At 39.8% G+C, this 144,179-nt stretch overlaps 2 protein-coding genes across 3 annotated transcripts in view; one reads left to right on the top strand and one right to left on the bottom strand.

Annotated features, from left to right (window-relative positions):
• Window positions 1-52,709, bottom strand: part of tnfrsf21 (tumor necrosis factor receptor superfamily, member 21) — a 55,643-nt gene extending 2,934 nt beyond the window's left edge. The window contains 6 exon segments of the mRNA XM_042503574.1: window positions 959-1,226; window positions 13,337-13,422; window positions 13,425-13,601; window positions 28,913-29,500; window positions 33,322-34,042; window positions 52,349-52,709. Coding sequence (XP_042359508.1) covers window positions 959-1,226; window positions 13,337-13,422; window positions 13,425-13,601; window positions 28,913-29,500; window positions 33,322-34,042; window positions 52,349-52,375 — 1,867 coding nt within the window. The 5' untranslated portion in view covers window positions 52,376-52,709.
• Window positions 52,710-65,540: 12,831 nt separating this feature from the next.
• On the top strand, window positions 65,541-138,465 carry LOC121955544 (CD2-associated protein). Of its 2 annotated transcripts, none has more exons than XM_042503550.1 (19): window positions 65,541-65,854; window positions 88,826-88,983; window positions 98,130-98,307; window positions 99,156-99,256; window positions 100,581-100,707; window positions 102,662-102,840; window positions 106,425-106,512; window positions 106,930-107,024; window positions 108,698-108,796; window positions 110,553-110,606; window positions 114,133-114,169; window positions 116,297-116,359; window positions 122,433-122,583; window positions 122,865-122,974; window positions 128,142-128,257; window positions 130,177-130,260; window positions 133,578-133,798; window positions 135,025-135,088; window positions 137,136-138,465. In XM_042503550.1, exons 1-19 carry the CDS (start codon window positions 65,851-65,853, stop codon window positions 137,175-137,177), a joined length of 1,971 nt encoding a protein of 656 aa, XP_042359484.1. In that variant the 5' UTR covers window positions 65,541-65,850; the 3' UTR covers window positions 137,178-138,465. The 2 variants fall into 2 exon arrangements, with proteins under 2 accessions (XP_042359484.1, XP_042359483.1); XM_042503549.1 differs by having other exon boundaries at window positions 128,139-128,257.
• The last annotated feature ends 5,714 nt before the right edge of the window (window positions 138,466-144,179 follow it).

The raw sequence follows: 144,179 nt of genomic DNA, 5'->3' as shown, positions 1-144,179 counted from the left end.
AGCTCAGCTCCTACAATAAGTCTAAAATACACTGGAGACTAAACTGTCATATTCATACCGTTAAGTGCAAAAAAGCCCCACTGAAACCCATTCAAACTGCAGTTTTTGATCCCACAGCCATCAAAGCATAAAAACATAAAAGTAGAATGGAATAAATATTAGAGCACCAACTAGAGGTATTCATGGAATAAACCAGCATATGTTGTGCACTGTCCTAATTCAATAAACTCAATAACTTGGGAAAACATGAGGCAGGAATGCAGCTGAGTAGTGGGGAAGCTGGGGCTGAGCTGAGCAGGGTGACCAGAAAAGGGGGGAGATGGACTCTGCTGCTCTAAAAAGGGAATCAAGAGAGGAGCTGAGCCGAGAGCGAAGGCCAGCAGGACAGGGTGTGGAGACAGAGAGAGGAGCAGAACAGAAGGAACTGCACTGAAAATTGCAATGTCTCACTCACTCACTCAGATCAAAAGAGATGAGCAGCTGCTGCAGAGTGACAATGAGCAGTTTGACTTTCACTGTGCCTGCCGTTCTGCTGCTCCGTCTGTGCCCAGAGTGTGCTCTGTGCTCCAAAAATGTGGTGCTCTAAGTAACTCAAAGGTGTATAAATTCTTGATTCTTATGAAAAACCAGATCATGGAAACCCCGCCTTACTTTATCCCAGAGATTCACTATAGTTTATGCCAGATAGACAAATTATTATTATTATTATTATTATTATTATTATTATAATTATTATTATTATTATTATTATTTCCTCAGGATTAAAATTAAAAGTGCTTATTATTTTTGATTTCTTTCTCAGTCAAAACTCTAAATCCTCCACTTTTTTAAATTCAAAGGTTAGCAAGTATGAGAAATGTTGAGTTTCATGTAATTATTCACACTAATAAAGTCTGTCACAGCATCATGTGTTGCTGTGGTAACAGACACTGCCCAGCTTCACGGCTAACAGGCTCACCTTTGGTAATGAAGGGGCCGTTCCCGCTGCTGAGGGCGGAGTCTTTGCTGGAGGTGGAGTCGCAGCGCAGCAGAGGCTCCGATTCGTCAGGGAAGAAGCCCTTGGTGCGGTCCACCGGCGACGGCTCCACACCTTCTCCGCTGGCCCCACCCACGCTCCCGCCACTGTTGTTGCTGCTGCCAACGCTGCTGGGAGATTCGAGCGGCTTGTGGATGGGACTGAGGCTCTGGCTTACATTCACTGAGGTTATCAGCTGGTTGATGTCAAACTGTGGACGGACACAGACAGACGGGAGCAGACAAAGAAGAAGAAGATGAGGAGGAGGAGCAAGAAGAAATAAATAAACATATATACTTTATAAAGGTACTTTCCTTGTTTGTTTGGTTTTTTTTTGGGGGGGGGGGGGGGGGTGATTATTTTCAGATAATTTTGTCTGTTTCTTGTGTCTTTGTTTCTAAATTTTTGTAATTTTTTGGTCAAGTCTCGTTAAGTTGTGCAAGAACAGCGATGGGAGCAATGCTCTGTTGCACTCTGTTTTTGAAACATTTCAGCCTGAAATATGCCAATGATTTCAACATTGATTGTGAAAGTACACTTAGTAAATGTATGTTCTCCAAGTGGCAAGTATGAAAAAAAAAAAAACATAATCAGAAGGAAAAAAGTAAAAATGACAAATTCCAAGGCAAAAGCCCAGAATGACACCCAGAAATAATACAATGCATGTTTTTATGCTCTGGTGGCTGTGGGATCAAACATGGCAGTTGGAATAGCTTTCAATGGAGATTTTTTTTTTACCTTAACAGTCTGAATATAACTATTTAGTTTCCACAGTGTATTTTAGACATATTGTAGGAGCTGAGCAGGAAATTCACTGATTAAACAAAAATACACAATCTTGCCAAAATGTATGCCATATGCATGAACGCAGACAAAATGACCAAAAAATGAAGACTGAAAAGAATATAAAATGCACCAAACAGTCCCTAATGGTTAAAGAAATAATGATGAGTTTTTTAATAAGTATCGACCAATAAGAAATATGTTGCAATAACATTATTAGCCAGATCGCCCAGCTCTGTAAAAAGGTGTAAAAAGGTTTGTCTGTCTCTTCCATCTTTGCCTTCGTCTCTGTCCCCAATCCTAACTTTTTTTATTGCTGTGTTCACTTCTGTATTCTTCCATCATCTTGTCTTCCCAATCTGTTCTCTCTACATCTTTTTCCTTTCAGTGTCCCACTTCTCTTTTAGTTTCTACCCGTATCGCCGCATCATCCTGTGTCTCTCTCTCTCTCCTCTGCCTCTGTTGTTGACACCCCCCCTTGCAGCCCCCTTTTCTCTCCCTCTCTTTGCTGTGGTAATGAACGTGCAGTTTGAACCAGTAGCGACTGGTTTTGGGGATGAGATCATGAGAGCATGTCTTGTTTTTCACAGCGTGAGCCCCGTCCGGCCTGAAGGTCACAGCAGCGGAGGTCACTTCAGCCGCCACACACACACACATTGGGAGCCGAGAGGAAGCGACACACAACAACAAACAAACTTTTTCTTGTTTTCCGATGAGAATCCAGCTCTGTGCAGTGGTGGGTTCTGATTGGTGCTCAGTTCGCTCTCAGGCCTGATGACTGAGCTCAGAAACACCAGCGCTCCTCTCTTTCTGCTGTTTTCTTTCACTACTTCGTAACGTCTGGCTTGCTGGGCTGCAGCGTGACACAACTTTACGTGATGCTGATCGAACAAACGCCCTCTGTCTCGCTCACAAAGCCATGCATACATACACACACACACACACGCCAAAGACGCGCTGACTTTCACACGGCAGCAGATGGAACTAGAACAAACGTTTGTTTTTTAGAGCAGATGCAGAAAAACACAGACACCCCTGAGGGACAACACTCTCAGCAGCCTCAGGGGACAGGAAGTCAGTGGACACACAAGACAAAACCTTGACTGGATACTCAACTGGCTCAAAAAGAAGTTTTTCATTTTCTTAGATCCTTAAATGATTCTTTGGTTACCTCATTTACCTCTTTAAAGCTGCAGTTGGTAACTTTTCTTATATCCACACTAGGGGTTCGACTGATATTGTTTTTTCAGGGCCGATACCAATACGAATTTTTAGTACTGAATGAGACCAATAACCCATATTTGGAGCCAATATGCATTTACAATAAAAATGACAATATTTCTGTCAAAATTTCTTTTTTTTTTTTTAGAAGTCCCTCTGGTCTGATTGGCTGCTCGGCGATTGCCGTTGGTGGGGATCCTCTTGCGGTCTGCTGCATTCAGTCCAAACACTATACAACTTCTCCCAACGTTGATAAGTGTCTCCATTGTGGAAAAGTTGTGCTTCAGCAGAAGGGGCCATGGTGTCAAAATATAGCAAAAAAGTAGCAAGGATCTGAAGCTACTGGCTGCTGCATCTACATGTGAGATCTCGAGGTGACAATTTAAAAGTGATAGGCCAGATATTTCCATCACACGTGACATGTCATGCTATGCTAACTGATGGCTGCCCTTAACATTAATGTAGAAAAGCAGTCAGATGTATCCCAGACCACCTCGGCAAGTGGTTTGAGTGTTCGGATTGGGAATGCGTCTCAGTGGCAATTAAACCTGGATTTAGAGCTACCCAGTTGTGATCAGACCACCAGAGTCGGATGTTTGATGCCAGCTCTAAACAGGCCATACACCGGATCACAGCATCAGTGGCAAACTCTGTCTGAGAGCCTCGAAAACCACATGCAGTTTGGAAGCCTCTAACAGTTTAAAGCTGAGCTACTGAGCACAGAGCCGGAGCACAGGGGTCACTGTGAGGAAGAACAGTACGGCTGTTCCAGAGAGCTCCATGGCTGCTGTGTGTGTGTGTGTATGTAGGTGTGTGTGTGTGTGAGAGAGAGAGAGAGGGATCAGGCTGAGTTGCTGACTACTCCTGTCAGCACAACACAAGGCCCTGCTGGGGACAGGACTTGCACACACACTAGGCACACAGCCCAGCAGTCATATGTACACGCATGCACGCGCACACACACACACACACACACACACACACACAGAGTGAACAAGCCTCACTGGCAGCGTTGGCAAATTGCTGCAGTATGAAGGGCACAGGGGACGGACACACACACACTGGGGGATATTTTGATTAATTAGATCAAAAATGTTACAGCAAAGAATCTCACTCAGCTGTAATTACTCTAAAGCAGTGATACTCAACTTAAGGCCCACAGGCCAAATTGGGCCCCCAATAGGGTGCCAGGTGGCCCCCCAAACCATATTCTAATTCACAATAAAAATCAAGTGATTCACAATAGGAATTGTTTTTGTCCTTTTAGTATACATAAGGTGTCAGAGTGCATAAAACAGCATCAAAATAGAGCTTGATTATCAAAAAAGTGTCACTGGAGGATCCCCCACACCCCCCAGATAGAGGTCCTACTTAAGACCCTAATGTCCTAAAATCCTTAAAACCTTCTAAAATCTTAAAATTGTCCAAAAATCCTAGAAACATGACAAAATCTGAGAAATGTCCCTAAAATCCAAGAAACATCCAAAAATCATACAAATGTCTTCAATCATAGTAATGCTGTAAAATCCATGAAATGTACCAAAATCTGTGGAAATGTACCAAAATCCAAAAAAACATCCTACAATCCTTGAAATGTCCTGAAATCCAAGACATGTCCTAACAACCTAGGAATGTTTTACAATTCTAGAAACATCCTAATATCCTAGAAATGTGCTAAAATCCTTAGAGCATTCTAAAATCCGAGCAATGTACTAAAATTCTAGCAATGTGCTAAAATCCTAAAAAGCACTAAAATCCTAGAAACATTCTAAAATCCTAGACATGTTCTACAATTCTAGAAACATTCTAATACACTAGCAGCATCCTAAAATATTAGAGAAATCCTAAATGTCCTGAGAAATGTCCTAATATCCTAGAAACACCCTAAAATCCAAGAGATGTCCTAAAATCCTAGAAATGTACTTAACTCTTAGAAATGTGCTTAAGTCCTAGAAACATCTTAAGATCCTAGAAATCTCTTGAAATCCTAGAAATGTTGTAAAATCCCAGAAACTTGGTAAATCCATGGAAACATATTAAAATCCTAAAAACATCTAACAATTCTTGGTTGTCCTGAAATCCAAGACATGTCCTAATAACCTAGACATTTTCTAAAATCCCAGAAACTTGTTAAAATCTTAGACATGTCCTGAAATTCTAGAAACATCCTAAAATCCCAGAAACATGCTAAAATTCTAGAAATGTGCTAAAATCCTTTAACCATCAGAAAACCATAAAAAGTGCTAAAATCCTAGAAACGTGTGGGGCTGCTGTGACTGGCCCGTGACCTCTTGCCGTATTGCAAATGTGGTGTGGCCTTAGAGCAAAGCAGATTGATTATCACTGCACTAGACCATCAGAGCACAGCATTAACTGATAGAAACTTTATGATGCCGTGGGACGTTCAGTCTTTACCAAAAATTCATCTTTGACATTTAAAGCACATCTTCAGAGAACAAGCACGCTTCCAGGCTGCGCTACAGTATGCTTCATGTCAAATACACTCAGACATATTCAGACAATCTCTGTGAATCCCCTTTCAAAGAATAATGCAGTTTCTGGGAAATGTGTTGTCCTTTTCCCCAGAAAGCATTGCATGTGGTTTCATTGGACGGTCTTATGGGGCTCTTTATGGAGGGGACTGAGAGGCGTCTAATGGGACCTGAGTCATAAACACCCAATTACGGAAGAAATTGCACTTGATTGCGCATCATTGTGGCAGGAGGGGATAATGACTCCTGTAGTTTTTTATGCACTCCCACCACAGAGCAGATGAAGAAGCAGAAAGGACAAAGAGTTTTATGACTGTCTGTGTCTGTCTCCTGTGAATAATCTAATTATCCGAAACCAGAAGCCATTTACTAAAGACTACATTGTGTTTCAATGTCCTTTAAAGCTTTACTCTGCCATGTGATTTCCCCTTCTTACCTTACCTTCCAGATTTTCAAAACAGGACCCAAGAGGTTAAAAACTATGCCTAAATCAGTCCTGGATAGGCCCTAATAGTCAGACAGTAATCAGGAGTTCTGATGGAAGAAAACACCATGTGAACTTGTGTTTAATCCTTTGAAACCTGGAGCAACGTCTTTTCTTGTGCCACTTTTAGACGCTTTTTAGAAATTTTGAAACCTTTCAGCCTTTAGCAAAGCAGTTCAGTTTAAAACATGGGAAAAACTGACAATGAGGAACTTGGTATGAAATGATCGACAAATTACAAGAAATTAGTGGATTTAGAAAAGGAATTGGAAAGGAAAGAAAAGCTAGGGGAAAATGTCTGGGGGAAAAACATAGGAGAAAACTGTATTATAATTATCATAATTACATATTTTAAAGTATCTCACAGAATATTATAATTTTCAAAGCACTTTTTCCCGGTTATATTCCTTGTTTTTTTTAACGTTCCATTTAGGTTAGTTAGTTAGTTCGTTAGTTTAGTTGACTGTTTGGTTTTTTTAATTAATTTACTTTTGTACAAATTTTCAGGTAATGTTACTATTTACTTTCACTAATTTCTTGCTAATATTTGGGTCATTCCTCCCTTCATTTCTCATTGCCTTCATCCCATATTTTTGACAGAAATCAGCCAATTTGCTCAGGTGTCAAAGTGTTAATGGAATAACACATTTATTGCTACTGTTTTAAAACACCAGCATTTAATCATGCTTTGCCAAGTTGAGTATCCCAACGTCATTCATTTCGTCAGGCAAGGAGCAAAATTAGGTTTTGTGTTTCCATCAATGCCGATAAGGGAGCAATAAATACCTGTTTTAGTTGCAGTTGACTGTGTTTCCTGCGCTGCTTGACATCATAAAACCCTAGAAACGTCCTAAAATCCCAGAAATTCTCAGTTCGGGCATTATTAGAAATGGCAGAGAAAGTTATAAAAACAAGACCCAACTTGTAATAAATTAGAATTATCTTTTAATCTGTCAAAACAGGAAAAGTACCTCAGCACAGGCTTCCCTGCAATGAAAAGAGTGTCTGTAATGCTTCCACAAAGATTGGACTCCCAGCATGCTCAGTGCTTCCCCTCACACAGAAACATATATACTCATTACTCAGGAGGCGACAGCCCTCAGCTGCTGGTCAGGGGCAATCTTCAAATTCCAATGGTAGTGTTTGTTCCGAAATTGAGGTTTCAGAGCCAGAATTCTCAGCACTTGGCCAAACAATTGTTGAGTCATTGATACTTTACAACAATCACATCAACAGACTGCAGCAGCAACTTTAGTTTATTGTGTTTTAGAGCAATATTAGGCCCCTTTCCCCATAAAAGATACGGGCCCTCAAATCATCAAAAATCTAACATCTAAAAATCATCATTTAAGCATTTTCTACATTCACATAGTCATCCATTCCACATGACTTGGCTGACAAATTGAAATGTTAGCACTGAGAAGGATCATGAAGGCAGCTTTGACCCATCACACCATCAGCAAATAGGATTTGTTGCTGTTTTGTGAAGGTCGATTATTTTTTGCCCTTTTGAGTCTTTTTCTGAGTGCTTTGGGAGTTGCATGGACAAATTTGACTGTGCTTTGTGTTGATAAACAGAAAAGACTGAACAGCAAAAATTCTTCTTTGCTTTTCACTCCTCCCAGAGGACAGCAGCTCCATCTGTGCAGCCTCTAACATGATGCAGCCATCAGCCTCACTCAGGAGCCTTATCGAAAGGAAACAGCGGCTCTTTAATCACTTATTTTTACACACTGAAGCCCGGGCCAGAGGAGGAAGCGAGCACAGCAGCATTTGATCCTAGGGAGTATATCAAAGAATATATCAAAATCATATCAATATTGTGATATAAGACAAGTTATCATCTTAGATTGTATACATTATATCACAGTAAGTGTTGTCTTCTGCTGTAAGTTGCTGTAAGTTATTCAGAATGTCTTTTGTTGCTTTACAACAGCGATACTCAACTGGCTTTGCTTGGGGGCCACTTTTGGAAAATGACAAGAGGCCAGGGGCCAGAGATGGCGGCCCCATATATGTTTTCTAGGATCTAAGGACATTATAGGAATTTAGCATGTTTCCATGATTTCATTTTAAGAATTTGAAAATGTTTCTAGGATTTCAGGAAATGTCCATGAATTTAGTACTTTTTCATTTTTATTTTTTGTACTTTTCGAGGCCTTAAGGACCTTTGTAGGTTTCTAAAACATCCAAACAGGATTTTTGGACATTTCTAGCATTTCAGTATATTTCAAGGATTTACAGATGTTTGGAGGATTTTAGGACATTTCTATGATTTAGGGATATTTCCAGGATTTTAGGAAATTTCTAGCATTTTCATACATTTTGGGGATTTGATTGTTTGGTTTTTTTGTACATTTCTAGGATTTTAGAACATTTCTAAGATATGACGTTTCAAGTATTTTGGTGCATTTTTAGGATTTAGGACAATTTAAGAATTTTAGGACATCTTTCGGGACATTTCTAGGATTTCAGGACCGTAGGGGCTTGACTAGGACCTCTGTTGGGGGGGGTGTTGGATCCTCCAATGGCACTTTTTTTGATAAACAAGCTCTATTTTGATGCTGTTTTATGCACTCTGGCACCTTATGTATGCAAAAGTAAACAATTAAACTGTGAATTCGAAAATAGTAGGGAGGCCATCTGGCACCTTGTCGGGGCCAGATTTGGCCCGCGGGCCCTAAGCTGAGTATCACTGCTTTATAAGGTCAAAATAAAACTTAGACTCATCACAAACACTACACATGCTACAAATCATGTTGGGACTGGGTTTACATTTAGGACACAGGTAAAGGTCATATTTGGGATCTGACTCAGCTTTGCACAGCAGATGGCTCATCGTGAGGACAAGAGTGAAGAGCAGGAGAATCCCATCCATCACTCTGCAGTCTGGTTTCATCGCTCATGCTACAGCAGAGCAAAAAATAGAAACACCCCTCAGACAGCTGACACTCAGGTGCTCTGATGGGTATACCATCCATTCAGTCAATGCTTTTTTTCTGTGCTGCGTTCAGACATTAAATGTCATATACCGCTGTTATGTAAGAGATTTACCGACATGCTCCTGGAAGTGAGTCACATTGACCTGCTGTGAAATGAGGGAGAACATACAGAACATCCACTGAGCCTCAACTTTTCAAAGCTCCACTCAAGTCTTTACTTTAGCTCCCCTGACCTCTTGTCTTCAGCCGTGCTCTCACTGTTCTGCCTGGACTGAAGCTTCCCTCCACAGTCAGGGCAGCTATAAAAACTCTTTGCTTTTTGCAGGTACTTTTGATACTTCTATATTGTTAAATAATTGTATATAAAATGCATAAAAAAAACATACTGTAGCCTAAAATCTGGTTTCAGAGATGTGCCTTGGATCTAAAAACAGGGATGGTACCAAGAACTGGCACATAGACGCTACTGTTGTCTGTATTTGATGGTCATTCATTAAGCATATTAGTTTCTATCTGCATTTTGAGTGGTTTTGAAATATTGCGCTTCATAGTTTTCCATTCTAAATAGAAAACATGATATAAACCATTTTCTTTTATAAATAAGAAGTCCAAAATTGTGTATGTCACATAGAACTTATTGGGCGACACAATGTTAAATGAATGCTTTCCCTTCGTGGAGCTGTTTGTTAATGATGATGCATGTTGGGGCTGGATGATTCAAAGAAAATCATTTTCAAGCTACTTTAAATCAAATACCTTAATATGGATTCTGTATCAGGATTGTGGGGTTAACTTTTGGTGCTTTCACAAAAATATTTAGACAATGAGATTTTTGATAAATAATCATCAGTGATGTGGATATACTGACTCAGTGAGTAAAGAAAAATACTAGAACAGAAAAACCGTCTCGTGCTGCCTTTAACACCAGGAAAAGACAACATTTATAATATCATGAACCCCAAAATCTAACATGATATACAGTCTCATTTTACAGTTCAGAGATTGCCCAGCCATAATGAACCTGTTCATTAGCACTGTAATGATGAGGACATTGTCCATCACTGATGGCTGTCAGTCATCACCCACAAAGTCCAGCTTTCATTGGGTGCTGACAGAGTAATAATTTTCAGTCAGTGATCCAGTTCACTCTAAAGCTGTTGGATGGGTCTGGGGTCTGGACTCTGTGTGGGCCAGTCAAGTTTCGGCCGAACTGCTCCCGCTCTCTGTGGTCCCTTTATCACACTAAACTCCCCATACTCTCCTCTCGCCTCTCCTTCACCAAACACTTTTATTACCTGCTATCTCCTCCACCATCAGCTCAGTGAGGAGAACCAAAAACTAACATGATCTGCTGATTATTAAGCTGCGATGAAAGACCAAATTACAAATGGTTGAATAAAGAACCGAGACACTGAGACGGCCGGTGTGTCTGTGAAACCAGAACAGGGCTGTAAGTGTGCAGCTCTGACCTCACACAGAGCAGTCAAGGGCACTCATCTGATAGCAATCACTGGGAGGAAGAGGGAGGAAAGGAAATGGCGAGGGAGGAGTCTGTGTGTCCTCTGTGTTTATGGCTTTCTGTTTGTGTGTGTAATGACAAGATGACAGTGAGACGCCTATAAGTGAAGACAGACATTTATAAGCTGTGTGCTCAGTAGCAGTCACCCTGCTACATGCATGCACCTTGCTGCAGCCTGTCAACACATCTGCACAAGACTGACGTGGTCGTTTGCCGCTGTGCACTAGTCAATTTGCTTTCATTTCTTTCAGTATACACATACAAACATGGACGCTTCACACACATCTTCCCCCCCGGCAGCACAGAAGATCTCCACAATCAGCACGTTTCACAGATCAGTGTCACCAGTTCAGTGACCAAATTGTCTCCCCTTCTGTCCCTGGGTTATGCAGTTGGCTAATGGACAGAAAGTGTTTTTACATACTTCATGATGTCACAGTCAAGCTGACTTTTGACCTTCTGAATATGGCACGTCACTACTTCATCACTTTATCCTTTTAGACATTTGTTTGACGTTTTGTCATAATTAGCGCAAGAATTCTTGAGTTATGGCCAAAAACATGTTTTTTATGGTCACATTGACTTTGATCTTTGACCTTAGATCACCAAATTCTGATCAGTTCATTCTTGAGTCCAAGAGGACATTGTACCAAATCTGAAGTAATTCACTGAGAGGTTTTTTTTTAAGATATTGTGTACACGAGAATGAGATGGATGAGGTCACAGTGAACTTGACCTTTGAACTATGACCATGAAAATCTAATCACTTCATTGTTGATTCCAAAAGGTTTGTACCGAAGTGGAGGAAAATCACAAAAGGGATTCGTGAGACAGGGCTGGGACGACGTGTCGCACCATTTCACACAGCGCGTGTAATGAGAGCAATAGATCCATGAATGAGAGTGTGAGCAGCGCCGAGCTTGTTGTTTTTTGCTTCGGCGCTCGTGTATCAAGTTAGAGCGTGCACACTGCCGGTCCGTCAGGTGCGTCTGAGCTGCGAGTCAGCTGCAGCACATCTAGAGAAACAGTGGTTCACCGTTTTTTACACGTGACGTTCGCGTTTATTGACTCTATACCACTTTATACTGCAGTTTAAAGTCTCAAAGATGTTTGTTTTACCTCAACTTCCTTCCTTCCTTTTCAAAACAAAAGCTATCTGTCTGTGTCTCTGTGGACAGAATGCCATCAGTTGCTGATACAATGCATTTTATTTTGAAACATTTACAGGATGGGGTTGTCAGCTGTGCAGAAGCTTGTATAACTTCAGAAATTAGTGGAATACATGCTTATAAATATGAAAATACAGCACTCATGTCAGCAGGCTGCAGTATGCCTTAAGGCCCAGTTAAGGCTGGACTATTTTGATGCAGAAAGAATGGACTAGTTAAAATTATTTTCCATTCATTCAGTCATTTTCCGTAACCACTTGTCCTCGTAAGGGTCGCAGGGGGGCTGGAGCCAATCCCAGCTGTCATCAGGCAGAAGGCGGGGTCACCCTGGACAGGACGCCAGACTATCGCAGGGCCTTAAAATTATTTCTGTTAGAGAAAAGTTATAGTGTTATTCAAATTGCACTAATTTTACTGTAAGATGTTTTGTTGGACTGCTAGATTTGAGGTTTGTTACTGTAACAAAGAGTAACTGTTTTCTTACTCTTCCTAAAAGTGACTTGAATTTTACATTGTTGTATTTATTTTGTTGGACTGCTAAATGTAGATTGCACTACATTCCTTTTACTTGAATGGAACAAGCTCTTGCATTCAATTTATTTTGGAGAGACTTTATATCAAACTGTAAAAACACAGATTACCAATTAAGACTCGGCTATTTTTTGTTGGGGAATAATGCCCTGCAGTGTATGACAATTTTTAAAATGTTAGTTTTAGTAAATTTGTTGTTATATTAATCGAGTAATAACAAAATAATAGTTAGAGCATTAAAAAAAAGATAGATTAATCAATTAATCGAAAAAATAATTGATAGATTGATCGGTAAAAAAAATAAGGTGTAGCCCTAGTGTGTTCACAAGAATGAGACTAATGCAAGGTCACAGTGATCTTGACCTTTGACCACCACGATCTAATCAGTTCATCCATGGGTGCAACTGAACTTTTGTGCCAAATTTGACAAAAAATAAATAAATAGAATTTCCTCAAGGTGTTCTTGAGACATTGGGCTCACAAGAATGAGACAGACAATGTCACAGTGTCCTTCAACCTATGACCATGAAAATGTAATTAGTTCATTTTTGGGTCGAAGTGAACAAAAAAAAAAGTCCCTCATTTCCTCCCTCACTGACTCACATACTGTGATGTGCAGAGAGAGGCTGCAAGTGAGTGTAATCACAGCACAGAGACAGAGGGACACGACACAGAGCACAGAGACAGAGGGACACGACACAGAGCACAGAGACAGAGGGACACAGCACAGGGCACAGAGACAGAGGGACACGACACAGAGCACAGAGACAGAGGGACACGACACAGAGCACAGAGACAGAGGGACACAGCACAGGGCACAGAGACAGAGGGACACGACACAGAGCACAGAGACAGAGGGACACGACACAGGGCACAGAGACAGAGACACGACACAGGGCACAGAGACAGAGGGACACGACACAGGGCACAGAGACAGAGGGACACGACACAGAGTACAGAGACAGAGGGACACGACACAGGGCACAGAGACAGAGGGACACAACACTGAGCACAGAGACAGAGGGACACAGCACACAGAGATAGTGTGTGTCACTGATGTGGACAGATGACAGACAAGATGTGAATGCATGAGAAGTCAAAGATATTACCCTGCTATACCTCTGAATAAGCTTAAATCAGGGACAAATCAGTGTCTCGCCCACACATCTATGCAACCTACCTGTGGGTTGTCCTCCATGACACAGCGGATCTTCTCCACCACGTCGATGCGCCGCTGGCGGTGCAGGCCGTTGATCAGCTTGGCCAGTTGGCGTCACTGTCCCGGATGGTCCAGTGCTGCAGCGCGGCGTACGCCCGCTCGTGATCTGACGAGTAGCCGTTGGAGAAGGCGGCCACCTCCCTCTCGGTTGCGTTGGCCAGTGACTGATAGATGTCTATCCACTGGGTGCCCACCTGGGCCGCCACCAGCTTCAGGATATCCACCCCTTAGCAGAGAAAGGCAAAGAAAAGTTAGAGGATCTGAGCTGAAAGAAGAGGGTCAGTGACGATTTTCTTCACCGTGATTCCATATATTAAAAAAAGAATGAGACCCAGGTGATTGATGGATTTCCTTTGAATTAGAAATAGTGACGGTCAGTAGCTGTGAGCTGCTACGTTCTACATGTTACTCTTTATTTATTTGGCTGCTTAGTAGTATTTATTTTCCAAGTTCATCTTCCTCCTTTTTTTCTGTAAATAATAATGTAAAATTGTAGATATTTGATATTGGGTATGTGGGTGTATGCATATATGTTTCATTAATTATAGCATAGGTTAAAATAAATACAGAAGCTGGTTAATAAAAATTCAAAAGAAGGAATTATGGAGAAGGGGTGGGATTAATTAAGTTTGTACTTCTTCTCACTACTTTTTGAATATGTAAACCAAGTCATCATGTGTTTGAACATTTCTTTTGCTTTATGTTTTTCATTCTCTATAAATATTTTACTTTTTCGTCCGTCTGCTTGTTTGTATAATCATTTCTCTATTTTCTTTTTTTTTTTTTTTTACACATTTAAGATAAAGAAATCAAATCAAAATGTAAGTGGGCGGACCCAGTCACTGTAATATCCCTAAATAATTGGTTAGGTTAGCTTACTGTCTTTTATGATTGGCTGTCGTCTTTGTATCTGAGCAAGGACAGGAGGAAGTGCCTGATGGCACATGCGCAGTAGTGTCTGCTGTCTACGGCAACATGATATTCTGTGAGATATTCCGTGCACAAGTATGTGTGCTCAGATCTCATTTGCCAGCACAGATATTCTGCACATGTTTATTGATACTGATATGCCTTTATATTGTTCTCTTTTTATCAATTGTTTCCCACATCAGGTTGTCGAACTGAGTCAGGGCTACTCAACTCAGTCTGCTTGGGGGCCACGTTTGCAAAATGACAGGAGGCCAGGGGCCAGTCGCACCAGCCCCATACATGTTTCTAGGATTTTAGGACATTTCAAGGATTTTAGCACATCTCTTGTATTTTAGGACGTTCCTAGGATTTTGACACATTTCTTGGGTTTTAGGACATTTCTGGGAATTTAGGACATTTCTGTGGTTTTAGGATGTTTCCCTGATTTTAGGACATTTCTCAGATGTTCCTAGGACTATCGGATGTTTCTAGAATTTTAGGATATTTCTATGATTTTAGGACGTTAAGGTTTTTGACACTTTTCTTGGATTTTAGGACATTTCTAGAATTTTAGTATGTAAACACACACACCTGCTGTGTGGTTGGAAGAGGAGGAATACACAAAGTCATTCATCTTGAAGCCAGAAAACTGTCGAGCCGCTGCTGCTCTGGTACGGGATCTGATTCTCACAAGCATCTGTGATTACAACAAACACTTCAGGTTGCATCTTGTTTTAATCGATCACAGTGGAGAATAGAGTGTGTGTGTGGACATCTATTTTCTCAAGCAACATTCCACCCTAAAACTGAATCTCCTCTTTGGTGAACTCATGGCTCCCAGCTCCACAGCAGATTTATTGTAATTCTTTGATGAGCATGTTTCCTTTTTGTTACATTTCCATATTTGGTTAAGTCAAGTTCACACTTGTTCTTTCGAGAAAAAACAGGGCTCATAAACAGGAGTCACATGGGCTCACAAGTGTTTTGTTGTGTAACCAGTGCAGCGCCTCCAGTGCTTTAATGGTCAAAACACATACTGGACCTGTCAACACTTGTTGTTTTTTATCTGGTGCTCATAGCAGCTATGTATTAGAGCTCGTCAATCACTTTTTGACACTGGGTGACCAAAATTCAAAATCAGGATGACATTTCGTGCCAACTGGGGCTGCAGGATTCTTGTTAAAATGTGAATCATGATTTTTCTCACACAGAATTATTATATTTTTTAAGAACTTTCCCTAGGTCATTTTCACGTTTTTTTGTTTGTTTTTTTTTAAGTCTTTTTCTTTGTTTTTCTTTTTTTATGACTAATTTTCAGTTTCTTGGGGGTCATGTCTTCTTTTGTTGCTCATTTCCTTCTTTCCATGTTTTTGAAAGAAATCAAGCCAATTTGACTTAACTTCACACTGAAAGTCTCTTGTGACAAAAAAACAAACTCAACTCTCTTTTCGTGATGAGCTTGAATGCTACTAAACAGAAAAAATAGAATGCAAAGTTACAGCTTTAAAATAAATAACAAACACTGAGCATTTTAGGGTGTGTTTGCCTTGAGTTAGTCAGCTGTAAAACACCGGATGTTTCAACTCCTTTAAACTCTTCACAATAAAAGTCCCATGTGGTTTTGTTATATAATAGCTTTTATTTAGAATCAGTCAAAACAGGTAATATTGGGTTCATCTGCAGTATTTTAAAATATAGTGGTGAACTATTACAAAGATGTGGTATATCTTCTAAGACGCTGTGAATATTTCCAGGATTTTACAGGAAGTAGCTGCAAGTAAATTTCTGTAAAAATGAAATGGTGATATGGATATACTGTAAAATGTTTGACTGTAAATTTACAATCAATTACTAGGTACTAGTTGCATTACTTTCACAGTGAGTTACTTTACTGTGACACTTATAGTAGTATAGTTTGGAAAGTTAAAAAGCTCCAACAGTTACGCAGTTCAATAATCTGTGTCCAGTATTTTGAAGTGGTCTGTTTAATTTGGTTTTGTGTCTGAAATGATAAACTGGGGGGCTCACGTGGTTGCGTTCCAGTGCTGCTATACAACAAAATGGCTCGACTCAGTTAATAAACCAGTTAATAATGCTGGGTAATGTTAGCCATGTGATGTCAACAGTCATCTCTCTCAGTGTGTTTGACTGCCCAGGCGAAACAGCAGTCTCATGATAAACAGAGAGAGAGAGAGAGAGAGAGAGAGGCAGAGAGGCTGAGCAGATCAATACGCTGTGCGCAGCTGTGCGATGAAGTGTGTCAAAGTTGCAGAGAAGTTTCAGTCATTTAACAAAATTGCAAGGTCACAAAGAATTCACAGGGATTGGTTGAATTTGCATTAATTGTTGCCATTGCAACAACATGTGGAGGGACTGCTTTATAACAATACTAACCCTTTAAAACAGCGTTCCACATCGGTTTTCTTGTGCTTTATTCAGAACCTGAGCAAATTGGTTTGGTTTCTTTACATATAAACATTTTTTTTGCTTAATTTTCAGGTAATTTTCTTGTAACTTTTACTGATTTCTTGCTCTTTTTGGACCATGTGTGCTTAAATTACTCACTGCCGTCTCCCCATGTTTTTGAAACAAATCCAACCAATTTGCTCAAAGGGTTAATCATGTCCTCTACATATGGCAGAATTGACATTAAAGTTGACTTTGTCTTTGACTTGAACACCTGGTCCCAGCTGTGCAAGCAGCTGTCAGACTTAGATCTGGAGCAAGTTTCAGTGGAAACTCTTCACAGTTTTACAGAATGTCTTTAAGAAATTACTATATTATATCTATTATTCAGACTGTAAGTGTGTCACAGTAAATGCATCTCACACCTAACATTCACAGTCTCTCTCATGACACACACACACACACACACACACACACACACACACACACACACACACACACCAGCACTTGGCGTTTGTCTGCAGCCATGAATACTGATCTGTGTGGAGACGCTCTGCTGCCTGTTCACACACTCTCTGCTCCACTTCCTCACTGACTCTGATGTGACTTGACAATGACTTGGCTGGAAACATAAACGCTGACTCATCTGTTTGTTCAGCAGAAACATAGCTCTCAGTTGTGTTGTTTAAAAAGGTAATACTGGAATTGTGCTCCTCATGTGTATTCATCAGCCATCCTGTTATTGGTGCAAGCAGGTCCATACAAATAAATGATGCCGTTCATCAAACAGAAACTTACTAATGTTAAATACTGCATAACTGCATAAATGCTGTATAACTGCACACAGTGTTTGACAGGAGGTGAAGCTTATGCTCCTGAAGGATTAAGGAAGTAAGACGGAGGTGATGCACATGAACAGTCAGGTCAGGAAGCATATCTTTACATATTAAAACCTGCAGCAACATCGCCTTCATTGTGCTGCTTTTAGATGCCTTATACACAAAATATTTGAACACCAAGCAAAAAGCAAGGGGAAAAAGGCTATGAGCAACTTGAATCCAAAGACATGTCGACACATGAGGGGCAGGCTGAAAACCAGTATTGAATGTCTGTGACTTTTGATCAAACTGACTTGATTATATAAGGATATCACTTCATGGGCTCAGGAACACTTTGGAAAACCATTGTCAGTAAACATAGTTTACTGCATCTACTGTACAAAGTTCAGACTCTACCATCCAAAGTGAAAGCCAGATAACAACATCCAGAAACATGGCCCACTTCTCTGAGTATGTTAAACCCGGTATATACTGTGTGACATCTCAGATGAGAGATGACCATCTTGAAAGAAACCTGGCGACATCTTTGGCCATGGATCTAAACGGTGGTCCTACGTTGCACGCTGAGAGAGGTTCAGCCGTCATGCGATCAAAGACAGCCTGGGCTAAAATGCTGACAGTGTCAGAAATGTGGGATGACCATCGTACTGTGACTGCTGTGGGAACCTACGTCTACTAACCAACCAACAGAAATGCAGCATGAAATGATCCAATGATCAGTGTGACTCTGCTAAATGTGCTATGCTAAATGCTAGTAGATGTTAATACTTATTCCGAGGTCTCATTGCAAAGCTAGTGTGCCAAATTGGCCTCTTTCCCATCCTCAACCACATCCACATTCTCCTCCTCATCCTCTTCTTCAGTATTTTTTGACATAAATGCCACTATAGCGAGGGCTGGATTTGTTTGTTTACATTTTGCTCTCACCATTACAGCGGTGTAGACGGACGTAAGTTGTAGCCTGCAATTCAGTAGGTTATGTCATCACACAGTCTGCATAAATCAAACTTGATGTCTTACAAAGGTTTATTGGATCCATGTTGCAGAGTGTAGCTGCCCTTAACTTTTTGCAAATATCTCAAAGTCTGCAGGAGGCTTTAGTGTGAGATGGACTGACACAAAGTGTGCTGTGGTCTGACGAGTCCAGCTTTTAAGTTGTTTTTGGTTTCTTTTTTGTTACGCTATGGAATGGCTAACTCACACACCTGTGCAGGCTCTTAAGGTATACACAGGTTTTGGAGCAACAAATGCTGCCATCCAGAGGGTTTTTTTTTCAGGGACATCCCTGCTTCTTCCAACAAGACAATGAGACACATTCTGCACGTGTTCCAACAGTGTGGCTTCATAGCTACTAGACTGACCTGTCCGCAGTAAAGAACTGTCTCATATTAAAAAATTTGTGGCACATTATGATGTGAAAAATACAGCAAAGGAGACAGCAGATTGTTTAGCATTTGAAGTCACACATTTAGGAGGAACGGGAAAGAATTTCACTTTCTAAACTTCAACAATTAGCATTCTCAATTCCCAAGCACTTACTGAGTGTTAAAAGATAACGTGATGTAACACAGTGCTAAACATGCAAATGTCCCAACCTTTTTTGGACCTGCTGCAGACATCAAATTCAGATTGAGTGTATATTTATTTTAACAAAGTAAAGTTAATTACGATTGAACATTAAACATCTTGTCACTGTTCTTTTTTCAACTGAATATAAGTCAGAAAGGATTTGCACATCATTGTTTTCTGTTTTTATTTAGGCATTACACATTTTTGGATTTAGGGTTGTAAATAAATATGGTGAATTTTTCTGATTCTGTAAATTCACCAGACCATATTTAAGCCACTAAAGCTCCCCATGCTACACAGCTGTTACACTCCCAGAACATCAACACAAAATTAATTCCACCACTTTTGATAAGTATCAGGTTGATCCCTGATTAATGTCTCCTGCAGAAAACATGCTAAGTGCATTTATCCAGGATATTTCAGAGAGATTAAAGAGATGTAAGCCAGTGGCGGGAATTCATGGCTCGGGAGACACGTATACACACTCACGTGTACATAAACATAAACACACAGAGGGAGTCAAGCAAACACGAGCCACGAGGTAAGTATATATAGACATGTGAAGCCTGCACACATGTTTATACAGACAGGCTGACATGCCACATGCATTAAAGCTCTACCCTGCACACTCACTTTCCTTTTCCCAACCCCTGCGCCAACCCTCACCACTGCAGGGTTAAACTGGAGCGACATCACTTCTCTGCTTCTATGCTTTTAGATGCCTTTTATAAGTATTTAAACTTTTGATTGAACTTTGAGCAAATTAGTGCGTTTTTTCAAAAACTTGGAAAAAAGGCAATGAGCAACTCTGTAAGAAATGTTCCACATATGCAAGAAATTAGTAGATTAAGAAAATTATTTAAAAAAAATGCAAGGGAAAAATGTCGACGGGCAAAATAAAAAAAAGCTACGGAAAAACTTTGTATTATTAAAATCTTTCTTTTGCTTTCCTTGTTTATTTTATTTTTTCCTACAAATTTTTTTGTTCTTTTTACTATTTTCATGCAGATTTTGGGGTAATTTCTTCTTTTTTTCTCTTTGCTTTCTTCCTGTCTTTGACTGAAATTGATCCGTATTGCTCAGGTTTCACAGCAATTAATGCTTACCTTAAAACTAAATAACCCAAAATCAGAGACCCAGCCTTAATCTGGCCTAAATGTGTACTCAGTTTGACCTAATTCTGCTTACTACCCTCACTTATTATGGCTTAAAAACTTAAAGGTAGAGAACACACAAACACACAAACAATCCCCTACTCCTGCTTAAGATTAATAAAGTCGCGTGCATCCTGGAATACCCGGAGGACCTCGCGTGCCGGCCTTCTAAACCGGCAGCCTGCTGACTCTCATCCAGCGCGCGGGCGCTAACACACAGCAACGCAAGAAAAATACCCGTGCTCTGTATGCCTCACTGCCGCTGCAGGCTGACCACATTTAAATGACCTATATAAGTCTCGTGATGATTCAGTGTGTCAGTCTGCGGATGTGTGTGAGTGTTTACATGGGAGAGCAGTGGGACAGAGTGTGTTTATTAGTGTGTATCAGAGTGTGTCCCTGCCCCATATGTGGCTGTAAGCTCTCTAAGCTTCAAAAAACGGAAACGTCAAACAGGAGCTACTTCTTGCCCGTTGATGGTATTTATTCAAACGGACATGTTTTTTCATATAAAGCACGATCCAGCAGCCTGCAGGGGACAAACTGTGAGCTGTCCTGATGGAGTGTCACGAGACACGAGTGTCATCTCTGCATATATTACTGCACATAATGGGACTGTCCTATAGTTTACATTTGTTGTGTTGGAAATCAACACTAAAGTGTCATGTCCTCTCCCAGACTGCAGATGTGTTGGAAATGACTCATGCTGTTTGGCAGTGCAGGTGATAATGACTTTTATTGTGACACTGATTGCTTTGTATTTTCTATCAGTGAAACTAAGAGAGCTCCTGTCGGCCGCTACACGTTGTAATCTGTCACAGTCTGCAGATTCTCTACCTGACTCAGTACTTCTCCACTGCTCTATCTCCCCTACTCTCTCCACACACCTACTCTCACTCAACTGATTACACTCACCTGAAGCTGATCCCCAACATTCAAGACTGCAGCCTCACACTCACCCAGTTGCCAGATTGTTCTTTCCCATGTGAGACTTTCCAGCGTTTCTCTGCCTGATCTCCCGGCTCCGACCTTGCCTGTCCTCGACTCATCTGCCTTGTGTGCTTCCTGGAAAAACACCACAACCTGCTTTCCCTGATCATGAGTTTTGCATTGGTCCTCCACTTTTCACCTTCTACACTTCAATGTGAGTTCTCCTGTTGTTGTTTTTTTTTTCGCTGCACTCACTGCCCGTGAGTGTACGCCTGGTGAAAGACGCTTTTGCCTCGCTGGTTTCTGGACAGTTCAAGAACTGCTCAATTATTTTCTGTGTAAAGACATTGCAAACTGATTCTGTGGGCCATTGTGCTGCAATTGGGTTCAAAATATACCTGTTACAGTAATCAGCAAGTTGTTCCTAATTCAAACAATGAGAAGTAGAATTACCACCATGTGGTTCTATGCCTTCACACATCAGTCAAGTTGGACTTACAGTTAACGAACATGTCTGTCAAAACAGGGATGTTTCACACACGTCTTTCCCCTGGTAGCACAGAAGATCTCTACAATCAGCAGTGTTTCAAGGTGGACACCCATGATTAGTGCCATCAATTAAGTATGGACAAAAACATGTTTGGTGAGGTCACACTAACCTTGACCTCTGATCACCAAAAAATGGTCAGTGATTTCAGGTGATCTGAAAAATAAAAATCCCTAAATGTGTTCCTCAGATATCAGGTTCACAACAATGAGACAGACAAGGTCACAGTGATTTTGACCTTTCACCTATGACCATGAGAATCGAATAGCTTCACTGCTGAGTCCAAGTGGACGTTTGCTTCACATTTCAAGAATTCCCTCAAGGAGTTCTGGAGATGTCGCTCACAGAAAGAGAAGAAGGCAAGGTCAAACTACCTTTGACCTTTGACCACCAAAATCCAATCAGTTCATCGCTGACTCTGTCGGGGTACCCAGCACACAGATCCGGTAATAAAAGGTGGTGCTAGAAATGCTGCTGTCTGTTGATTGGTCAGTGGAGAATCAACACTGTTTTCAGGGCTGAGCTGTGGCTGCTTTAACCACTGTTTTCATACTTTAGTTAACTCTAATTATAAGATGAAGTGCTGTTTGCGGCCTCTAGTAACAGCTGGAGACTAAGAAAAAATAATTTAATTCACTGGCCCAACTCCCGGCAAATTATTGCGTGGCCTCGAATCCTAACTTGGAGAAAAAAACATGACTCAGCTTTGTTTGGTGTGTTCAGGCAGAAAAACTCTGCTCTTGCCTGACAAGGAGTCAATGCACAAGACCACCTGACGCTGGCCTTCAGCATGTCGGGCGCACACGATTGGCGTGTTTGGCTGCATTGTCAATTGCATGCATTGTGCGATGCATGTGGTCAAACCCACAGCCATCTGGCTGTCTATCAGCATCTGATAAAAACGCCACCGGTTGCATCTGACTGTGTTTTCAAGTAAAGGCGTCCGTGTGCGTTGCATGTGAACACACCTGCTGCCATCCAGCTGTCCACGAGCATATAACAACGCCATCAGTTCCTGTCTAACTGCATTCATCTGACGTGACCGTGCATGTTGCATGTGGACACGGAAGGTAGCTTTTGGCATCACACTCCTACGCTGAAAGCACAGACAGAGCGGCGTTCTTAAAAAATGTGGAATGAGAACAGGTTATGAGGTTTTCAAATTTAACCTTGAAATGAGAAATGGTGAAGTGTGGGTGAAAAAAAGCATATGGATCCCACGAGTGGTCTCACCTCAGCACCGTGTTATTGTGTGTAACATGATGTGAAGCAGGGCGCTGTGGGTGTCAGCATCTTTACAAATACCACTCTGCTAATCACATCACATAGTCCTCTCGTGCTCATTCCAGTTTTGGAACACACAACATTAAACTGGTGAAATGCGTGTGTGGCTTTGTGGGAGCACAACAAGCGCTGTATACTTCCAACCAGGCAACAAGCACCCCAAACTGTGCTCCTCACAATCAAACCCAGGCTGAATGAACGCAGGCCTCCTCGGCCCACCCTGCTACTGCACAGCGCAGTATATTCTTAGACGTGGCTCCCCGCTGGGCTTGGATGTGGAGCTTGGCATTATTAACAGTGTGGATGTTTAACGAGGGAGGATGGTGGGCAGGTAGAATGTTGTTTTCCTTCATGTTTTCCTCCACAGTCTGCATCTGACTTTGGAAATATATGTTGTAAATACTATGCCTGGTGACCACCTGCCTCCATCTGATGTTTCTCTTCAAGGATTTTCCATGTTTATGATCATTTACTGCAAGCTGCATACACTATACATTACTGCTGTACATTTCTCAAAGTGTACCATGAGGTCTTTAGGTATGTAATCATTTCACTGAGATGGGAAAAATCAAATTGGAGCAGCCTCAGTTCTAGACTGCTTGAATGGGGGTAGGAGATGTTCGTGGGTAATATGAGTTATTCTTCAGGCGTATATACTGAACTCCTTCATGTTTTTATCCAAAGATTTTTGATAAACAAGCTCAATTTTGTGCCTTTTCATGCAGTATAGCAGTGGTACTCAACTTACGACCTGTGGGCAAAATCTGGCCCCCCATAGGGTGCCAGGTGACCCCCCATATATTTTCTAATTCACAATAAAAAATTAAGGGATTCATACTCGAATTTGTTTTGTACTTTTAGTATTCATAAGATGCCAGAGTGCATGAAACAGCATCAAAGCTTATTTATCAAAAAAAGGATCCCCCACATCCCCTGACAGAGGTCCTACCTAAGGCCCTGATGTTCTTTAATCATAGAAATGTCCAAAAATTCGGGAAACGTCCTTAAATTCTAGAAACATCCTAAGCGTCCTAAAATCCTAGAAATGTCCTGAAATTCAAAAAATGTGCTAAAATCCAAGAAAGGTCCTCAAATCCTAGAAATTTCCTAAAATCCTAGAAATGTCCGAAAATACTGGAAACGTCCTGAAATCCTAGTCTTGAAAATCCAAGAAACTTCCTTAATTCCTAGAAATGTCTTAAACTTCTAGAAACATCCTCAGACCTAGAAAATTCCTAAATCCTATAAATATCCTAAAATTCTAGGAATGCTCTAAATCCTAGAAATGCCCTAACATCTGAGAAATTATTAGTCCTGCAGATGTGCCAAAATCCTAGAAATGTCCTTAAATTTTAGAAACATGTATGGGCAAGTTGAGTATCCTTGCTTTTGTGACAATATCCACTCAAAGTCAGAATTTTGGGGGGCATAGATGCCTATGTTTGGTGTTAGTGGGGCAGGTGGAGCAACAGCTACACAATAGACACTTGACGTGACAAAATGACAGTTGTTTGTGCTAGGAACAGAAATTTAGGGCAACAAGCATTAACAGTTGGGCCAGCTCACTATAGCCTCAAGCTTACCTTACCAACATTTCTGTGATTCCCTTTTATTTCCTTTGACTACTACACTCTTGTTTGGGAAGAACGAATGGGTTTGTTCGGATCCTGAGCAATAAAAGTCTGGCCCATGGCCCTGGAAAGCCCCATTCAGCCCTGCTGTGGATGAGTAGCAGTTTCACTACTTCCTGAGCGGCTCTGAGCAAACACCAAGCGCTGTATGTGTGTGATCTGTGCTTCAACATTTCCTTTTCTTTTGCCTTTATTGCCCAAGTGTTTTAACGGCTCTAGTAAAGGGGCATTACAACCTTCAAGGGGAGCCAGCCACGCACCTTGGAAGGATTAAGAAGCTGTTATTGTTGAAGTTCCAGAGAGTAAACAGCAGTGTAAAATTCCTCTTTGGGATCCATGTGCATACATACATCTCCACATAAATACATTCACATGGCTGCACAACTCTTCTTCCAATAAGGAGAACACACACACACTCAAAGGTAAAAAGGTCAGTTTAAAATTGGTCTTGAAAAGCCTAAGAGACCCCAACACTGATGGTCACACAGAAACAGGTTTCATATGGACCTGACCCACAGTTATTCACCCATAGTGGCTGCCTGAAGGACAAAAAGCTATGAGTCTTTCCAAGAAAATCACTCCTGACAGCAACAGTGCAAAGCATATGAGCACTACCATTTTTATCTCCTTCTGTGGTTTGAGTTCATCAGTAATTAGTTGTAGTTGTTACTAGGAGCAGATTGTTCAAAGGGTTGACCTCTGTTTGTGTTTTCCTGTTCGGTTTCAGTAGGCGGGTTTTATTACACATTTGCTCAAAACAAAGCGGTATATTGAAATGTTGATAATACACAATTGTTAGATGACTGTGTTTCCACTCAGTGATGTTTTGGACTCTGGTGATGACATTCCAAGAAGCATGGTGATGGATGTTCAAAACATCAGCAGCTTTATTTCTTCTGCAGCCACTGAACTAGCCATCATTATTTCCAATCCAAGGCCACGTAGGCGTGTTATGGAGCCATAATGGAAAGGCAAGCCCCTTATACGTGGGAGGGGCCATGTTTGAGGGATTTCCGGGAGGTGATAGTCCACAATTTCACAGAGGAATTGAGGATTCAAAACTTACTGATGACCCGCTCATCTTTTGAAGAGTTATGTGATGCAATATCACCTGTTGTAGTGCCTGCTGCATCATCCCCGAGAGAGCCAGTCCCGACCACCAAGTACGTAGCCATAGCATCATGTGACCTAGAAAAGCTAAAAAAGTGTTTCCATTGCAGTTTCCTTAAATATGGCTTTTTTGAATCACCTGAAATACCACTACCAGTAAAAGATGGAAAGTGGAGCGGGCGGAAGTGAAAGAGTCAAGGCCATAGCTGTGGTTCAGAGGTAGAGCGCGTCGTCCTCTAATCAGAACACAAGCGGATCGATCCCCGGCTCCACCCACCCGGCAACATGTCAAAGTATCCTCGGGCAAGACACTGAACCCCAAATTGCTCCCAATGCTGCGTCATTGGAGTGTGCTTGTGTGAGAATGGTTATTGCTTAGCAGGTGGCACCTTGTATGGTAGCCTCACCAGTGTGTGAATGTGTGTGAATGGATGAATGTGACATGTAGTGTGAAAGCGCTTTAAGTCATCAAAAGACTAGAAAAGCGCTATACAAGTACAGTCCATTTATCATATGCCATTAAGGAAAAAAAGTCAGAAAAAAAAGAAAACCAAATGAATACATTAAATAAAGAAATAATCTATGCCTAATCTTTCTTACATTTTATTTTTTAAATTTTTTAGTAATTTTCTTGTACTTTTTCCTAATGTCTTGCTAATTTTGGGTCATTTCTTCTTTCATCACTCATTGCGTTCCTCCCATGTTTTTAAAAGAAATCAAGCCAATTTGCCAACATTTCAAAGGGTTAATTAGTGCAGCTTTAAGGAAAGTGGTTCTCTTGATTGGACATTTGCAGTAAACATACAGTAACTACAGTTTTAGGCATAGCAGTGCATGGGTTGGTAAAATGTAAGAAGTTACTTGTTTCCTTTTATAGCCAAACCTCTCTCTGTCACATCTTAAGTATCTAAGCTAACAACGGCTACTAGGTAACAGCAGGAAAACCCCACTGTGGTTAGCCAACAACGGTAGGCTACCATACAACATCGTACCCACAACCCCCTTCCAACCTTCCAACACACACACACATATACACGCAGACACGCACACGCACACACACCTCCTGCACCATTCTCTCTCTCTTTATTTCCTGCTGTCTATATGTGTCTTTGTCACCCTGTAGGAGACCCGACTGACCCACTAATGTGCCTTGCCAACCAAACAACAACCCTGATGCAGCTGAAACCAGATTATTCCAGTTCTCTGTGGCCAGGCACTGAGAGAGCACAGAGAGGGTGGCGGGTGGCTCGGATTTATCACAGCGCAGACACACACACACACACACACACACACACAGAACATACAGAGTTTCAATGTGGAGAGTCGAATATCTCAGGCAGCAGTTGTCCCAGGAGTTTGGGTCTCTTTCTCGTTGTCAGTGTGAAATCAAAAGCTCCACTATGGGGGAAACTGTACTCTACCTGTTGATCCATAGTGTCGACACACAGGAGCTGAAGTAGGAGTGTGGGGGTGACAGTGGGAAGGGTACAGTAAGGGGGTAACGGGGTAACTGGTCCGGGGGAACAATTGAAAAGCAAACAAATGTAAAAGTTTACAAAATATATAAGAAATGACTCAAAGGAAGAGATAAAATCTAAGGCTTAGTGAGTAAAACTGAAGAAAAAGTGAGGACAAAACAAGAAGAGGAAAATAAGTTTTTAAAAAAAGCAAAGGGAAAGAAAAATGACAAAGGAAGAGACAAGCAACACAGGTGATGAGAGAGATTAGAAAAGGATGGAGACACTGAGATGATACCCGAGAGCTGAGAGCAGTGATGCAACCTGAGTCAGTGTGTGTTGGGGATGGATAATGACAGCATTTTGGTACCACACCAGGGTCATGTCCTTGCTTGCTTAACCACTGCCCTCCACACCATGTGCTGCAGGGCACAATTGATTGGATCAGATACCCACAGTGGTTCGATAAAATCAACAGTGGGTTCTACACGGCTGAGAATGCGTTACTTTACTGAACTGGGACATCCAGTACGCAACTAAAAGTCCACGACGTTTCAAGTTAGCTGCAGATGTACGCCATGAGGAGCCACCGGTCCTGATATTACAAAAACACGATTGCAAACCCTTTCTCCTAGGGCCTATCATGGTCAGTACACCTGATGTTAGAACTGGATATACCGCCATGTTTTTGTACTCCTCCACCCATAAGTCAAGTTGCTCTTACAGTTTACATCCATGTCTGTGAAAACATGGATGCTGCACACACATCCCCCACCCACACAAAGGATGTCTACAATCAGCACATTTTCAAGGTAGACACCAAAGGTTCTTGAGTTATGGCCAAAAACATGTTTTATCACCACGACCTTGATCTTTGACCTTCAACCACCAGATTCAAATCAGTTCATGCTTGAGTCTAAGTGGACTTCTGTGCCAAGTTTGAAAAAATTCCCTCGAGGTCTTATTGAAATATCGTGTTCACAAGAATTAGATGCATGCAAGGTCACCGTGACCTTAACCTTTGACTACTAAACTCTAACCACTTCATTGTTGAGTCAACTTGAACATTTGTGCTAAATTTGAATGAATTCCCTCAAAGTGTTTATTGAGATATCGTGTACACAAGGATGAGACTGACAAGGTCACAGTGACCTTCACCTTTGACCTGTGACTACTAAAATCCAATTATCATAAACATGATGTCATATAGTGTATGTAACACCAATCTTGCTAGGTCCAATCCAAAAGGACTCGGTTAATTCACTATAGACGCACCCTCTTTTTTCCCTGACGATCTACATAGTGAATAACCAATCTGCATTGAAAAAATAGAAATACACAAAAGAAGCCCCTCTGTAGTTGATTATAATGGACATGCTCTGCTTTGGGTATGGTGCAGCCAACATGTCTCCCTGCATCTGTGTCTCATATATTGTGTTCATGTTGTTATTTCCTTCTTTGTTGCCCTGAAGGTTGCAGACTAAATTCAAACCTTTCAAATCTAGTCATGATGAGACCCTGCCACACATCTGCTGGAACTGCAAGACTTGTCTAAAAGCCCTGCAAGATGGTTTCTGGCAGAAATCTGCACACTAGTGAGCTTTTCTTTAACTTAACCTGTGTGTGTGCATTCGAAACATCCTACAATCTTTTTTAATTAGAACCACTCTTGTTGAAAATACAAGGACACAGCTGGCCTACCCTGTCCGTTGGAGTAGTAGATCCACTTTTCTTTGACCTGCGTTGGAGGCGCAGATGGTTTCTTCTGAATTGCCTTCTCCATGATGCTGCTTGGGTCCTGCATTGGGCCCTTCTTCAGCACGCGGGAGCTGCGCTTCACGCTGCAGATCACAATCACCACCAGCACCAGCAGGAGCAGCAGCACGATCATCCAGGGGAGGTGCTCGTTGATGTCAAAGTGATCATGGGTGTTTGGCCTTGGGGACCCCCGGCGAGTGGGCCTATAGTAGCTGGAGACCCCACTACCACCACCTCCGCTCCCCTGCCCGGCTACCTTGCTGGTACCCGTCCCACCCCTGGCTACCTCTGCACCCTCCAGACCCTCCACAGTCCTCTTGTTGGGACCTGGCACATGGTTAGAACTGGCTTGCCCCAGCTGGTGCTCCAGGTCCATGAGTTGCTTGTCAGCTGGGAGCAGTGGAGTCCTTGGGGGATCAAAACTTGGTGGAATGGAAGCTCCCGGCCGGCTGAGAAGTAGCCCCTCTGCACGGTGGTCTTCCCCACCCGGGCTTCCCCTCAGCTGGATTGCTGCTGACTGGCTGTAGGTGCCTGTGATGACAAAAAGAAGTAGAGCGTTGAGGGAGAACAAAGAGAGCGAAAGGACAAGATACTACAGAAGTAAGAAATGAGAAACAAATTCACTCACTTCAGAGACCTGTTTTGCCCAGACAATGAAAGCAGAAAGCATCACTGGAGGGAATCCTAACACTTATTCATGCAAGCGATCTGGCACACAAATTAAAGAAGGAGTAATGCCCCCCCCCCCCAGTCATCTTCCTCCCCTGGTGACTTCCTCCATCCTATGGTACCTTACACCTTACACTTAAACTGATGCCCACTAATGTTTGCTTTTAGAGGCAGATTTCAATATTTGAGGATTTAAAGAGTCAGAAAATAGTTATCCCCCCCTTTCTAGGATTTTAGAACATTTCTCTGATTAGCTTGGACCTCTGTCAGGGTTGTAGGGGATCCTCCAATGGCCCTTTTTTGATAAATAAGCTATTTTAATGCTGTTTTATGCACTTTGGCACATTATGTATACAAATGTATTCCCAGTGTGAATCACTTGTGTTAATTGTGAATTAGGAAATGGACTTGGGGACAAACGGCACCCTAGTTTTAAGCTGTGTATCATTGGGATAAATGACTGAGGTACAGTTCAAGCCATCACAGATCTGGGAGACGTCACTGAGAATACAGAAAGTAAAGACTCAACTTCAAATCCCATCTAACACAAGTGTCACATAGACATGAGTGCATCAAGAAACGAAAAGTTGTGCCTTTTAAGATAAGAGTCAAAGAGAGCATGTGACCTTTGGTTAGGCCATCTTGGAAGACAAAGAGCTTCAAGAAGTTTTTGAGGACAGACATTCTGCTGACCAAATTAATGAAAGTATCTCTTCTAACAACCAGAGGACAATGCAGGAGACACCATCAAATAACAGCAGGAAGCTGGCAACTATAGCTGCCAGTAGTTTTCCATAATTTTATGGGAAAATTTGTTACAGTGTTTTAATTTGTCAACGCTCAGAGTGAGATCATAGTGCATTCCCTCAAAAAGAAAATCTGCCTGCACTTCTTCCATGGCGATGAGGCCCAGCTGTGCTCCAACTGTAATCTGCAGGCAGATGAGCTCTGAATTGCTCAGCACACAGTCTGCCCATTGAAGCTGAAGCCTGGCCAAATCTATTCAGATTTAGGCTTCCAATGCAGGAATAATTTGAAAAAACCTACAAAGGAGAAGGATGGGCTTACGAGTCACACCCCAACAAATCTTTGTAATCTGCTGACATGGAAAAAGAACAATACGAATTGTCCTGTTTGACAACAACAACAGCAGGCAGAGTGTTTTCCAGACATGAGAATAAACTGTGATGGCGAATCGATATTAGTGCGTCATTAACCTCTTAGTTATCGATGTGGCTGCTATCACCTCCCTGCTGCTTGCGCTAATGCTGCTAATGGGTTTGCTGTTGCACAATAACATTCAATCATAAATGGGCTGCTGGATGTTTTTAGGATTGTCAGCTGGAAGGGCGTTAATCCGTCTCATCCTCTTTTCAGCAGACAGGTACACAGGTTCAGGGCTAATCCCCAAATTAGGGCTCATATTTTAGTTGGCAGCAAGTTGTCTGTTTCACGCTAAGTCAACTTTTAAAGTAATACAGAAGACTTTGAGGTGATGTAATCCTCTGCAACCATTGTGGAGATTTGAGCAACAGTGATTGTGGATGTGTGACTCTACAACAGTAATACCATTACCTAATTCACAATAAAAAATAAAGTAATTCACACTGGAAATTGTTTTTGTAGTTAGTATAGGTGTGGTGCCAGAGTGCATAAAACAGCATCAAAATTGAGCTTGTTGATCAAAAAAGTCCTTGAACACCCAGAGTACTAAAATCCTGAAAATGTAATAAAATCCTAGAAAAGTCCTAAATCTCCTAGAAATGTTCTAAAATTCCAGAAAGGTCCTAAAACCCTAGAAACTTCCTAAAATCTGGAAATGTTCTTATAAATCCTAGAAGAGTCCTAAAATCCTAGAAACATGCTTGGAGCTGCTGTGACTGGCCTCTGGCAAGTTGAGTATCACTGCACGGTTGTTTCTGCACCTTCTGCTGTGATAAATGTATTTACTGACATGGTGTTGTGTCCAGTCCAGTTTCACTCATTGTTTTCCAGGTACTGCCATCTACTCTTCTTGGATCTGGTTCATACACACAGTATTTAAACATTTACAGGAAATTCTCTGCTGGACATCTGTGGTTGCTAGGAGATCTGTGATGTAACTTCCAAACCTCTTTACATCAAGTGAGTTAAAGTGAAATATGGTGAATGCAGCCTGGCTTTTATCACTGCTGCAGAGCTGAGACATTTTAGTGTACACACACAACAACAACCTCTCTGCTACTTTACCATCCTCACCAGTGACAGTAAAAGACAGGTGAAATGTGCAAAACACCCACCCCTTCTTCCCCTCCTCCAGCACAGACGGTGTCAAATTAACTGGCTGAGAAGCCATCGATCCCCTGCCAGCACAAACAGTAGTGACAGTATTATAGGTGTGTGGAGGATGGGTATACTGGCTATGGCTGGTTGATTCTGAGAAATGACCGGCTGACTGAGACCAGAATGATGCAAAAACAGTGGGAGTGATGACGAGGGAGGGGAGAAGACTGAAAACAGGAAGAAAACTGGGAAGGGAATGAGCAAGACAGAAATACCCATATTTCCTCCTGACCACTAATAGTAACATTCCTGCGATAGGGAGCTGCCACTGTCTGTTTCCATGCCTACCAATGTCCTTTCTTTAGAAACCCCCACAGTCATTGATGGAATGATACTGCAACAACAACTTCAGCTACACTGCGTCATAACCATCTCTATGCAAAAATCTGAATATGATATCAACTAGACCTCCATACACCAGACAAGTTTCTCTACAGTTTACATCCATATCTGTGAAAACATGCATGCGTCACACACATCTTCCCCCCGGCAGCACAGAAATTCAGAAACAGATACAACTATGTTGAGTGTATCTGAGTTATGATGTTGAGTAACTGCCAGAATAGTGTTTTTGAAGAACATTATGATGTTACAGAGAAGTTGACCTTTGACTTTTTGAGTATAATCATAACGTCATCAATTTATTCTTTTATACAAATTTCTGTGAAATTCTGTCATAATTACCGTATGAATTTCTTGAGGTATAGCCAAAATATGTTTTGTGAGGGCACACTGACCTTGACCTTTGATCTACAACCACCAATCTCTTCCTGAGATTTCATGAGAATGAGAATGAGATGGATGCAAGGTCATGGTTACCTTGACCTTTGATCATCAAAATATAATCAGTTCACATCTCAGTCCAAGTGGACATTGGTGCCAAATTTGAAAAGGGATATCTTGAGATATCCCGTTCACAAGAATGAGACGGAGGAGGTCTCAATAACCTTGACCTTCGACCTACAACCACCCTATTTGAATCAGTTTATTCCTGAGTCCAAGTAGATGTTTGTGCGTGATTTTAGGAACTTCATAAGATTTTGCATTCACAACAATGAGACAGATGCAAAGTCACTGTTACCTTCACCTTTGATCACCAAAATCTAATCAGTCCAAGTGGACATTTGTGCATAATTTCAAACATGCACTCGACATGTACTTGAGATATCGCATTCAAAAGAATGAGAAAGAAGAGGTCACTATGACCTTTGACCTATATCAACCAAAATCTAATCAGTTCATCGTTTTGTTGAAGTGGACTTTTTTTGCCAAATTAAAAGATATCCACAGTAATAAACATATTCACAATGAATGTCAAAATTAACTACATTGGAAACAGCAAAGCATGAACAGTATCTCACCTTTATATGCAGGTCCAGTCAGTAATGATGATGGAGACGATGAAGAAGTCAGGGGTTCCTGTATAAGCACAGCCTGTGCAGGCTCCACTGGGGTGGTTGTGGTGACAGAAGAAGAGGAAGAGGAAGAGGAGGAGGGGGCTGTAGAAGCGAGTCCACAGACATTATCTGTGTCTTTAGTCCCCGGTGTGAGCAGCAGCAGCCCCTGAGCTTGGCAGTCCGTGTGGGTTCGGCACTTCACCATACTCGATTCCACGTCTGAGAAAGTCCCCTTGGTGCACGGCTTACAGATCACGTCCTCCATCTCACTGCCCCGCTTTTTCACCCGGGTCCCTGGAGGGCACAGCGAGTGGGGCTTACACTCCGTACCATCCCCTGACAAAAAGCTGTGGGGGGGGCATGCGCAGACTCGGTCCTGTATGGGCGTGCAGGCTGCTTTCTCAATGAAGCCTGCGGGACACAAAGCCCGGCAGGGGTGGCATTTCATCACCCCATTCTCACCCCTTGTGAAGGTGCCTTCAGGGCAGTGGCTGCACTCCCTCACAGCCGTTGGGGAGCAGTGGACAGATACGTAAGTGCCTGCCGGGCACTTGTCGCAGACCAGCTGGGCACCCGAGTCGGGGTCGGTGTGCTGATAGTGGCGAGGGGAGAGGAGGGACTGGTCATCTGGGCTGGTTGTGGTTAAAACCCGAGCTGAGATGTCCACCACCACTGTACATAAGAGCTGAGAGGACAAGAAAGGAAGGAGGTAAAAGATAAATCTAAAAGATTGACTAAGTATTCAGATATTGTACAGAAGATTAACAACACTGAAGCCTGTAGTTAAACCCAAAATACTTCAGAAACCTGAGCAAATTGGCTTGATTTCTTTCAAAGACAGAGAAGGAAGGCAATGAGCAACTTAAAAAGAAATGACCCAGTTAGTAAGTCCAACAAGCACCAGGTACAGTTTGTTTGAAATAAATCCTTCATTCACCAAGTTAGATCTAATTATTCCCCATAGCCTGTCTCTGCTGGCTGTTTACAGTCCTGTAACTTCTCCCTCAACCACTAGCTCAGCTGCCTGTTCCACCAGTAGAGACCACAGACCAAGCTCTGGTGGTGTATGCTGTGCACTACATTCAATGACTTTAATAGAAAGAAGATGCCTGTATTTATGACCATATTGAAAAACATACCTTCAGGTTTTGTAAATAAGCTGGACATTAGCTTTAAGAGCCACTTGATCAAATACTTTATACTTGGTAAAAATGTTTGTGTTGGTATTTGACATATAATATAGGTTCTAATTTTATTTCGGTTTACACAAGATGTCTGTATATTGTGAATGTTGTATAGAAGAGATGTTTATATTTGCATTACTTAGAATATTTCTGTTAGAATGCAGGCTAAGCTGTATACCACGGCTAAGGTGCCATAAGGAAGTGTGTGCACATGACAAAACAGGATAGGATGATGTCTTGCTAGAAGATGATGAAGTCTGCATAGGTGTGTACTGAAATAAGTTTCTGACCGTGCTTTATCATGTAACAACATGTTTTATTGTTTTATGTGAGATAGGAATAGGACATCAAGTCGGCAGTAGACCAGACGAGATGTGATTATGGAGAGGCTTTGCCTGATGTATTTTTTGTATTTCTTTGCATTCCAAAAAAAGCCTTGTTAAAGGTTTTTCCTGCCACATATGAGTATTTGGATTTACAAATTGGAGCTGAAACACAAATCAAAACCATGAGACCTTGCAGACTAAATGGCCTAAAAAACTATGGTATGTTGATAGGGTCAGTATACCACCCAAGCCGATTAGCTGTCTCCAAAAGGTCGAATGGTTCTTCCTTTAGGAATTATACATTCATACATGGGCCACAATACCCAAATAAGTTCACAATCACAAAGGTTTATCTCGCTGGGGAACATGAGAATCAACAAAAAAGTCTGTCATTACGTCTGTTATTACATGGAAATTGTTAAAATGCTGGAAAAATTGGGGATGCTAAAGCAAAGTTCATGCAGTTGCCGTATTGGCCAAATCCTCTTCCAGAAAATGTGAATATCCACAAACTAGACCAGGAGTTGTTAAAATTCTGTATCTTGTGTTTAATCAAAGGAGCTGGACAGATGGCTGGATAGATGGATGGACAGATGGACTGACAGCCAAAAGGACAGCTGGCTGGATGAAGCGACTGACAGAACGACTAAAAGCACCTCCTCATGACCTTGTGTTGCCAACTTGGTGACTTTGTCGCTATATCCAGCGACTTTTCAGACTCCCTCTGCAACTTAATTAGTCAAAAGTGACCAGCGACAAATCTAGCGACTTTTTCTGGTCATTTGGGGAATGATTGTGTTGACAAAGCATCTAAAATATCATGTTCCGCAGTTCACATTACAACCAAGCTCACAAGAGCCAAGTGCACTAAGGGCGGCTCACCACTCACACAGCACTCATGCGGTAAGTCTAACCAGCAGCCCCGCAGTCCCAGACAGTTTTGCCAACTTGGCGACTTTGTCGCTATATCTAGCGACTTTCCAGATCCCCTTGGCAACTCAATTAGTCAAACTCCGTGGTGCACTCACACAGCACTCATGCAGCCAGTCTGACCAGCAGCCATGCGGTCCCAACCTGTAGAGGACTCCAAGACCGCTCTGAGAGCTGCCGGCCCTGCAAATGAGTCACGCGTGTGCAGCTTACGACCAATCACAGACAATGATTTTGTACGGTTACAGCAGAGCCACTGCTCAGTACATATTTGTATATATGTTTCTGTTTAAATTTTCACTCTTTTTTAGTTTCACATCCCAAAATCCCTCTTACGGTTCACTTTCTCAGTCGGTCTCACTCACACATTCAGTCAGTTCTTTGTCCTTCTACTCATTCCTCTGGCCAAATATAAGCTACACGTTTTTGTTTTGCTCTTCATTCATCAGGGCACTAAAAAAAAAAGGATAAAAAGCTAACGTTTTAGATATATGGCAACAATAACTAATTTGTTCATTTGTAAATACGTAAATAGTTTGAGGACTACCTGGTCATCCTTTTCTATTCATTTTGCCTGTTTCAAAATTGCATATTATGCAAATTAGTTGATTATGTCATCTAGATACTTCTAGCTATTTCTGGGAGAGCTAATAGCTGCTTCCCTTACAGAGGAGTTGGCAACACTAGTCCCAACCTGCAGCAGACTCCGTCAATGCTCTGAGCAAGAGCTCCCCGCCCTGCAAATGGGTTACACATGCGCAGCTTACAACCAATCACAGACAATGATTTTGTCTCCTCATTCCTCTGGCCAAACATAAGCTACAGGACCACGTTTTTGTTTTGCTCTACTTTCATAAGGTCACTAAAAAAGAAAAGAAAAAAGCTAACCTTATAGTTAAAACATTTGTAAATACGTAAATAGTTGCAAACTACTTGGTCGGCCTTTTCTATTCATTTTTTCTCTTTTTATCATGCAAATTAGATACGTCATCTAGCTACTTCTAGCTTTTTTTGGGAGAGCCAATAGTTACTTCCCTCACAGAGGAGCTGGCAACACTGACGATCTCACTGATACTCCTTTTCACTCGCAAATGATTTTTCCTGTTAGGTTTGTACACTCATCAGGTCACTTATTAAGATCCTCAAAACTAAAGCATGGAGTCATCCAGTCCAAAATGTTTCCTAACCAGCAGTGAGCAACCTGGCATACACATTTTTCATTGTACATGTGTGGTATGACACACGTCGGGCCACACAGGCAGTCATGACTGTGCTGTGGTTCAGGTTTCATGGATTCTGGAAAGTCCAATTTCTAGCTCTGCCATCTAGGTTCCCAACATACGAGGCTGCTTTGATGAGATTTGTAGGAAAATATCTCTTTCAGAAACCCCCCCTCTGGTGTCATGTCATTGACCTCCTCCCCTGACTCACCAGGTCCCTCTGGAGCCAAGTGCATTCACTTTACAACCACGACTAAGATTTTTAACAGGCATATGACTCTGGCTTTCCTTTTTTTAAGGCTCCCATCTCAGCTCTGCTAGGAAACAGCTCACTGGGTTTAGGGGAATAACCCACCCATGGCTACACACACACATACACACACACACTGGCTGAGTCATGTCAGAGCCTATCATCAGACAGCCTCCTCTCCAACAATAGGTAGGTTTCCATTACAGATTTGCGCAAAACTTAAGCAGTATTTTCTAAATGTCGATAAAACACAGTCATGAGATGACTGCGTTTCCACTGAGTGATGTTCTGCAACTTTTCCTCTGGTGATAACATTCCAAGAAGCATGGCGACGGATGTTCAAAACATTAGTAGCTTTATTTCTATTACAGCCACCGCACTAGCTGTCATTATTTTCAACCCAAGGCGAGCCCCTTATATGTGGGAGCGGCTATGTGCGAGGGATTTCTGGGAGGTGATAGTCCATGATTTTATAGAGGAATTTGGATCAAAACTTCTGGATGATCCACTCATCTTTTGAAGAGTTATGTGATGCAATAACAGCTCTTTTAGCTCCTGCTGCATCATGAGTGAGCCAGTTGGGACGGACAGCAAACTAGGAAACATAACGCTCGCAGATTTAGCCATCACTGGCACGGATGCATAAAAAATTACAATACTAAATTGGAATGGCAGTGTTATTCACAATCAAATTACTTTTCCAAATCGAAATGGCCCAGCCCAACAGTCATGTGATGACAGGAAGGAAAATGGGACAATGTCTCTTTCGATCCTGTGTATCGTCCCATATTGACAGACCATAGTTTTTTGTCTCATGATCAATATTGACCAATAGGAGCACAGAGCACAGCGCTCTTCAATGCTCTACTTTAAATACAGACACAAGCAAAAGGGGAGAGCTATTTCATTCTGTCTCAGAACTTCACCACACCACCCCCTCTATAACCCGTGCTGCTCCCCAAAAGCTCAGCCTCCTTCTAACACAGAGAAGATGAACCCTCCTCTTTCCTTCATAACCACCCTGGCACCTCCCTCCCTGTCACCTATGCACTTCAAGGTCTGCCGTGTCCTCTGCCATGTCTCTAAGCCAAGTCACAGCAACAATTTCTGACTCGATGATTGGCTGAGCTCACACAAGATGAAAGAGGAGCGACAGACGGTGGGAGAGAAGCTCAAACACGGGTGGAAATGGACGGATCTGTGTGCAAAAATGTGTGTTTAGAGTGTGTTCCTCCCTGCCAAGTGTGTGTATTCAAACAAATGTGAATGAAGATTAGCAGCCCTTGTGTGGATGCAGAACAAACAGTTCTGGTAGGACTGAAGTGATGAACTGAGGGGAGAATTTTGCTGATGACGCACATGAATGTTAGTCTTCCATGATGAGCACTGAACAAAAGCATCAGTTTGGAGCAGGGATACCCAACCTGCCTTGCTTGGGGGCCACTTTTGCAAAATGACCGGAGGTCAGGGGCCAGTCGCAACAGACCCATAAATGTTTCAGGAGTTTAGGGTGTTTCTAGGATATTAGGACCTTTCAAGAATTTAAGCGCCTTTCAAGGATTTCAGGATGTTTAAATGATTTCAGAACATTTCGAGGATCTTAGGAAGTTTCTTGGATTTGAAGCTTAAATTGGACATTTCTAGGATTTGGGGATATATCTGGGACCTTAGGACATTTCTTGGATTTCACGGTTGTTTCTAGGACTTGTGATATTTCTAGGATTTGGGGATGTTTTTTATGATTTTAGGTCATTTGTATGAATTTAGGACATTTAGTTAATCAGGACATTTCTTGCATCTGAGGGCATGTCAAGGATTTTAGGACATTCCTTGAACTTAAGGATGTTTCTCAGATTTCAGGGCATTTCTTGGATTTCAGAACGTCTCTTGGATAATAGGACATTTGTAGGATTTTAGGCCATTTCTATGATTTAGGACATTTCTGGGATTTTAGGACATTTCTAGGACTTTAGGACATTTGTAAGATTTTAGGACTTTTTTTGGATTTTAGGACATTTCTATGATTTCAGGACTTTTTAGAATTTTTAGGGGCTTAGCTAGGACCTCTGTTGGTGGGGTGTGGAGGATCTCCTACTGGCACTTTTTTTTAATGAAAAAAAAAAGCTCTATTTTGATGCTGTTTTATGCACTCTGACACACTATGTACAGTATAATAAAAAACAGCTTCCAGTGTGAATCACTATTTTCACTGTGAATTAGAAAATGGTAGGGGAGCTTGCTTCCCGGCACCCAATGTTTTGGAGCTAAGCCCCTAATATATATATATATATATATATATATATATATCCTTTTATTTAACCAGGTAAAGGACTCATTGAGATTTAAAATCTCTTTTCCAAGAGGAACCTGGCCAAGAGGGCACCTTAAAACAACACATATACATGTGATCAATGAGGTTTTTGCAAACATCACATTGGGACACAATAAGACATCTCCCACAAACTTCCCTCAAACAGTCAAAGAAAAAATCATTTTATGATTAGTGTGGACTTTTGAATGGACTGCTTTTAAGAATAAAGCAGTCCATTCTTTCTCCACTCAGTTGCCCTTTCACCGCGCCACCCATTCGCCTCTTTGTGTTTGTTCCCAGAACCTCATCCATAAACATCCGAGCATGTTCTCGACGTGCCGCTCATAACTGGGTTGCGTCAGTAACATCAATTCATTCATTCACATCAGCGCTCAGAGTAAGACGCACGCAGCAGTAAATGGGAACGTTCTGCTTGTTACAGGACAATGGATGCTCCCCCCGTGGCTCTCTCTCTTGCTTGTTTGCAGAGTTTTATTATTGAAACAGCATGCGCTCGACATTAGCATAATTGCGGTGTATCACTCTGTATTTTATGTGAGGTTGTGGAAGAGAAGGCATGCTTGTATTAAACAGGAACTTTGCGGAGACTTAGTATGGATGCTCATGCTTTTTATGCTGGTTCCCGTAGTGCAGATTTTGTTTTTGTCTGGGGAAATAGGCTCATTAAAAAATACCAAGAATCTCCTGAGAGTCAACACAAGGAGCTTGATAACTCTTTAGTAAACACTGTCATGGAAAACTGCATGATTCATATATTGCTCATCCGAAAGCATTAGAACATCCTTCTGCATCTGCAAAGTCATGGATACATAATACTGTACATAGGCTATGTGTACAGCAAGCTCCGACTGAAGCAGAATTTTTTTTTATTTACATGTGCTTTTCCTGCTGTGACATGTCAAATATCTTCTGAAAAGAAGCCAAATAGGGTGGGAATGTGGAGAAAACATTCATCACACACAGAGGAGTGCAAACAGGGAGGTCAGTATAATAACTGAAGAGAGTTTAAAGGTAAAGGAAAACATTTAGGGCAATATGTGTTTTTGCTTTCATGCCATGGTCAGAAGATAGATACACTTGGTTGGGTTATTTGTGGTTCCTAAAGTCTCCAAAAGTAGGATTGGAGCCAGAGCCCTCAGCTATGACGTTCCTTTTTTGTGGAAACATCTTCAGATTTCGGTCAGGGAGGCAGACACCGTCTCCACTTTTAAGGGTAGACTTAAGACATTCCTTTTTGATAAAGCTTATAGTTAGGGCTGGCTCAGGCTCACCTTGGACCAGCCCATAGTTAGGCTGGGTAGGTTTAGGTTTAGTCTGCCGGGGGACTTGATACACTGAGCCCCTCTCTCCTTCTCTCTCTCTCTTAATCTGCAAACACTCATGTCCTATCGCTGCATAACACTAACTCGGCTTCTTCTCCTGAGCATTTATGCTCCCTCATTTCGTAGATTTCCCTGATATATGGCTGCACCTCGATCATGGTTATGGTTGTGCTGATGCTGTGATCCTGCCTTTGGCTGTACCTGGTTTGTGGTTTTCCCCTCAGTCGCTCTTCTCCAGGGTTCTACCATTTTTTCCCCATTATAGGGTTTTTTGGATGGAGTTTTTCCTTACAGTCCAGGTAAAGTGATAATTAAAATATGTTAAAGATGTGTTATTAAACACCTGACCAAATTTGAATGACCAAAAAAAAAATCACCAAGTATGTAAAAGAAGGTCTCAAAATCATGAAAAAATGCACATTATTCTCTGATCTGAAACTCTGTACTCTACTCGGGGTGTGTCCGCTGGAGGAGCAGAGGCCACACCCAATCGCAGGACTGTGCTAATGATGCTTCTCGTTTTTATACTGCTACATTTTCAGGGGAGGGATAATGCTGAGTATAGCTCCAGTGCATCATCGAGTGGTTGGCTGGTATGGTTTTAGGCCCGCCCAAAAAATCTTAAAATGGGAAAATGGTAAAAAAAAACCGTCTAACTCCACAATTCAGTACATTAAGTTAAGAGTCTTGTAACATGTTTTCAACAATCAGTTTCCAACATTTAGAATGTGTTTTGAAACAAATCTCTGAATTCCCTTTACACAGACTTTAATTAAGGGAGGGTCAAAGGACAGAGAGATGTCGTATGCTGCTGATTTGTGATAATGGACTTAATATGACAAATTGACTTGACCTGACTTGACTACACTCTCCTGTCTGTATACTCGACAGAATTACCACCTCACTGTTGTATGCCTCCCCCAACATTTTAAGACATTTCTAGAGTTTTTGGGACATTTCTACTATTTTAGGATGTTTCTAGGATTTATTTGGACATTTCTTGAATTTTCTAGGGATCCACCACTGGCCACTGTTTTTATAAACAAGCTTTATTTTGATGCTGTTTTATGCACTCTGGCACCTTATGTGTACTTTAAGCACACATTTCCCAGTGTAAATTACTTTATTTTTATCACGAATTAGAAAATGGTTGGAAGGCCAAGCACCATATCAGGGGCCAGATTTTGCTCACTGGGCTTAAGTTGAGTATGAATTCTCTATACCCTCCACAATAACATACCATTATAATATTTGAAGCTAACAGAAGAAAGAACAGCCAGAGGGAAGGTGACTGACACAACACACACCTTGTGTGTCTGTGTGTGTGTGTGTGTGTGTGTGTGTGTGTGTGTGTGTGTAGCTCTTCAGGGATCAGACTGACCTGCGACAGCCCAGCTCAATCTGCAGCCATAGTTTTAAGCCAATGAGGATAATTACTGCACCGGCTGCTGTTCAACATGTCAGAGACAGAGCACAGTGAGCTTACAGCAGCAAAGTGCTTTAGAGGCTCACATTTTGTCATTGTGTGTGCCTGTATCTTGACGAACTCTAAAATACCTCTTTTTCCTAATCAGACACAAGCAACCAGCCTGCTGTCCATGCAGCCATCAGGAAAATCAAATGTAAAGAAAGACCCAAAAATCAGAAGAAGAAGTATATCCCTGCTTGCACGCACGCTGTCACACACACACAGACACTAGACAGCCTCTCCACAGAGCCAGCTCTGCAGCTCAGCAAAGCATGAATCAATTTCAGTCTCAGCGTTGCCAGCCTTCGTCTTATTATGCCAACTTCATCTCTCTGTCTTGCCGCACTGCCTATAAACTACATCATGTGCCTGGTGCACAGGCCCAACAGCCAATCACACGGCCAGACACGCGGTGATGGGACAGGAACTGATCTCTCCCTCTGTTCTCCCACATTGCTCTGTCCAGCTCCCTATGCACTGCGGTCCTTTCTAACCATTCAACAGTCGTGATTCCTGAAGTCGTGAAAATCTCTCCATCCCATTTGATGCCACCACAGCAGAAAAGAGAATCTCCCATTGAACCAGTCGTTTAGTATGGATGTATTTATGAGAAGCTGTGGTGCAACACAATCTCCAGTACTTTTTACTTTACATATGCATAAATATGGCCTCTTTGATGGTGCTTTTGCTTTGAGATCATAACGGCAAAAGCCACCTTTCACGGGCGTATGAAACACTACTGGAAGGTGTCAGCTGAGAATACGGCTGCCATTTCTTGCAGCCAGACACAACTTATCACAGTGTTATTTTACACTGGCAGACAGCCAGACAGAACCTGTTGCATCCACATGAAATGTGGTAAGATCACGTCAGGCTAAAACACTGCCAGTAATGATGTAGTATAAATTACGTGAGAGTGCCTATAGGGCGGTGGATGGGTCAGACAAACCCCAGACCCTCATGCTCTAAATGTGACGTTTGTTGATGTCCTGGATTTGGTTGCCATGTGCAAATGTTAACCACGTGCAGCATCATCCCACCATGTAACATCACAGTAACATGCATCCTGGAACATAACAAGTAGACATAGGATACCTAGATACCTAGGATACCTCATTTATTTGTTTCCGTCATCTGATAACGCTGTGCATGGCTGGATGACTACACAACGCAGGGCACCAAACTATACAAACATGGAGAGCTGGAAAACGATACTGTACGTGGGGATTTATCATAGGACACTGACAGCGGTGTTTCAGTTTTCCCTCTCTCTCCTATGGCTCTCTGCCTTTCATAGACACACACACAGCAGGGCTTTTGCAGAGCTTCGGACCTTAACGTTTTAGTTACATTTTACGACCACGGAGCACATACGACTTGCAAATCTTTGCAGTCTAAGAACTGAAGAGCTGTTAGTTTGTTTCCAGCTCGCAGTGGATGAATCCTCACACCACTGTTACAGTTTAACTTTCTGCTAATGCTAACACCAACTTTCTAGCTTCAAGTCCACAGCAAAATCATCAACAACCTACCTGAGACAAGCCCAGTCCTACAAAATAAAGCACCTTGAGTTCCACTTTGATTTAGTTAATTATAACAATACTTCACTTAATTATAATTTATACTTTACTTTATTTAACATTATGATAGTATTTTAGGGCGGCACGGTGGCTTTGTGGTTAGCACTGTTGCCTCACAGCAAGAGGGTCCCTGGTTCAAATCCCAGTTGGAACGGGGTTCGGCCCGGGCGGGGGCCCCTCTGTGTGGAGTTCGCATGTTCTCCCCATGTCTGCGTGGGTTCTCTCCAGGGTCTCCGGCTTCCTCCCACAGTCCAAAGACATGCAGCTCAGGTTGATTGATGACTCTAAATTGCCCTTAGGTGTGACTGTGAGTGTGTATGATGTTGTATGATGTTGGTTGTTGTTGTTGTATATGTGTCGGCCCTGCGATAGTCTGGCGAACTGTCCAGCCCCCCCGCGACCCTTACAAGGACAAGCGGTTACAGAAATGACAGTATTTTATTAACCTTTATTAAACAGTAATTTATGTAACTTTATTCTATGGCAACAGCTACTTTAATTGTAACTGTAGTTCATTTAGTTCATTTAGATTTCAAAATATTGATATATATCGTGTTTCGCGATATAGCCTAAAAATATTGTGATATTAGTTTAAAGCCTTATTGCCCAGCCCTACTAAAGCATAATTTGTAGATGTGGATGTCCACTGCAAAGCAGCAACATGTGACAGCCTGAGATGAGAATGCGTTGAAATTAACTAGTTAGTTAGCAGTTAAAACCGACATCCTGGGGTTTAATGTGTAGGTGGGCGGTGTGGAAGGAATGGCGGGGCAGTGTTGAGCTGATGCCTCAGTGACTCACTGACAGAGTGACGGACAGAGCGCAGGGTGGAGGGAGAGATCTGAGGGTGTATCCATCAGTCAGCCAGCTCCTGTTCACATCAGAGAGGCAACACTGTGGCATCACTGCACCACTGCAGAGCCAGTTCCCATTAGGCACACACACCCACAATACACACACACCCAGAAACAAACACTTCACCACTCTGACTCTGTGCCTCCCTGCCTGCTGGCTGACAGGCAGAGCATGCTGTAACTTTACCCCCAGCAGCAGCTCCGTCCACAGACACGCCCAGGACCCATGCCGCTGCAGGCACCACAGCAGGAGCTCAGATCTTTTTTTAGGTGACAGGCGACTAAACCTGAACCCCGTATCACTTCCTTGTTTGTGAACGTGAGCAGGCAGCCGTCTGCACATGTTTGGCATGTGATGGGACATGGCTGCACACATAATTCATCAGATGTGTTGGTTTTGACTGCTGTGACAGTTATAGAGGAATGCATTAACACAGCAGTGAATGAGTGTTTACACAGGTGTGTTTAACACATGTAGTATGCAACACTGTGTCTCTCCTCTCTGTGTTCTGTACATGTTCTGCCTGGAGCGTTTTTAACTTTATGCATTATTGATGCAGTATCTTAGTAGAATTACAGTAAGCAGCCGATGTCTCACGTGGCGATTACACAAAAACATCTGTGATGTCCAGGGATATGATATGACTCCTGTTTTTATTATTTGACTGTCTTTTCTTTTGACCAAAATATTTAAATTTGAGGAAATGATGAGTGCAGTGTTGTCAACTTGGCGACTTTGTCGCTATATCTTGCGACTTTCAAAACCCCCTTGGTGACTTAATTTGTAAAAAGCGGCCAGCGACAAATCTGGTGACTTTTTTCTGGTCATTTGGGGAACGATTGTGTCGACAAAGCAAATCTAGCGACTTGTATTGACAAAGCTTCAGCAAAAAGCATCTAACACATCCCACTCCGCATTTCACATTACAACCAAGCTCACTAAAGCAGAGTACAGCGAGGGCGGCTGCCGTCTCCTCCTCATCTCCACTCACACAGCACTCATGCAGCCAGTCAGACCAGCAGCCCCACTGTCCCAACCTGCGGCGGACTTCGAGACCGCTCTGAGTGAGAGCTGCCGGCCCTGCAAATGAATCACACGTGTACAGCTTACAACTTCCCTTACAGAGGAGTTGGCAACAGTGGATGAGTGTAGCATGGTTAGAGTTGAGGTGAAGTGACAAACTGACACTTGTCAATCAAAATAACATGGCTCAAATAATGCACCTCTTTAAAAGGACAGTTCACCCCAAAATTAAAAGTACATATCTCGACAATTAGAGACCATTCCAGATAAGTGGGAATCACCAGAGGCCCCACAATGCAATATTATCGTGATAGTGAAGTCGTGATACAGTATAATTGTGATTTTAACTTTATACAGTACATCAAAAAAAATCAATACTTGCTGTCTTTGTAGTGATACAACATTGCAATACTGTGCTGTATCACTTTCCCCCCCCACCCCTCAATTCAAAACAAACATTCCCAACTGCACATTTTTACCAAATCTGAAAATCTCTCAAGTTGTTCTTGAGATATTAAGTTCAAAAGAATGGAACAAATGCAAGGTCATGGTGACCTTGACCTCTGACCATCAAATTCTAATCAGTTCATCCACGAGTCCAAGTGGATGCTTGTGCCAAATTTGAGGAAACTCCCAAAAGTCTCTCTTGAGGTATTGTGTGAACAAGAATGAGATCGATGCAAGGTCACAGTGACCTTGACCTTTGACCACCCAAATCTAATCAAGTCATTGTTGAGTCCAAGTTGATGTTTTTTGCCAAATCTAAGGCAATTCCCTCAAGGTGTTCTTTAGAAAATGCTAGTAACATCCTAAATTCCTAGAAATGCTCTAAAATCCTAGTAACGTCGCAAAACGTCTTAAAATCCTAAACACGTTCTTAAATCTTAAAAATGTCTTAAAATCCTCAAAAGGTTCTAAATATTTAGAAATGTCTTGAAATCCTACAAATGTCCTTAAATCCCTCAAAGTCCTCTTGAGATGACCTTTGACCTTGACCTTTGACCACAAAAATCTAATCAGGTCATTGTTGAGTCCAAGTTGATGTTTTAGCCAAATATGAAGCAATTCCTCGAGGTGTTCTTGAAAAAAAGGCTTTCACATGAATTGGACGGACGGACAAACTGATTATGAACCTTATGCCTCTGGCCACAGCTATCAGCACCGCAGAGGCATAAACATGTAGGATTCAAAGTTGATGGAGCTTGATACATATGAGGGACTAAAAGTGAGATAGCCTTTCTCTGCCTTTGCTGCTTATATTGTGACAATTCCTTTCTGTTAATCTGTAGCCCTCTGACATACTTTTGTTTTAGCATCCAGCCGGGCCGGTTGCTGCCTCAGTTAGGGTTGCTGATTCTTTGTAAAATAAAACCAAGTTTCCCACAAACCCTTCCTCTAACACAGAGAAAACTGCTTATCTGTTCAAAGTTTTAACAAACCTTTCTAAAGACTCTACAAGAAATGCTAAATGGGTAAATGCTGTTGTGCATGCTCTCATCAAAACTGCTGATTCATGACTATTTCTGTCTAGTCATCCTTTCTGCTACCTGCTGTTGTGAGGAACAGTGCCACCTGTTTGTGTCAACAGCGACCATCCTGTTGACCCTCTCTGTACCACTGGTATATGAAGTTATATAAAGCAGTGATACTCTGCTTAGAGTCTGCAGATCAAATCTGGCCCCAGGGAAGTTGCTGGGTGCCCCCCCAACCATTTTCTAATTCACAATTAAAATAAAGTGATTCATACTGGAAATTTATTTTGTGCTTTTAGTATACACAAGATGCCAGAGTGCATACAACAGCAAAATAGAGCTTTTAAATTAAATTAGAGCTTTGAAATTTTCTTTAATCCTAGAAACATCCTAAACTCCTAGAACTAACCTATAATCGTAGAAATGTCCCAAAATCCTAGTAACGTCCTAAAATTGGAGAAATGTTGTAAAATCCTCGAAATGTTTTAGATTCCTAGATATTACCTAAAATCCTCTAAACATCCAAAGGCCTAAAAACTTCCAAACATCTTAAAAATGTCCTAAAATCCTAGGAATGTCCTAAACATGTATGCGGCTGCTGCGACTGGCCTCTGGCCTTGTTATTTGGCAAAAGTTGTGCCAAAGCAAAGCAAGTTGCGTATCCCTGACATAAAGCAACAGTGTGATTGATTTTATAACATAAGCAGCACTTTCACCTGCTGCCTTAGAACTGGGCATGAAGCATAAAGATTCTGTCCCTGAATCCTGTTGACTGCAGCACAGAGGGCCAATGAGCCCACCCACCTGAAACTCGATCTGAATAACACACCACAGCACATCTGAGTGTCTTCACATTTCTTCACAACATCCCAAAATAAGCAGTTAACGTGCACACAGGCTGCATGTCACCTCATGCAGCCTGTCAGCACCCAGGAGAGAGCTGTGCGTGTGCAAGACATTGCAGCACAGCCGCACACACTGATCTCATCCTGTGACAAGACGTGTGATGAGCAGCAACAAACTTCACCATAAAGCAGAAAGTGGAATGAGGACTCTCACACAGCTCGGCGCTGACTTTCTGTTAGAAATGTCGCATTTTTTCAGGAAAAATTAATGAAGTGGACACGCTGCGTCACGGCAGGGAACAATCAGGCTACTGTTATGGGCGGTGTGTGTATGCGTGTGTGTGTGTGTGTGTGTGTGTGTGTGTGTGTGTTGGACCACGTGTGTTACATAATGAGGTGGTGCATACAAACATTTGGCTGTGGGTGGGATGTTTGTGTGTGTGTGTGGCAGAAGACATTAAGCTGTAATTACTCTCCAATTAAAGAAGGGCCCACCATAAACACACTCACACACACTGGCAGATGCACACGCACACACACACACACACACACACACACACACATGTTGAGCCTTGGAGCTGGCGGCACAGCAGCACCTGTTGCTGTGTGTCCTCGTGTCGTCCTGCTCTGCGGTCGCAGCTCGTTTCAGCTCACAGAGAGAGACTCTGTTTGGACTCGGCGAGGCTGAATATTTCCCTGACAATAGCCAGAGATGATATTTGAGTTCACTGCTAATGACTGAAGCAGAGAGCAGCAGGAAGTACTCAGCTCCACTTTGTGAAAACACAACCTACACACATCGCTTTCTGTAGTCTTGGTTTTATGGTTCGGACAGATTCTCCTAAAGTATATATGGATATATGCAAAGTGACAGGAGAGATACATGTGATCATAGGCTAGGGCTAGGATCTAAGGACATTTCTAGGATTTCCGGACGTTTCTTGGATTTCAGGATGTTTCTTGGATTTTAGGACATTTCTCAGATTTGAGCACATTTCTTGGATTTGAGAACATTGCTAGCATTTTAGGACATTTCTATGATTTTTGGAGATTTCTTGGATTTCAGGACATTTGTAGGATTTCAGAACATTTCTTGAATTTCAGGATGTTTCTCATATTTTAGGACATTTCTATGATCTTAGGGCATTTTTAGGATTTCAGGATATTTCTAGGATTTTAGGAATACCGGGGTATTTAGAAATCCTTAAGGTATGTTATGAATTGGTAACACTGAAGAAAGCTTAGGACTGAAACGCCTGCTGCTGTGTATCAATTAACAGTATTAAATGCTTGTTGGTGAGTGCTGACGACTTCTTTTTACTATTGTGATTTTTGAGTTGACACCCAGAATACTCTAAAGGATTTTTGAGTGAGCATGCCACTTCTTTTGTTTGAATCATGCTATGACTCCAGGCACTCTTTCTATTAAAATCATTGTATCACAGCACGTACCACCAGAGCTCTGTCACCCGTCTCTACTGGTGGAACAGGCAGCTGAGCTAAAAGACACAGTGACTACAGTTACAGGACTGTAGACAGCTGGCGGCCAGCGTGCAGAGAGAGACTGTAAGGAATAACAGCAGGTTTTTTACATCTAACTTCCTGAATTCAGGCTTTATTCGGACCAAACCAGAGCTATTGGTTATTGTTGGAACAGTGGCCCAGACAGTTTCGGTGAGTTTTATATTGTTTTGTGGAGTCTGAATGAAGTGCTTTTTATATGACCTGTTAACAAGGCAATTAAGCCTCATCAGTTTTCTGTGACCCTGACAAAGCTGAATTCAAAAGATGTACAGTTGTATTTCTCTGTTTAATAGGCAAATGGGTGTGAGAATATTACTTTCTTGTGAGTTTTTATTAGGACTGCCGCTTGATGATCAGAGATTCAAACCATCAGTTGGAGACCCATCAGCTGCCTCAGATTGCTTCAAGTCAAGCAGTTGTTTTTTTTTTGCAAGTCAGTGTGCTTTGCAGTATATTTCAGGGGACGCTTTGGTCCCCAGATTTTGCTGCAGAGTGCTCTTCACTTTCACACTACTTTTTGGTACAAGCTGCTATGGACATGCAGGCAGCATCACAGAGGAGAAGCGAGGAGAGACCTTCTGCTCTGTCCTGATACATTTACAGCTCACAGCAGTTTAATACAATACAGTCTCTAGTTTTCTTTGGATATCTAGTGTTTGCAAAAAATGTTGCACATTAACGATCTATTGTTTGTGCCGTTGTTATATTACATGGATGCCACTGTCCTGCTGAGCCCGTTCAGAATTTCAAACATTACATGGAAAACAAAAGCAATCATCAAATATTCGTATTGAAATGCAAAATCTGATTTAACTGGCATAATGATGAGTTGGGTACAGCCCTAGTTATTATTGCGTATTTATTAGTCTGAAAAGCTAAAAGTAAGTAACAGACTTGCCGTTGGTGGTGGGGGTTGGCGAAGCATACTCATACGGTCATAAACTGTACATCCTGATGAGATTTTAGGAAGTTATGAAATATTACACACAGCTCGAGTCTGGCAGACATGTTCAGCTTTAAAAAGCCGAGTCCTTAGAGGCTGGTAAAAATGAATATGTGGATGAGATTCAACAAACCTTTTTTGTTTAATTAAGCTAAAATAATCCCCACATGACTTCGCTTTTCTGACTCGTCTGCATACAAACACAACAGACCTAAGTATTCTATGAGGAGAAAAAGGCAGCGTCTGAGTGCTGGAGCCTAATCTGACAGTCTGATGAGGATGAGACTGTGAGCTCAAGCAGCTACAGAATCAACTATATTCATCACCTAACAAAAGGAAGACCTCCAGCCCGTGAACGTGGGAAAACCTGTCTGGCTCCATAAATACAGATACTAAAACATCCATGAGTGAGCCTTCAGTGATGATGATAGGGGTGATAACATGACCTTTTAGAAGACAACAAATGCCTTCACCATTTAAAACCTGAGTAATATGGATGGACTTCTTCTAAAAACATGAGATGAAGCAATGAGCAATGAACATTTCTAATTCAGTGGGGCAAAAAGTAAATTCAGTAAATTCACAACGAAAAAGAAATTACTTAAAAATTAAGTTAAAAAAACAAAATACACATACACACAAAGTAATGAGTGCCATAAATACATGAATACTGGCTAAATAAACTGATATAAATGACAGAGTTAGATTTTTTTTATTTAAAACATAATGGGAGCTCTATCCTACCACTTAACCCTTTAAAATCTGAACAAATTGACATACATTCTTTCAAAAACGTGAAAAGGCAATGAACTACAAAATAAGAAATTTCCCAAAAATAAGCAAGACATTCATATACATTTTAAGAACATAACCTGAATATTGGTTTAAAAACAGTAGACAAAAAACAATAATTAAAAAAAGAACAACACATTTTTTTCAAAAACAAAAGAAAACAGAAATGAAAAAAATATCTTTAAATAATAAAAGAAAAATTGTTTTGTTACTAACATTTGTGAGTAATTCAAAATAAGTAAATATGATTATTATTAATATAGCTTTTCCCTTGATTTTTCCTTCTTTCCTGAGACATTTTCCTTAGCTTCATAAAAAATATTTTCTAAATCTACTTTTTTTTTCTTGCAATTTGTGGAACATTTCTTACCGAGTTGCCTTTTTTCCATGTTTTTGAAATAAATCTCACCAATTGTGAGAATTCACACTTGTGAAAGGTGTCTGAAAGCAGGACCCAAAAAGTGATGTCGCTCCAAGTTTCAAAGGGTTAAATGATTCAATGTCATTATACTTGCTTAATAAAGCAGTATGACTGTCTTAATTTTATTTCCTGTGTGTGTCTTTCTGCTGACTGAAATCCAGCCGTGTGTGTAAAGACAGACAGAGTATGGCTTGGTGTCCCCTGGCTGACATGTCCAGTTGTTTTTGTTTCAGGGTAAACAATAGACTGCTGAGTCCTCTGCTTCTCCATCCTTCCACTGGAGACTCTTTTGTTGTCCACCCACAGAGGACTCAGTAACACACTGCTGAGATGTCCAACATAAAGACAAATAGTCTCTGGAGTTTATTTAATGGTCAAAGTTGTAAAAATATTTTAAATACTGGATTTGAAGTTAAGCCTGGGAAAAAAAACATGCACTGTCCCTTTAAAAGGAGAACCTGCTGGAGGAGTCCTGAGGATGAAAACATGCAGGAAGCTACTCACCACTGCGGACAAACACATGGCACACATGGTCCCGGTTCACACAGCACGCAGGAGGCTCGAGCACACGTCCGAGTCCAAGTCGTCTGCAGGAGAAACACTTGTCATCTCTAGATGCTTCTCAGCCTCCTCCTCCTCCTCCTCCTCCTTCTGCTGCTGCTCCTCCTCAGCTGACTGGAGGAGAGAGGCTGAGCCGGGCTCTGCTGCAGAGACTCTCTCAGCTGCACTGAGTTCTGGTCCGGTTCTCCAGGTAGACCGGTTTCAGATAGTACGGGATCAGGGCGGGTTTCACAAACAACGCGTTGCGCATTCCCATAGCGCTGATAGATGAGGACCACGCCGGGACCGGGATCTCTGCCTCGCCCCGTCCAGGCTGTCAGTGAGCAGTGCGGATCTCCTCCAGCGCTGCGTAGCTACGGACACCGCCGCGGTGACGTAGGCACGGAGGGGCGGGAGATACCGACGCGCCTCCGCCAATCACAGCACGTCGACAGCAATGCACGTGTGTTAATGAGCCTAGTCTGTCCAATAGGGAGTGGGATGGAGGGGTGAACCCGGGTCCAGACCATGGATGTATTATAAAGAAGTCGGTCCAGATTTGTCCAGACCACTTCCCTGTTATACATCCATGGGCCAGACCCACAGCCGCCATGTCCTCATGTGCTGTGACACATTAAAGGTATGGTTTTAAAGTGGAGTAGTGGATTACTTATCTATAGTCAGTGTATTACAGTGTTACTCAACTTACAGCTCAAGGGCCAAATCAGGCCCCTGATAGGGTGCCTGGTGGCCCCAACCGTTTTGTAATTCACAATAAAAAAATAAAATGATTCACACAGGGAATTGTTTTGTACTTTTAGTATCCATAAGGTGCCAGAGAGCATAAAACAGCATCAACATAGAGCTTGTTTATCAAATAAAGTGGCAATGGAGGATCCCCCACATCCCCGACAGAGGTCCTAGCTAAGTCACTAATGTCCTAAAATCCTAAAAACGTCCTAAAAAAATGTGAGGTTTTGAAATTGTAACATTAGGACTTTTTGTCAAGTCAATTTACGAGTTTAATCTTGTAATATTAAGACTTTAATCTGGTAAATGTATCTTTTCCCCCCTCATAATGTTTTACAACCATCTATTCTCATTAATCAGTGTCAAATCTGCAGCTGGACTGCTCCTTTAAATGCAGAAAACAGAGCTGTGATGCTGCTGGAGCTGAGATGTAACTCCAGCCCAGCACCCTGAGCTGAGGACAGACGGGCCTCAGGCTAACGACTCCAGCAGGACCAACCATCATCCCACATGGAGCCAGTCCATTATACTTCTCTGACACTCAAGCTCCGCACCAGCATCAGGCTGCTCTATGTACATCTGCTGTTTTTAGAAAGCGCAGAGTAATGCTCAGCATATGAATAATTGAACAGCATTTCTGATCCTGTGCTCTAAATCCCACGCTAACAAACGTCCTGCAAACCTTTATTTGGCTCTGCTGTTATTTTAATGTGCAGCTTAGATGCAATGAGCTGCCCTTTGACCTCATGAACCACTGTAGTCATTTTGGTATCATCAGGTAACAATGTGAAAAGTTTCTTGTTCTAACAAGATGTTTTCCACATTTTAACATACTTTTTATTGTTCTAACAAGATTATTTTTTTCACATTTTAACAACATATTTTTTTAGTTTTTATTTAACATGTTTTTTTATTGTTATAACAAGATATTTCCTACATTTTAACATCTTTCTAAATTTTATAAGATATTATCAATTCTTTAAAAATATTTTATTGTTATTTTTATTGTTATAGAAGATGTTTTTTTCACATTTAAACATATTTTTTTGTTATTGTTCTAACAAGAATTTCTCTAGATTTTCAAGATGTTTTCAAGATGTTGTCCACATGGCCTAAACTAAAGCATTGCACACAGTCTTTATACAGTTCATAATTCAATTCAGTTGGAGTTCATACAATACTATTCCAAATGTGTGTACATCTGCTGACAATAGATTGGTGAAGGGATGACGATTGATGATTTGAATGGGATTTTCGATTATCACCAAAAAACAAGAGTTTATCATACTTACACATTTTGTTCAGCATGATAATCTTCACAGATGAACACCACTTTTGTGTGTTTTGAAGCGTAAATGAAATCACCAGCAGCAAAAAGCTATCGTCAGACTAGGTGACAGCTAAGATTAGCATACTGGCTAAATTCATGAGGAACAGTTGTGTAAAACAAGGAAGATGGGCCAATAAAATTTATAACTGCTGCTGAATCTGCATCATTCCTCAGTGTTTACACAAAGTGAGTTATATTATCAGCCTCTCTTACCTTTCTGTGGCACAAAGCTGCTCCGAAAAAAAAGTTTAACATGTTATATAAAACAATATTCTATCGTGTGTGACTTTAACAATTTCACCAAAACATCCTGAGAATGTTGCAGCAGAATGTCCTACCTTTGTTAACATATCACATTACAGGAACGTGTCATTAAAAAATGCTGTGAAGTGTCAAACATCAATAACATCCTTTTTTTGTTGTTGTTTTTTAAACTAATTTTTAGGTTATTTTCTTAAAAATGCTTTAAGTTTTCTTGTAGTTCCAATAAAGTTCTTTTCAAAGTTAGGGTAACAATTTCTATAAACATCAAAAAATGTTAAAAATGATTTTTGATGATCACATTAAATTACATTTTCATAAATTATCTGTGATCTCAGTCCTCAATAACATGTTCTGAATGTTGCTTTGAATGTTCTTACTTTGTTCTCATGAAACATTGTGGGAATATTTTATAAAAAAAAACTGTGACTTTACTGTATTGCAGTGCTTTACATACCTGCAATCACTTGGTTCTGTTAGAATTTAAACACTTTTGACATTTGACAGCACACTCTGGAGAGATTCAATGGACATCTTGGGTAACAAGGTCTGGGACAAGTGAGAGCATTTGTCAATCTACGTCACATCCAGCTCTGAGGTTAGATCCAATTGGAACCAAAGTTTGGCATCAAACGGATCCAGATTTCTGCCTTAAATTTTGAAATAGCCAAATGCAGCATGTTAGCCTGCAGCAGATTGCTGATGCAGCAGATTAAAGGTGGGATTGGATTACCAAATCCAAACGTTGAGGATCAGACATGTTTGGATCTGCTTTGAAATACCTCATTTTCAGATCAGAATTTAATCCAACAAATATCATCCTGTGAGCTCATTTTAAAAATACTCAGCCTCATCTGATGTGGGTGACTCTTTTCATGTTGCTTCTTGTGGAACTTAAAACTGCAACAAGCTCAGCTGGCTTTGTAGTATCATAGGCCTCTTCTGCTTCACAAGGCTCGCTGGTATGTGTGTGTTGCTGCTGTATTATGTGTACATAGATTTATTTGTTCAACATTTCCAGAAGCAGGGATACTCAACTGGCTTTGCTTGGGGGCCACTTTTGCAAAATGACAGGAGGCCTGGGGCCAGTCACAGCAGCCACATACATGGTTCTAGGATTGATGATGTGGAGATGTGTCTTGGATTTTAGGAAGTTTCTAGGATTTTTGGACATTTCTAGGATTTTAGGACATTTTTAGAATTTAATAACATTTCTCAGATTTGAGGACATCTCTAGGATTTTTCTAAGTTCTCACGGTTTTGCTCAGAATTGATGACATTTATGGACTTTAGGTCATTTCTAGGATTCTTGGACATTTCTAGGATTTAGGGGACATATCTGGGATTTTAGGATTTCAGAAAGATTTTAGTAGGTTTTCATAAATGAGAGCATTTTGTAGGATTTTAAGACATTTTTAGGATTTGGGGAAATTTGTAGGATTTTTGGACGTTTCCAGGATTTTAGGACATTTCTTGGATTTTTGGATGTTTTTAGGATTTCAGGACATTTCTAGGATTTTAGGACATTAGGGTCTTTAGAATCACTTTTTTTTTATCAACAAGCTCTATTTTTATGCTGTTTTGTGCACTCTGGCACGTATACTAAAACTACAAAAACATTTCCCACTGTGAATCACTTTATTTTTATTGTGAATTAGGAAATGGTTCTGGGGCCACCTGACACCCCATCAAGGGCCAGATTTGGCCCGCTGGTCGAAAGTTGGTTATCACTTTCCTACAGTTACACTTTTGAAAGAGAAATGGTCAAACTGTAAGGAATGTCAGAAACAGTGATTCCTTTATTTGGCAACATTGTGTAGCTTTGACCAGCATTGGCACCCAGACGCTAACGTGCTTACTGCCGACAGCTGCAGCAGCTCGCTGGACAGCATGTGTAAAGTAACACACTCACAGCCACCTGTGATTGCTCCAGGTTTCTACTGTTTTAGTCTTTCATCATGGCATCAGGCATTAACTGTCCAATATGTGTCAGTGGATCAAACATGGCGGCCTGAGCCAGCCAATCAGTCATCTGTTGGGAGCAGTCAACCTGTCATCCATCCAGTTAGCGTCCTGCTGTCGAGATATCCAGACACAACGCATGCAGTGCTGTGGCCCGTCAGGCAGGCTGTTAGTAAACAGTGTGCATACACACAGGCTGGCGTGCTCATCGCCTCAGACGTTACTACAAATAGCAGAGCGGAGCACCATCTGCCCTGCACGTGGAGGGGAGGAGACGGAGGGGGAAGGGGAGAGATTAGGGGATGAAACGTGCCACTTTGTTTTTGCTGATGGGTGAAGAACTGAGGAGAAGTGGGTCAGTGACTCAGTCGGACGGGAAAAGCCACGAGAACTGAAGAGTTAAGGCAATCCTCTGTGATATGAGGCGCCGCTGTAGGGGCAGGAAACAGAGGATGTGCTCACTCATGCTGCAGAGCAGAGCTGACGTTCAGTGGGCCAAACAGCCCGAGCAGCTGCAGGGCCACACAGGCCCTCACTCTGCAGTTACTAGGTGAAGATGCCTTTTATAGAGCAGAAGCAAACACAGGTCGGGTTTGATCTGTGTGTTTGAAAAAGGGTGTGTATGGAGTAAAAACAGAGCAAAGACAGAGTGTGTACTTTCATGTACGTGTGCATGTTTGCCTTTAGCCCTTCCAAACCTGAGCAAATTGGCTTTTTTCAAAAACACGAGAAGAAGGAACAGAAAGAATAAGCAAAATAAGAAATGACCCAAAAATTAGCAAGAAATTAGCAAAACGTCTAAGAAAAGAATCTGAACATTGGTGGGGAAAAAAAGAGAAAAAAAAGAAATGACCTACAAAAGGTGCTTAAAAATGAGTTTTGTAAGATCATTTTAAATAAGTAATTATGATAAATATGAATATAATATAGTCTTTTCCTTTAAAAAAAAAAATAGAGTAAAAAGAACATTACCTGAAATTTTAAATGATAAAATAAAGTTAAGTATTTGAGTAAAGTAAATAAAATAAGAAGATGGAAAAAGTGCTTAAAAATTCTAATAATTATGTAATATAACATGTAATTTTAATGTGGTTTCCCTGTCTTTTCTCTTCTTTTTTTTTTTTTTTTTTTACAAGATATTTTCCCATAGGCTTTCAAAAATAATTTTACTAAATCTACTAATTTCTTGCAGTTTGTCAAACAATTCTTACCAAGTTGCTCTTTCCTTTTTCCCATGGTTTTAATAAAAATTGCACCAATTTGTTCACGGTTCAAAGGTTAAAGTACTTGTGAAAGGCACCTGAAAGCAGCAGAAGAAGTGATGTCACTCCAGGTTTAGAAGGGTTAATCAAATATGACTGTTCCTGCACTTTACTGCTCTCAACTGTATAATAATACAACATATGACAATATTTAAGTTACCTGTCACCCTCTTGCATTTGTGTATCTTTGCAGGACCCATTTACATGAAGCATTGTTTTTTCCATTTCATTTCATGATTGATATCATGGCCAAATGCTCATTTTTTGCTGTTAAGGTACCACTGTAACAGTTTGCCTGTCTGCTAATGTTAACATCCATCATCCGGCTTCAGGTCCACAGCAAAAACACTGATCCTGGGTCCTTCAAAATTAAAGCATTGCGGGTTCTGCTTTATTTCATTATAACAAAACTTTATTTAACTTTATTCTAACAGTATTTAATCCAACTGTATTATAATAGTGCCTTATATAACTTCATTATAACAGTATTTTATTAAAGTGTATTATAACAACACTTATTTAACTTAATCATACAGTGTAATATTCAACTTTATTATAACAGTACTTTATTTTAGTTCATTATAACAGTATTTTATCAAAGTGTATTAAACAAATACTTTAATTAACTTAATTGTATAAGTATTTTATTCAACTGTATTATAACAGTACTTTATTTAACTTCATTATAACAGTATTTTATTCATTTTTATTAAAACAGCACCATATTTAACTATATTAAATGACAGCGGCTACTTAATTTAACTTTATTGAAACTGTAGTTCATTTAAGAATTTTGGTATTCAAGTGGTATAAATTAGTTAAAAGATTTCAAAATATAGAGATACATATCGTGTAGCGCAATATAGGCTAAAATTATTGTAAATCCATATTGCTCAGTAATATGTTACATGAAGACGTACTTACATCTGTAAGGAATAAGTAGTTTAGGTGCTGAGACCCAACTATGCTATGACCATGTTCCCATGCTGCTATGATTATTGTTTAGCCAAAAATTCTCTCATCACGTGTCAGAGGATTAAAAAAATATGTCAAAACAAATGAGTAGCAGAACTGAACCGTACTCAGGTCACACAGTGAGGTTAGTCTGACCTCTGCAGGACAGACTTGATGATTATGACTGGAATACAGCATCATGTTTCACTCCTCAGACACACTGTTTCCACTGCTGTTATGATAGTTCCTCATTTATAACAAAATGTCACTTATGACTGCAGTTGCAGCTAGTGACAGATTAATCTGAGCACTGACTTCTTGTCAATATTGTTATAATTTTAATATCACAGAGACCAGGGGGGTAAAATGATGAAACAGATAATACACAATCACAACATTATCATCAGTTTTATTCTTCATCTGTTTATACAGTTTAAGTAATAAAAAAATCACAATATTAAATTATATCATTTATCATGATATATTATATCATTCATGATTTTGTTACATAATGTAAAAAAAAGCTTCACAATTTTAAGAGCCAAAACAAAAACATGTATGAAAAAAAACAAAGACTAATATCTGTTTACAGCCACATAGCATGTTATAAACCATTTAACAAATGTCTATATACTGCATATGTACAGTTAATAGGGGTTTAACATTTGATGTCCCCACTTAGACAAAACAATGGGAAAAATCTTTTATGTCCTTGGGACTATAAGAACAAAAATCAATGCTGCTGCTTTTTTTTTTTTTTTTTTTTAACCATTTTTTTTTTTTTAAAAGAATTTAAAAAAAAAAAAACAGTTGAGATAGCCATTCATAGTTATGGTGAAACAGGGAAAAAAAATTACAAACCCTTTTACTGTTATAATGCTTGTAATATCTTAATATACCAACATATATCAATTTTTGACCACGGAATTAGTTGTAGTTCCTGTTCTGGTATTATTTCTACATATTTTTTCTAGATCTATATATATATATGCAATGGAAGTTAAATGAATGGCATTAATAACAGTGAATATCCAGAATTTTTTATCAAATAATAATTGGGGATTTATTATCTCAGCATCACTGCTTTTACCATAAAAGTACAATTCAATCGCTTAAGATGGCTTTAAATCTGTTCAGTAAGACCTCTAAAACTATCACATGTCGAATAAACATGTCTACCTTTAAAAAATCCCAGCGCACTCATGTCTGGAGTGACTTTTCTTGTTACTAACTTCCTGTAGAGCCTCATTTTCATTGAACAATAAACCTGCTAACGCCAGCTAACAATCGGCATTTACACCTGGGTCAAATGACTCTGTAGTAGTCATGGGTTTTTATGGCCTTTGGCTCCGATTGGCAGTGATGGAGACACAACATCAATTTTGGCTCCTTAAACGGTGTGATGCTATGATGCGCCATCACTAATATACTGTCCGTCTCCACCTAAGCAACACCAAAAAGACTGATCCAAATTAGTCTGAAAAAGAGATCAAATAAGTAACATATATAAAGAGAAGTAACTACTGTAAAGTTTTCATAGACCTCTTTCCATGCTGCTGTCTGCTGTTTACATGTTTTCCTTGACATTGAATGTGACACAAAATGCACATGTTAATTTTGGTAGAAAAAGGATATAAGAGGCAAATAGGCATAAGAGGCAAATAGGATATAAGAGGCAAATAGGCATAGAATATAAAGACACAGCAACATTTAATGTTTTTTTTTTAGCATAACATACCTTAAAAGAATGGTAGGGCTACCTCAGTCAGCTTTTCATTAAGACATAGTGACTCAAAGCAGGATGTTAAATGGTTGAAATATTGCCAAATATTTAAATGTCTCCTATAATCCACAGAATAAGACAGTAATGCATCTTTGCTTTTTATTAACATTACTTAAAATGAAGAAATGAAGAAAGAAATGAGCTCATTGTTCAGTCAGTCCTGCAGAGCACTGCTCTGACACTGACTTTACGCTGTTCAGTACAGTACATAATTTTAGTATATGATGCTGGCTGTAATATCAGCTGGTGGATACAGAAGGATTCACTGAAGTTTCACATTTCACCCACAAGGTGTCTCTACACAGCCAGGTTCCAGAGAGCAGAGAGGGTTTTTAGGAAGATAAGGTCTCATGCAAAAAAAGACATATTTATGTATCCAGGATTTGATCTTATTTTGTTAGTACTCATTGGTTTTGGGGTTTTGTTTTAGAGTAATTATAATGATTTTTTTATTATTTGAGTCCAAGGCTCAAGAAATACTACTATACTTTGACACTGATCCAAATACCTGTAATTTCAGTTACTGTGCATCCCTCTGCTGACCAGAACTGGAATGTAGCTAAGTACATTTACCCAAGAACTGTACTTAGGTACAAATCTGAGTAACTTTTACTTTTCTTGAATATTTTAATGCCCATTCCATTTCTACTCCACTACACCTCAGAGGGAAATATTGTCCACTTCTATTATTTGATAATTACTTTACAAATTAAATTTTTTGCAGACAGACCACACAAAAGTATACAAAGGCAACTAAATCAATTAGTCAATTATTCAGAAAAGTCATTTTTCATGCAAAAAGCATTTCAAGTTTCCAGCTTTTCATATACACTGTATGTATGAGGACTTGATGCTCTTTCTTTTAATTATTTTTGAGGATATTAAGTTTAAAGACAGTTAACAGCCGGCGGCCATCAACAACAATAAATAAAATTTAAATCTGCAGATTTCATGAAAGAACATCCAGGTGCATCAAGTGTATTACCAAATATAACCAGATATGAATATGATTCCGCTGTGCCCAACCACTGTAATGAATATGACTCAGCTGTGCCCAACCACTGACACTTTGTTTCTATTGCTCTACAGCTGCTCAGGTAGCTGCAGCTAATCATTAGCTGCAAACTGAGTTTAGCAAATCTGACCTCAAATTTCACAACTGCGTCCATGATGCTTTAGTAAACTATCAATGCAATATATATATATATATATATAATATATATATATATATAATTATTATTATTAATAAATAATTATTTATTTATGTCTTTTGCTTATTTTTACAAAATTGTAACTTTTTTACAAATGTATGCCTAATGTTTTTGCTCATTTTAAGATCATTTTCTTACAATGTTTTACAAATTTCTTGCTTTTTTAAAAATTATTTTCTCATAACTACTTTGCTGATGGTTTTTTTTTTTTCCTATTTTTAGATCATTTTCTTTTTTTATTACTACTTTCTTGCTATTTTTGGCTTATTTTCATGTAATCTAGTAACTTTTCATGTATTTCTTTCTAATATTTTTAAAATTAGTTTCGGGCAACTTTTGTGTAACTTTTTACTTATTTCTCGGGTATTTTTTGGACAATTTCTTGTGAAGTTCCTCCTTCTTCCCATGTTGTTGAAAAAAAAAATCAAGCCAGTTTGCTAACGTTTTAAATGGTTAATTAGCTAAGCTAAGGCAATCTAAATAAAGGCCGCTGATCTCAAACTTTTGGAACAAATGAGGACGGTGAAACGTGTGACTGCGAAAACAGAAATCTCATAAAAATGAGGACTTCCACTGCAGGGCATTCATACTGACCAACAATGAACCGTGTGTGTGCTGCAATTCTACAGTCAAACACATTTGCATAGAATTTGTGTTGAAGCTGACTGGTGAAAGCTTGTTGACACTTTGCTTAAATGGATCCTGTTGGGATGAATTGGCCCTCAACTACTTCCTTTTTTCACAGTTCATTCATGGTGCTCGACAGCGAAGCAGATTTTTGACAACGGGCGCAGTGCCCAATGCGCAGCAATGACTATGCTTTTTTACAAAAGGCCTCATCAAGGAGGCAAGCTAGTAAACGATCTGGAAAAGCGTTTCAAATTATAATAATTTTGTAACATAATTTTAAATGCATTATAAGGATCATTAGAAATTTATTTTTCCCTAGCTTTTTTTTGTTTTTGTTTTCTCTAGTTTTTTGCAATTTGTTTAACATTTAAGTTGCTAAATGCTTTTCTTTCTCCATGTTTTTGTAAGAAATCAAACCAATACGTTCTGGGTTCAAAGGTTTGAATATCTGTGAAAGGTGTCCAAAAGTACAAGAAAGTGTCCTGAAAATTATTTGAAAAACAACAACAAAACAACAAGTAAATAACCCAAAAAAGGGTTTTCAAATTAGAATAATCTTGTAACATAATTTTATATAAATTATTTTGATAATTAGAAATGTATTTTTTCCCTACCTTTTTCTTTTTCCCTACCTCTTTCCCCTAGACATTTTAGCTGTCTCTTTTTAAATGAGCTTCTTTTATGTCCTTGAAAATTATTTGTAAAAAAAAGTAAAAAAAGATTCAGATTATAATAACTATGTAATATAATAATTTTGAAATACATTATTTTGATCCTTAGAAATATAGTTTTTCTCTTTTTTTTCTTTTTCCTGAACTTTTTTTCCCCTCGACATTTTACTTAGCTTTCTAAAAAAATGATTCACCATAATTTTCTAAAAATTATTTGGAAAAGTTTGGAAAGACCTAGAAAGAGCATTTCAGATTATATTAATTCTGTAACATACATTCATTATTATGATAATTAGAAAGATAGTTTTTCCCTATTTTTTTCTAGATTCATAAAAATAATTTCTACATCTACTAATCCACTACTAATAAGTACTAATCCCCCTCCCATGTTTCTGAAAGAAATTGCTCAGGGTTCAGGGGGTTAAATACTTGTAAAATGCACAAGAAAAGGGGTGTCGCTCCAGCCTTCAAAGGGTTAAGAGCATTGAAAATGTCAACATTACAGTACAACATATTTCATATTAATACACAAGATCTTATGATAACTTCTGAAGTTATTTTTACTTGTGTGTAAGAAATACATCAGAATTATTTAAGCCATGTTGACAAGCAAAACCTCCTTTACAATTTGTATGACTCACTTCATTTCCTTCCCAGCAACCACATTCATTTGGGGTGTTCATTTGTGTGAATGTTTTTAATAGCATGCTGTCACATAGCAGACAGGGAGGATCTTATGGTGCATGCTGATGCCAAACCTTTTATGACACTGCAAAAACTCATTGCAGCAAAATGAGAAGCACAGACAGAGAGGAGAAAACAAAAGTGATATTAGAAAAATGGAATGGAGGAAATGTTGCCGTCACCTTCATTTTCAGAGTCATCTGAAACGGTCGTCAACACTTTGATGGGGCAAGAAATGTCCTGTAAATATCAAAAGAAAAAAAAATCTGTAAAAGTTAAAAGAAAAAGACCTCAAAATATTATTAGATATTATGAAAAAATTAAAATAAAAAATAAAATGTCCAGAAAACTATGCTTATAATTCCATTAACATATTTAAAATAATGTTACAAAAATATCTGTCATGCATTTTTCAGAACTTTCTTTAGCTCATTTTCTTTTCTTAGCTTTCATTTTCTTCTTTTTGTTTTTTAGGGATACTTTTATGCCTTTTTTCTGATAATTTTCTTGTAAACTCTCTACTAACCTCTGTATTTTGTTGTCTATAATTTTCTCATACAGTGTCTGAATTTATGTCTGATGCTTTTTTCAGACTTCTTTTCAGATCATGTCCCTACAGTAGCAGGACACACCTGCTCGCTCTGCTGTCCTCTGACTGTGCTGCTGGTGTTCTACTTTTACTTATATATTTGCACAAGTAACTCGCATATATTCTGAGGTATAGCAATTCATACAGTATATTTTATGGAGCCATTTAATTCTGAATATTAGACTTAAAAAGAGAGAGACAATCGTGAAAAACAGAAAATAGCTAAGGAAACATGTAGAAAACTGCATTTACTACTGTTATTATTATTATTATTATTATTATTATTATTATTATTATTATTATGTTAGATGTTTGGAATTTTTAGGAAGATTTTAGGAAGTCTCAAGAATTTTAGAATGTTTTAGGATTTTAGGATGTTTGTAGAATTTTAGGATGTTTGTTCAAAGTCTTTGTGAGAAACCAAACCACTTTTACAAAATGACGGGGCCAGTCGCAGCAGCCTCATACATGTTTCTAGGATTTAGGACATGCCTAGATTTTTAGTAATTATCAAGGATTTTAGGATGTTTCTAGGATTTCAGGAAGGACATTTCAAGAATTTTTGGATTTTAGGAAATTTCTAGGATTTCAGAACATGTCTGGGATTTCAGGACATTTCCCTATTGGAGGGTGCACTTGGCACTTTCTTTTCTTTTTTTTTTTTAAATAAACAACAAGCTCTATTTTGATGCTGTTTTAGGCACCCTATGTATACTAAGAGTACAAAAACAATTCCCAGTGTGAATCACTTTATTTTTATTGTGAATTAAAAAAATGATTGGCCCCCTGTTGCGGGCCAGATTGCCTTAATGACTGGAGGTTCAGTGAAAGATCCCACACATGTCATGTAGTTGGGAGGAGCGCGAGTGAGTGTATTAAGTTTCTCTCACAGACAGACAGACAGACAGACACACACACACACACGCGCGCGCGCGTGTACACACACGCACACACGTACAGTAGTTACTGTACTTGCTGAGTGGACCAATAATACAAGGGGGATCAACATTCCATTAAACATTCCTCTCGCGGGACTGTCCTGCCTGAAACATCGCGAAGTTTCCTGCTGTTTAGTATTTTGGTGGCAGCAGGCAACAGCAAGCCGCGGAGGCAAGTCCAAGAAAGGTGGAGACTCCTGCTCAACTTCCTGCACAATAATCTGAAGCAGCACCGACAGAGAGCTGGGGACGCTGCTGCCGCTGCTGCCGCTGCCGCTGGGACCGAGGACGGATGGATACACGGCTCACTTTGTTTCTTCTCCGCCAGTGAATCGATAAAAAGCACTTAATTGTGATTATCGACCTGGCTGCTAGCTGCTAGCAGTGCGGCTGCTGAACAGATTCCCCGCGTCTGATAGCGAGCCAGTGCGACGGACAGGAATGGGTGAGTTTTCCATGATGTGGCGCTTGTGTTGTGTTTGTGTGTTACCCTCTTTTGACTCGACATACAAAACAAGTCGCACACGCGCGAGCCATTCAACCAAATGTCAGAAATGACATGTATTGTGCTATCAGCTTTTGGTAGCAGGGATTTAAAGTTAGCGAGCCAGTTAGCTAGCGGGTTAGCCTAGCCAGCTAGCCGCCTGGTTAAGTGGACAACGCCACCTCCATCCTTGGATTTGGCTGCATGTGGAGCTAATGTTAACAGGAGCTGCCTCAAAGCTGCAGTCAACATGGCTTCTGCAAAGCTACTTCATGCTCTCAAACGACTGCAACGTTAGTTTCCTGAAATTCCGACTTTGTTCTCGTCTGTAATTCAAAGTTAGGACTCTGCAGTTAAAGTGTGTACAGAACTCCTCAGACAGCAAACTTCACACATCACGTTAGCTTCTTCTGGTAGCACAGCTTAACTTCCCCTTTTGGAGTTTGCTTTAGGTCTGAAGTAAGGAGTATTGAAGTTATTCTGGTTCTCACAGTGAGTCGTGACCACATTCTGTGTGTGTCAGTGACAGACTTACTGTAAGTTGCCACACTCACATGCATGGTGTTATTTGCTTGTCACCACCAAAATGGACCAAAACTCTGTTTTGAATATGAACCCATGACACCATCCTTTTAGCATTTTAAAACTTTTGCAAATTGGCTTGATTTCTATAGAAATATGTGGAGAAGGTGATGAGCAAAGAAAAAAGAAATGACCCCAAATTTAGCAAGAAATTAAATGTATGAGAAAAGTATCAAAATAAATACAAAGCAGCAACAATGGCAACAACAAGGAAATAACCTGATACAACTGCTTAAGAATTATAATAACTGTAACATCATTTTACAGGTGTAATTATGATAATTAGATATACATTTATTTCCCTTAGCATTTTTCCTTTTTCCTCTAGACATTTTCCCCTAGCTTTTCAGGTCAGAGGTCGGAATTGAACCCACGGCCACTGCAGCAAGACTTAAGACTCTGTACATGGGGCGTCTGCTCTACCAACTGAGCTACTGAGTGCCCCCCTCCTTTAGCCTTCAAGAACTTTTTTTAGATTACAATTTTCTTGCAATTTGTGAAACATTTCTTGCCATGAAAATTATCTGAAAAAACGACAACAAAACAAATGAAAAATAAAAATAAAAAAAAGTGCTTAAAAAGTTATAGTTATTCTGTAACATAATTATGAGTATGTCGTTTTCCTTAGCTTTTTCTCTTTTTACCCTAGACATTTTCTCCTAGCTTTTAAAAATAATTTTCTAGATTTACACATTTCTTGCTAATTTTGAAACATTTCTTGCTATGAAAATTCCTTGTAAAAACAACAATAACAACAACAACAAAAACAACAACAACAGCAAAACAAACAAAATAGAAAAAGTTAAAAAAAAGTGCTTAAAATAGTGTTTACCACAATTTCAAATTTGTTGGTGCACATTGACTTTTTTCCCATGGTCTTGCTTTTAAAGGGTTAACCTTACAGCAAGGAATTGATGAAGCCTGATTCTCAAGGTGATGTCTTCAGGCTGACAGCCTCATATAATCAGGACATTTCACTGCCAAACTTACAAACAAACACGGTTGCTATCTTTGATGGTATGTACAAGTTTAAAAAAAGCCCTGCGGAGTGGATGATGCTTGGTGTCGCTTTGTCACTGAGTGTGGTTGCTGTGATGGTCATGATGACTGCAATTTACAGACACAAGTCAGTGTTTCCTCTCCATTCAAACTGTATTATGAAACCTGCCCTCTGCATCTCGCTGGCTGAGCTGAGTGTGGGGTTTATGTGGTTGTGTGCAGTAGGACTTGTTTGAGACCTTTGCTATGTTGTCAAACAGGTTATAAGCTCAGCCTCGGCCTGTAAGGTTGCAGGCAGCGCTTTTTACATTCCGAGTTGGAGAAGTGCTAAACACAAAACTGCTTTGCATGAAGTGTTGCTTACACTTAGTCTTAAATACCACAGTGATACAGCACAGTGGGGGTGAAAGGAAACTAAAACTGCACTTAAGGAAGTATTTCACTGTTGGAAAGATTATATTTTACTGGTAATAAACTAGTCTGTCTCTGCAGCAGAAACACAAATAGTTGAAATTGGTGCTACAATACCAGAGAAAACAGAGAAAAAGGGCACCTTTGCTTAAGAAGTATGAAAACCTACAACTACCAAAATGCACTGTGCAGCTCTGAACCAATAAACACTCCCTCGGTGACGCAATGCATACATGTGAAACATTGGCCTGCCAGCAAGAAAACATTTCATATTACAGAATATTGCTAAACTAAAACAAAGTGTTTGATCTCATTTTTTCCACCTTTGTTTTCACTGTGCAGGAAGCAGCATGGTGCCTACTTTCTGTTCACAAACTCTCGCAATTACAATTAAAAAGGGGCACTAACAAGTGTTTCTGAAAACATTTTATGAGAGAAATTGGCAGTGCAGGGAGGGAGGGGTGGTCTCTTGATGCACCCTGCACCAGTGATATTCAACTTGTGGCCCGTGGAACAAATGTGGCTTGTTATAAGGGGCTGGGTGGTCCCCAACCATTTTCTGTTTCAAAATGAAAATAAAGTGATTCACATTGGGAATTATTTTTGTACTTTTAGTATACATATGGTGTCAGAGTGCGTTAAACAGCATCAAAATAGAGCTGGTGACCAAAAAAAGTGCCAGTATGCCAAAATGTAAAACAGATCTTTCCTCTGGAATTGTTAAATACCTGTCAATCATCCTCTGACATCCACCAAAACAGGCTTCTTTACTGCTGTCCATTTATAGGACACCTCACCTGTAATGCATTGTCCCCTCGGGTGGCTCCTCTATGAGCATATCTGAGCTGTGTTTGGACATGTCTTAGCTATGTGTGTTTGTGTGTGTGTGTGTGTGTGTGTGTGAGAGAGAGAGTGCGAGCGAGCCCCTCATCTTCTGTACTTGCTTTCTCTAAACTTGGCTCGGGCTATGTGCACTGCTTTACCAACTAAAACTCACAAAGTGGAGTTTGTTTAGTGGCATTAAGTGGTTGAAATAGTGACTCTGTGTCTGTTCTGCCCTCTGAGCCAGCAGCCGTTCCTCAGTGTTTTGCATTCTTTGGCCATTTTTCTCTTTTACTACGATAGTGCAGAGGAGACAGGAAATGAAAGAGAGCAGGAATGACATGCAACAAAGGTCCCCAGTGAGACATGAACTGGGAACATTGTGATTACATGGACAACTTCTAAAACCTCTCGGCCAAAAGGACGCCCCAGTTACCATTCTGTTTTATTCGCCAGCATCACTGCAGGACTCCATAGAATCACAGAAACAATGACTGGACATTTGCCAGAATGTCTGATTGAATATTAACCTGAAAGGAAAGCAACTCAACCAAATATTTACCAGCATGTGGTTGATGTTAATTTCCCACCGTGGCTTTAATTTAACCAACGAAGGTCAGTTTATTTAGGCTCTTTAATCTGGGGCTTAAAAGTTCATTCACTTGTGATAAAAAGTAACATAATCTGGTTAAGTTGTATTTATCATAATACTGAATGTAATGCATGTATTCACTAGAGGCAACGATTATTTCACAAACTTCTGAAACTCAACACTGAATAATAAGGCACAACTAATATGGACCCAAACACCTTGAGGGAGCTGAAGGCAGTCAGCTATTCTCCGCTGTCCTCAGATGTGTGCTGCAGGAACTCAGGTGTCCTGTTTTATGCTGAACTGAACCTTACATTACACTGCAGCAGGAATCCTCTACTGGCTTTGCTCAGGGGCCGCTTTGCAAAATGACAGAAGGCTAGGGGCCAGATGCAGCAGCCCCATACATGTTGTTTTAGGTTTTTAAAATGTTTCTATGATTTTAGGACATTTCTATGATTTTATGACATATCTAAGATGTTGGCATGTTTCTAGGACTTTAGGACATTCCTATGATTTTTAGGACATTTTTAGGGTTTTAGGACATTTCTAGGGCTTTTTGACATTTTTGATTTTTTGACATTTCTAGGATATGGGGACATTTCTTGAATTTGAGGATGTTTTCACGATTTTAGGACACTTCAAGGATTTTAGGAAGTGTCTAGGATTTTCTGATGTTTCTATGCTTTTAAGATGTATGATAATTCTAGGATTTTAGTAGTAGTTCTCAGATTTTAGGACGCTTTTGGGATTTTAGTACATTTCTAAGATTTTAGGAAATTTCTAGGATTTTAGGACAATAGGGGCCTAGCGAGGACCTCTGTCAGGGGGTGCAAGGATGCACTTTTTTGATAAATAAGCTCTATTTTGATGCAGTTTTATGCTCTCTGGCACTTTAAAAAGGCAAAAACAAGGCCCAGTGTAAATCACATTATTTTTATTGTGAATTATAAAATAGTGGAGGGGCCACCTGGCACCCAATCGGAGGTCAGTTTTGGCCCACAGGCTGTAAGTTGAATATCACTGGTATAGGGTGCATCAAGAGTTGTGTATATATAAAGCATATAAAGAGCATAAATGAGTACACCTCCTTTGAAAATTCAGATTTGCATCCATTGCTCAGTGTCTATGAGTCCAATTTGCTGTATTTTGTTATAACCACACCTGTATTACCCAATGACCAATTAAAAACAAAAAATAACCATAACTTTGTTTTACACCCCTGAAAATTGTGGCTAAATAATCACAAGAGTTAATCTAATATTTCTTCAGCAAGATCTGGTATTTATTTTTACAAACAGAGACACATTTTAACATAAACATCAAATCCGTGCTCTCAGTTTGGAGTATGCAATTGACAACCACTAGAAGCCTTTATTTTTTACCAGAACTCAAAATACCCAAAAAAACCTTTACATAGCAATAATGAGCATACGCTTTTTACCTGCCTACCATGCACAATATTGCCCCTCAGACTGCCCACCTCTTCAAACAAGATTATTTGAAGCCAAGTGACATGTTGAATAACAAGGGCTTATTTTGTATAATCTAACCCCTCAAAGTGAAAAACCTCCAAAAACTGCAGTTAACTTTCAATCAGATTCATCTACACGTGATGCTATGACCCTGAAATTGGAATTATTCCCCTAAGTTCTCCGTTTACTTCTTTAACACTGATGGAAATAATCACACTTGAAATGAAATACACCTTGTTTGTAGGGCATTAGCAGACTTTTAAAGTTAGCGCAAAGTCAGTTATATCATATGAATCTAGAGATTGTAACGAACCCCCTGATATCATATATGTTAAGCTAGCTCACTGGGAAATTAGCTAAATATTGCTCCAAAGTTGACTAACTTTACAGCGGGGCAATATTCATAAATATAATGTCATATGAGATTGTACCTATGATGCTGAGTAATTTATGAATATAATAAACTTTTATAAAACGGTTAGTTCCAACCAAGCAATTTGATTGGTCGAGAGGCATTCCATGAGTGCTGATATAGAAGTATAACATCACTGGGACTGTTAACTCTGCATGTATCACTCCGCTTCACGGCCGTTCAAAACCTGTTAATTATTGTAAGAGAGATATGTTTTAAAAGTGGGATATGTTTATAGCATGGTGTAAGCATAGGTTCAAACAGCTAGTTGGCGCTGTTCACGTAGCTGTCAGTTGGTCAGGTTGAGGGAGGAGTGAAGGAGAGAGGGAGAGGGAGAGAGAGAGAGGGAGGGAGCGGAGTTTGGGGTGAGCAAGCAATGACGGGGATTTTGAAGTGTGTCTTGAGCTGAATGTACATTCATTGAAGTTACTAAAAATTATGATGAAGCCCAGGAGGGAGCAGCTGTGACGGGTTTTGGTAAACCGCTGTTCACTGGGAGTAAACCAGATGTTACAGATGTTACAAGGATTTGCAGTGAGACAGGGACACACTCGTCTGACACTATCCACAGCCCGAGAGACAGCAACACACACACACGCTGTCTGATACGGGACTCGAGGTGACGGAGATCACGGCAGCGAGCGGACACACGCTGCAGTGAGGAACTAATTGAACAAAGTAACTCAGCTGAATCTGACAAAGTTTCTGTTAACAGACTCTGATTTCAGTGAAAACACAGAGATAAATGTTCATGATACTGAGCAGCTGCTCTGTGCAGATATTAGTCTAAGCCATTCTAAACTGTGTAAGTTGTGCCCACCTTTCTTTTGAAAGAAAGTCCATAAAAAAGTTATTTCCCCTCAGCTTGCTTCCTCTGTTTCTCTTTTCTTTCTTAACTTTTCTGATACACTGACTTTGTTTTTTTTGGGGGGGGGGCATGGTGCAAACAAACAACATGTACAACGTACTGCATCTATCTTTCTCCTCTCTGCTGGATGGAGAATGACGCTCAACTGGTCTTTTCAGAACTCCCCACAAGTGCTCTGTTGGGTTGAGGTCTGGTGACATGCTTGGCCACTGAATCACTTTCACCATGTTCTTCCTCAGAAATGAAACCGTGACCTTAGATGAATGTTCTGGGTCGTTATGATGTAGGAGGAGCGCCCGGCGACCCAGTGCTCGGAGGGATGGTAGTATGTTCTCTTTCAGTTATTGGCAGTAGATTTATGATTTCATGATACCATCAATGAAATGCAAATCCCCGACACCTGCAGCAGTCATGCAACCCCACAGAAGAACACTGCCACCACCCGGCTTTATAGAGGGTACCGTGCATTTGTCCTTGTACTCGTTGCCCTTTCAACGCCATACAGGTCGGAACCCATCAGTACCAAAAAGATTTGTCTTTGTCTCGTCACTCCAAAGTATAAAGACCCTTTAGTCCACGTCTTTGTCAGCATGGGCCCTGGCAAATGCTAAACAGGCTTTTTTGTGCTCCTCTGCAGCTTGCGTCATATTGTGTCACAGGAACACCCCCTACAACAATCATTGGGGTGTACTCATTTTTGCATCATGGTCTTAAGCCATTTTGTTAGAAGAGTTCCAATTTGATTTTTGTTTCTGAGTAATCTCATTTAAAACCAATAAGCTAGAGTTGTGCAAACATTTTAGTGTCTAGGATCCTGTAGATGGTTTTTATTCTAAGGAGGGACATGTTTTTTTGAAAAATCTGTTAGGGTGTACTCATTTATGCTGAGCACTGTACATGTCGGGTTGTTCACTGCACCACACTCGGGGAGCGCAGAGTGTACTCTGGGTACAGAGGAAGCAGCTGTTCTTTGTGTTGGGCCTGAAAGCTTTCACTCACAGCAGCTGCTCTTCTCATCATTCATCCATTTGTTCTGATCAACTCTGAGCATATGTACTGATCAGTTATTCACCTGGCGAGTCACAAACTGCTGCTGAGGAAAATATCTGCCTGCACTGCGCCAAAGGACCTGCAAAAACCAAACAAAACCAAAGTTCGCTGTTGCCCCACGCCACACATTTCCACAATAAAAGTGACGGGAATCATTTTTGTAATAAGGTGCCAGAGTGCCTAAAACATCACCAAAATAGAACTTGTTTATCAGAAATAGTGTGAGTGGAGGGTCCCCTGCACTCCCTGACGGAAGTCATGGCCAAGCCCCTGATGTCCGAAATTCTAGAAATGTCCTTAAATCCTAGAAACATCCTAAAATCCTAGAAATGTCCTAAAATGTGAAAAATGTCCTGAGATCCTAGAAATGTCCTTAAATCTGAGAAATGTCCCAAAATCTGAGAAACGTCCTAAATTCTTAGAAATTTCCTCAAATCCTAGATATGTCCTAAAATCCTTGAAATTTCCTACAACCTAAAAAATTCCTAAGAATGACCTAAAATCTGAGAAAAGTCCTGAATTCCAGAAAACTGTCCAGAAAAATGTGCTCAAATACAAGAAATGTAAAATGTGAGAAATGTGCTACAGTAAATAAGTAATAGATAAGTCCGAGATATGTCCTTAAATCCTAGAAACATCCTAAAATCTGAGAAATGTGCTAAAATTGTAGATCTCCTGGCTGTTATCCTGCGGTATACAGTAATATGGAATGTCCTAAAATCCTCAAAACATGTATGGGCCTGCTGTGACTGGCCCCTGGCTTCCTGACAATTTGCAAAAGTGGCCCCCAAGCAAAGCACGCCGAGTATCCCCGCACTACCTCACTAATATGCATCAATAACTGTGTCTGTCGTCAGACCTCCATGACTTGTTTGGTCTTTGACATTTGACAGGCGTAGCCATTGTTTGCACATGGCTGGAGGCTCTTTGTTTGCTCATAAAACTATTGGTTATGTCATTTGTGGAACAGGACAGGTTAAAGAACTTGAATAATAGCGATAGTCACTGTTCAGAGTGTGTGTGTGTGTGTGTGCGTGTGTGTGTGGTTTTGTCGTATCTTCCAGGTGCGTGTAATGTGTCAGTGCATTGGTAAAATGTGCACACGCGCAGCTCTTCTCCTCCCACTGTGTGCTGTGGGTAAACAAAGCTGAATGGCTCCATCTTCTCCCTCTCACTTGATTTCTCTCGGTAACACTTTACTCTTGGTATCAGCCACCTATCAGATCAGAGCAAAGGAATGCAGTTATGAGTTTCCTCTTAGCTGATAGTGTGTGTGAATGGCTGAGGGGAGCACAGAGCACACACTGATGCAGACTGTCTGCCTGGCAGTCAGTCTGCCTGCGTGGCCTTGAGTGTTTCCCCCCCTTTCTTTCTCTTCCTTCCCTCCTTCCTCTCCCCCCGTCTCTCCCTTCCCCCGTTAATATCCTCCTGTCTGTCACTGGCTTATATAAGAGCTGTGTTGTACAAACTCTTTACCTGGAAGCATTGTGTGAAGGGTGGAAAACAATAACCTGCTAGTTCCTTTCCTTCTGCTGAGCCGCGGCCCGGCACCCAGACAGGAAGTGAAGTAAAACTCTGCTGGCCTCTCTTAGTTTTCATTGCTAGACTTGAGAGTGAATATAACACATAGAAAATGATAAGATTGCTTTTAAAAAACAAATGGATGGCTACGTATGGTGAGACTGAAGTTCTCATCTTTTTACTTTTTTAACCCTTTGAAACATGGAGCGACGTCACTTTTCTTGCGCTGCCTTAGATGCCTTTCACAAGTTTTTAAACATTTGAACTCAAAGCAAATTGTTTCAGTGTCTGTCAAAAACATTGGAAAAAAGGCAATTAGTAACTCTGTAAGAATTTTTCCACAAATTGCAACAAAGAAAACTAGATTTAAAAAAAAATATTTTTCAAAAACTAGGGAATATATCTTTATTTTTTTAAACATTCTTTTCTGTTTTTTTTGTGTTTATGTTTTTTAAATATAATTTTCAGGTAGTTTTCGTGTCATTTTCTTGTCTTTTGTTGCTCCTATAGCCTTCCTCCCATGTTTTTGAAAGAAATCAAGACAGTTTTCTGAGGTTACAAGAGGTTAATCTTGTTGACCATCGTTTTATACTTTCTTCTTTTGTACTTTTTTCCCTCTTTTTTAAAGGGATCATTCTTATACTGGTATCGGGAAAAAAACCCAGATGATGCCTTGTCTCAGGGAAATAGCTGTCTCTGATGTGGGTGTTAATGATAGAGAGGAGTGAAACAGAAAAAAAGGAATGTAATTTAAAGGAAAATTACTTTGAAAAAAATCTTGGGAAAATGTTTAGAATAAAAAGCTAGGTAAAAACTATGTTCATAATGATCATAATTACATGTTTAAAATTATGTTACAGAATTATTTCAGCACTTTATTTCAGATCATTTCATTGCTTGTTCTTTTAGCTTTATTTTTTTGTGTGCTAATTTTAAGATAATTTCCTTGTACTTTATACCAGTTTCTTGTATTGTTTTGTGTCATTTTTTTTAAATAGCCCATGTTTTGAAAGAAATCGAGTTTGTTTGGGTTAATTGAACTCTGAAATGGCACTGTGGGGAGGAGAACAAGAAGAATGCAACTTAAAACAAGAGTGGGCATGATAAAGGTATGGTGAAAACACAGCACAAAGATATAAGCTGTATTTCTCTCTGGTATGAGAACAGTTATTGATAGATCAGTTTTGCTCGCCATTGTTATCACTTTTGAGAGAGATCATAGAATATATATTAGGTTATTTATAGCACAACTGCGGCAGAGACATGGCAGCAGAAAGTCACGTGCATTGAAAGTGAAACTTAACCATTAATTCTGCTGGTTTAAAAGTGTCAATTAAAAAACATCTGCAAACAACCCCTCTCATCCACTAATGTGATCTGAGCAGCTTTGAAGGGATCTACAGATAAATTATCCACCCTGCGAGTGACAAACTGCTGCAAAGGAGAAAAAAAAAAAGTAATTGAAAGTTTTTAACAAACTTAATTCCACGTCTTCAGCTGTGTCCAAATATGTGTCTGCAGGCCATCTCATGTCAGTGGACGAGCTAAATATCTCCCGGTGAGGCAAAATAAAACTCATTCACTCCAGCACGGCTTTTGGAGAAAATCCTCGGGGAAACCCTGAAATCAGTCCAATATAAAGCTTGCCTCGATCCACTTTCCATCCATTTATGTGTTTGCTTTTCTCATGCACTCCCATCACAACTTAGCAGCAAGTTTTGGACAGAGGGTGTGCAGAGGAAAGGATGCAAACAGGGAAACGCCAAGCATGTTTCAGCCTAAAGTGCTGTGGAAGGACTCCTCTAGCTTTTGATCACCTCCTTCTCCTCTTTATGCTTATGTGTCTCTGCCGCAAATATGTCAGGAATCCTCAACCGCCACTCCTCAAGGCCATGGTGCCACTGTTAATGAGAAGATAGCAGGTTTACTGGTGTGTTTATGTGTATTCCTTTTTTCTGTTTCACTCCTCTCTATCGTTCTATAGAGGGGGTTAGTTACTCATGTCTGTATAGATTGTCATTTATGTCTACGAGTACTAAGTCAAAGGACAGTGGACTTAAGCCGACTCTTTTGTTTTATAAGTGTTTCAAAACTTGTCGGAGTCTTTATTTTTATTCCCAGAAGTGTTATATTCCTCAGTGCTCCAAACTATTGGTTATAGAAAAAACAACTGCATTTTAACACATATCATATTAACTAGGCCTGCTATCATGCCACAAAGCAAAGCCAAACTAAAGATTTGAATGCTGGTGTTGATGCTATTTATTAGGGGTGGGGGAAAAAATCGATTCACATAAGAATGTCCATTCTCGTTTTTAACGATTCAGAATCGATTAAAAAATCCTAAATATCGTTTATAGACTAGATTTACTAAATATAGTCTATTCTTAACCCTGTAAAATTTTTAGCATTTAGAAAAGTCTTAATACTTTTGAGACCATTTGTCGGATCGCCTCACTTTTTTTCGCCAGTGAAAGCTGCCGGCTGTGACATTAAGGGATGTCTCTGATGCATAGTAGCTCTTTTAGAAGCCTCTCTATCCAGCCCTGGAAATTCGAGTGTTTTATAGGACCTTGTTCAATAAATACACAACGATAGATCCAATATTGGATGTCTTCCTTCCATAGTTTATCCATATTTCGATGATAAAAGTACATTAGCACCTATGCTAAACGCCATATTGGTTTCCCGTGGTTGCATGGAGAGGTCAGAGGTTTGTTTCGGTCTTGTCCACCATTCAAAAGACGGTACGACGCTTTGTCACAGCTTACGTATGCCACACGTCATCTGGAGCAAACTGCACTGTGGTTGGCCTAATCCTACTGTTTCTATTGCTCTGTGTTATTGGTGCATTAGAATAAACTCCAGAACCCCCTATAATGAAAATAATGAGACAAGGGTAAATCAGGAGACAGTCTAACAAGCAGCAGGGCCTCATATAGATGTAAACTCTGTGCTCACTGCAGGCAGAGCAGGCAGGAGAATCAGGGCCCTCTCTGAGGTGTCAGGAGTGTGATGTGGCCCTCTGCAGCATCACCGAGAGGAGCTGCTTTACAGAATGGCACAGATAATGGGATACACAAACAACTGCAAAAAAACAATGGGACTTTTTTTGGAAAGTGTGTCCATTTTTTGTGTCAACTATAATAATTGCAATGTTTATTTTTTCACTTTCTGATTCCCAACACTTGGGAGAAAGGTTTTCTACAGCAAAAAAGCTTGTGCATCAGAAAACCTGCATAATTTCGTAGACACTTTGCTTTCATAACATAGTAAGTCACTGGCAAAACAGACTGGAGTAGATCCTGAAATGACACCTCCTATATTTTGAATCGGGAATCGATTTTGAATCGGAAATCGTTAAGAATAGAGAATCGATTCTGAATCTAAAAGTAACCCCAAGAATCGAAATCAGATCAAATCGTGAGTTACTGAAAGATTCACACCCTTATTATTTATCTATGGATTATGAACCTAGAGTATATCAAACATCCCTCTGAACATTGTCCAAAGGTGTTGACTCTATTGTGTGCCAGGTGCATCAGATTTTATTAAAATGATGAAGTGATTTCTCCAGATACGTTTTAAAAAATTTCAGAAATTATTTTGTAGCCACTCTTCCCTTGGTAATGTATCTCATCTAACTCTTTACCGCAGTGAAACCATTTTTTAAATTCACTATAAAAATAAATCGATTCACACTTGGAATTGTTTTTATACTTTGAGTATACATTAAGTGTCAAAATTGTTAAAACAAAAAAATGCAAGTGGAGGATCTCCTGCACCACTGGAAAGAGGTCCTCCCAAAGCCACTAATGTTCTAAAGTCCTAGAAATGTACAAAAATCGTGTCAAATTTGAGAAACGTCCTAAAAACCCAAAAATGTCCTGAAATCCTAGAAACATGCTAAAATTCTAATTATGTCCTAAAATCCTAGAAATCCAAGAATTCTACAAATGTACTAAAATTTGAGAAATATCCTATAATCCCGGAAATGTCCTATAATCCTGGAAATATCCTAAAATCTAAAAATGTCCTAAAATTCTAGAAACATGTATGGGGCTGCTGCGACTGGCCCCTGGCCTCCCATCATTTTGTAGAAGTGGCCCCTCAGCAAAGCCAGTTGAGTATCCCTGCTTTCCAGTCTTTTAACTCTTGCCCAGCTCTTATCATCTGCTTGACGGCACGCCACTTAGTGGATGCGCTTTTGGCTGATGGCGTTTTGACCCATTTCTGCATTAACAGCAGGACAACAGAAGAAGCCTCGCATCTCATTTGGCTGCTGTTTGGCCCTGTGATGTTGTTTCTGAAAGCTTTCGAAACAGTCTTGAAAAATAAAACGTAATGGATTTCATGTAAGTGACTTTTTGAGTGCTCTGGGTGTGTGACACCAGTAACAATATCATCATATTGTTGTATTACAGCATCACATTGTACTGCTGTACAGTCTGACATCACATAGGCCATGAAAGAGCAGCAGACCTGCTGACCCACATCCACACTGATACATTAACAAAAAGGTACCCAGGGAGACATACAGTGAGCTTTCTTCTCAAGCAATGAAAGCTGTTTTCTTTTTTATCAGTTTCAATTAACATGGTACTTAAATTCTAAAACACATGCAGTGTGCTCAGTTTGACTGCAACAGCTTAATAATTACCCAGTACCCAGTATCATTCTCCAACATAAGAAGGTAAAATGTAGATTTATTAGTAGAAGAGATAGATTTAGATTTAGATTTAAACTTTGTTTAACAAACGTAATTACATTTGTCCTTGATCCTGCTACATCTTTGGAGTTGAAGGATGAGTTGATTAAAATCAGCAGCTACTATGAAGATTCAATTTAGTTGTTTGGACATGTTGGTTTTGGTGGCATTATTCAATTCCTGCAGTGCAATTTTTTGAAATTGCAGTCTTGAGTCCTTATGGCTCTAAACAAGGTCCGCCCATCCATTGCAACAGCTTGATCCGGGGTGTTAGGGGTTAACCATGTCTCTGTGAAGATGTGTGCAGAGCAGTCTCTGATCTCAGTTGCTGAGTGAGTCTTAATCACATCTCATCCATTTTATTTTCCTACGACCGGAAATTAGCCTTGAAGGCTTGGTAAAGGAACAGCTCTTGGTCCAAGTCGGTTCAGCCTCGCCCTGATGCCAGCTCTTCTCGCTCTCTTCGTCCAGTGCTTTTGGTTTCGTTCCTCCCCTCTGGTCTGACTGGCTGCTTGGTGTATGCTGTTTGTGGGGACCCTCTCACAGTCTGCTGCATTCAGTCCAAACACCACACAACTTTTCCTGATGTTGATAAGTGCTTCTTTATCAGAGAAAAGTCGTGCGTTTGCAGAAGGGGCCATGACAAGAAAAATATAGCAAAAGAAGAAGAAGCCTTTAAGGGTTAACCCTGGTTGAAGGCCCTGATATGATTCAACCTTTGATAGTTGTGCTTCAGGTTGTTGTCAGCAGGGTTTTCTTCACTTTCATTTCTCACGAGTCTCGGTTTTGCCCCCTGGGCCATTTCTAAACCCTCATCATTCTGACCCCAGATGAAATCTTTTGCTGTCAAAATATGTTTTTTATACTTATGTAAACAAGGTCTATTGGCCCTAAATTCCAAAACGAAGGGAAAAATGTGTGGTAATGGGTTGGACTGAAGTAAGACTAAAGGTGTAAAGAATTGATTGACAATTTATACAATATGCTTTAAATAACAGTCAAACCAGGCGGGGTCATGTTTTACCCGAGAGGACAAAAGGTATATGTATGTCGGTCGGACATTATGAGGTTTCAGCTGAAGTGTTTAAGGCCAGAATCCCCCTGTAGCCACCTGACTGCAGTGAATTCACAGAAAGTTTGCTCCTGCTGCACACTCACCTTGCACTGGCTGTTTTTGGCTGTTTAACTCTTTGCAACCTGAGCACATTGACTAAATTTCTATCAAAAACATGGTAATAAGGCAATGAGCGACGTAAGAAGAAATTACCCCAAAATTAACAAGAAATTAGTACAAAAAAGTCCATAAAAATCCCTGAAAATTCGCAGAACAAAAAGTAAAAGGACATGACCTAAAAATAGAGCTTAATTTAATAATAATTGGGTGTAACAACATTTAAAATATGTAATTATGGTAATTAAAAATATAGTTCTGATAATTTACCCTAGGTTTTTTTCTCTTTTTTTTCTTTTCCACCTTTTTCACTATTTTCTTTAAAAAAAATCAAAATCTTCTAATTTCTTGTATTTTTAATTCTTAAACAAGTTGCTCATTGTCTTCTTTCCTACCTTTTTTGAAAGACATTGAACCAGTGTGTTTCAGGGTTCAAAGGTTTAAATACATGTGAAAGTCTTGATGTGGCTCCAGGGTTCAAAGGGTTAACGTATTTAGAAAGGCATATCCTCTGAGGAGCAAACCAAGGAGACTTTGTCCATTGCCCCACTGCTGGTATTTCACAGGCCCACACCCATCACTGCCAGATTTCTAGGGAAAAATCCCACGCTGATGGAGAAGGAACCATCAGAGTTTATCTACAGCCTCTTTTCCACTGTACAAAAACTCCCCACTCTTTTGGTAGAAACGTAGTATTAGAAAAAACAGAGTACCTCCCTACTTTTAAATGAATGCAGCTTACATTAAGAAATGTCACTGAATAAATAATGACTGGATACATGTCTGAGTTTTGTACCTTAGGTTGGACCAAAAAAAAAAAAAATCATAGGTCTTGTCACCTTTTTGTGAAAATCAGTGTTCTGAGACCAAAACAGGTTACTTTTGGTAGGGTTGAGGGGAAGAAAGTCATGGGGTGAATGAGGTCGATAAGGTCAGGCTGATGAAATGAGCCTACTGTGTGGCAAACTCTCATCATCAAACAGTTAATTAATTGACCATAGGAGTTGGCAATAAATGGTATACACTCAGTGTGCTGCAGCTTATTCCACATGTGTTGCATGAAAGGATTTTATCACAACATTTAGTATAAATTGTCTCATTTTTCCTTGTCTCTCCTATAGCTCTCTGCCTCCCACAGACAAACACACAGAAAGCAGGGCTTTTGCAGAGCTCCAGACTGTGACTGTTTTGTCACATTTTGTTACCATAGAGCACTACTATACTTGGAAATCTTTGCAATCCATAAACTGAAGCTCAAGCTGTTAGTTTTTTTTCCAGCTTGCAGTGGATGAATCCTCATACCCCACTTACAGTTTAACTTTCTGCCGTTAACTTGGTTGGCACAGTGGTGTTGTGGTTAACACTGTTGCCTTACAGCAAGAGTTCGAACCCGAATCCAACTGTTGACAGGAAGCCTCAAGTCCACAGCAAAACCATCAATGCTTCCAGCCTGAGACGAGCCAGGTCCTTTGAATTACAAGCACCATGTGTTCCGCTTGATTTATTTATTATAAAGATACTTTACTTGACTTTACTATAACAGTAATTTATTTAACTTTATACTTTATTTAACATTTTGACAGTAGCTCATTCAATAATTTTGTATTTTAGTAGTTCACAGTAGTTTAGAGGAGATAAATATAGAAGTATATCGTGCCTCGCGATACAGCTTAAAAATATTGTGATATTATCTTAAAGCCATATCGCCCAGCCCTAACTGACCAAGTTTAGTTTTGCTTCAACTCTGCACCTGAGTTGCAGAATGCAACCTCTTAACCATCTGACTGTTGCTTTTCCCTGCTGGAGGTGTTTAAGGTTGTGCATATTAAACTCATTTACCCACCCCACTTTTTATTTTAAATGAGTTTTTATGTCACATGGGATTTTTGTTTTTAGCTTTGGGAAGCTGTTTCGTGCCACGTTCATTGAAAGAGCTTTAAATGAAAAGAAAATGAAAGGAAAAATCCCGAAACCAGTCACTGTTTTTATACATTTTTATAAACCACATAAACAATAATTTAAGTAACACTATATTATGTGGTGTTTTGAGGATAAATTAAGTGGGGAAACATGCCAGAGCTAATGTACTAGTGTGTGCACAGCAGTGTGTTTGGAGGTGATTTATGTGATAGCGAGCTAAGTGGCCTGCGTTCCTCAGGCTGTGTGTGTGTGTGTGTGTGTGTGTGTGTGTGTGTGTCTGTGTGTGTGTGTGTGTGTGTGTGTGTGTTAGTCACACTGAATGAGACTCACCCTGCGCGCGCGCACGGCAGCCAATCATCTGGAAGATGCCCTGTTAGCTCAGCAGAGTGTGGCTGTGTCCGTCAGTGCTGCCTGTTGTTTTGTTTACTACAGTAGACCGTATCTCTTCCTGTGGTTACATGGACAGATAGTCCCAAATTATTGTCTGCAGCCTCGGCTCAGCGGTTGTGAATTACTCAGCTGGTGTTGTGCTTTTTTTTCCTCAAGGCTCCATGCTTACAGCTGACTGCTTTATGAGAATAAGTATAGTCTCATCCACAGCTGATCTACAGTGCTGGTGGGAAAAGCTCAGGATAACTGCAAGCCAGGAGTTGTAAAAAGTGCTCAGTAAATAAAGTTCCAGTCGCTTCTGCGAGGACCAGACCGTATCCGTGTTTCACAGAGTACACAAGTCTTTTTATGTAAAATGTTTTTATTTACCTGGCAGTTGTGGATTTGTCTCTGCTGTGACATGTTTGTCAAAGCTGCTGATTTTTGGTTTGATACTCTTTCAAAAGACCGTAGAGAATATCGTACAATTCATATTGTCATCTGTCAGTACTGTGATATAGTTTGTTTAAGAGATGTGCTCAGAGATTTGCTCTGTTGCTTACAGCAGTCACTATTTACTACCTGTATGTGTGTATGTATCTATCTATCTATCTATCTATCTATAATGCATGCCACCTAAATACATATCGGCACAGAAACAATTAACAACTATATTCTAAATACGAATCAGTAATGAAAGCAACAGTAATAATTTATCTCTTTCTGCACAGTAGCCTATGTTTCACATTTTTAAAATGAAAAAGCCTCCAAACCTTTAAATTTTAGAGCTTTTATGAAGAAGCAGTAACCTACTGCTAATAACAGTCATGACCTCATGTACTGTTTGGCTGACTGGGTTGAACGTTGCCCCCACAGCAGCCCTCCTGTCCTGCAGGGAACAGCGCATGTGAACGTGACAGTATGTAGGAAACCACATGGTGATTGTATCTTCTCCATCAACTTATTGTAATGATTCAATATTTCTAGGGCTGGGGCAATGCACGTTACATAGATCGACATATTTATGTTGATTATGTTGACGTGTCGCAAGGAGGATGTAAGGCCCATTTGACACAGTGCGCATCATGAGCGCGAGATGTCAGCCTCACCGAGCAGCAGTGTGTTTCATGTGGTGTTCACACACACAGAGTTGTTGCTACATCGCTGCTGCATCACTGCCTGCTGCTATAAGTGCTGTATTTCTGTATTAAAAAGCACAAACTCCACTAATTTATGAAGTTGTGCAAGCTCCTGCACAGCTGAAACCTGATCCTGAAAACGTTTCAAAAATGACAGAGAGGGACTTATAAACTGCAGTAAAAAAGTGGTACAGAGTCATTATAATCATCAAAACACCATATTCACTGTCTGTTCCTGCTGACAAATGCGCGCGTCACATGTAAAAAAAACGCTGAGCCATCGTTTCTCTAGACGTGCTGCTGCTGACATGCGCCTGACAAGCGCTGCTCATGCAGGTAGTGTGCACGCTCTCATTTGATAACATGGGCGCCAAAGCAAAAAACAACACGCTCTGCACTGCTCACGCTCCCATGACGCGCGCTGTGTGAAACGGGTCAGAGAGAATGTACTAGTTTTAATTATATCTGTTAGAAAAAAGTTATAGTGTTACTCAAATTGCACTAATTTTACAGTAAGATCTTTTGTTGGACTGCTAGATTTGAGGTTTGTTACTGTAACAAAGAGTAACTGTTTTGTTACTCATCCTAAAAGTGACTTGAATTTTACATTGTTTTATTTATTTTGCTGTTTGATTGCTAAATGTAGATTGCACTACATTCCTTTTACTTGAGTGGAACAAGCTCTTGCACTAATTTTATTTTGGAGAGACTTTATATCAGACTGTAAAACACAGATTACCAGTTAAGACTCGGCTAATTTTTATTGGGGAATAATGCCCTGCAGTGTATACTGTAATGATTAAAGATGATTGAATAAAATATTGAAATGTAAATGACAAGTTTTAAAATGTTATTTTCTGTAAATTCATTGTTATATTAATTGAGTGATAAAAAATAATATTTAAATCAATTAAAAAAATAGATTGATTAATTGATTAATCATAAAATAACTGATAGATGAATTGATAAAAAAAAAAATCATTAGGTGCAGCCCCAAATTTGTCATTATTGTTATCAGAATCTGTCCCATAAACCCTGATTGGATTTCGTCAACATAAGAAAATGACCCTTTTTAGGGTTCACATTAGGGCTGCAACAGTGAATAGATAAAATCGATTATAACTGATTATTAAATGTGTTGGCAACGGATAAAATTATCGATTCGTTGTCACGCGATTATTACTTATTAATTATTGCCATTTCTCAGGCAGCGCTTGTCAGCAGTGTCTCAGCTGTGTGCCAGCTGCAGCATATCTAGAGAAACGGTGGTTCGCTGTTTTTTTTACGCGACGCTCGCGTTTGTCAGGTGTTTTGATGATTATATTGACTCTTTACCACTTTTTACTGTAGTTTAAAGTCTCTCTCTGTCACAGAGATGAGGAAATACAAAGATGGCTGTTTCACTCCAACTTCCCTGCTTCCCTTTTACATCAAAAGCCCTCTGAGAGCATCTCTGTGGACAGAATCCCATCAGTTGCTGATACAAGGCATTTTATTTTGAAACGTTTGCAGGACCGTGTTATTGGCTGTGTGGGAGCTTGCACAACTTCATAAATGAGTGAAATTTGTGCTTATGAATGTGGAAATACAGAACTAATATAATATCTGCTGTTGTAATAACGCTGCATGTGAGAACACCACAAGCATGACACGCTGCATTTGGGCGAGGCTGAAGTCAAACTGAACATACGTCGGTTTTTGTCAAAGTAAGGAACAGAACAGTATGTTGTAAAGCTGTCAACATTTAGTTTTTGAATTGTTTCATATTTGATTTTGTAGTTATTTATTATTTAATATTATTTTGACAGATCAGGGATGTTTAAGCTACCGCCCATTTATGCACTGCACTTTTTGCACTGTTGTCTGTTATAATCTTTTTGAGCAAAGTGATGAGAGAAAAAAATGCTTATTTTATTATTATTTCTATTTTTTTTTCCTTTAAAAACGGCCCAAACAAAATTCAAAATGCTTTCTTTAAAAATGGCCAAAAGTATGTATATATATGTATGTGTTAAAAGCCATTTAAGTGTTGTGTCCCTCCCCCTATGCCAAAATAAAAAATAGAGGTCCCTTCCCAGTCCCAATTTTTTGACATGCCTTCGCCATTTTTCCAGCTGTCCCCTCTCATAAATAATGAACAGTCTTCAGTTGTAATCCTGTTCTGGTTTTATCAAAATAATATATTTTTATATTGTAATGAAAAATAACTAAGGAGTATTGATGGTGATTTTAGAGAATGTATAATCTTGAAATTTGCCTCCAACACATGAAAAATCATGGAAATGTATTGGTAAAGATATTTATAAGTCCTGCTCTTTCTTTGACCAATAGTGTGTTTGAGACCTTGGCTGCAGACAGGACTGTGTGTTTCAGTCAGCAGTGAGACGGAGCAGCAGGCAGCTTGGCTAAGCAGCCACTTGACTTCATTTTGTCGTTGGAGGGTGGGCCCAGGCTGCTGCAGAGCCGGGGCCAAAGTTTGTGATGTCAGAGCCACACACACGAATACCAACTGTCCAAACACAGCCAAGTTTAACAGCAGCTAAACTGTAGTTCAGTGCTGAATGACTCTGCCCAGGTGTGTGTGTGTGTGTGTGTGTGTGTGTGTGTGTGTGTGTGTGTGTGTGTGTGTGTGTGTGTGTGTGTGTGTGTGTGTGTGTGTGTGTGTGTGTGTCAGAGAGGGAGTGTAGTCTTCATGTTTGTGTTTTGGCTGTGCTCGGTGTGAAGTCAGCCATGAGTGTCTGTGCCATGAGTCATGTGTTAAAAAGGACATAATATGCAGTAAAAGAGCTCAGTACCATTAAAAAGCAGCTCAACCTGCTGCACTGGAAGCACTGCCTGTCACACTCCCTCACTTCTCTTCAGCCACTGTGTTGTTGTTTGTATGATGATGTGTTTTAGCCAGTCAGAAGATTGGAGACAATGCATACACCTGTTTGCATGAGCTGTATGTGTTTTACTGTGTAGAGGTTTTTTTCTGGCTTGTTGGTGTGTCACTGCCTTAAAGTTTCACTTTCAGTGTGCCTGTCATACTGCTGCTCCATCTGTGCCCAGAGTAGGCTACACTCTGCACTCCAAAAGTGGTACATATACTTCAGCAGTGCTCCTAATGAATGGTCCAGCTCCAGAAATACAAAATCTGTTTGTGACAACACATTTTTTAATCGTTGTTCCGCTACTCAGATAGTAGTAGAAAAAACACAAACATATCACTTATTTCCTTATGCTATTTAATATTAGAGGTATCTTGCATGTGCGACATTTAACAAACAACCTTTAGTGAAAGGTCAGGTTTGAAACTGTGAATAAAGACCTTTTTTTGTCACTGACTGAGACATTTATACACTCTCAGAGCTGAGTCAAAAGATTTTCTTTCACCATGGATTTGTAAGATTTTATCTGTGGTCATTCAGAAAGTTTACATGCACAGTTTAGTGGAGCTACAGTTATATCTCAGTTAGGCCATTTAATTGGACTACTGTCCTTGTCCCAGTATACAAGCACTGGGGAAGAATCCATTTATTGACACAAGTACTTTATGTCCACCTCTGCCAAGGCAAGCGGAGATATTCTGTCTTTTAGCCAGTTACTATAAACCTGTATTATTTATACAGTCTGTGATATAGACCCAATCACAATCACAACTGTTTATTTACAATAACTTTGGGGTAGAAAACTGCTGAGTCACATAAATATAATCAAACAGCGCTGAGCACACTGCCTTCATTGATAAATTTGAAGCCACCTAAAAAAAAATCAATATCAGTTTAAGTGGAGCCTAAACTATATTTAGAATATTTTCACCGGTTTACCTTGCCGTAAAACAGCCCTTACAGACGGGATTTGAAGCCGTTCTATCAAAAACACCAGACTCTTTTGAGACAAACAGTTATTTTACTCTGAACAGCGGCGCTGCTGCTCTACCGCTGCCTCCATCAGCTGTTGTGGAGGCTAAAGAGGAGACAACATTCAAATATAGTGTACACTTAAACTGATATTGTTTGTTTAGGTGGTTACATCACTTAGCTTCTGTGCCGGTGTTGTGGGACTGTACTTTATTTATCAGAGGAGGGAGGTGGCTGGGGTGTGACTTTTTTTTATTTAAAATGAATATAAAATACCACCTTAACAAGTTGTATGTCCCTCATGAAATTTGATTTTTTTTTTTTTTTTTTTTTTAGAGAAATTTGACTTAGTCCGATTTCAGACTACCATGTTAACATGTATTTGAAAAGTCCAGTTTTAGTTGGACTAACTCAGTAATATGACTTTTCTAGCATCATGTAAACATACTGACTGTGGTGCCTTTATGGTCTGTGAGACACAGCTCTATGTGGTTCCTTATCTTGTAACATTTTGTAACCTTCATAGATTTTCTAAGCGGACTCATTACTGGAGCAGTCTGACATTGAAACAGAAACTGAGCCATTCACTGGAGAGCCAGTCCAGACATTTTTTTGCCTCTCTTTCTGTTTAATTGTTGTGACCACTGATCTGCTCCTCACTTCCTCTAGAACCTGCTCTTAGAATGACAAAAGCTGCTGTTGCCATTAATGTTTTATCAGTCTGGAAAAGATGCTAGAAATATATTTATATGAAACTGACATTTGTTCAGTCAATGCTGTTTTGATTTTAAGATGTCACTTTGATATTTTGTTAATTTCTGTGTCGTTTTGTTTTTTCTTTCACTCCCTCCAAACCCTTTCTTTCTTTCCTTATCTGATGGATCTGACCCCGCTGCCCTTCCTGCCAATGTCTCTGTCCTCCTCCTTATGTTTCTGTGCTCCCTCTCGACTCCTGTTCCTCTTGCATTGACTTCCTCTCTTTCTTATACCACTCTTCCCCCTTCCTTTTCTGTTTCTCTGTCTATTTCCTCCCTCGTCCTGTCCTGTGCAGAGGTCGTGGTGGAGTATGAGTATGAAGCGCTCCATGATGACGAGCTGACCCTGCAACTAGGCGACATCATCAAGAACGTGCGGTATATCGAGGAGGATGGCTGGATGGAGGGAGACCTCAACGGGAGGAGGGGCCTCTTCCCCGACAACTTTGTCAAGGTGAGAGGACGATATTCACTTTAGAAGATAATACAGGGAGACTTGACTGGCTTGGCTCAAGGACCACTTTTGCAAAATGACTAAAGCTGGGGGCCAGTCACAGCTTGGATTTTAAGACATATCTAGGACTTAAGGACGTTTCTAAGATTTCAGGACGTTTCTAAGATTTCAGGACATTTCTAGGATTTTAGGACATTTCTTGGATTTTCAGACATTTCTAGATTTTCAGGAAGTTTCTAGAATTATAGAACGTTTCTTGGATTTTAGGACAGTTCTTGGATTTTAGGACATTATGGGGATTTTTAACATTTCTAGGATTTTAGGACCTTCCTTGAATTTTAAAATGTTTCTAGGATTTCAGGACATTTCTTGGATTTTACGACATTAGCTTCTTAGCTAGGACCTCTGCTTGAGGGTGTGGGGGATCCTCCACTGACACTTTATTGATAAACAAGCTCTGTTTTGATGCTGTGTTATGCACTCTGGCACCTTATATAAACTAAAAGTACAAAACAATTCCCAGTGTGAATCACTATTTTTATTGTGAATTAGAAAATGGCTGGGGGATCCAGAATTTGGCCCCTGATCTTTGATCACTTAGCTGATCATATTAAGTCATGAGTTATAATCGAGTTAGCTGGTTTACACTGCAGAGCTGACCTTTTACCTCTGCTGAGGTTTAAATGATGCTGTTCCATCAGAGATGATCTGGCTGAAGCTGTAAGCTGCATTATCACGTTCCAGCAGTGTGCTGATAGAGAGTGTTGGTCTCATGCTCCAGCAGATGTGCTGACTGACTTCCTGGAGTCACATCTGGATTGTTGTATGCTTTGTAGAAACCTGTGATTTTTTTTCCATTTGTTTTTGTGATGTAACAACCAAGGATGAAATTTCCCCTGTGCTTCTGCGCTGTGCTGACAACACTGGACTGAGAGAATGGGTTAGTGCAGTTTGATGCTGGATCTTCATTATTAGAATTAAAAAACACATAACAACTGATGTAGACAATAAGGACTTTTATGCCTCTGTTCACCGATATCCTTGACTGGAGGTATTATGTATTTTAGATGTCGGTATCCCATTCTTGTGAACATGATATCTCAGGAACACCTTGAAGACATATCTTCAAATTTCAAATCAACTGGACTCAAGGAGTCATAGGTCAGAGATCAAGGTATTTCTAATATCTCAATATCTCAAGAATACCTGAGGGAATTTCTTCAAACAATAAAATGATAGTCAAATGTTAAAGGTCGCTGTGACCTCACAAAATGGGTTTTGGGCTCAAGAATTCATATGCTAATTATGACAAATATGGTTGTAAGTTGTAAGTGATGGGAATTTCATATTCAAGAGGTCAAAGGTCAGCTTCACTGTGACATTATAATGTTCTACAAAAACACTTATGTGGCCATTACTCAACATCATATAACTCAGGAACAGAAGGGGAGACATTTGGTCAGACTCTGAATTAGTGACTCCAATCTGTAAACTGTTGCTGATAGTAGAGATCTTCTGTGCAGCCGGGTGGGAGATGTGTATGAAGTGTCCATTTTTTCACAGACTGTAAAATGTAAGAGCAACTTTACTGTTTTGCAGAGGCATATAACCACAGAGGCATTTTTTAGTTTGATGAGGATTTTGATGTTTTTAGGATAACAAATGTTTTAGTGTTTACAGTAGAGCTGAGCAGTGTCTTCATTGAATGTAAATACTTCAAATGTTTGTTTTTGCATAATGTGTAAAATGTCGACATTGTGATAATCCAATTCTAATGTCCACCAAAATGCTCCTTTGAGTCAAAACGTAACCCTCACAAAATCTTGTTACATCAGCGGCTCAAGTAACCAAAAAACTGAGACCCCGCTGCACTCTGGTAACACACTTGATGCACCTGAGTGTTGTTTTGTGAAATCAGCCTCACAGCGAGTGCCCTGTGGAGTGAGTCCCTGCAGTGCAGTGTGCCTCTCCTTCGTCTTACCTTATATCTTTGGCCCTCACTTCTCTCCTGTCTCGCTCTCCTGTTTTGTCCCATCCCATAATCCTGCGTAGTGAGATAGGTAATCTGCTAAACAGCCTGGCCCAGTCACTGAGCTTTGATAGATAATCCTCTAAAGAGCCTGCTGGCTGCTGAACTTTGCTCCCGACAACATTCGTGTCACCTGAGATGTTGTCTTCTCCCTGCTTCCTTTAATTTGAGTTGTAGCTGAACGATCGGGGGACATGAAACATGTCTGGGGGGGACATGGTAAGAAAAGTACATGTGCTACTTTGTTGTCAGTGAGGATTAATCAGCATGAATGTCTCTTGTTGTTGAAGTGTCCTTGAAATGACTGTTATCAGTGGAAGATTGTCATGAAGATAGACATGTCTGAAAGTGTCTGATTATAGGAGTCAGTCATGTATTGTATAAGGAGGTTTTAAAGTTGTTCATACACTGACATTTCATCGTATATGCTGGTCCAACTCTTTCTGTGGGTATGAGATCTGACGTGACTGTGTGAATCTAAGACAGAACTATGTTGATGTTGCTGATTATGGAGCATGCAAAACAGGCTAAATTGCCATTTGTCATAATGCCACGGTATGGCAATTTTAAAAGTGGCCTAAGTCACAGTGCTAAACCCAACCATTCTCCGACCAGCCCCCCCCAAACCATTTTCTAATTCACACTAAAAATAAAGAGATTAACACTGGGAATTGTTGTGTACTTTTAGTATACATAATGTGCCAGGGTGCATAAGACATCATCAAAATAGAGCTTACTTGTAAAAAAAAAGTGCTAGTGGAGGACCCCCTGCACCCCTGGCAGAGGTCCAAACTGTGCCTCTTATGTCCAAAAATCCTAGAAATGTCCCAAATTCCTCGAAACCTCTTAACATGTGACAAATGTCCTAAAAATCCTAGAAATGTCCTAAAGTCCTAGAAACATGTATGAGGGTGCTGCGACTGGCCCCTGGCCTGTCTGTCATTTTGCAAAAGTGGCCCCCAAGTAATGCAAATGGAGTTACCCTGATGTACAATATACTAGCAAGCGTTTTCTAGATAATCTCAAACATTGACATTTCTGTACTACATTTCTACACCAAGGCTTCAACCTACAACCATTTTTAATAATTCTGCCATTGTTTTCAAGAAAAATTAATAATCTTTTTTTTTTTAAAGATTATTTTGGGTGCTTTTTGCCTTTATTTGGTAGAACGGCGTAAGCATTAAAGGGGGAGAGATGATATGCAATAAAGGGCCATGGTCTGAATCGAACCTGTGGTCGCTGTGGGGAGGACGTAGCCTTTGTGCATGGGGTGTCCGCTATGTGTACTTCCCTAAAGGTCAATGTGACTTCTTTAAGTCTATCTGACCAACAGTCCAAAAATTGAAAGCTATTCAGTTTGTTTTCACATATGACAAAGAAAAGCATTACATTTTGCACATTTAAGACTCATGAAACCAACAAGTGTTTAATAAATTACTATAATGATTATGGTACATGAACTTGCACTCTTATAGCCAAGGTGCCACCTGCTACTCGCTTTAGATGTTTACACGCCCTCAACAGTCATTTGAATACTTTAGCATGCTGACTGGAGAAGTTGGGAATTGAATTGCCGATCTTGCTATTAAAGGACGTCCAGCTCTACCTCCTGAGCCACAGCCATCCCTCAAAGTAGTTGCTGATTATTTTTTTGTTGATGGACTAATCAGTTAATATACCAATCATTGCAGCTCACACCAATTAACATGCTTATCTGCAATAAGCTGGCTGATATATATCGGCCAATTTATTGGTTAAGCTCCATCAAATAAGTATTGAGGTTCAATATCCAACTTTAATGTAGATTACCCATGTTATAAAGCATGGCCCTCTCCTCCCCTGGTGGTGATAGAAGCAGATTTCATTAGATGGATTCATCCGGGGATCATCGCAGATCCACTCAGGATGATTATGAAACTGTAAAAGTGCCAAGCTCATACTTGTGTCCCCGCTGAGTTCTTCCTGCCCTAGTACTAAAACACTCAATGAAGACTCACAACCATTAAGAGCAAAGTGTTTCTTAGAAATGATTTGTTTACCTCTGTGCTGGTGCTTGCCGTAGCCCGAGGCATTATATTTTCAGGTAGTGCATCCATCCATAGTCCATTTGTCTGACCTTCTGACAGTCTGTCCGGCCCATTCTTGTGAACGTGATATCTCTTGAACACCTTGAAGGAATTTCTTCAAATTTAGCAGCACGCCCACTTGTATTCTAAGATGAACTGATTTGATTTTTTTTTTTGGTCAAAGGTCAAGGTCACTGTGACCTTTCTCCTTTTATCTGAATGTGGTATCTCATGAACACCTTGAGGAAATTTCTTCAAATTTGGCACAAACGTTCGATGAACTCAAGAATAAATATTCGATTTTGGTGATTATAGCTCAAAGTCAAGGTCACGGTGGCCATATGTCCTTGACTTTCTTGTGAACGTGATATGTAATGAACATGGAGGGAATGCCTCAGATTTTGGAACACTGTTCACTTGGACTCAACAATTAATTTATTAGACTAAATTGTTCAAATGTCAAGGTCACTGTGTACTTGCATTCTTTACCTTCTTGTGGATGCAAATTGTCATGAACACCTCAAGGTTTTTTTTTTTCTTTTTTCAAATTCGGCACAAACGTTCACTTTGACTGATTAGATCTCGGTGCTGAGAGGTTGAGATCACTATGACCTTGTGAAAGCAATATTTCTAATGAACACTTTTAGGGAATTTCTTCAAATTTAACACGAATATCCACTTAGTAATAACAACAAAGTGATTAGAGTTTGGTGGTCAACAGTCATGGCCGCTGTGAACTTGCATCATGCTCATTTTCATGATCCCAATATTTGAACAAGGCCTTGAGAGAGTTTCCTCAAATATCAACCTGACTGGTGCGCGGAGGCAAGTGTTGCAGTAATTGCAGTTTCTGTTGTGTTTGCTAAGTCGACTACTTCGACCGACTTGTCAAACGTGTCTTTGAAGACAAAAGAGCACAGCAGAACACACTGAGAGAGATCCTTTCTAAACCGAGTCTGTTGTGAGAAGAGATGGTGCCCGTGTTTAATGTGCAGTCTAATTAACAGACCAGATGTGTGAAAACAGCGAGTGGAGCTGTGTGTGTGTAGCTGTGTGGTGATGTGTTTTCAGTGGTGACAGTGAACCTGAGAGGGGTACAGAGTTCGCATTTATCCGACACATTTTTTCTTTCTGCCAGCTGTCTCTGTGCGGATCTCAAACGCTTCACTTTCAAACGCCAGTTTGTCTCTGAATCTGGAGCATGCTGTGTCTTACTGTTCTCTACTGTACACTGACTCTGCTGCTTTTCCTGGCTTCCCACATCACACACACACACACACACACACACACACACACACACACACACACACACACACACACACACAGCTGGACTTCCTTTGCAGTGGAATTGCAATGTCAGCATGTGTGAAGCAGGAAGTGGATGGTGAACTGGGTCATTGTCCAGCCACATGCACACACACACACAGACACACAACACACACACACACACACACACACATACAGACATACAGACATACATACATACATACATACATACAAATTTAATTGCTACTGCTGTGAGCTCCCACTGTAACATTTCTGATTTTAATGTCTGTGAGTCCTGTCTCTTTGCGTTGGTATATTTGAGTAAGAATTCAGATCGGGGCGGCCTCGAGCTCACCTGCTAGAGTGTGCGCCCTATATGCAGCGGCCCGGGTTCGAATCCAGCCTGTGGCCCTTTGCTGTGTGCCATTCCCCTTCTCTATCCCACATTTCCTGTCAAAAATAATCTTTAAGAATGCAGATCATTTCTTAATATAGCATTTTTGTTTTGAGATGTGAAACTGAGATCCTGACTGGGCCTGTTAGTATACTGTAGTTTATGCTTCTGGTTAAAAGCCAGTGATACCACTAGCTTTGCTCAGCTCTCAAAAGTGTGATGTTGTTCGGGCTGGACCCGAATATTTGGCTGTGGTATGCTCTGCTTCTGTTTCACTGGGCTTTGAGGTCATTTGGAGTAGTTTGTAGATTTATAATAATTTGTCCATGATAGTAAAAATGCAGCAGGATGAACCCCCCCCCCCACAGCACAGAGCAGGTGAATTTTAATCTTCCAGAGTGAAGACACTTGCCATTTAAAATGCACTAATTTAGAAAACTGGACACAGACACCTGTTCTGAGAAACTGTCAAGGGTTTTTTTTTTTTGACTTTACAAACTTTAAACTTTCACAACCGCTTTCATGCCGTCAGATCATCGGGCTCTCCCTCACCTAACGCTGAAGCTCTTGGGCTCATGGTGTTTCTCTCTCATCTGACGCCGAGACTGTTGGGGGTCAGGACCGCAGGTCTCCCCCTCACCTGACAAAGAAGCTCCAGGGCGCATGGTGTCTATCTCTCAGCAACCTGACATTGAAACTGTCTATGTCGGGGGTCGGGATTTGGTGGTGGCGGTGGCCTTTATTAATTTAATAAAACAACAAAAGCTGTTGAACAGCAGTCCCCCCCATCCCACCGACTGAAGCCTTGATTATTTGCTGTTGATCAAGCCCAGAAAAAGGTATTTGGGACAGCCTCAGAGATTGTTTGTTACCAGCTAGTCATCATTGATTCAAATGTCCCTTTCCACATCATGTAACTGCCAGCAGGAGTGTTAATTGGTCTGGTATGGCGCAGTGCATTCTGGTAGTTGTAGGTTTTCTAGCTTTTGAGCAAAAGCTAATTGCCTCATGCCAATGCAATGTCCTTTTTCTGATTTTTCTGCTCATGTAGCACCAGTTTCAATAGTATTTACCTCTTGCGACAGCACAGACTAGTTTTATGTGAGGGCTTCATTTTAAATTGTTGAAATACCTCACCATAGGTGTCAATGAGGTTTTCTGCTTGTGTGTTCAGCCCTGTGATTGGTGAGCTGTTCATTGTTTACTTCACCTCTTACCTGGTGCATGCTGGGATAGTCTCCAGCTCCATAGGACCCTGCAAAGCATGAGTGGGTTGAGGGTATAATGGACATATAGTACACTTGTGTCCCCTGTCTGTCTGTTTGTCCTGTACAGAGTGAAGGTGTGCTGTGGACTTTGTGCTGCAGTCAGGGAGTTTCCCGGGCTGGGAGAGTGTGGCAGCTGTTTTACAGCCGGCCTCTGTGACGTAATGGGTATCATTAGCCACAGCTACATTTAGCATGAGTGAGCTGTAACCAGTATAATACTGCACTGAGCGCTGAGGCACATTGCCATAGCTCTGCTTTATTTTGTCTCTTTAGCTCAGCAGAATACAGACAGTCACACACATTTCACTTCCCCTCATGTTATGGCTCATGCATGTTGTTTCATATGTTTTCTTCACATCCAGTCAACGTCTCGATATTGTTGCTTTCTCAGCTGCCTTTGTGTTTGCACATATCTGCTATATGTAAAATGTGTGTATTAGTGCATTGTATGTAGACACCACTGCTGTACACAGAACATTAGAAAAGTCTTTACAAGTCATTGAATTTCACAATCATGTTTTCCAGGCATGGGAAAGTCATAGAAATAGTAATAATCAATAAAGTTTTGGAAAAGTAATGCAGTTTTATTGTGTGTAATCAAACCTATGTTATGTAGCATAAAGGCAAATGTATTTTCTGATCTAAGGTAAGGTAGCATGCATCATTTTGACATTTTTTTACATTACCGACAGTGAGTTTAATAGGAGAAGCACCTGTATTTATGATGGCATTGAAAAACATATCTTTGGGTCTTCTAAATCGCCTGGTATAATGTAGTATCGTGATACCGCCTGAGCCTATGCGTTCCACAGCCTTTGTGTTTTTGTGCACATAGCTGCTGTATGGAGAATCCAGTTGCATTGTGTTTGTAGCTAAATGTTTCCCAGACCACATCCAGGAGTGGTCTGGACTGACCACACTGGGGCACTAAAGAATATTTTGGGGTTATTTTTTACCAAGTTATGGTTTACTGAGACAGTATGTATATAGTCCACTCTACAATGGGTTAATTTTGGGTTTTAATGTTGGGGTTAGAAAAATGATGTCTTTGGTCAGTGGTCAGGAAATGAGTCACACCACTGACACCACTGCAAACAAAACAGTAAGAAAGTCTCAAACTTTCATTTACTACCAGACAACCTTCGTGAATATACATTCAGCAGCTGAAGACAAATGTTTCAGATATAAATAGAAGTTATTCTTTTACGGCTCCATCGCTGGAACAGACCTGTCAGTGACTGTTGTGCTCTCTAAGAAGATTACTTGGTCTTGTGTAAATGTCTGCTGCTCTCGTGATAACTCTCTGCAGGGCAGAGGTCACCTTACTCACCTGTGGTGTCCCACCGCCCCTGCTGTCACACACACATGGATTTTAAATTTACTGAGGTTTGAGTAGATGCGTTGTATAATGATACCAATTTGAGGAAACCACAATAAAAACTCAGTGAGCATACATTTTTATTTGTCTGCAAAAAAGTGGTCTTTGACAGAAGACTCTGACAGAAGGGCAGGGGCCAATCACAGCAGTCTCATACATGGGTCTTGGATTTTAGGACATTTCCAGGATTTGAGGATTTTTCTTGTATATTCCTCGGATTTTAGGGCATTTCTCAGATTTCAGGACTTTTCAAGGACTTTAATACATTCCTAGGATTTTAAGATATTTCTAGTATTTAAGAACTTTTTATATGATTATAGGATATTTCTTGGATTTTAGGACATTTCTTGAAATTTAGGACATTTTTTGGATTTTAGGACATCTCTAGAATTTGAGGACGTTTCTAGGATTTTAGGACATTGGGGTCTTAACTGGGACCTCTGTTGGGGGGGATGCGGGGGATCCTCCACTGGCAATATATTTGATGAACAAGCTCTATTTTGATGTTGTTTTATGTACTCCTTGTATCAGATACTAAAAGTACAAAATCAATTCCAAGTGTGAATCATTTATTTTTACTGTGAATTAGAGAATGGTTGGGAGGCTCCCTGACACCCTACTGGGATCCAGATGTGGCCCGTGAGGTGAAGTTGAGTGTCACTGCACTGAAGTTTGCTGCCTTTAAGACGGACTGGGAAAGAATGCTTTCTACTAACCACTGTGTGTCTGGTATTTTCTCTAGGAATTGAAGAGGGAATCCAAAGAGGTCAAGGAACCAAAGAATGAGCCAAAAGAGGAAGTGTCTCAGCCTCAGAGGAGAGAGAAGAGTGCAGGAAATGTGGCCAACCTGGTTCAGAGAATGAGCACTATCGGCATCCCAACTGGTGGCTTCCAGCCTCAGCCACCAGCTGCCTCAAAGAGTAAGCTGCTGTCATTTTGTTTTGGTAAACTAATACCTGCAAATGCAACCCTGATTCCAAAACTTAAACTTTTTTTTCAATTGACCACAGTAAAAAGACAAGATATTATAAGATATATAACTTGTTAACTTAATTGTTTTCCACAATTAACTCATTCTGAATGTACGCCAGCATCACATTCCAAAAAAGTTGGGACAGGTGCAACGAAAGAATGGTGAGGAAAAACCACCTGGAACATTCCACAGCCAAACAGGTTAACTGGGAACAGATTGAAGTATCATGATATGGAATGAAACAGGGAATCCTCAAAAGGCGGAGGAAGCATGGATGACGATTGAAAATGCAGAAGACTGCTCAACTGATAAAAATTAAAATTGCTGCCAATCACTGACATATCCCAGGCTCTGATAATCAAAGAACAATCTTCTCAGCATGTAGTATTTTGAAAATAATGAATGTTTTTTTCCATCTAAAAACATAGTGGCATCATGACAAAAATCTGGCATTTAAAGGGTTAAAATGGATGAATATTTGATATTGATAATTAGCACTGATGTTGGCTGAAAAGTAAACTCAATGAAAGAAGAAAACAATATTAATGTATAATTTTTTTTAAAAACTCCACCCAACAGTCCCAGAGGCTCTGCATGGCCCTCCCACTTCCTGGATTTACACCTTGCTTGCTTTCTCACCTGACCCAGTTCTCCTGACCCCCCCCCCCCCCCCAGCACGCCACAGGAGACAGAGACATGCCTGTACACATAGCCAGAAACACTGGCACCAGCTCACATGCACATGGGGCCATACAACAGGTTTGTCGACTAACTGCTGTTTTGTGCCTCTCACAGAGCCCAAGAGGAGACAGTGCAAAGTTCTGTTTGACTATCAGCCGCAGAACGAAGATGAGCTGGAGCTGAAAGTGGGAGACATCGTAGACATCACTGAGGAGGTACGGCTAATGCACGCATTGACTTGACATAGTGTAGATCTTGTGATGTGTCTGCACCGTTAAACTAAGGCCTGGCCAGCCAGCCTGCTTGTTAGCTGATGGAAGAGGGAAAATGCTAGTTTGATGATGGATAGCTTGAGAACCAGTACTGCTCGCTATGGTTAAAAGCGTCACCTGGAAATGCTTCTGAAGCAAACTGAGTTGTATGCCAAAGGTGTTTTAAAGTTGGGGCCGAGAGGAATCTAATAATTGAGGCATTATGTGTTTATCCCTATACTGTTGCAGCTGGTGAGGGTGGAGCTCATTTAATGATCTATCTACAAATTTTTATGTGCTGCTTGGTAGTTTCATATGTAGTAATAAATCATCATGTATTATTGATTATATTTTGTATTAATACTCTTCAATTTAACTAAAGCTTTAAAATAAATGTTGTGCAGTAAAAAGTACATTATTTTCCTCTGAGATGTAGTGAAGTAAAACTTTGAAGTAGCAGAAAATGGATCATTTATTTGGCAGGTTCAGTATTGTGTTGTATTGTCTTTTTACCAGCCCTTTGAATGATTTGATTTTTGGATAGAAGGCAATGAGCAACTTAACAAGACATGGACCAACCTGCCCCCCCCCCCAAAAAAAATAGTAAAAAGTCACAAGAAAATTACCTGAAAATAAGCAAAATAAAAACAAAACAAAAAAAAGTTAAAAAAAAGAAAAAAAAAATCACAACAAACAAACAAACAAACAAAAAAGAAAACAACAACTGATAAGAAAATGACCCAAAAAAGCAATGGAAGTTCTATGTTTTTTTTTCACACACAGTTAAGTATATACAATCATGATGATTATAATGATCATTTTCTGGACATATTCTCCTTAAAAAAATAAAACAAAACTATTTTTCAGGTCTTTTTCTTTTACTTTAGGTAGGTCTTTTACCTTTTACTAATGTTGCCGAGTTGCTCACTGCCTCTCTCTCATGTATATGAATGACATAAAACCAATTTGCTCAGGTTTTAAAGGGCTAAACTGCATGTAAAAAGCATCTGGACGCAGCACAAAAAAACCTTATGTCTTCTAGATTTCAAAGGGTTAAAAATACCTTGATTATATATATGTGTTGACATATCTGTAGCGTCTGACTGTATGTTCAGCATTAGTGGCAGCAGTTGGATCTGAGGACAGCTGCTGAGCTACCTGAGACATCACTCGCTGAAATATAGAAGACACTCGCAGCCACCAGATCGTTCTGCAAATAAAATGACAAAAAAAAAAATCACATTAGCATGTTGGGCGGTGCATATCTGATAATATCCACTCTGTGCAGGTTGAAGAGGGCTGGTGGAACGGCAACTTGGGCGGCAAGTCAGGACTGTTCCCCTCCAACTTTGTCAAAGAGCTGGATGCATCGGCAGAGGACGGAGAGACCAACAACACGGCAGCAGACGAGGCTGGTAAGAATGCACGCAGCAAACAAGCAGCGCCTCAGTCATGGGTACAGCCTATGGGGGGAAACATCAGAGGAGGTGCACAGGAAAGGTAATCCAGGTTAGATATGATACTGAAACAGAGCCCACGGCAGGTGCAATTACTCCTAGACTCAACTGCCAACTGTCAGTGTGTGGAGCTTTTACCCTTTGAAAACTGGAGCCACATCCCTTGTTTTTCACTGTTTTCAGATCCCTTTGAATATTGACCAAAATGGTGTGATTTCTGTCAAAAACAGGGAAAAGGGCAATGGGCAACTTGGTAAGAAATTCAGAAGTTCAGCATTGCAAGAAATTAGTAGATTAAAAAATTATAAAAAAAAAAGCTAGGGTAAAATAGTAGTTATTATTATCATAATTATAATAATTTAAAAAATGTATCTATTTGACTAATTTTCAGGTCATTTTCTTGTACTTTTTTACCAATTTCTGACCAATTTTTGGGTCATTTCTTCTTTTGTTGCTCATTGCGGTCTTGCAATGTTTTTGAAAGATATCAAGCCAATAAGCTCAGGTTTCAAAGGGTTAAAATAAACTTTATGTTCAGAAACACAGCAGGAAAAAAGCAGGTACACCCTGCATACTTGTGGTAAATCAGCTGTGGTAGCTGCTGGCATCACTTCTCAGAGAGCAGAGGGGATGACCTCCCGTATATGTCACTGAGACATTTACTCTCAGTTTGAGATTGAGAATTGTTTATGCCGTATTCTAACCGGTTTTTCAGGTTCTTGTCTTTTTTATGGCCTTTAACTCATTGTGATTGTAAAGTGAAATGTAGTAATGGAGTTGTTTAAGTGTTAGAGCAGCTCAGCTGAAACAAGCCTCAACAAGAGGTTTGGCTGAATGTTCAGTCTGCAGCTGCATGTTTCTGAGCCTTTAGTCTGCTGCTTATATGACTGGGAGGTACAGCAGCTCTTTAAACACCTCTGTGTGTGTGGTGTGTATGTGTGTGTGTGAGCATATTTTAGGATCCACAGCTTGAGGATAGATATTAAAGGTTATATTTGCAACATTTAAAGTGAATTTCCAGTCAGTGTTGATGGTAGGTGTAGTAAATTGAAGCAATAAAATCATCATTATGTGACAGAGAATCTGAGTTTATCGGAGTTTTATTGCAGTGCCTACATGTACAAGGACGCATTGCGCCTGAGCTTCTGATGCCGAACCCCCAATTACTCCCCAAACCTGCCCAGTACATCGAGGCGGGGGTCTCAAACACAGCTTTGTTTACAAAAAGTAAAGGAGTCTGAAATTACTTTTAAAAAAAACTCTGCAGTGTTATCAACATCAAACAGGCCTTACAGTACAGTGCCTGGGAGCTGTGTGTCACCACTACAGCCAAAAGCTATCACATTGTTGGCTAAAACACAGCAATAGCTGACAAAAATCCTCACTGGCTGATCATCTGCTGTCTTAGCCTGCTGCTTGTTTATTCTAATTCATGTACATGATCCAGAAGAAGGTTTTTGGTAAGTTTCCAACTGGTGACAGTAAGCCCAACAACAAGCTAAATTTAACCCAGCAACAAGCCAAAGTTAGCCCAACAATCGGCGACAGTCAGTCCAACAACTGACAACAGTTAGTCCAGCAACTGGCCCAAGTTAGCCCAACAACCAGACACAGTAGCCCAACAAGTGGTTATAGACAGTACAGCATCCAGCCACAGTTAGCCCAGCAACCGACCACACATAGCCCAACAAATGGCCACACTTAGCCCTACAAGGGCTAACTGTGGCAAGTTGTGGTGTTTATTTTTGCTTATTACACAGTTCTAGCACCCTCCGGTGGCTGAAAAGGGAATAAACTGTGTTTTCAAATAGAAATCGTGTCTCCAGCCCTGAGTTTTGCAGCAGTAGGCAGAGCAGTAGGGTGTGCTTCTTTTGGATTTACTGTATATCACCATTTTGTGTTTTCTCTTCAGATGGAAGTGGACTGGAAAGCGCTGCCACCCCCACATCACCTCAGTCCGCCTCAGGGAACGGAGTCGTTGCTCAGCCCAAGAAGATCCGAGGGGTCGGCTTTGGAGATATTTTCAAAGAAGGGTCAGTCAAACTTAAGGTGCGACTCCCCAGCCCAGAAACCGAGGAGAAGAAGGAGAGAGTAAGTGTGATGCTCAGCAGTTTCATTTCAGCATAACCCGACACCTTTTAGTTCCCATAATTAAAACGGCAGCAAATGAAACGAAACATTATAAAGTAGCCCTGGGGTCAGTGCAGCAACAGCTCATTCATTTCTTGCTGGTCTAGTGTTTTGTGTGGCGTTGTCTTCTGTAGGGATTTAGCGGTCTTAAAGCCAGGGTTCCCCTCCTCATGTGCAAATGTTCCACAAAAACAAGTTCCCTCCTGTCACTATTTTGCAGCAGTGCTGTCTAGCATCCTTGGCTTAGCCCCGCCCAAAATGACTCTCATTGGTTTAAAAAAATACAAACAACCCAGAGTGTATTTTTCCCTTAACGTGGAATAATGATGGCTTCAGCCAGCCCTGAAAGATTATGTGCCCCTGTGAGCCTCATCCTCCAGACTGAAGAGAAATAAAACTCTTTCAGTTATATTATTAAAAAATAGAGGAAATTTGTAGGAAATTCTTTTTTTATGTTTGCTAATTTTCAGGCCATTGACTTGTTTTTAATTTATTTATCTTTTTCAAATACCATGCTAATTTATTTATTATTTAAGTTATTTCTTGTTAAGTTGCCTTCATCCAATCTTTTTAAAAAGAAATCAAACCAATTTGCTCACGTTTCAAAGGTTTAAATGCTTGTGAAAAGATAAATTACGTTGATCCAGGTTTCAGAAGATTAAATAGGCCAGTTATCTTATTTTTTTAACCTGTCCACGGAAAATATTACTAGTCCGTATTTGTATAGCGTTTGTAAGATATTTCATTTTCATGCAATCAGTGCGGTTTATTTTGAGCTGACACCCTCAGGCTGTTGCATGTCTCTTGCAGGACAAACACAGCTCGGCATCACATTTGATTTAGCAGCAACTCATGTAAATCAGATCAGCTGCTGCCGAGCTTTTTTCCATCTTTAGTCTCAGTACATAAAAAAACATGCAAAGTGTTGCACTCCTGACAGTAAGCTGCGGCAGGCTATTTGCGTAAACATGGCCCTCAGTCTCAGTAACATCTCCTAACCTGAGGGCTTTTTTTTTTATTCCCTGTGTTCTTTGTTTGTGTGTTGTTTTGGAGGAAGTGTCCCGGCTCAGCCTGCCACAGACTGACCTGTATGAGAGCTCTGCTGTTTACCGTCTACACTGAGGGAACAGACCCAGATTCATGGCCACTTTCTGTTTGTTTTCAATACATTTGTTTTGCTGTCATCAGCATGTGTCCCTGATTTCAAATTTAAACAGGAAATACCATTTAACCCTTTGAAACCTGGATTGACATCCCTTTTCTTGTGCTGTATTCCAGTATTTAAACCTTCTAAATCTGAGCATATTGGTTTACTGTTTTTTGAAAACGTTGGAAAAAGGCAATGAGCAACTTGGCAAAAACTGTTCTGCAGATGGCAAGAAATTAGTGGATTTTGAAAATTGTTTTTAAAGAAGAAGGAAAGTGTCTAAAAATCTATATCTATTGTTAATATTATAAAATTATATATTTTATTTTTTTATTTTTATTTTATTTTTCAGGTCATTTCCATTGTTTGTTTGTTTTTTCTTTTTTTTGGTGCTAATTTTTGGCTCCTCTGTTCTTAAGTTGCTCATTGCCTTTTACTTATGTTTTTAAAAGACGTCAAGTCTCTTTTCTGAGGTCTTACAAGGTTAAAGTGACACACAGTTCGAGATCCATTATATTTTAGGCCGTGTGGAAACAATGAATCTAAATTTAGAAATGGAAACCAGAAAAAAAACCCAACTTTAGACTAAAAAGAACTAAAAAATTCAAAACACTATTTTGAAATTGAAATAAGCACAATGAAGACATACTCAGTAGAGATGTGCCCAAATCACAATACATTTTTCAGAAAAAGCACACATCATTTGGGATGGAAACGGATATAAAGTTGCTTTATCTTGTAAATAAGGCCTTAATGATAACTGTTAAATAAGAGCAAAATAATGGAACTGTAAACATGCATTAACAATTGTGATTCATTGTGATTAATTATTGAAATTCAGCAATTAAATGCAATTTAAAAAAGAAAAAAAAACATTAATCAGCGGTAACATAAATAGAAAATGCAGCCATTTAAAAATTGCCCCAAAGCCAAGATAAAAAAATGTTATAGACTCTCCCAGTGCTCAAAAAAGTTATTTAACATGCCTCCCTCTTTTGCACCCCCCCCCCCCCCCCCCCCCCCCCCCCCATAGTTGATAAACACTGCATGATTTCGAAACATTCAGTTCTAATTCTTCATAATTTTTCATAAATAATATACATTTTTGAAAATACTGTTACATAGTTATGAAAAAAAACAGCTAAGGAATATCGATGGTTCTTTCAGAGAATTTATGGTATTTAAAATTTGTCTCAAAGTCCTTGAAAAGTCCTGGAAATTTTGGTATTGGTAAAAATGTGTCCTGAGCATGTAACTTCAGCCTGAAAGTGTCCCTCTTTTCCTTCTCTCTCCTCTTCACAACAGCCCTCACTCTCTCTATCACTACTAACATGGCTTCCTTCACTCTCCTCCACTCCTCACATCCCACCACATGTCGCATGCTCTCACACGCTCCTCTTCACGGCCGTAGATTTCTCCATTCGGCCTTGAGGTCCTGCACCCCCCCCTCTGCCTGCAATGGGATCAAGGACAGAACGCATCCTGATTCTTTCTTATCTGAAAAGTTGTCTTACACTCCTGTGTGGTGCTGTTAGCAGGTTATGCATTCACTTCTGTTAATACCACAGCAGAGTTTCATCTCCTTTATTTCCACGAAGGTTTCTTTTTCACTCACTATCACTCACAAGCTGTACGATCAGACATGCTTTGTCAAGCAGAAACGGCACAAACCTTCTTTGTGTCACTGTACCTTTATTTCAACATCTTCTACAGTCCTTGACTGCTATTAAACAGCATCCGTCCGACACATGGCTCCTTGAAACTTGAGCAGACTGGCTTGATTCCTTTCAAAACATGGGATGAAGGCAATGAGCAATGAAAGAAGAGATGACCCCAAAATTAGCACAAAATTTGTAAAAACTACAAGAAAATTCCTTGAAAATTAGTCAATAAAACAAATTCTGTAACATCATTTTAAATATTTAGTAACAATTATTATAAAAATAGATTTTCCCTAGCCTGTTTTTTCATGAGATTTTTTCCTTTTTCCATAGATATTTTTCCCTCGCTTCTCTTTTTTTCCCTAGATGTTTTTCCTTTATCTTTTTTCTTTATCCCCCCTAGATATTCTTTCATTCAACTTTTGCCTTTTTTTTTTCCTCTAGATATTTTTTTGCTATTTTCCTTTGCTTTTCTTGATGTAATTTTTTAGCTCTAAATGTACTTATTTCTTGTAATTTGTGGGACATTTCTTACCAAGTTCCCTATATCCTTTTTGCACAGTGTTTTTAGAGGAAATTTCACCAATTTGCTCTGGGCTTCAAAGGGTTAATAGTACATCGTCATGATCGGATCAGTCCGCTCAGAAAGTGTCTCACAGGCAGGACTCCTCCACATGAAGCCACATATTCACTCGTGCGATAAATCATTTCCATCTGTATGGTTTGCTTCATTTTAGCCAATCCCATCATTACCATCGGCTGCAAAGCCCGCCCATCCCAACACCACAGACTCGCAGAGAGCGGACGGAGACGGCAAGTCCAAAGGTAAAACACCGTCACAGGACAGTGAGACGGAACGTTTGACGTGTGTAGTGCATCTTTCCTGTGAGTGTGAGGGGGAAACGTTTCTTTTCTTTCTGTCCTGGTTCCTGCTGAACATGGCGTGGTAGCCTTGTTAGCTCATTTAGCATCTGTCATTAGTTACAGCTCCACTGTGTAGTTTGGAGACGATGAAACTTCACTTTTAAATCCTGAAAATCAAAAACATTTAATTCATGTGAGTGAGTTTAAACCTGGCATTGTTTGTGTGTTTTGGAAGGTATGACGAAAAATGTGTCGGCTGTCAGGCGGACCAGGATGAAGACATTCTGTGCTTATCTGTTTGTTACATGAATAACAGCCAGCCGTATGTGCACATCTACTGTACTCTCTTTAAAATCCTTGTCATTTCTGTTTCCCCAGCTAAAGAGTACTGTAAGGTCATATTTGCTTTTGATGCTACAAATGAGGACGAGCTAACCATAAAAGAGGGCGACATCATCTACATCTTGAGTAAGGTACGTTCTCACTACTGCTGCAGTCAAGATATATCATTAAAGAAGTATTTCACTGCTGGACAGATGGCCTTTTTTATGAAACTGGTCTGTCTCTACAGCAGAAAGAAGCAAATCCTTTTGAAATTGGTGCTACATGACCAGAAAAACACAGAGAAGAAGGACACTTTTGCTCAAGAGGTAGAACAGCTACAACAGTGATAGTAAACTTATGGCCCGTAGGCCAAATCTGGCCCAAAATAGGCATCTGGGTGGCCGCTCAACCCTTTTCTTTCACGTAAAAAGTGAAGTGGTCCACAGTTGTTTTTGTACTTTTAGTGTACTGAAGGTGCCAGAGTGCATAAAACAGCAGCAGGTGAGCTTCTATATTGAAAAAGTACCAGTGGAGGATCCCCCACACCCCCTGACAGGTCCTAGCTAAGATCCTAATGTCCTAAAATTCTAGAAACATCCTAAAATCACAGAAATTTCCTGAAATCCTTGAAAAGTACCAAAATCTCCAAAAATGTCTGAGAATCTGAGAAACATCCTAAAATCTGAGAAACATCCAAAAAAGCCCAAAAATGTCATAAAATCCAGAAAATGTTTTTTTTAATTTTAGAAATGTCCCAAAACAACCTAAAATCATAAAAATCTCTCAAAATCCTAGAAATGGACTAAAATCCCAGAAAGCCCCTTAAATCCTAGAAATGTCCTAAAATCTTAGAAATGGCCAAAAATCCTAGAAATGTCCTAAACCTCTAGAAACATCCTAAAATCCCAGAAATTTCCTGAAATCCTTGAAATGTACCAAAATCCCCCAAAAATGTCCTAGAATCTGAGAAACATCCTAAAATCCGAGAAACATCCAAGAAACCCTAAAAATATTTTAAAATCCAGGAAATGGCATTGTTTTATAATTCTAGAAATGTCCCAAAACAACCTAAAATCATAAAAATCTCTCAAAATCCTAGAGAAGGAAACATGTATGGTGCTGCTGTGACCGGCCCCTGGCCTCCTGTCATTATGGAAAAGTGGCCCCCAAGTAAAGCCAGTTTACTGTCCCTGCTCTTTACAAACTTACTGTCAGCAGCATTTCTGTGTCACACCTCTGTCTGAAGTGGTCTCTGCTGATGGCTTTGATCCAGGAAGCGGGCACTGAGTCCGTTCTGGAGAGTCACTGTCACTCAGGAGGAAATGATTCCATGGCAACCAGCCAGCACACACACATCCAGATCCACAGGCTCAGCTCAGCTGCCTGACATGCTTTGGAGGTCTGACGGCTCTGATTCAGGAGCTCTGGCTGACAGCAGAGAGCTCTCACAGAGCCATGACTCCTCCAGTTTGCCTGCCAGGACTCTTTTTGATAAGCTACCGCCATCTAGTGGACTAAGTACAGAAGTGCCTTTAAAATGACCAGAGTGGTTTCTGTTGGTATTGGTTTCTGCTCGTTGTGGAGCCGTTTTTAATCCTGTTTAAGTTACAGAGACACCTGTCCATCTTCCTTCCTCCCTACAAAGCAGAGTGACGTTCAGTATCAGAGGCTGCTGTATTTATACGCTTTTTTCTTCCGAATCTGCCTCTTGCTGCAAAAAAAAAAGAAATATCAGGCATATTAGGCACAAAGTGGCAAACATTGCAAATTGATTCCATTCTATCCCCGTGACCATTTTCTGTTTCTGTGGGCTCCGTAACAGGACACCGGAGAGCCCGGCTGGTGGCGAGGGGAGATCGGAGGCAGAGAGGGTGTCTTCCCTGATAACTTTGTCACCATGCTGACTGAAGCAGACAAAGAGGTAAGATCACACATGCATGGCATTAAACTGCTGAAAATGACTTTATAAATGGTTTGGGTCATTGATTTTAAGCAAAACTACCAAACCAATCCTTCAGTCCCAGCCTCTTGGCTCTGAGGATTGGCTGCTTGTCTCTCTTTTATGAATATATAATGGATTTTGAGCTCTTGGTTGTACAAAACAAAACTGGTCGTAATTGTGTGCTGCCTCTTTCAATTCAGAGGTTTTTGTGAGTCCTTGCACACTGAGCAGGCAAAAGTTTTACTTTCAGTGCGCCTGCCATTCTGCAGCTCTGTTTGTGCCCAGAGTACGCGCTGCGCTCCGGCACTGTGGTGCTATACATAAGTGAGTGATAGCAATATTCAGTAGAACGCCTAATGAACGCTCCAGCTACAAAAATGGAAGATCTTTTTGTGATGGCTGATGTTTTCTTTGTGGTGGGCCGGCACAATGAAATGAATGTTTGGGAAACCTGCTGTAACAGCTCTAGATTCTGCACAGGGCATCTTACAGTGCATTGCTTCAATAACTCTAACAACATCCCATAAAGCATACAGCGGGAATACTCAACTGGCTTTTCTTGGGGGACACTTTTGCAAAATGATGGGAGGCCAGGGGCCAGTTACAGTTGCCCCATCATACAAGGATTTTAGGATATCAAGAATTTTAGGGCATTTCTAGGACTTTAGGACATTTCTCAGATTTTAAAATGTTTCAAGGACTTTAGGATTTTAGGACGTTTTTAGGATGTTTCTAGGATTTCAGGACATTATTAGGGTTTTAGGATTTTTTTTATTTTGATGCTGTACTATACACATGTTATGTGTACTAAAAGTACATCAACAATTCCCAGTGTCACTTTATTTTTAGTGTGAATTAAAAAAATGTTTGGGGAGCCACCCAGCACTCTATTAGGGGCCATATTTGGCCCCTAATAGAGTGCCTGTTATGACATGCCCATTTTTCAACACTCAACTCAAATTCCTCCCAGCGTTAGCTGTCCTGCCTGCTCAGTCTGTTAACCCCGCTGCCACCTGGGAAAAGATAGAGAAGCATCCGCTGCCAAACCATCAGGCTACAGAGCAGCTTTGTTTCCAGGCCGTGAGAATCCTGAATTCCTTCTTCGACTCTAAAAGATGTAGCAGGATTTAGGGACACATTTTAATTTCATTTTGATAACATAGTTTAAAAAAGGACTAAAAAAATCTACCTTCTACTTACCTTCTATCCTGTTCCACTTGGAAATACATCCCCACACTGAAGCCAGATACTCTCCTAATGCAGTTTCATCTGGACTTTACCGTTTGGTTATGAACTGGCCCCATTTTGCAAAAGTTGGCCCCAGGCGGAGCTTGTGGAATCTCCCTGCCTCCCATCACCTCATTAACATTATGGAGCAGTAAGCACAGCTTCTGTTTTCACAGCACTGACACAGAGATCCTGTTTGATTTCTAAAGGCTTTGAAGGCCACATGGGTAATAAGGCCTTTTGATAATCATCCAGATGCCTGTTAGCTGGCTGCTAACAAGTGTGTTCCAGGTCTCTTTCATGATGAGTGAAGCAGCTTCAGAAAAGGAGCTTCAGGTCATGTTCATGTGTGTGAGTGGATAGTGTCAGTGCTCTCTGCGTGTGCTGCATGTGAAGGCTCACTCTCACTCATGTCTTCTCTTCACCTAATGGACACAACAGTCCTTTGAAGTGTCACCACATATATTATTACTCTCTCATATCCTGTGTCGTAACGTTCATGTTTCAGGCTCCCACGTCGAGAGGAGCGGTGAGATCGTCTCCGAAGCAGGAGTCAGAAGAGGTGAGCTGTCTGAGCCTCTGAACACAGAACAGCACTTACAGGATGTCAATCCTCTCCATGCCATAAATCAATCAATTTCAGGACATTTCTAGTATTTCAGGACATTTCTAGTATTTCAGGACATTTCTAGGATTTTAGGACATTTTTAGGATTTTATGATGTTTCTTGGATTTTAGGACATTTCTAGGAATTTGGGACATTTTTAGGATTTTATGATGTTTCTTGGATTTTAGGACATTTCTAGGAATTTGGGACATTTTTAGGATTAAGAGGTTTCTAGGAATTCAGAACATTTCTTGGATTTCAGGATGTTTCTAGGATTTTAAGGTGTTTCTAGGATTTAAGGATATTTCAAGGATTTTAGGATGTTTCTAGGATTTTAAGACATTAAGGTGTTAGCTAGAACCTCTGTCGGGGGGGTGCAGGAGATCCTCACTGTCACTTTTTTTTTGATCAGCAAGCTCTGTTTTGATTCTGTGTTTAAGCAAGCGGTGTCACGCTGTGAATCACTTCATTTTTACAACATCGGATGCTTTCCAATATATAGCTCTGTGGACTCAATGTTATGGCGTATATCCTGGGTATGGACTGGTTCCAGTTAAAAACTGGGAGAAAAAGGGAGAGAGGATGTGTACACAAAGAAATTTCCACGTGCCTTCTGTCTTCTTTCCATTTCTCTCTCTCTCTTTCTTTCTTTTTTTTTCTTTCTCTCTCTCTCTCATTTAAAATGCTCTATACGGAGATGATATCTGCGTTTATGTGATTTCATGTGTAGCATTATTTCATGCTTATCAGGATTCAGTTATCCACGCCGTGATCCTGAACTGAGCTGTGACTCACTGAGACGTCTCTTTAAAGAACATATTTCTGCTTTTCTGATAAGAAATAATTGAAGGTGTTTGTGAGAATGTGTAAAAACAGTTGAAGGATGTTATTCAATTGTGGTGAAAGCATATTGCTGTGAGTGTGCTTGGGTGTCACGCTGGACCCACTGATTAACCCTCTCAAAACAGAGGGAGGTTGTGTGCATGCAGCCCTTATTAGGGACTGTTTGGCTCATTTTGTGCACTTTTCATTCTTCATCTTTGATATTTTTGGCTGGGTTCATGCATATGGCATACATTTTGCTAAAATAGTGTATTTTTGTTTAATCTGTGAAATTCCAGCTCAGCTCCTACAATAAGTCTAAAATCCACCGCGGAAACTAAATTGTTACATTCAGACTTTGGCTTACGGAGAAAATACATGCTATTTCCTCTAGGTGCACTGTCACAATCAATGTTGCTGCTAATCATCGACATATCCCAGACTGTCATCATGAAAAAACAAAATCAAATTTGCATGTAGTATACTGAAAATATATATATTTTTTCATCTAAAAACATAGTGATATCATGGTAAACACCTGGCATTTAAAGGGTTAAAATTCTGTCAGTTAAGAGATCGTAGGGACATTTTATGCCATTCAAGTTTTTATTTTCAAGCCATTTTGGCTGTGTTGAATGAATATAGCTCAAATTTGCCAGAGGATATTCATTTTTAAAAGATTTTAGAACTGTTATCTCAGTTCCTTAAATTAGCCTAAAATGGCTAAGCTACACAAAAACCGACACATTTGATCCTACGACAAAAAATGTCCAATTGAAAACCATTGAAAATGCAATTTTTGATCCCAGATTTATCTTAACATAAACTAATGCATTCCTTTATGTTAAGATTTCATTATGGACTACTAGCTTTCAATTTTTTATTTTTATATTTGTCCACCAGATGGCGCTACTTATTCCCATTCAAAGCATGCAGCAAAATTTCACACTTTTTTTTTTACAGTTTTCTGCAAGGGTGCCTTCTCAAATGATAGGTATGTGTTGCTATTGATGTTGGATAACGGTGTGTGTGTGTGTGTGTCCAACTTCATAAGTCTTTTCTCTTAGAAGGCCACACTCATTAGTGCCACACAATCACGTTATAAATTAATTCAACAATAAAAACGATGACTTTAATCTGCCACTGCAAAAAAAAAAACAGTGCATCAAAATCAATGTTGCTGCCAATCATTGACCCATCTCAGGACCTAATAATAATAATAATCAAATACTCCTTAAAATGTATTTTATGGACATTATTTTAGTTTATTTGTTTTTTTTTCCATAAAAAACAGTGGAGCTATGTGAACATACTGGCATTTAAATGGTTAAAATCCCATCAGTATAATTAATATTTGATATGTATATTTCAAGCTGAAGTAGTTTTAAAAGACTGACTCGTTTAAGGTAAAAAAAAAAATATTAATATATAATATTTTTACAGCACTTTTTGGGAAGCTGACATTTTTTGTCATTAGGGACAAATGCGTTAGGATATTAAAGGACCTCTTAAGGATTAATCATTATTGAATATTTATGACTAGGACTGATGTTGGTTGAGAAATAATTAACTCAATGAAAGTAAAAGATAATATAAATGTATAATTTTCTTAAAAGCTTGATTTTGAGTGTATTTTGTGTGCAGAGTGATCAGAGTGTGTGTAATATTGTAGCGGGCCCTAAGGATTAAATAGATGTAAAATAAGAACCATAATAGCTATAGCAATCATTCTTTTTGCAGCAGATAGCTCAGGCTTTTGTATCCTCGTCATCACACCATGACCTTATGTTATCTTTCCATATGTGGCGCACAAAGATGGTATTTTGCCATAATTATGGCAGAATTTCCTGCAGATAACCACAGGAGATCATTGTTTCTGCAATTATATAAACCCCCAAAAACCATAACAAGTAGAACTTGCATTCATTGTTTTTGCTGTATAAAGCTGAGGCTTCTGTTTTCTGTTTCATAACGTTTCCCGCTCATAATAACGTCATTACCTCATGGTACTTGAGGTGTGAAATCCATAGTGGCGCCAGAGGAATAAATGATGACCGCATCACGTCTTTGCACTCTGACTAAATACTGTACATAATTCAAATAATTTATGGAGTGTTGAGAAATATTTATTTTATGTTTCTACACTTCAGGATTTTTTAGATTATTTTTTTTTTTAAAAAATCTTTTTAAAAACATAAAAATTTTGTATATATTTTATTAATGACACAATTTCAATAACTATCAATTATCTTGTTTCAGTGATTTACATAACCTTTTATCTTGTACAGATTTTAATCATTTGAAGATACTCTAAGAAATTAAATTACAATAAGTAGGCACTGGCAGAGTATTTCTGTTGCAGAGGTGAAAGGGTTAAAATGTTTCATATTGAAAATGCCTGGCTGATTTACTAGATGTCCGCAGTCAGTGCGTCACTGCTGCTCATTCTGCCCACAGGATCTCTGACTCTGTCTAAGTCAATAATGTCAAAAAGCCGCTGTCAGATGTTTTTGACACGTGCCGTCAGTGATGTGATGAAAGTTCCAGCATCAGATTTCTGTGTTTAAGATAATAGACGTCACTATGTGTTAATGACTCATCCTTCCCCTCTTATGTCACGCTGACCTATTTCTCCTCTCTCACCCTGCCCCTCTGCCAGAAGCCCAAGAAGCCGCCTCCACCATCAAAAAGCATAGGTAAGTAACACCTTCCAGCCTCCACCTCATTAACCGCTCCTAGCGACACATGGTGCCGCTCAACGCGTCTCACAGTGAAGACGCTCCAACAAAAGCTTGCACGCTGTTCCATACATTCACTTGACACAGCCTCAGAGCACTGCGTCTTATCTTGTTGGCTGCAGCACATTTCATGGCAACAGATGTTCTCATTTCAATTAATTGTGTCAGTTATCAGGGCAGAATGAAGTGGTTTTTATACCTCCACGCCGGCAATGGCCATGGCCGATGGATGTAAACTGTAAGTGCATATGAACTGGTGCAAAGAGACACACAACGGCCGAAATTCTTCTGTCAGAGACTGGTTTACCAGTACCATCAGTCTGTGATGGGCTGAGACTGTCATAGTCAGCAAGACCATCTAAGTCAAGAATATATATACATACTTATATATAATATATATATATATATGTGTGTGTGTGTGTGTGTGTGTGTGTGTGTGTGTGTGTGTGTATTTGTGATACTTTCTCTATATGAAATACATACTCCAGGTAATTTATACTACTGTTCTTCATGTGCTATTTGTCTCTATGTATTGTATTACTGTCACTATACTTTTAGGATCTAAGAGTAATTCTAAATGCTTTTGAGGTTTTAGATTAGAGTTGAGCTGCAGGATGAAATCTAATTTTATAAAATTGTATGTCTTTTAATGTCTGTGCCATTATTTACAAGCTACGTTTTTTAAAGCTTATTTTTACTTGAAATCATTTTTGTATCTATATTTTTATTGACTCAGTGAATTAACTGTGGATGAATGAATGAACGAACGAATGCTTCCTCAGTAGGACGGCTCCTGCAGAGGCTAGACAATATTCTAGCAGTGGTGCACACATTGAAACAGGCTCATTCGTGTTGTGTTTACTGTGATCAAGAGAAGAGTCCGTTTGAAAGCCCCCCTCGTGTTATTTATGACTTCGCAAGTGGAAAATTTGTGGATGATTCATCTGTTGTTTTCTGACACTTTCAGAAATGGCTCAGGCCATGGAGTGAAATTAAAAAATATATATATTGAAGAGAAAGTATAAAAAAAAAAAAAACAGAAGTAAGTGACCTGAAAAAAAGTTCTTAAAATTTGTAATAATTCTGTAACATAATTTTAAATTTGTAATTATGATATTCTAAACATTTTTGTGGGTCCCTGAGTGCACTGCAGGCAGAGCTCTTAATGAGTTCCTTTTTCCACAGCAGCAGTTCAGTAAACTGTGGCCTTGACGCATTTTTTTTCTCTCTCGTAGACACCTTGTGGGCTTTATAGATCAACAGTGAAAATGTGCAGTTATCACATCACTTTAGTGCCTGTAGACCTCCTGTCAACAGTGATTTAGCACCACAGTGGATATGTGCAGGTGGCAATGCCTCTTTTTTTAAATAAAAAGAGTATCTGCTGGCACTGTCAAGGTCCAGAACATGAAAGTGAAAAACAGCGCAGCTTGATGGAGGTGCAGTGTTACTGTTAACCCTTTGAGACATGATGAAATTGATGGGATTTCTCTCAAAAAAGGAAATGAACAGCTGCATTTCAGCACCAACATCTACAGTTTGCAACATGCACACTTGCATCATTGGTTTCCTGTCTGCACAGGAAGTCACAGAGTTTGCATTCATAACCTTTTAACCACAGCTTTAGTGTGTGTGTGTGTGTGTGTGTGTGTGTGTGTGTGTGTGTGTGTGTGTGTGTGTGCGGGTGCGGGTGCGTGCGTGCGTGCGTGCCTGCGTGCCTGCGTGCGTGCCTGCGTGCGTGCCTGCGTGTCTGTGCAGGACTTCCTGTCTGTATTGAGATTGAATTTATTAGACGTAATGTCAAAAATGACAAAATAACGACAAAAGCACTGTTTCTTTGCCTGATAGAGATCAATTTTATATCTGTGTGTATGTGTGTGTATAACTACATGCTTTGTGTGTGTGTGTGTGTGTGTGTGTGTGTGTGTGTGTGTGTGTGTGTGTGTGTGTGTGTGTGTGTGTGGGGTTTTCTTCATGTGATTGTACTTGTGAAAGTGTGTGTTCTTTGTCGTTGTCTGCCGAGTCTTGAATCAGTCGGGTCAGAAACACGAGGTGACACTCTGTGGACCATGTTTTGTTTTTCAGCTCCCAAGCCGGAGGTTCCCAGCGTCGACAAGAAGGCCCACCCCCTCAGGCGAGAGGACAGAGGTATGACTCTCCAGCTTTTCTCCTCTCATCCATCTTCACCCTCCTCTCCTGATTTCATCTTGACCTTTTTTGACAGCTGTCCAAATTGTGAGCACTTGTTGTGAGTGTGACTGGGCGTTTCACTGGACCCACTGTGGTTAACCCTCCGATACCAGAGGGAGGTTGTTTGCATCACCCTGCAGTCCTTATTAGGGACTGTTTGGCTCATTATATGCACTTTCCACATGTGTCACCACTAACTCCACTGCTGAGTTGTGGAGGCAGGAGACGTCTGAGACTTGTCCAGTACCAAAGTACCAAAAGACATAGTCCTGCTCCTGTAGGAATCAGTCCGCTGTCACTGATGTTATTGTTCATTACATTGAGGGGGGGGGGGCTTAGTAGTTAGTCAGTTTATTCAAAATTATGTTAAAAAATAATTCTATTTTGAAGCACTTTTTTCCAGTCATTTCCTTTTTATATAGACTATATATATATATATATATATATATATATATATAATTTTACTTTTTTCTTTGTTTTTTTTGTTTTGTTTGAATTTTTGTGTCATTTCTTCTGAAGTTGCTTATTGTCTTCTTCCCATGTTTTTGAAAGTAATCAAGGCAATTTACTTAGGGTTCAAAGGGTTAATATATAAGTTAGGTAGATTAGTTCAGGGGCTTCCAGCCTTAGTTTGGCCCCTCTAAGGGTCACAAAATATATAAAAAACTTTATTTTACTTCACAACGGGGAAATTCACTCGATACAGCAACTCAACAGTCAGAGGCAGAGAAAAAAAGCAAAACAAATAACCAAGTGTGGAAAAAAAGGATAACAATATTACTAAAATACAAATGAGGTCAAATGAAATAAGATAATATAAAATCTATTTACACTATATACAACTTTCACTTATTCAGATACTGTATGTCCATGACTGATAGTTAATAATAACAATAATAATAAAACATTTTATTTATAGAGCACTTTTCAAGAAACTCAAAGATACTTTACATGGTTAAAAGGATCAAAGAATACAATTAAAAAAATAAATAAGATACATGCCATAGAAATTCATCACATAAATTAAACAGTAAAGGCAGTTTTGAACAGGTGGGTTTTGATGAGTGATTGAAACTGGTAAAGGTCTCTGCAGTCACAGATGTGTTTGGGGAGAGATTTGCTGTTTTCTTGTGTTGTGTTCAGACGCCTTTCACAAGCTGTTTGACCCTTTGAAACCTGAATTGGTTTGAGTTCTTCTGCAAACACGAGGTGATAAAATCAGTGAGCAACTTGGCAAAAAAGTGTCTCAGAAATTGCAAGAAATTAGTAAAAGGGGACAAGAAAATGACCTAAAATGATTGTTTCTATTAACTGTAACTGTTTGTCCGTGCAAGGGTCGGGGGGGTGCAGCCTATCCCAGTTGTCATTAGGTGACGCGGGGTACACCCTGTACAGTCAGACCTAAGGGCAATTTCGAGTCACCAGATAACCTGCATGTCTTTAGAATATGGGAGGAAGCCACAGAACCCAGAGAGAACCTATGCAATATTTTAATTATAATAATCTTATATTTAAAATTGTGTTACACACACACACACTATATATATATATATATATATATATATATATATATATATATATATATATAGATTAAAAAAAGAAACCATGAATAATTTTTTCCACTGAAACTAAGTTGTTTGTGGTGGTTCTGTGATTGCAGGAAGTGTCGGCACCTGAGGTCAATTTATTTTACTCACGTAATCACATCTCATGTGGAAGCAAGCTTTGTCAAATCATTCTTGGTATGGAGACAGACGTGCTGTCAGTGCAGTTTCTTTCTTACTGTGCGCCACACAGGAAATGTGCTCTGTGTGGTTGTGTTTGTTTTTTTTTTTTTGTGTGTGTGTGTGTGTGTGTGTGTGTGTGTGCGTGTGCGCGTGTGCAAGAATCTGCTGATATTGCTGGTTCATGTCACTGCGCAAGAACTCAGACTTCATCAGTTATCTTTTCAGAATTCAGTTATCGTTTACAGTTTAGTTTTAGTATTTTTATATAAATTAAAAACTGATATTAATAGAATAATAATAGCTCATTTTTATATAGTTCTGATAGGGTGATGGGTAAGATTAATGTACTGGTACAGCATTTAACCCTTTGAGCATTTTAGCATTTTATTGCCAAAAAAAATGTTTTCTCTGATTTTTCTCCCATGTTAAATTATTGATTCTTTTTTTTTACCAGTTACCTTCAGAAGAGATTTAAAAACATTCAGAAATCTTCTTTTTTCCTACTTTTGCCCTTCATAGCAGAAAAAAACATTCTCCTCTCTTCCTTAAATATCTCCGTCAGGCTATTTATTCTCAGTCCCAGTGTGGCGTATTACTCTTGTTTTTTTTTTCAACTTGCAGCACAGGCGCTGTCAGTTGTCATCGCTCATTTAATCAGTTTCTCCTCACATATTAGGTACAGCTAAACCTTAGTAACAGATGCAGATTAGAGGAAGCATTTAGAGCATGACAATCTCATACATATCTGATGTGACACTTACTCACTTCGAGCTACATCGAGACGTTTACGGTCCAGTGTGTAGGATTTAGGGGGATATATTGGTAGAAATGTAATATAATGTAATGAGTATGTTTTCTTCAGTGAATAATCACCACAGAATGAGAATCATAATGTTTTTGTCACCTGAGAAGGAACCGTTCATATCTACATAGGAAGTAGGTCCTCGTTTATGGAGATTGCCATGTTTCTACAGTAGGACAAATCGAACATCGGTTCTAGATCGGGACATTCACATTTTTCACATTTTTGCTTCAGCCACCATCGTTGGCAGCAATGAGAGTGACTGCTTTTGTTCAGTGTTTTTACTGGTTTACTAGAGATCATTTGGCTCCCTCTACAAACGTCCTTAACAATGAAGTAATTCTAACCAGGAGAATTGTCAGCTGGTTAAAATTTGCATTCCTCACCACCAGATGCCAATAAATCCCCCTATATATCCCTGTAAGGAATGATGCTAAAACACTCGTGTTCATGTAGATTGTCTTTTTCTATGCCTCCACCTCTGTTTTTTGTATTTTTTTTGTCTGTCCGTTCATTCATTTGTCAATCCGTCCATCTCTCTCATTCTCCTGAGCACAATATCTCAAAAGCACCTTGAGGGAATTTCTTCAGATTTGGCACCAATGTTCCCTTCGTCTCAATGATAAATTATTTAATCTCAGCAACAGTAAAAGTCTCTGGCTCTGCATCCTCATCAAGTACAGGCGTAGAACATGGTGGTGGCGGAGAAAAGCCAGAGATGTCAGTCAAATCTCCTGTAAAATACTAAAGGAGGTAGCACTTGCCGTGATATTCAAACAAGCTGGAGCTCAATGAGTGAGGAGAAACACTAATTATTTTAAAACAGATTTTAACCCTTTGGTGATAACTGTTTAGCCATTATGGTTTCAAATTGGCCACCCATGTCTACATCTCATTCTAATGAACATGATATCTCAGGAACAACTTGGATTCAAGGATGAACTACTCCGATTTTGGTGGTCAAGGTTAAGGTGTATGTGTCCCATTCTGATGTACCTGATATCTCAAACGCCTTGAGGGAATTTCTTCAAATTTGGCACAAACGTTCACTTGGACTCAACATTGAACTGGTTAGATTTTTGTCGCCACAGGTCAAGGTCAAGGTCAAGATGGCCTTGCATCCATCCCATTATTATTTATGTGATATTTCAAAAACACCTTGAGGGAATTTCTTCAAATTTGGAACAAATGTTCACAAGGACTTAACACTAAACTGACTGATTTTGGTGGTCAAAGGTCACTGTCACCATGTTTTCATGAACGAGATATCTTTCGAACACCTTGAGTGGATTTCTTTAAATTTGGCACAAACATCCATTTGGACTCAAGGATGAAACTGATTCGAATTTGCTGCTTGAAGTTCAAAGGTGAAGGTCGCTGAGACTTTAAAAAACATATTTTGGGTTATAGCTCATGATTTCATATAGTAAATATGACAGAATTCCACAAAAATCTCTAAAAGAATATATGATGAAGTGATGGCATTTTTCTATCTAGAAGGTCAAAGGTCACCTTCTTTATGACATCATAATGTAAACTGTAAGTACAGGTTGACCGATTCAGGTACTGTTTGTCCACATTGCAGCAGCACTAATAAAAAGCACTGCTCTGTTTCATCATGAGACTTGCTTATGTTAAGAAAGCAGCATTAGAAGTCTTGCTCATCAGACAAAGCGGTCCATTGACTCAGTGTTCAGACTGTGGGAGAAACTGTTGGCGGGTGCTTTTAGAGGCTCAGCGTCATCATCTTTCACAGCCAGGATGTTTAGAACAGTCAGTACATATCATAATATTAAATATAATATTATATATTAAATTGTGTTAGAGCATTAAATTAAAAAAAATACCAAACATACAGTTCAGCTGTGGATAAACCTCATCAGCAGATCAGCTGTTCAAATTGTTGATTACAGGAAGGTGAAATGATGTCAGTTTCAGTGTTCACTTGGAGACTGACCACAATAAAGGGGGATTTTCACAGTTTCACTTTCACGGTTTGGTCCCAGACTTGGGCAGTTTCTATTTTGTCATACTTTAACACCTTCCTGACATTTCACCGAGGTACACGGTATATGACTATATTTGTGCGCAGCAACCGTGACTTCGGTATCTTCTGTGAGTTCTGTTGGCATTGCAGGCCAAATAATTTCACAAAAAAACTCAAAAAATGTTAAGACAGGTAAAATTCTTTAATTTATTTGTATTTTTTAACAGAATTAGACAACCGTACAACCTCTAAATTCATGTTTCCCTCTTTTACTGAACCCAGACTAGCCTAATTGCCTTGTTAACTCACGTAAAACACGCTTTATTCAGACGCGACAGAAATAAAATAAGTCACCAAACCCGTCTTTGTAAGTCCTGCTAGTTATTTAGTTATATAATTCACTGTTCCAACACTCATCAACTTTTGTTTGGTCAAACTAATCCCTTAATCCACCAAGTTAGATGTGTTAACAAGCAGCTGTTGCATCCTGTGAGGTTTCTTCATGGCTAGCAGTCAGCTCAGCTGCCTGTTACAACAGACTGACCCTGGGGCTGTGCAAGATGTGCACTACACGCAAAATATCCCCATAACTACGATGGAGGTTTATGGCTGCATTGAGGAAAATCTTTTTTTGGAAACTTCGAGAATACAGTCGTAATATTATGCAAAAAAAGTATGAATATTTTGAGAGAAAAAAGTTGTGATATTATGAGAATAAACCTGTAGTATTACAAGAATAAACTTGTAGTTTTATGTCAAAAAGTTGTAGTTTTATGAGAATAAACTCGTATTATTAAGAGAATAACGTCAGAATTTTACAAGAAAAATTTATTTCACGTGAAAAGAAGTCGTAATATTACGTGAATAAAGTGGTAAGTGGTATGACATTACCTGTCGACTGTGTGTGGGGAACAGTGGTTGCCATGGAGGCTACCTGTGCTCTCGCCTGTTTAATAGTTTGTGTGCTCTCTCCTGTTTAATAGTTTGCTTGCAATATGTTTATTTCCATAATTTAATGTCCCCTTTCTCATAAAAATAAGACTTTAAAATTACCTCGTAAAATTATGACTTTTTTATTGTAAAATTATGACTTTTTTCTCATAATGTTATGTTTATTGTCATATTATGCCTACTACTTTTTTGCAAAATATTACGACTTAATTTTTGTAATTTTACAATTTTATTCTAATAAAATTAGGCCTACTACTTTTTCTCAAAATATTGTGACTTTTTTCTTATAATATTATGACTTAATTCTGGAAATTCCAACTTTTCTTGTAATATTATGACTTTATTTTTGAAATCTGACATTTGTTCTTTCTTTAACATAGCCCTAATCCTCCATTGTACGTTATAGCTACTACAGTATGAGATTAATAGAAAGATCGGCGTAATTTTGCCAGTATTGAAAACAAACTTGGTATATTGTAATACAGTAATACTGCCCAAGTATCTTTGCTTCATCATTTTTTTCCCAAACTTCCTCTGAACTGTGCTGTTCTCTCTCCGTTTCAGTTGACAAGCCTACCCCTGACGCCAAACCATCCAAGCCTGCAGCACCCGTGGTCCCACCCAAGAAGCCGATCCCCCCTCCTGGGAAAGGCAGACCAGGAAGCCTCCCACCAAAGAGGCCAGACAAGCCTCTCGCTCCCTCGCCAAACCTAAAGTAAGTCCACTCATTCATTTCCGTGTCTATTTATCTCTCATTCCAGCATCTGTTACTCTGTCTGTCCATATGAACGCCACTGCCCTTTATAAACTAGCACCATTCTCTGTCCGTACGTATTCTCATGAAATGGGGTTCTATTAAAACAGGACAGTAGTGAATAGTGACTGCTGACATGGCATTTGCAGTGCACAAAGGACAAGTCCATTCATTTCCTGTTATTTCTTGCATATTTTCTAAATTTTCTTCTCTTTCTTCTCCATTTTCCCTCATATCTGCAGGCACAATGGAGAGGTGCCTTCCACACGACCAAAGTCCGACTTTGAACCGTTATTGTCCACCAAACCCAAAACGCTGTCTGGGGACTGGGGGGAGAAGTCCTCAGAAGTGGGTATGTACAGTGAATCCTCATTTCACTTTGAACTTTTGTGATTTTTGGCCACAAGCAGCCAATAAATATGCTTCCTAAATCATGTTTGCTGTCACAACATGCACCTCTGTGTATGACAGCTCACACACTCATCTCTAAGGCCCATATAAACATATTAGGTAGTTTTGGTGCCCCCCTATGGTTCAGGCTCAATTATTTTATTATTATTAAGGAAACAATTTGTGATTAAGCTTGAAAAGTGCTTTATAAAGTTTAAGCACAAATTGTTTCCAAAATTAAAAGATTTACAGAATAGAAACCCATGAAGCTCCTCGCCCGCCTCCCTACTGACAGAACCAAAATGAAAAACATTAAGAGTGTTTGCGCACAAATATTTAATATCTCTGCATACATGAACTGATTGGGGTGCAAGTACCAAAATACAATTCTGAAAAATGAAAAAGTAAAATGCAGTTAAAAGAATGAAGCTCAGTTTGTAGGACATTTCTTGCCAAGTTGCTCTAAATGTTCTTTTTCTGTTTTCGAAAGAAATCAAACCATTTTTTTCAGGTTTCAGAGGTTTAAACAGAAATGCCCACAAGGGGGCAGAATGACACAGGACATCACACAAATGACCACACAGAGACTCACAAGTTTTAGAGCAGGGAGCAGATGTCAGTCTGAGAACGGGACAAATTGTGAAATACAGAGATAAAGACAGTGGTGTGTTATACACAGCTAAAGTTTTAGGGCATGCAGGCAAAGCAACAGGTAAATACAAAGAGCGACTTTGTTAAATTATAGGTACTATTATTCTTGCACTGTAATGTAATCAGTTATCGCCCTGTGGGGACGCATATGTGTTATTGTGTACTGGGAGAAAGTCGGGACTTTTATTGTGAAGGAACAGGAAGTGTTGTTGTGGTTGGCGCTCTTTTTGCAGGGTGAACATGGCGGCATTCACTAATAAAGCAGTTCTTGAGATACTTGAAAAGTTTGTATTCTTGTGGAATAACATGATGCGCCTCCTCACGTCACCTTACGCCGCTTCACGTTGCCACACGTTGCCACCTCATTTCGCCTCATGTTGCCACACGTTGCCTCACTGATTGATGCCGGTTTGACTCAGCTTGGCCAAAAGTGACAGTGGAAACAGTCCTTGAGACGGATTGCCGTGTGCCGAGGTAACCGGTTAATGTAAAGCTCTGCAGTGTTGGATGGGAGACCAGGGACAGAACTGATTGACATATTGTTCTCATGTTTACATGTTTTTGCTTGTTGAACGGTTGTATTGATAAAGTACTAGTTCTTTTGAAACACAAAGGTTTTATTACACTTGGATTAAGGATCATTTCAAAATGTAACTAACAAATATCTGGAAAAGTAATTGATGCATATATAAGGAAATCTAAAAATGTTGAATTTAAGAATGAAATTCGGTGCGACTGTGTTTAATTGGGTTCGCACCCTCATTCCTCATTAACTTTTCCCACCAACATTTCCCTTACATCAGCATTGCGAATTCATTTGCAGCTGCCAGGTTTTACAGATCTCAGGTGTTATTTATTTTTTTGCCTTGAATAAAATGGTGAAAGAGGTGAGGCAGATATGCTGAGCTTTAACTGACATCGCCTTGAATGAGTAAAGCAGAGCTCAGTGTCATTGTGAAGGAAATCACAGCAGACAGGAGATGGTGAGGGGACTGAGAGCAGGAACAGCAAAAATCACAGTTTAAAGCAGGGGTACTCAACTGGCTTTGCCAGGGGACAGCCCCGGATGCGTTTCTAGGATTTTAGGATGTTACTGGGATTTTTAGACATTTCTGAGATTTTAGGATGTTTCGAGGATTATAGGATATTTAGGACATTTCTAAAATTTTAGGATGTATCTGGTATTCAGGACAATTCAAGATTTTTTAGGACACTTATGATATTTCTAAAATTTTAAGATGTTTCTTGGATTTCAGGACATTTTTACGGTTTGAGGGTGTCTCTCAGATTTCAGGACATTTCAGAATATCCATCACATTTCTAGGATTTGTAGGATATTTCTAAGATTTCAGGATGTGTCTAGGATTTTAAGACATTTCTAGGATTTTTGAACATTAAGGGCCACCTGGCACTCTACCAGGGGCCAGATTTGTCCCTTAGACCATAAGTTGAGTATCACTGGTTTACAGGTTTACATTTAAAGATTCAAAGATATTTAGGGGGCTTTTAGCCGGTGGCCTTTATTTGATAGGACAGCAGGAGATATGGCAGAAAAGGGGGTGAGAGAGTGCGGCAAGGACACATAGCCTCTGAACATCGGGCATGTGCTTTACTAGCAGAACTATCCGGCACCCCAGAGGTTGATGTTTTGACGTTTGTTCGTGGATGAGAAGCTTTTGATGATAAACAGGGGAGCAAATTGAAAGGCAGAAAGATCCAAAGAAAAGACTTGAGAGGATCTAAACAGAGCTGACCTAAAACTAGTTCACTGGAGAGTTTTCTGTGTGTGACAGATTGCGTTCAAAGGTGATAAAGAGCTGCTAAAACTCCATACTGCGCTTTAGAAGACAGTCTGACACACATGGCTGTGGAACATGAAAGTTCAATCACAGGCAGTGCTCTCTAACTGCAGCAGTTTACCACTGTGGAGCTGCGAAGTGCTGTTACACAAGAGGTGCTAACAGTTTTCACTTTTGTGTAATAAATGTGGGAATGACTCATTCTGTCCTGTTTAACTTTGTTGTGCTCAAATGCACACAGTCGTAAACAAACTTTATGTCATACATTCTCTTGTTCTCTCCATCCACTCATTCCTAAATGTTGAAATAAGTAAATCAGATCAATTTCTGACAGAACACCTGTTTACTGATCTGCTCACATTTCTACTCTGTTGATGCAAACTCAGCACTTTCTCCAACCTTGTTTTGCTGAGCTTCTCTTGCTAACTGAAATTCTGTTTACATTCATTCACTCATTCCAATCACTTGTCACCTTGTCTGTGTCAGTTTTGTGAATGGGATATCTCAAGAACACCTCAGGCGATTTTCTTAAAATATGGCACAAATGTTCACTAAGACAAAGTGATGAACTGAATAGATTTTGGTGGCCATAGGTCATGGTCAAGTTGAACTTGCATCACTCACATTTACTTGATCGCAATATCTGAGAAACACCTTGAAGGAATTTCATTAAATTTGGCACAAACATCCACTTGGATCCAGTGGTGAACTGATTAGGTTTGGGTGGTCAGAGGTCACATCACCTTGACTTTCTCGTTTTGTTAGTATGGATGAGATGAATTCTGAAATGAGGCAAAGACTCTTGTGTGTACAGGGATGGTTAGAAATCGTAACAGTGTGGATGTGGTCTGAGAATAAGTGCAATATAATGCAGTCTGTTCACAAAGTACTTCCTCAGATACTAATCAGCTTTAATAATGCTTGATAGGGCTGGGTATTGTCAAGAACCTCACAATTCAGTTCAGTTTCGATTCTTTAGGTCACGATGTGATTTTTGATTTCGATTCCATTAGATATTGATCCAGCTGCTTCGATATTGATTGAGTTATGTGTGTTGATGTCAGAAATACCCGGATAATTCATCAGAATACCTTCTGATAATTGTTAAATAAAGCGTGCATTATCTGTATTGATTTAGAACAAACTGACACCAAAACTTCTTTTACCATTATATTATTCTTTATTAGATAAAAATTAAAACTAAAATTAATTTAAAGTACAGAAAAGTGCACATTTTTGCCTGAGCCAAGCTTAACAAACGTAATAAACATTTATGCAGGACTTGTCAACTTGCATTTGTGTGTGATCCACAGCTTTAACGTTAGCAACAGGTTGCAAAACATCTGTGCAGTGTCGGCTCAAATGGTTACGTAGGTTTGTCGTATTGTTGCAGTGTTTTAACACTGACTCATGAGGCTCACACGTGACGTAACCACTATCGACTTCATGGATCCAAACGTCGGCTTTTAATGTTTCGGCGCTGATTTTAACACATTGCTACCTTGCACCACTATGGCCATTTTAATGAATAAACAACAGACATTTTTTGGGGGTCAAGCGGGCCCTCTGAACAACATCAAGCAGTAAGGCGTCATTACAACAGAAATAATCGATGTCAGGGTTTTATGAGTCGATATTGAATTTACAAAAAACATATTGCAATGCATTGATGAATATTTTTTTTCCCAGCCCTAATGCTTGATCTTAAAGCAACATTGTTCATCCACAAGTTTTAGGTTATGATGAACCATAAAACAACCAAAAACCTTGACATTTCCTGTGCTTGAAGATAACCCACTTGATCATTAGTGAAGGAACATCCACACTGCATGTGTGCAGATTTCATAGCTTTTGAAGCCAAGCAAGATAGTTAAAGTGCTTTGAACACTGATAATGATCATGCGCTACAGCACAGCAGAACACAGGAACACAGAGGAATGTCATGTGTGCAGCACACTGATGTGCAAATGAGGAGACATCTCTGCCTCGTGTAACCCTTACATTAGCCAGCAAGACCTCCTCTCTATGAGTGGAAAAACCTTTTTTTTTTTTTAAATGCTAGAAATGTCCTAAAACTCTAGAAATATTGTTAAATTCTAGAAATGTTCTAAAATCCTGGAAATGTCCTTGAGTCTGAGTATTATACTAAAATCCTAGAAATGTCCTAAAATCCTACATATCTCCTAAAATTGTAGAAATGTCCTAAAGTCCTAGAATTGTTCGGAAATGCTAAAAATGGCCTAAATCCTAGATATTGCAAAAATCCCAAAATGCCAGAAATGATGTCAGGTCCTGGAATTGTCCTAAAGTGCTAGAAATGTCCTGAAACCCTAGAAACATTATTACATTCTAAAAAATATCCTGAAATCCTGGAAATCTCCTTCAAATCAGAGAAATGTCCTAAAGTGCTAGAAGTGCAAGTCATTTTGAAAAAGTTGCCCCCCAAGCAAAGCAAGTTGACTATCCCTGTTTTAAAGAGTTAACTTTCTGCTGCTCTGTCTGTTGATATCATCAGCTGACAGGAATTGAACCTGTGCCCAGTGAATGAAATTATTTTTTGTCAGTTCACCTGTGGGTGTTTAATTAGTCATGGCTCAATGTTGCTCTTAAAAATCTTTTCCTCTCTTCTTTTCCCTCCTTATATTTTCTCTCCCTCTGCCTCCCTCGTCTCTTTAGCAGACCTGATGAGTTTTGATGAGCTGTCGTCTACCTCGGAGAAGCTCTCTCACCCCACTGCTAACAGACCAAAGATGCCTGGCAGGAGGCTGCCCGCCCAGTTTAGTGGAGGACATTCGGTGAGCGTGCACACACACTCAGCATACTCACACACAGATGATAGTGTAGTTGGAACTTAAAGTCTGGTAAATTAAAGATATGTGTAATAAGTCTGTTACATCACAAAAAATGTGCCATTAACCACTCAGCCAAATTGGGCTGATTAAAAGTATGTAAAGTTAGGTTTCAGCAGTTACGAAAACTGAGCAGTGCTCTCTGCTCTGAGATGCTGGGGCCGCGTCTGCTGAAGGAGCCGAAGCTTCAGTTACACTTACTTACCTTCAAGGTCGTAGCATTACATTATACGTATATTAGCATCATTCCTGTTCACCGCCTGTGTGTGAGCTGCGAGTTGATTTGTGAGCTGCTGTGTTCTACAAGTCCTCTTAGTTCTTTTAGTCTAACAAATACATGAATAAATAAGTCTGGAAAATGCCACAATCATATAAATGCAAGCAGAATATCCATCACTTAGGTACTTTTCAGTCATTTTAGTCTGAATTGGCAACTCTTCCCGCAAAATAAATGATAATTCATTGATTTTTCATGCTCCAATTTGTCATTTTACACAGTATAGAGGTATTTTATAATGCATTTCTATGGGGTTTTAAATGGGAATAAAGTATCTGTTTGGGCCGTAGTCTTCCACCCCTACTTAATACCACTCACTCACTCTCTCTCTCTGTTATACACACACACACACACACACACACACACGCATGCGCGCGCGTGCGTGCGTGCGTGCGTGCGTGCGTGCGTGCGTGAGTGAGTGAGTGATATTAAGTAGGGGTGGAAGACTTGAGTCGAAACAGATATTTAATTCCCATTTAAAACCCTGTACAAATACAATATAAATTCACTCTATACTGTACACAATTCTCATCAATGAATTATCATTTTTCTTTTTAAATCTGTATTATAATAATCTGGACAATGTGAGTGTATGAAAAATGATTAAGATCTGATAACTTATTGTTTTGGATGTGTTTTCAAATTTTTTTGAACATGATATCATGTGAACCTTTATTTCCACCAGGGTTTATAGGAAAAGTGATAAAATGACTAACCCTATGTAACTAAATAGCATGTTACAGAAATGGCTGTATCTTAAAAACTCTAAGGACCTATATCACATTTTTGGTACCACTGGACTCAGAACGACTTAAATTTCAATAATTTGTTTCAGTGTATGTATAATAAGCATAGAAAATTAGTGCTTAAGTTATTTTTGTGATTTTTTTTTGTCTATCAATCAAGGCCTGATAAATTCCAGATGTTGAAAATTTTGATTTTGACATGTGTAGCCACATGTCTTGACACTTAACACAGAAAAGTTCAAGTTCCTATCTCTAACAGAAAAATATCTATTGGGCTTTTACCTAACATACTGAATGTAGTATAAGGACATTAATGGGTTAAAAGCCAGCTGTAAGGAGTCTACATCTTTGTCATAATTTATGCTGCTGAATTTATTTTCAGATTGAAGTTATAGGCTGTATATTAGGCTGTCATCAAAAACTTTCCAGCCTCTCAGCCCTTATTTCTTTTCTCACTCTTACCTGAAATGATATTCTTCAGCTTTCTGAAAGCTGTCACCTCGTCTCACTCATTCTCCCTCTGTCACGCTCGCTGTAATTTACACACACACACACACACACACACACACACACACACACACACGAGCTGCCCTCCTCACACAGGTCCCAGCACCAGCCTTCACCTTCACAGAGCGCTCCCTGATGTCAAGGCAACAGTGAGCTGCACTCCACCAGATGATTGTGTGACACTAACAGTCAGACATTAGAGATATGGACTTCTCTACATGTTTTTGGAATATTATCATGTTGGGGTTCCCTTCATTAGTCAGCATACAGGAGGCTTTAAACTTAACACAAGAAATATTGTAAATCAATCAATTTATAAATCTCTTCTCTCACAGCCCAACAAGGAAGTGAGTGTGGAGAAAGCCTTCAAGACTGATGAAGAGGATGCTGCCAAACCAAAGCTAACAGAAACCAGAAAGGTAACTTCCACCATCAATATTCACCAATACATGATACATGCAGAATGCAAACACTGCAAACGGCATGGTTAAGCAGCATCACACCAGGGGGAGTGCTGTTGTAGGGAATTTCAGCATGGCTGTGATGCAGTTTAAGGCGCCCGGCCTCAGGCCCATGACAGTCGGGCTGATTCTCAGTACAACAGCAAGACTCAAGTGTGATACTGCTTTTTTTACATCAGTTCTACAAGAAGAATTTATCAGTTAAAGAGGAAGTAAATCCCGCACTTTTGGCTTGAGTGCCTCCTCCTCTCAAAAATGGGCGGGACTGGGAGGGGGCTAAGACACACCCAGTCACTCAGCCATGCTGCCTCATGATCCACAACACTGTTCTTCCCCCCTGCGGTGGGAGGTTGGTGACGGGGCGGGGACAGGGGGCTCAGACTCCTGCTACTAGGACTAGCCAATAGCAAAATTCAGTTGCAGTAACAGGTTTCAACCTTTACTCATAAAAATATGTAGAATGTAATACTTAGATGTATGCTTTGCTTTTTGACTGAAAAAAGTGGTTTGGGAGTTTATTTATTCTCTTCCGTTAAAAAGCTACAAGATGTTATGATCTGTTTTTTATTTAGTCATTTGTTTGATCCCACCAACACAAAGTGTTCCTAAACTAGACTGTGACTGGACTGTTGCTAAGCAACAGAAACCTTCCTGCACACTTGCTACTTTCAGGAATCCCCAGGATCATGAAAAATCTGTAATGGAATTTCACAATTATGTAGTCCAGGCCTGTAAAAATAGAAGAAAAAATAAAAAATTGCTATTTATTTTAGAGACTATAGTCTCTGTTTATAACCTACAAAATGTAGCATAAAGGCAGATTTAATTTCTAAAGCAGTCAACTTAAGGTCGTTTGCATCGATGTGACTTTTTGTTTACATCACATATTTTTCGTCATTTTCTCCCTGATTTCCGTCTTTCTCCTCATATTTGCCCATAAACTAGAATTATATTTGAATGAAATTCCAATCTGATATGTCTGAATAACAGCGGCCAAGTGGGGCAAGAAAAAAAAGTTTTAGGGGTCCTTCAAAAGTCATGTAAAAGTTTAAAATTTCATCCATGAAAATTTACATTTACATTTTTGGTTACTGTAAGTAACAAACTATGGATAAGTGCCTCATACAAGCTTACCTTCAAGCTATCCATCTCAGGGCTCTTATCTACAAATAACCTCACAAAGTTGTCTTGACAAACACGAGCTGGTTAATTGGCACCTTCCACACAGTCAAACAGTTCTCCGCAGCGTGTGTATGTTTGTGAGGTTAAGTAATCATGGAGGGAGGGAGAGAGACAAAGACAGAAGACTACAACCCGCTGTTCAGACTTCCTGTTCAGTGTTTCATTAATTGCTTTAGATGCTGTCTAGTCTGGATTGGTCACGGTCAACCAAGTCTAATTAGACAGGGCTGATCAGCGGGGGGTACACTGCATAAGACCACCCTATTGTTCTAAAGAGAGACACACACACACACACACACAGTGCAGTCAGAATAAAGCCTAGCTTGGAGCACTCAATCAGCCTGGACTATGTCCGTTTATTCTAACCCTGAGAAAAGAGGATGACAGGAGCTAGATTTTAAGAAAATGTAGTAGATAAGCTACAAGGTACAAGGTAGATTTATCAGTCATTATATAAACCTAATTTAAAATGTATCCTTCATCCTGTTACATAATCAACAGTAGAGGCGGAAAGTGACTCAACAGACTCAACACTAAAAGTTTACAATGTTAGATTACTTACAGGTTCTGAATTTGTCATATGGTGCTCAGTCACCTCAGAATTCAGTTTGATCAAATTTTGAAATCATTGATTGAAAGCCTTATTGTTGAATATGAGTATGTTATCACCGTGGAATTGTCAAAGAAAATACCTCGGATCAAGTAGAACCTCAATTCCCAAGAAGTTTGGAAGCTGTGTAAAAAAAGAACAGACTGCCATGATTTTACGAATTCTTTTTGACCCATATTCAATTAAAAACAGCACAGAGACAATATGTTGTCTATTTTGTCTATATTATTGAAGTAAATTGACATGGACACAGAGTATCCTTTTCCTTACTTACTGCGGTCTTCTATCAGGACAGCTTGACTTGCAGTAGGTGTTAAGATAATAACAAAGACAGCTACAATGAAATACTATAGTTTCAGACAGCTGGCAAATTAATGGAAAACCCGAAATATGTGTGTGAAGAAACATTACAAATGCAGATGCTCCCACAAAGACTTGCAGCCTGATTCAGAAGAAAAACTTTGGTCTTTTCTGGCTCTCCGCCAGTGATTGTTAGGCAGGAGGCGTTAGGTTTTCAGGTCGTCCATCCAGTTGTCTTTAAGTCCACACGTACCTCGTCTATCCTGTTCCTGTGAAGGCAGCATCTCAAGAATGCCTTGAGCAGAATTCTTCAAATTTAGCACAAATGTCCACTTGCACTCCCCAACGAACTGATCAGATTTTGGTAGTCACAGTGCAAAGGTCATGATCACTGTGACCTTGTGTGTCTCATTCTTGTGAACACTGTCTCAAAAACAGCCCAAGGGAATTTCTTCACATAACTGATGAAATGTTGGCAGTCAAAAGTCAAATACACCATAACCTCCATTGTCTCATTCTTGTGGACATGATATCTCAAGAACAACCTGAGGGAATTTCTTCAAATTTGGCACAAACGGCCACTGCGCTCACAATTAATTGATAAGAATTTGGTGGCTTTCAGGGATTTCCCTCAACTTTGGTACTAATGTCCATTTCGACTCAAGAATGAACTGATTAAAATTGGTGGTCAGAGGTCAAGGTCACTGTGATGTGACAAAACATGGTTTTGGTTAGAACTCATGAATTCATATGTTTATTATGGCAAGATTTTACACAAATGTTTATTAGGATATAATGATGACGGGTTGGCATTTTTTATCTAAAAGGTCAAATATCATTGATCATGATGTTCTGTAAAAACTCCTATCTGGCCATGACTCATGTCTCATCTACTCATATCTCTGGAACAGAAGGGGTCGCATACTGAATAGGTGACACTGATCTTGACACTGTGTTGATTGTAGAGATCTTTTGTGCTGTTGGGGGAAGATGTGTGTGAAGCATCCATTTTTTTAACAAAACGTCCATGTTTGATTTTTCTTGTGGCTTATTTATTTTTTATTTTAGAATTTTATAAAAAATAATTATTTTAGTCTTGTGAATTTTATCTCTGTAATTCTATTTGCAGAACCTGTCTGTCTTACTCCATCTTCTGTTTTTCTCCCTCTTTTTATCTTCACAGCCTTCCACAAACACCTTATCCCAGTCACTGTCACTCAACAGGCCCGCCGCAGCCAGCACCGAGGCCAAGCCGAGCCCTGCAGCAGCCCCGAGTTCAGACAGCATGTCACAGGGCAGCAGGGCCCAGCTGGAGCCTGAGGAGCCCAGCTCACAACTAGAGGAGCTCAGGAGCCAGATGAAGGAGCTGCTGCTGTCTGTGGAGCTGCTCAAGGCCCAGCAAATGTAATAACATGAGAACATCTTGAGAACAGAGTGTCAGTATGATAGAAGGAACAGCAGAAAAGGAAAACAGTAAAAATGTGCCAGTATGCTTTCATAATGTATCTTTAAAAGATTACATTATGATAATTTGTGTTGTGTTAATACTCCAGTCCCTCTGAATTGCTAACAGTTTTACATCCTGTCAGGCATTTACATTGCTGGCAGCTATTTTCCATATTTCCCACATATCTAATTGTGTGAAATTGGTGACATAATGCTCTCCTTTATCACCGTGTATCATATTATGTTGTATGTAGGTCTGACTGTTCCTTAACATTTATTTCGTCTGGTTGGAACAAATATGAAGATCTCATTCGAAACAAACATTTAATGTGGCACAGTGATTGTTAACCATGGATTTAGCTCAGTTATTTAAGATGTAGTGTTTCATGATAATACTTAGAATTGCACTGACTTTTGGTTTTGTTAGGCAGACCCACCAGGATTTAGCAGTGTTGTGATCGCAACAGTAAATGTAAATTAAGCCAATCCTTGTTATGTTTACGTGACCTTGGCATTTTGTCCAATCATAGCACCTTTACAGCAAATTTGAGTATTTGAAACCAGTAATATCTCATGTTATTGTAGAGCTGCGATCAGTGTATTGATCCGCTCAGTCCCTCTGTCTCTCTCTCTCTGGTTACCATAAGACTGCTGTGCCTGGGACAGTGACACACACAGTGACAGTGATAACTGGCAGCATCACACAGCTAACACCACCCAGCGTCTATTATCTGTACTAATTTTTAAATTTGACAAACCCTTTAAAAAAATGTTATTATGTTAAAAAAAAAAGAAAATGCCTAAAAATAACGCAATATGCTGACAATTTTTTTGAAAAGTGGACCTGAAATTATGCATTTCAGGTACAGCACGCAAAACAGGTTGCACATCTAATACGTCACAGTTTAACTCATCGAATGCATAACACGTCTCACACATAATACATTGCACACATAATTACACATAATGTAACGGCACAAAATTCCTGTCCTGAACACGCAGTGTAAAAGAGGCCTTTGGTTTGACAGGAGCCTTGCTAAAGGAGCAGTAGTGACATCAACAGCGCCATTCTGAGAAGTTCGGACTTTAAATGTTTATTAATCTCCAAAGAAGGGACAGTTGTTAAATCAAGAGTTTGGAGTATACTCTTGTTAATGAGTGTGTGTTTGTGTGTTTCTCTTCAGGAAAGAGATAGCGGAGCTCCGAGGAGAGCTGGATGAGGAAAGGCTAAAGCGTGTGGCTCTGCAGGTAACATCGATCTCCACAGCAACACATGCTGGGCTGTCTACATTCATTACTCTCATTAGTTTAGCCAAATACTAATCGATAACAGAACGAGCACACTGACAGGCATGTACACAGTTAACACACGGCATAACAGACAGGGACATACACAGGTTTTGCTGACCTGCTGACCTGCAGCCTGTAGCCATGGGAGCTACAGGCAGCTCAGTGATGAGGATGATGGACAGGTGGCTGAAGACACGGATACTGTGCTCTGACACCTGCATGGTGAAAAACAGAGGGATCAGACCAAGTGGTCCGCAGAGAGGAACTGCTTGTAAATAGGTACAGCTTTTCTGTTCACAGCTTCAGGGCATCAACTCTGGCTGTGTCTTGTGATGTATTTAAATAGGAAAATACAGGCAGCGTAGCCTCTGTTCCATGTGCTCTCCATCCAAGGGTTAAGTTAACCCTCTGAGACCCACGTAGACCTATTTTTGTCTTTTTGGAGGGGACATGGCATCTTTAGGGAGAAATAGCAGGTCAACAGTATATGCTACACAAATGTGATGTACATAATCTGAAAGCTGGAACCTGAATTAATTGTAGATGCGGCTCGGTGCTCGTAGTAACAATAAAAATAAAGTGATTCATACTGGGAATTATTGTAATACAGTCTTCTTTTGTTTTTCCACAGCTTTTTGGCATGCTGACTATCATGCATGCTCAGAACTCCTTGACCTGTTCAGGTTGAGGCGTATACATCAAAGACGAAATTAACCCCCAACCGAATTGCTTAGGTGTGATAGTCCAACTTCGAAAAATTTAAGTTATTACAAATTTAGTCTGACGAACATGTTTATATGTATTCTGACCCTCAGGGCCCGCTTGAATATTACACACACTCGCTCTGCGAGCTGTGCTTTCAAAAATTAAGCTTTAAGAATATTTAATATTAAAAATCATTAATATGATTTTCTACTGTCATTGTATTATTCTTGAACCAACATCAGTCCTATCATAAATATCAAATACTATATTTTCAGACTTTTAACGCTTTAAATGCCAGATTTTTGTAATGAATCCAACTTGTTTTTAGATTAAAATAACACGAAAAATTAATTATTTTTAATATACTACCAGATAAATAGATATTTTTTTATTATTACAGTCTGGGATATGTCAATGATTAACAGCAACATTGATTTTTAAACATTATTATTTTTTGTGCAGTGTTTCAAATACTCAAATACCACACAAAATACCACAAAAGGTGCTTTTCAAAATGGCTTTAAAAAATGATATACATTAATATAATTTTCAGCTTTCATTGAGTTATTTTTTTAAACCAACATCCTTCCTAATCATATCAAATATTCATTAATTTACAGAATGTTAACCCTTTAAATGCCAGGTTTTTGTCATGATGCCACTATGCTTTTGCATGAGAGAAAAACATCAAAAATGAATTCTTTTTTTTTAATATATCTCATGCAAAGTTTTATGTTGTTGTTTTTTATGATGATGATCACAGCCAGTGATTTGCTTGATGCTGATTTTGACAGTGCATCTTGTGGAAAAAGCATGTATTTTCTCCAAATGTCAAATATGGTTAAAAAAAAAAAAGACAGGTGGAAAATAGTGAAATCCAAGTCAACAGCCCATAATGTCAGCCAGAAATAATGCAATGCATGTTTTTATGCTTTGATGGCTGTGGGATCAAAAATGTCAGTTTGAATGGGTTTCAGAGGAGCATTTTTGACCTTAACAGTCTGAATTTAACAATTTAGTTTTCACAATGTATTTTAGACTTATTGTAGGAGCTGAACTGGAAATTCTCAGTTTAAACAAAAACACACAACCTTGCCAAAATGTATGCCATATGCATGAGCACAGCCAAAAATATATAAAAAAAAGAAGAATGAAAAGCTCATAAATGCGTCAAACAGTCCCTTAGGGATAAAAGTCCAGTTGCAGTCGCACTGACACAGTAATTGGACTTTTTGTAACATCATGTAAACATGCAGAAGTCTCCGTACTGAGTGTGTGTTGTGTTTCTCTGTCCTGGCAGATGGAGATAGAGAAACTGAAGCGGGTCGTCCACTCAACGTGAAGCCCACGTTTGAATCAACAGCAAGCCTCAAGGCCAGCTGCCGGCTTGTGGACCAATCAGAGAGCAGACGGGTGGTGACGGGCTGATGGCTGAGCGGATGGAGAGCCGGTGGGGAATCACACCAACCACCTCGAGCACAATCCTTTTTCAGCGATCCACGAAAAGAAACTCTCCCCGTATTTGTAAGATTTACATTTTGCACATATAAAAAAAATGTTCAAGCTAGATGTAATTAAGTTACAGATGTATATGTTTCTCTTTTATTCTTTTCTTTATATTTTATTTTGCCAATACAAAAAAGCAACAACTGAGGCCTTACTTCAAACTACTGCGCTGGACTTCCACCTCTGCCGCTCCCGCTCGCTCCCTGTCACTCCAGCGTTCCTCAGGCCCCTCGGGGACCAGGTCCGCTCTCAGTACTACTGACTTTGTATAAAGCAGGGGATGCTTGTTTTCGTATTTTTTATGGTGCACAAATAGTCGATTTTAAAAACTAAGGAAATGTTTGATTTCAGTTCACAGCTTTTGATCCTCGCAGCAAAGTGATTTTTCTTTTCCTATGCGGCGCCTGTGCCACTCCATGGCGGCGGCGGCGCCTCAGAGAGCTCTGTTATCATTTGTCTTTTATATGGTTTCTAGCATTCCTATCCAGGGTAACACTACTGTGCCTGTTCATAACGAAATGATATTAAGTGTTTGTAATGGGAACTTATATATACCACGATGGTGTCTGGAAATTTTGCAGCATGATATTGTATATCTCTATTTTTTAAGTCTACTGACATGCCTAGTCAAATCTTATATATAGAAGGCCTCTTCTATGCTGGTCTCTTCTATTTTTGTCAAACTTGTTTCACATGCTGGGAATGCTCTCAGTCTGCAGATACAGCAGACACAAGCCACATGCAAAAAACAAAGTCAAAGAGAGAGAAAGGAGAGGCTGCACTCTTTCATTGTCAAAGCTGATGATCAATATATTGGCATGTGTATTAACCCTTTGAAACCTTGATCGACATCACTTTTTCTTATGCTGCTTTCAGACAGCTTTCTTCGCGTATTTAAACCTTTGAACTCTGGTGTAATTTCTTTCAAAAACATCGGGAAAAAAGGCTACGGGCTACTTGGTATGAAATGTTCTGCAAATTACAAGAAATTAGTTGATTTAGAGATAGTTCTTTTAAAGCTAGGGGAAAAACTTCCTAAATAATTATCCATTATATTATTATAAGCACCTTTCCATGTAATTCCTGTGACTTTTTTGTTTTGTTTTGGGGTTTTTTGTTGGTGGTGGTTGTTTTTTTCCTTTTTTTTTTTTTTTTTTTTTTTTTCAACTTTTTAAATCATTTTCTTTCAGGAATTTCATTTTCTTTCTTCAATTTCTTTCTAATTTCTAAGCACTTTTCAGGTCATGTCCTTTTTGTTCTAATTTCTCGTTAATTTGGGGTGATTTCTTCATTGCTAATTGCCTTCTTCCCATGTTTTTGAAAGAAATCAATGTAAAAAGCACAGTGTTCAAAGGGTGAAAATAATCAGCCTTGTTCTGATTATCTCTGCAGCCTGCTTTTATCTGGCCACCATCCCTCTGACCCCTGCTGCAGCCCATTCTACCTCTTCCTCTCCTCTCTGCGTCCCTCTCTCATTCAGGGTCAATCACATGATCTGAGAGGAGCCTCTGCTCTGTGATGTGTTTACGCACGAGCATGCGCAGCACTTGTTGGTTGTCCTGTCCTCATTGTCCATGTCTGTCATTGTCTCTTCCCATATTCTGAGAACACAGGTCCAGTTAAATGGAAGCAGCAATCTGAATGAAATCCACATGCATTCTCTGTATCTTTGAGAAGCAAACGGTTAAAGCCCCCATGTGTAGGATTTTATTCAATGATATAATCCTTCCAATGATGCACTTGGTGGATGTTTTTTCTATGTAGAAAAATGTGACAATTTCGGTGCAAATTAGTGCAATCCATACCTGCCAAGAGTCTTTTTCGCCACACTTGCCCAACACTGCCCCAGAGCAGTCGCTGTCCCTCTGTCAGCTGATGAGTCAGTCCAACACTTTGGTCCAGTATGAAATCTGTTGATAAGTGTGTGGATAATATGGATTGCAGAAAAATGTGGTAGAGATATTCATGGTCCCCAGAGGATGGACCAGAATGGTATCACTCATTTCTTTTCATATGATGCCATCAACAATGAGTATGTTTACATGCAGAAAATAGTCCAGTTTTTGCCCTTGTTCCAAAAAAGACAATATTCCTACTACATGTGTAATGAAAATAAATGTTCCACTAACAGTCCTGCTTACATGCAGCTGTGCATACACTGATTAACATGCCCTAACATGTCATTAATAACGTCATAATATGGAAAAGAAGAACAGCAGGAACCGCTCATCATTTTGCTTCTTTGCATCAAAATTGGAATTTTTTTTTCTACCATTGGTGGACTTGTTGGACTCAGAGCTGCGATATTTGCGCAAATCCAAAAAAGTGTTGATATTTAAGTTTCATTAGTTAAAAAGCAGTTGTGTTTCTCCTTCACACCAGAAATTCAGGCTTTTTTTGAATGCATTTGTACCCCAACTTTGCAAACTGTTCGTGAGAAGCTTTTTGAACAATGTACCCATGATAACGCACAGACATGGCTGTAAACAAATGAGGTGCCGTGTGTCACAAACTGCGGTAAAACTGAATTAGCTGAAATGCAAGTCTTGGGTGGTATGTAATATTTAATACAATCATACCATGAATTTTCACTAGGGTATAAGGTTTATGACAATATAAGTGTGTCGCACTAACCCCACACTCCCCAGCAGTGGGTGCACTATTTACTTTTTAGCTTTTCGGACTAATAAAGGCACAACAGAAACAAACAAAATGTTAAGAAAAGTAATATTCTCACACCTACTTTCCTAATTAAACAGAAACAGAACTGTACACCTTTAAGCTTTTTCGGTCATGCAATAGTTGGTGTTACTGCGTCTTTCAACCCAGCTGTCCGTTCCTCCTGTAGAGTCTGCAGACTGCGCTGTGGTTGTGACGGTATTGAAAAACATACTATTGGAATTTCTAAATACCCTGTTAAACTGTGTTACCAGTACGAATAATACTGACATATCTTTTGTCTTATCCTGAAAATATTAAATTCAGAAAAATTGACATGACCTACATCAGATACAGAATATTGTCACATTCTAAATAAAAGTGGATCATTGGTGTTCATGTAACTGTAGCCATTGAAATATCCCAATATCTAACAGGAGCATTGGTCCAATAAGTCCAGTATCCTTAACCACCTGCAAAACTAACAACATTCCCATCAGCCTCAGCTGCACTTATTGGTAAACAACAAGTGTTAGCATGCTAAGCTAAGCTGGTGAACATGGTTAATATTCTACCTGTGAGCTTCAGCACAATATTGCCTGACCAATACTGCATTTTTCAGGCTGGTATGAATATAAGAAAGTTAAACTAACATTACTGCTAGTAAACTGCTAATAATATGTCAGCTGCTGTGAAAAAGATTTATATTAACACATAACATTTTTAATAACACAACAATCCCTGTTTTTCTAATTACGACGATATGCTGAGTCAACTATTCATACAGAGTGTACTTTTTACAGTTGAAAAACAAACTAAAAGTTCTCTCCTCAATAAAAATATATAACTTATTTGTGCTGTTTGGAAACATCTCTTTAGAGCGTGTTAGCTTTTAGCTCAAAGCTTCACCGAGCTGCTGGCTGACTCATAATCTTGTCTAAAACCACCACAGAAAGTCTCCAGAGGCTAAAATGTTCAAATCCTACACATGCGAGCTTTAGGATGCAGCTCATAAACAGAAAAGGAAATGGACCTCTTACTCACTGTACATTTTCAGCAGCTCAGTACCCCCACTGGAGTGGATCCTTCTGTCTGCGAGCCAGGCTCAGGGCTGCAGGAGTCCAACTAATGCACAGTGCGATGTGAGCCGCTCTGTCGGCTCTAACGGGTGGCCCCAGGCGTTGGATGTGGTTCTGTGCTGATAAACAGCTTATCTCAGTGTTGAGATGCTTTTAAGAAAGCGAGACCAGTACAGAGTGTAACCCCCTCTGGTCTGTGCAGGGAGTGCTGATCACAATATTTACAGCAGATCTCATTTCCAAGTCAAATGTTGTTTTCACATTACTACTGTGTACCACACATTCCTGTTATTCCTTGTTTTTTTTTATTTTAAATCTCTTTCTACATGTCTCACAGATGTCTTAAAAAGGTGTGACTCTGCTTCAAAATGCTCCTCAGGCTCAGTTCCGCGTGTGTGCATGCTGTTGCTGGTGTCTGCTCACAAAGTGTAACCGAGTCCATGATATTAAATTCTGAACTCCAGAGTAGGCTTGGGTGGTACAGAATACGTCATACCTCATACCTTCCTGAAATTTCATTGGGTGTATAATGGTGTAAGTGTGCAGCACTAACACCTGCAAAATGTAAAAAAAAAGTAATATTTTCTTGCCTGTTTTCCTTATTAAACAGAGAAATACAACTGTACGCCTTTAAATCCAACTTTTTCTTGGTCACAGAAGACAAATGGGGCTTAAATTGCCTCATTAACTCATCATGAAACATGCTTATTCAAACTCAACACAAACAAAATTAAACTATCTTGGTTTTTCTTGCTAGTTATATAGTTAGTAAGTCCACTGTTCGAACAATCACAAGCTCCATTTCATTGAAATAAGTCCTTAATTCACCAAAAACATGCTGTTATTCCCCATGGTCTCTGCCTGCTGGCCACTAGCTGTTTACAGTCATGTAACTTCTCCCTCCACCTCTAGGTGTGGCTGTGTCTTTCAGCTCAGCTGCCTGATCCACCAGTAGAGACCAGAGCTTGAGCTTTGGTGGTGCGTGCTGTGCACTACATACAATGACTTTAATAGAAAGAGGAGCACCTGTATTTATGACGGTATTAAAAAATATACCTTTGGGATTTCTTAATACCCTGCTATACCGTGACACTGCCCAATCCTACGCCTGAGTGTTTTGACGAACTTGATACTGTATATCTGATCTTAATGAGCACAGCAAACATGTTAATGCCTAACGTGAAACACACTTCCTTTTAGCATGCAGCTCTTGAATGGTATAGCTCGGGTGAAATGATCACAGTGTTGGACAGAGAGGCTGGGGGGGGGGGGCAATGTCTGTAATACAATATAGCCTCACTTTCACTAATTGTACATTCCAGAGTTGACACCAAGAGAAGAAGAAATCTGTGCGCAAATAACATATTTTCAAGTGATTTTGTTTACAAGAGCTGTATCCTTGCATGAGCTGAGATTCTTTTCAAAAATGAATAAATATCATCTTTATTTACTGTCACAGACTTTGTTCTTTTCTTTGCCTTTGAATATTGCATCACTTCTGTGGTTTCATGGTGAAGACTTTGTCAGGCTTTTCTGCTTGCACTGTAAAATCTGACAAGTTGATTTTACTTAAAAAAAATCCCGAAAACCGATGGCCGTGGAAAATGTAAGTCAATGAACTGTAAGTCAATATAACTGTTAGTATTAATTTACACACGTGGACAAAATTGTTGGTACCCTTCGGTTAATGAAAGAAAAACTCACAATGGTCACAGAAATAACTTGAATCTGACAAAAGTAATAATAAATAAAAATTCTATGAAATTTAACCAATGAAAGTCAGACATTGCTTTTCAACCATGCTTCAACAGAATTATTTAAAAAAATAAACTCATGAAACAGGCCTGGACAAAAATGATGGTACCCCTAGAAAAGACTGAAAATAATGTGACTAAAGGGACATGTTAATCCAAGGTGTGTCCACTAATTAGCATCACAGGTGTCTACAATCTTGTAATCAGTCAGTGGGCCTATATATAGGGCTACAGGTAGTCACTGTGCTGTTTGGTTACATGGTGTGTAGCACACTCAACATGGACCAGAGGAAGCAAAGGAAAGAGTTGTCTCAGGAGATTAGAAAGAAAACTATAGACAAGCATGTTAAAGGTAAAGGCTATAAGACCATCTCCAAGCAGCTTGATGTTCCTGTGACTACAGTTGCACATATTATTCAGAAATTTAAGATCCATGGGACTGTAGCCAACCTCCCTGGATGTGGGGAGATTGATGACAAATCAAAGAGACGGATAATACGAATGGTAACAAAAGAGCCCAGAAAAACTTTCTAAAGAGATTAAAGGTGAACTTCAAGCTCAAGGAACATCAGTGTCAGCTCGCACCATCCGTCGCTGTTTGAGCCAAAGTGGACCTAATGGGAGACGACCAAGGAGGACACCATTGTTGAAAACAAATCATAAAAAAGCCAGACTGGAATTTGCCAAACTACATGTTGACAAGCCACAAAGCTTTGGGAAAATGTCCTATGGACAGATGAGACAAGGCACATCAGCTCTATGTTCACAGACGGAAAAATGAAGCATATCAAGAAAAGAACACTGTCCCTACTGTGAAACATGGAGGAGGCTCTGTTATGTTCTGGGGCTGCTTTGCTGCATCTGGCACAGGGTGTCTTGAATCTGTGCAGGGTACAATGAAATCTCAAGACTATCAAGGGATTCTAGAGAGAAATGTGCTGGCCAGTGTCAGAAAGCTTGGTCTCAGTCGCAGGTCATGGGTCTTACAACAGGACAATGACCGAAAACACGCAGCTAAAAACACCCAAGAATGGCTAAGAGGAAAACATTGGACTATTCTAAAGAGGCCTTCTATGAGCCCTCACCTAAATCCTATTGAGCATCTTTGGAAGGAGCTGAAACATGCCGTCTGGAAAAGGCACCCTTCAAACCTGAGACAACTGGAGCAGTTTGCCAAAATACCTGCTGAGAGGTGCAGAAGTCTCATTGACAATTACAGGAATCGTTTGATTGCAGTGATTGCCTCAAAAGGTTGTGCAACAAAATATTAAGTTAAGGATACCATCATTTTTGTCCAGGCCTGTTTCGTGAGTTTATTTTTTTAAATAATTCTGTTGAAGCATGGTT

The sequence above is a fragment of the Plectropomus leopardus genome, chromosome 16, assembly GCF_008729295.1.
Source record: "Plectropomus leopardus isolate mb chromosome 16, YSFRI_Pleo_2.0, whole genome shotgun sequence".
Classification (NCBI taxonomy): domain Eukaryota; kingdom Metazoa; phylum Chordata; class Actinopteri; order Perciformes; family Serranidae; genus Plectropomus; species Plectropomus leopardus.
The sequence above is the reverse complement of the archived record's forward strand: the minus strand, read 5'-3'. Positions and strand labels throughout refer to the sequence as shown.

Bases quoted from the DNA above. Each gene is read 5' to 3' on its own strand.
- LOC121955544 (XM_042503549.1), top strand. The intron at 88,984-98,129 runs GTGAGAGGACGA...TATTTTCTCTAG, and splicing joins TCCCCGACAACTTTGTCAAG to GAATTGAAGAGGGAATCCAA. The intron at 130,261-133,577 runs GTAACTTCCACC...TTATCTTCACAG, and splicing joins AGCTAACAGAAACCAGAAAG to CCTTCCACAAACACCTTATC.